The 142,015-nt window shown below is 41.2% G+C and overlaps 6 protein-coding genes across 22 annotated transcripts; 3 read left to right on the forward strand and 3 right to left on the reverse strand.

Moving 5' to 3' along the window:
- Nucleotides 1-7,229: 7,229 nt before the first annotated feature.
- B3GALT6 (beta-1,3-galactosyltransferase 6) lies at nt 7,230-13,268 on the reverse strand. Its single transcript, XM_075027266.1, has one exon. The coding sequence runs from the start codon at nt 13,262-13,264 to the stop codon at nt 12,221-12,223; it is 1,044 nt and encodes a 347-aa protein (XP_074883367.1). The 5' UTR covers nt 13,265-13,268; the 3' UTR covers nt 7,230-12,220.
- Nucleotides 13,269-13,385: 117 nt separating this feature from the next.
- On the forward strand, nt 13,386-32,369 carry SDF4 (stromal cell derived factor 4). 4 transcript variants are annotated; one of them, XM_075027264.1, is made up of 7 exons: nt 13,386-13,591; nt 15,509-15,874; nt 22,886-23,022; nt 23,516-23,629; nt 27,307-27,465; nt 29,097-29,272; nt 30,930-32,369. In XM_075027264.1, exons 2-7 carry the CDS (start codon nt 15,567-15,569, stop codon nt 31,104-31,106), a joined length of 1,071 nt encoding a protein of 356 aa, XP_074883365.1. In that variant the 5' UTR covers nt 13,386-13,591; nt 15,509-15,566; the 3' UTR covers nt 31,107-32,369. The 4 variants fall into 4 exon arrangements, with proteins under 4 accessions (XP_074883365.1, XP_074883366.1, XP_074883364.1 ...); XM_075027265.1 differs by lacking the exon at nt 13,386-13,591 and adding an exon at nt 13,756-13,894; XM_075027263.1 differs by lacking the exon at nt 13,386-13,591 and adding an exon at nt 13,765-14,122.
- Nucleotides 32,370-32,393: 24 nt separating this feature from the next.
- TNFRSF4 (TNF receptor superfamily member 4) lies at nt 32,394-46,954 on the forward strand. 8 transcript variants are annotated; one of them, XM_075027275.1, is made up of 10 exons: nt 33,321-33,366; nt 35,510-35,589; nt 35,700-35,743; nt 36,076-36,159; nt 38,615-38,737; nt 39,093-39,194; nt 39,628-39,694; nt 40,232-40,461; nt 40,774-40,899; nt 41,659-46,954. In XM_075027275.1, the coding sequence occupies exons 5-10, from the start codon at nt 38,623-38,625 to the stop codon at nt 41,727-41,729; spliced, it is 711 nt and encodes a 236-aa protein (XP_074883376.1). In that variant the 5' UTR covers nt 33,321-33,366; nt 35,510-35,589; nt 35,700-35,743; nt 36,076-36,159; nt 38,615-38,622; the 3' UTR covers nt 41,730-46,954. The 8 variants fall into 8 exon arrangements, with proteins under 8 accessions (XP_074883369.1, XP_074883370.1, XP_074883372.1 ...); XM_075027268.1 differs by lacking the exons at nt 35,510-35,589; nt 35,700-35,743 and adding an exon at nt 32,394-32,465 and having other exon boundaries at nt 33,302-33,366; XM_075027271.1 differs by adding an exon at nt 37,756-37,816 and having other exon boundaries at nt 33,312-35,743.
- TNFRSF18 (TNF receptor superfamily member 18) lies at nt 41,791-121,081 on the forward strand. 7 transcript variants are annotated; one of them, XR_012650324.1, is made up of 28 exons: nt 41,792-41,817; nt 53,243-53,442; nt 55,701-55,832; nt 56,343-56,430; nt 56,935-57,023; nt 58,009-58,149; nt 58,420-58,618; nt 63,047-63,127; nt 64,827-64,981; nt 65,263-65,394; nt 66,404-66,474; nt 77,214-77,312; nt 77,804-77,961; nt 89,524-89,590; nt 89,953-90,092; nt 96,775-97,008; nt 97,607-97,939; nt 98,440-98,544; nt 101,589-101,675; nt 103,818-104,581; nt 105,086-105,219; nt 105,358-106,691; nt 108,430-108,504; nt 114,441-114,554; nt 115,807-115,940; nt 117,711-117,775; nt 118,659-118,738; nt 119,644-121,081. XR_012650324.1 is itself a non-coding variant. In XM_075027278.1 (8 exons), exons 1-7 carry the CDS (start codon nt 41,810-41,812, stop codon nt 58,569-58,571), a joined length of 810 nt encoding a protein of 269 aa, XP_074883379.1. In that variant the 5' UTR covers nt 41,791-41,809; the 3' UTR covers nt 58,572-58,594; nt 62,980-63,057. The 7 variants fall into 7 exon arrangements, 2 of the variants coding, with proteins under 2 accessions (XP_074883379.1, XP_074883378.1); XR_012650325.1 differs by lacking the exon at nt 63,047-63,127; XR_012650326.1 differs by lacking the exon at nt 63,047-63,127 and having other exon boundaries at nt 58,420-58,594.
- LOC142030855 (putative pleckstrin homology domain-containing family N member 1) lies at nt 65,264-74,290 on the reverse strand. Its single transcript, XM_075027261.1, has 11 exons — nt 73,888-74,290; nt 72,622-72,700; nt 71,952-72,098; nt 70,992-71,078; nt 70,249-70,321; nt 69,442-69,578; nt 68,001-68,147; nt 67,347-67,433; nt 67,119-67,194; nt 66,599-66,675; nt 65,264-65,811 (listed from the first exon to the last, which is right to left on the reverse strand). The coding sequence occupies exons 1-11, from the start codon at nt 73,974-73,976 to the stop codon at nt 65,737-65,739; spliced, it is 1,074 nt and encodes a 357-aa protein (XP_074883362.1). The 5' UTR covers nt 73,977-74,290; the 3' UTR covers nt 65,264-65,736.
- Nucleotides 74,811-94,907, reverse strand: TTLL10 (tubulin tyrosine ligase like 10). Its single transcript, XM_075029175.1, has 12 exons — nt 94,607-94,907; nt 90,549-90,563; nt 89,829-89,994; nt 88,821-88,939; nt 87,587-87,707; nt 86,841-86,926; nt 86,446-86,617; nt 84,288-84,459; nt 82,412-82,552; nt 81,168-81,284; nt 76,119-76,212; nt 74,811-75,130 (listed from the first exon to the last, which is right to left on the reverse strand). Exons 1-12 carry the CDS (start codon nt 94,698-94,700, stop codon nt 74,811-74,813), a joined length of 1,617 nt encoding a protein of 538 aa, XP_074885276.1. The 5' UTR covers nt 94,701-94,907.
- Nucleotides 121,082-142,015: the final 20,934 nt, after the last annotated feature.

Raw genomic sequence — 142,015 nt, forward strand, 5'->3', positions numbered from 1 at the left:
GACAAGTCAGAGAAGAAAGATAAAACCCCACCCAACATCTTACTAGCCAGGAGTCCCCATGAAATCAGGGATTATGAATGAGAAAGCAAGCCAGAATAGCTATAACTTTTCTAATTTCTTGTGCCCACACCTCATATTTGGGGAAACCCCTGTATGGCTGAAGATTCCACTAATGTTCTTTGCAGCCACACTCAGCAAGATTTGTTTTTAGGAAGGGACACAACGTAGCATTCACAGCGAAGCCACTTGCTAGGGACTATAAGAGGTTAGCTGCAAATTAGGGCAGAGGCAGCTGAGAAAATTGCACATGCCAAGTGTACAGTGTGTAAACATCTAATGAACTACAAAAGATACTGAAAATTGCACATGCCAAGTGTACAGTGTGTAAACATCTAATGAACTACAAAAGATACGGAAATTAAACTACGTCTTGGTTAGCTGCTGCCCCCCTTGATCTTAGCAGAGCCACAGATTCAGGCCTGAAGCTCAGCATGGCATATTTATAGGGGTGGTTTTCCAGTGCATAGAACACTTGCTTTATTAAGAGGTCAAGGCATGGAAAGAAAAGACAAATATATTAGACAAGATAACATCGGAAAGATTAAACCCCAAACTCCAATTCTTAGCACCTCAATTGCTGGTATGTTTGCAATCAAGATCTACTATCTCTGGCTTGAGTCCTTCCCTAGAGTAAATATATAAAGTAAATATTTGTAACTCTTGTGGCTAGGATCTGTTCTGGATAAACGTTGTTGCAGTGTCTTGTGCTATGATGCTTCAAAGCTAACTGGAGCCATTTGGCACTATCCCAAAACAATTGATGACTGGCAAGAACAACAACCTTTTCCTTTACTTAGAAAAGACAGTATTATTAATTTTCCAGTCCCCTCTGTTGCTTATGTATGTTGCACTTTGCACTAGAGGCTTTTTGTGTGGAACTTCTCTACTTGTCCAACACTTTAGATTTCAATATTGCACATCAGCCTGCTGCCTGGAAAATAAACAGATGCTGTTAAGAGGACTCACATTCCCTGGATCTTGGCTGTCAAGCAAAGCAGGGAATGAGACGGACCACCAGAAGGTGGGGCTTGTGACATTAAATGACTAGATGTTCTTCACCTCCCTGCCAACTTGCTAAAGCACACTGCTGTGCCCGGCAGAGGGGATTATCTTGGTGTCTCCAGAAATCAGGGCCAGAGGGATCATCAAATAGTGGGCAGCAGGGGTGGATGTGCAGGCTTGCGGCTTTTCGAGTTTTCATCAAAATATGAATCAGTGTCTGGATTTTTCCACATTTTTTTTCCGTTTTCACTAAAACTGATAATAAAAAAGAAGAGAAAGAGGAGAGAATATGGAAAGTATGGCTGAAGTTTGGATTTTATGCAATGTTTGTGACCTGGGTATAAAAGCATAAGGCTATGACAGCTTGGCAACAGTGCTGGAATAAGGCCAGAGCTGTACCACTCCATACTCACTAAGGCATAAATAAGTATTCCTGCATTACAGTCTGCATGGACAGAAACCCTGGCTGATCCGAGAGGGACCCTAGGCAGGGCTAGAACCACACTGGGACACTGGCGTGGAATCCCACCATGGCTCCACTTTTTCTGGGGTGTTCTAGAGCTCACATATGTAAGCAGTAGTATAGGCAAGTCGGGAGACAGGGCCTAATTCTCAGAGCTGCTCGGTATTTCCCTAAAAGTGCTGTTGCACTCGCAGGGGAATTGTTTTACTGAGTGGGTGCTGTTCAGAATTAATAAGGACTTTGGAATCTGACTCAGAGCAAATATTTGTTTCCCCTGCAATAACACATAAGTATTGATAACTCATTCCTTAAGCCTGTTTTTACAAAATTCTTTTAATACTACCTGAATTTCAGCATCATACGCCATGTAAATGTTTTTATTAAAGATAATGAGTAATTAGTTCCCTATCCCAGAAACGACTCACCTGAGAAGCTCCTAGATTCAATCAGTGTGTTGATAATTTTTGATAGGTTTCATTTCTACATATTCTTTAATCAACCCGAAAGTTCAAGAAGGAGTCATACATAGACATTTTTTGGAACTGAATTCTTCTTTGAGTATTTTTGGGGAGGGTTTCCCTCTAGAAAACTAATTTTGACAACTCAAATCAATTGTATTTTCAGCTGATGAAACCACAGAAGAACTTGACTGAAAGGCGTGGGGGCACAGGGACTGGGGGTTTTGGTTTGTTTTGGCTTGTTCTATAAAAAATGTCCACTTCATCGAAAAGCTATTTCTCTTCCACCTGCCAACCCTTCCCCAACAACAACAAAGTCCTTTGATGTAAAATTTTTGGCCAGTTTAACCACAAACATACATAGACAAGAAAAAGTCATCCAAAGATTTTGGCAAACCATAGCTGCATTTTTTTCCATAGCAGGCACATTTAGTTATCTTTCCATAATCCCAAGTTACTGTAGCTCCCAAATAGTGTCTAAACTTCATTATCATACTGACAAAAATATGGCTCATTATTTTTAGTTAATTTGCTTTCTCCATTTTGAGGGGCTTTGTGGGCTTCTACAAAGGTTTGTCTTTAAAATCTGGGTGTGTATTATCAATCAGTAATTACATGGAAAAATATGTTGGCTCCATCCTCAATAATTCTTTCAGAATTCCATTTTTTAATTGGAAAACGTTTTTCCTTTTCTCCCTGTCTCCTTGATCATCCATTTAAGTCTGCGTTAAACAGCAGATACTTATTAGAGAACACAGCTAGACTTTAGTCATAAACAACTGTCTTTCGACACTGCTTAGGTTCCCGCTTTGAGGTTTGGTTTTTTTTTTTCCTTAAACCGAGGAACACATCCCGTTATGTGCTCTTAAAGGCACATAGTGACATCTAGTGACCTAGCTGTATAAAGCAAGTAAACAGCAAAACTATGGAGAGTTCCAAATAGATTATCTTTGCTTCAAAGGTCTGTTTCAGTAACAAATTTGAAAGTTATTTTGAATTATTTATTTTAAAAATGGAAAAAAAGTCTTATTTTAAATCTTTGTGGCAAAGATGCAAAAAGAAGTGAGTTCATTATATGCATGTGAAAGATTTTAATTTGGATGAAAATGCATTTTAAAAAAAAATAGAATACACATTTTAATTGTATCAGGGAAAACAGATGGACAGTACCCACGTGGGGATATCCCTTTAAAACGGTTGGGCCTAATCCTCATCTGTAGCTGATTTGTTTTTTCCCAGCTGTTTCCCTGAGGTCAGTAATAAGGTGAGGACCAAATGGTCTTTTATAAAAGCAGCAAGAATAGCTGTACAGGGGTTTTTTTGTGTGTGTGGAGTGTTTGGGCTGTGATAATGGACATCATCCTGTGGAAGTCATGTTGGGTAAAGGGCTTTTATTTGCAATCTTCTTGGAAAAAAAGGTAAAGTAGATGAGTTGCAAGGCTTGTTTTGGCTCTCAGGCAGAGGAGCGCTGTTCAAAGACCATCTGCCAGCAGCTGGGTTGTTGCAAAAGAGGGTGGGTTTGGATTTAGAGGAGAGGTAATGTATTGCTTGTCTATTCTGGAGTCCTATGTTATGGGTTGGGAAGCTTTCACACTCCTCTGAAAACTTAAATGGAATATCTGGTGTTGTGCATTAACTGCAAACCTTCAGCTGATGTGACTGATTTAGCCTTGTCTCACTTGCTTCTCTTTTGCTGTGTAAGAACTTGTTTTGGGGTTAGTAACCCAGCACTTGATGAAAAGCCATCTCAAGGGCTAATCTTTTTTGACTTAAAGGCTGGCAGTTACCATTGTAACTCATTGACAATCCAATAAGAGCACCCAGATATCCATGACTTGGGGAAGTTACAGATGGAAACAAAACTGACTATTAAAACCAGGTGATAGTTAGATGGCTTAGTTCTGTTGTCACAAACAGGATGAATATCTGTTGGATTTGTATGGTTCTGGCATGTTTCTTTTGAAAGGAAGAACTTATGATCAGCTTGTGTGTAAGATTTGGAATGTTATCATCAGCTTTCCAGCTTCTAATCTGTTGCCAGCTTCCTACATGATCTCGGACAAGTTACTTCCCCTCTGAGCTGACTTGTTTTCACTGTAAAACTGAAACACCGTGTGCCCTTGGACACCAATTGTCTCTATTTTTCTATAATCCATTAATTCTATTTTTAGGCAACTTCCTTGGTTACTGGCAGAAATCTGAATATATATCCTCTTTGGTTGATGACCTGGACAGCCTGTTTTGAGAAGTAGCTCCCTTGAGTCACATTATTTGTCAGTCTTCTCCTTATGTTCACTTCAATAGCAATTTGATCATTTGTGTTGGAACTAAAACATCTAACATCACGTAGCAAAATAACTCGCCTTAGATTCAAGGTTTTATGCTTGTGCCTTTATTTACTTGAGATTGCTTGGCCTTGGAATCATTTTTGAACAAGCTTTCTTTGGAATTGGATGACTGAGTTTGAAGCAAGCTTTGAGCAATGAAAACTTGCTGTGTCCCAGACAACAATTTAAAGATACAGGGTGGCTAAGTCCTAGCTAGAGCAAATAATGCATAATTCATGGTGCCTCCCAGCAAACTTGGGGCAGGGGGGGACTTGGACAAAACCAACAAATCTGCTCTAATCTACTTGCTCCTGGTTTCTTCAGAAACTTGTAGGAATTGATAGAGCCTGATAATCAAAGATTATTCTTTTACTATGACTCTAGGCACAAGTGGGGTGAATAAATATCTCGGAAAAGGAGAATAAAAATGTTTATCCTGACCTCGAGTTGGGGTCAAAAGCTCATTTCCCTGTTCTTGCACTGGTGTGGCTGTCTCCTTGCTACTTGAGAAGTGGCAGAAGAAATACTGATGACTTGAAGCCTAGATTCTGTTTCTGCATCCCAGTGCAGTGGCAAAGCAAGGATAAAGGATATTGTATTGCCCTTTCTCCCCAGGGCATGCTGGCACAGCAGGACTGAACACACTTCTACTTCCATTAGGAACATCTTCCTCAGTACTGTGCTCTGCTCTCCCTCTTTCATGACTACCTGAGAAACTGCTGGGGTAGAGGAATAATGCGAGTTTCCTACTGAATGTTTTTAGTTTTAACTAAGAGTATGCTTGGGCACTTCATGATTGTAGTGCTTAGCTGGATGTGATTATTGCAAAGACTCTGAATAATGTGCAGTATTGCTGAAGTCAGATTTCCTTATCCCCTCTTACTGATATATAAATTGCTTTTTGTCCAAATGTAGATTAAAGCGGAGTTTGTATTGTGACCTAGATGTTCGAAACCATGTACAGATTACGAGTAAACTGGGAGGAGAATCCAGCATGATTTTTGTGGCTCTGGTTTTTCCTACCTTAGCTACTGCTGGGGAGCAGAAGCACTTCTGGTGACAGAGCCTTTTAAAATGATACTGCATCTGATTAGATAGATGTAGGATTGGACTATTTTACTATGGTGGCCCAGAAAAAAGGGGAAACCCTGACGTATGTGATGAGCCAAATTGAAATAGCTCTTGTTGACTTGTTTAAAACAGATTCTTCTCTCCTCTGTACCCTGATAATTAGTAGACCAATATCCCCACCATGACTACAGCAGAACCAACATGCTGAAATTGCTTCCCTCGCTGCACATGGAAGTATTAACTTTGTTAAATTCTTTGGTGTTTTCAGTATCTTGCATATAACCAGGAAATAACTTTTCTTGATATTGTAACTGGCTACATGGTATGATCTCTTACAAGCTATTAGTGATGATTTTTCAAATACTCTAAGGAATTGCAAAAAATTGATTGAAACAACTTCAGTACAAAGTTGCTACAGGAGTAAAAGTAATAAGGGATCTGCTGACTTATATTTGTTGGCCCCCAAGTCTACACAGTGTACCCAAGGTTACTAATGAGGACAGGTTAGAACTGTTCAAGTGTGTTTTTAATTATGGCATTTGTAATTGACGAGTTCTTTAACTTGATTTACCATTGGAATTACTATTTCAGTAAAAGGGGAGACTGCATGTATTATTTGGCAATCGTAGTGCTTTATGAATTTTAATTAAAGCTCAATACCACTGCTGCTGGAATGAGGTGAGTATGAAATTTTGAATTTAATTATGGCCTGCAGGCCAGGATGCAGCCATGGAATCCAAACCCCCTGCTCCCTATGGTCGCTTGGCTTGTCTTAAAAATTCCAAAGCATTGAAATACTTCCTTGTTCCAGTCTGTAGATGAGAAATTTCCGACTTGCGCTTCTGTTCTTAAAATGAACAGACATGTGTTTACTTAGCAACATATCTATAAATATCTTACAAGATGCAAATCTTACTATTTGCCTTACCACAGTTCTGAATTATACTATGTACATAAAACTGAATACCTGTATCTCTAAATGAGAATGCCCCTACTGCCTGCAACTTCAGTGCCCTATTTCAAGGGAACGGTACTCTGCACGCTTCCTCTCCTCACTTAAACTACTTGGATATGGCTTTTTCAGGTGTGCCATACCTTTTACTACCTTCTGCAGAAAGAACATGAGGTATGACACCTGGTCTCTTGAAAAAGGCTTGTGAATCCTCACAGGCTTCTGCATAGTGGGAAAATACAAATCATAAGCTGCTTGAAATGTGCTAATTTTGGAAGTTAGATGCATCCTTACTGTGAATTTCTAAGTATGTAGATCCTGAGATGTCTTTGATTTCAGTGAAACAGCAGCAAGAACATTGTGTGGCAATCTTGATTCTAGTTTAAATAAATCTTCATCAGACCTTAGTGTTTTTAAGTTACTAATGCACTGGAGAAGTGTTTTTATTACTGGAGTGTTGAAATGATTTGAGCAGGTGTTATACTGAAAATATTTTCCAATTCCTTGTCAGAATGTTGCTAGTATTTTTGGTTTTTAACATAAATCAGGACTATAGCCAATGGTGTTTATGGATGTCTAACTGCTTAGAATACTTCTCAGCTAAGACCAGAATCAATATGCTTTTTAGTCAGAGAAACCCTTTTTCTGACTGCATTAGTTTGTCATGCCCCTATGTTGCTACCAATGTAAAATTAGGATGAACAGGTACCTCTATTTATGTATACATGTGCCACTAGCTACTTCAGGGTTCTGGGATGCTGATCAGTCATTATTACTGCTGTTAACTGAAGCATTTTTGTGCAATTTCTTAAGACTGAGCCAATCCTCTGTGCCTCTCAGTGGCATAATAAAGTGAAAATAACCACACTGGTGTCTTACATAGAACAAATCACCTATACAGCAAAAATCTTTTATTAAAAATCACAGCACACAGATCCTTGCCCAGTAAAGGCATACATGAAAGGACATAAATACATATACAATACGCTTATGCAATCACCAAGAGTTATCATCACAGATAGCTTCATGTTTCTAGCAGTTTATTTCCTATATAAATGCTGAGCAAATAAACTGTGCCACACCCCACCCCCAAATGGTAAAGTTATGTGGCTGCAAAAAATGTGCAATTTCATTCAACTGTTTAAAACATACTCAGCACAGTACCCCACGCTAATTCTGTTTCATAAAGGCACACTTATGTAGTATCCTTCAGCTTCAGATAGGCTACAAGTAACAGACTGATCCATTTCCAAGTTTTCCTAGACATTACCTAAAGAGTCTGTATTAGAAAGTAATAACTGGCATATTATGTTGGCATAAAGTAGTTCAAGTTCCAAGGTAAAAGCATATCTTACACAGGTACATGTAGCAACGGATTTCAGTCTTGCAGGCAGTGTTCTAAATAAAATATATAGTAGTGTAGGTGTTGACAGTTTGTCAAGCATACAGCAATAACAAAACCATATTTCAACTCTGATGCTGGAGCTGAGCTGAACAGAAACTAATAGAAATGCAACTCTTAATCATCTTCCCGTGCTGCTGGGCTTTTAATCAAATCTGCAAAGCTAACACCTTGGCCCCCAAAACATTAGCGTTAGCAGATAGGAAATACAAATTTAAGTGCTCAAAAATGAGGCATTTCAACTACAGAAAATGTAACATCTGTCAAAAGTATGACACACAAGCTGTATTTGAGCAAACTTCACATGAACAAGGCTAGACGTTCAGAAAAGAAAGTATTCAGTTACAGGAATAGTAATTTCTAACTTGGGTTTGGTTTTTAAAAATCTTGAAGTGACTATAGGAATTCTTGGAAGCTTGAGGGTTTTTTAACTGGAACTGTTATATTCAGTATGGCAATTAATGTTTTAGCTACTTATTTTTACACACTAAAGTAATTAAGTCATGTTGCATGTAACTTAAAAAAATCACTGGAAAATAAAATCAACTTTCTAGCTGAGTTTATGCCATTGTCAGCTTTAAATATTTCAGTATCAAGTCTTGGATACTATCATGGAGAGGGCACGTCATAAACAATTAATTTCTCTACTGTATCTATTAGCTCTGGTAGAACGCTAAATGCCTGATTTAAAAAATAAAAAAAAATTCTGTAAATAACAAAAAGCTCAATAGTGTTATGGATCAACTCAATGGTAGTCCTGAATGGATACCAACATAAGCTTATAGACTTGACACAGTTGCCTAACTTATAGTAACATGCTGACATCTAGAAAAGCTAAAGTGATAATTTTTGCCCATACTAACAAGAATATTAAAAATGGAAAGTATTTATGAAGAGAAAACTTAGAAATCAGCAGAAACACTACTTAAATAAAAAGCCCAACATATTGCTAACCTATTGCCACTACGAAGGGCTACAAAAAAGACGACAAATCTGTTCCTGGATAATTTAGTTTTCACTAAGGCCCACAACAAAATGTTCCACTCTAATATAGCTGCTATAAAGACCAAAACCTGCTTATTTCTCAGCAGCACTTAAACATCCTTTCAAATGCTAGACCCACTGAAGTCAGACTCCTCCCCCTGACTTTCAAGAGAGACAAAGATTACATCATGGTTTTCGAGTATGAAAACATCACATACTAGATTTCTGAGATGATGTCAGGAAATACGGGACCTAGTCCTTAGAAGGTATGAAAGATTGCCTTTAATTACTACTTTGAAAACATTCAATTCATATGTCTGAAACTTTAAGTTTTAAAACTTTAGTGACTCACTCATGCAATACACAGATTTTTCTTGATTGCTCAAAATAACATTAACAGGTCTTTCACATGCAAATTCTTTCTAGTAAAATATAAAAAAAAAATCCTGTACTAGTTAATGTTTTTTTTGGGTTTTCCACACATGTGGGATGTTTGCTCTCTCCCAAATGATTCAATGTGCTTTTAAAATATCAAAAAAGCCTAAAAACTTCATCTTTTACTTTTGTGGAATTTCCCAGTTAACTGGGATTGAAATCTAAGCCCTGTATTTGTGGTAAGGGGGTGTCCAGTAAGAAAACTAAAACTGCTTACCAAAGGACAAGAATCTGCCAAGCCTTCCATGTTAATTTGTTTTGCAACTAGAGCAAAACATGGATAACCTTAAACAGAAAAGGGTATAACGAAGCTGTGTCAGACAAAGATCCAGATATTAAGTATGTAAGAGTGGTCACCATCATTTCTGAGCTTCATCTTGCAAGTGTGCAGGCAGTACACCTAGGCAGGCAACGGGCTGTGCTGCTGTCGAGATCTGCTATGCTAGGTATTTCACCTCACACTTGTGTAAGAAACACTTAAAGAGAATTTCTTTAACTATTAAGCATTTCTATGCACAATGTTTTCCATGGGGTCAAATATCAGATGGAGATCCAGCATTTCTCTGCCATTAATTTTCCTAGCAATGAAAAACACTTTTTTTTTTGGGGGGGGGGGGGGGGGAGTTGTGAGTAAGGAGAGTCAAAGTCAACAATGTAAACAACTTCCATGAACACAGTTATTGATAGAAATGGATAAACAGTACATTCTTACTAGCTTGAGAGACATGCAACAGACTTTTGATCTGCAGCTGAGATCACAGTACTTTAAATAATGGCTTGTACACCAAGAAATTCAAGCACTGCTTGATATGTAATTCTCGTGGACATTACAGTACCTCCTTAAACAAATTTAAAATGACATTTAACTATCTCATTTTTCCTATACATAATACATTTTCAATAATTATAAATAAATACTCACATTACAAGCATTTAATCACATATATACACACAATACTAGTGAACCCCAAATGGCAAATAGATATTTTTTAAATGCTAAAACCAATTTAAATTTCCTGTAATCTTGTTAAATTCTTGTTTTAGAATAGTATACCTTGCTGAAAAGCACATCTGCCTATCTGTCAATGCATAAGCACGCATTAGAATGGACACATGCTAAAATAACTTTTTTTTCAGTATCTTAATTTGTTTTAGAAGGAAGTAAAAGATTTGTTCAAATTTTCAAAATGGAGAATTATCATTCTCTGCAGAAGACTTTTCTTAATCCTCAATAATTTAATCAAAACAAGAGGAAAATAACAAAAAAAAACCCCCATAGTTGATTCCTTTGGTATGAACTGCAAACTTGCTAATTTAAGAAGCAAAAATACAGACACATTGGCACGCTTCCCTTTTTTTTTTTTTTTGCAATTTTTCTCTTCCTGCAGGTGGGAACAGACACTGACTTAGGCAGAGGAAGAAATTAAATTGTATGAAAGTGCAGTGTGCAACAAACAGTAAAACTGATAATTAAGAATGCCCTTCAGGCATAAAGTAAAAACTCTGCTTATACTGAAAGATCTGTAGCTGACAAAGGTTACTGGAAGTCAGTAGCTCTGTAGTAGTACTGAAAAAAAAAAAGTATTTCTGTGTATGAGAGCACCTGCCATTCAAAGATGTTTGAATTACAGGCTTACGTAAAGGTTTGAAGATAACTAACATGGTGAAATTGTGTAAGTGATCTCTTCTACGGCCAAGACTGTCCTGTCTGTATTTACTGTTCAATACTGCATCTGATGCTGACAAGCTCTGTCAGTACTGGAATTATTTGTAGTGTAGACAGGATTTAGGAACATAATCCCATTTACTGACGTATCACTTGAGCAATTAATTTAGACCACCTGTAAAATTATTTTTAGTTCCACTAAAATGTGCTATTGGAGAGAAGGAGGGAATTCACACAGTCTAGCTTCTGGCATCTAAATGTGACTGTTGAGGGATTAGTCCCCTTAGATTGCAATGTATCTCCTGAAAAGAGAGACAAGGTTCTCCTCAAAGAGGAATTTGGGGGGTGGGGGAACCTATTTCTCTTGACTACATACAGAGTTTACTTTCTTAGCTGAGGTACCCATTGTTTGAACTCCAAATAGCTTCTGCTGATCTAATCCTGCCAATTTACATTTTACAGAAGTAATCCAGAACAATCTAAGTCTGAAGCCTACAACATCTGACCTCGTAGTAGTCAGATTACTTGCTGTCGGGAGGGGAAATGTTTCTTCATACACAGTGTATTTGGACGATAAGCTAAGAACAACACCTATGCCTAACAACTGAAGGCTAGCTTTGTCATGTAACTATTTGCCCCCCAAATAAGATAATATATTCTATATCTGCCAAATACCGTAACTCATCCACCTTTCTAAATATAGACTTACTCCGTAGCTGCCAGATAATTTATGTACATGATGTCTTTAAAACAACAAAAAGCTTACAGACAAGTTACACAGAAGGTCTAATAATTCCATTCTTGTAAATCGGAGCACTTGCCAAAGAACAGGCTCTCTCCCTCCCCTAACACAAATACCCTAGGTAAAATTGTTCCCTTTACTTGACTGCTTGTGTCAGTAACCAGCCACCTGTTCCCACTGGCAACAGCAGCTGATTTGCAGCCCCATTAAAATCTTCAAACCTTGCCAAACTGACACTTCTTCCTAGCCAAGAAATAAACAGCAGATGCTAGTTTCACAATCTTATAGATAGCATAAAGGCCTGTCATGATCTTTAGCAAATAAATCTTAGAATCTGTTAAAAATCTTCCAGTAACTCTTCATTCAAGTTATCTCCCCCAAATTTTCTGTACTATCCACATTTTTCAACCTATTATTTGCCTTCAATCCTGTCGTATGAGCCTTTCCATGCTTTTTGTCATTATTTTTTTTAAAACATCTCTACATCATGCCACATCAGTAGCTCTTAGGAGTTTCAGGATTTCATTGATTGTGACATAATCAATCGTGCAAAATCTTTTGAGTAAATTTTAAGCCCTAGTTACTGGGATTCTCCCCGAGGAACAGTAACCAAGCTCAGAGTGTCCATCAATATTCTGCCTCTTCCTTCCTCAGACTTTCACGGGATGCCATCCTTCCTTTGGCAACACTGTGAAGGAGGCACTCCCCAGTCATACATGTAGGAAAGCCTGAGCTTAACCTCCTCCTTACAGAGCTTTCCTTCTTTAGCCAGGGTCTGGTGCTTTTCCAGCATGTCCTCGATGCTTTGCTTATGAGTTACTATGTACTTATTGTTGCAACCTCGTGACTTATACTCAGTGTCAAAACGAGGGTCGTGCACTCTCTTCACATCAATGGGAGCCAGCCACACCCCCAGGGAGACATCTTCACTCTGCCACATGTTCAGGTAGTCTCTGCTAAGACGCAAATAGTGCACCAGGTCTGCAGAAATCACGTAACCGCCACCCAGCGCGTACGGTAGATAGTAGTCACAGAGCACCCAGGCGCTCTCTTTCCACTTGCCACCAGATTTCACTCGACCGCGGCCAGAAAAGAAGCCCCAGTAGAGGCGACGCGGCTCCTTGGCTCTCAGCTCTTCCACGAGCACATCCAAGCGTACGAAGGTATCGTCATCAGCCTTCAGGGCGAACTGGAAGTCCAGGTGCAGATCCAGCCAGACGTAGGTGGCCAGGACTTTGGCGGTCAGGTTCTCGTAGGAATCCCGCAGCTCTGGCAGGAGGAGGAGGTCTTTGTGCCGGCTCTGCTCTAGCTCCAGGCTACGAAGCTCCTCTGCCCCGAGCCCACCCGTGCCGATCACGAAGCGGCTCCAGACGTCGTCGTGGGGGGGACGCCCGGCGGCCGACAGCCACGTGCTGCGGATGATGCTGCGACGCTCGCTGTACTTGGGGCCGCTGGTAATGAGGACGGCCAGGAAAGCCGTCTCCTCAGGAGAAGGTGGCGGGGCCGCCGGGGGATGCGGCCCCCTGGCACCCCGCGGCGGCAGGGCCGCAGGTTGGTTGTGTGGGAGCCCGCGGGGGGCCGGCAGAGGCCGGAGGCCCTCGGAGGTGCACTTGGCCAGGTAAAGAAGGACCACGGCGAAGAGGGACAGGCCGCCCAGGCCCAGGGCCGTCTTGTGGCGGCACAGCAGCCGCAGCAGCTTCATGGCCGCGGGGCCTCGACGGCCGGAGCCGCCCTCCCCCCGCCCCTCCCTTCCAGGCCCCGAGGCCCCGCCCACCCCGAAGATTTAGGCGGGAACGGCAGGAGTCCCGCCCCCCCGGCCGGGGGGGGAGTGTCGGAAGGGCTTACGGCCGCCGAGAGGGGACAAGCTTCCTGGGGGGAAACCCTCACCGCGCTTCGCCGTCCCTCAAAGGTGGTTTCATGTCTCCTTCCTGCCTTTTCGCTTTCTCCGCGGAGGAAGCGCCGGTTCAGGCCGGGAGGAGGAGCGGCTCCGTGCGCTGCCTACCTGCTGGGCCTCCGACGCGGATTCGAGGTGTGTGTGTGTGTGTAGCGGCGGCCGCCGCTTCGCTCGCCGCCTGCCTTGTGGGGGAAGGGGGGAGGAGGAGTGGCCGCGCCCCGCACCACCTGACCGCACACGGCGGCGCCTCGCGGCGGCCATTTTGCAACCGGGCAGGTGAGGCCGAGACGCTGCCATTTTGGTTCCGGGCAGCTGTTTTGGGTGGCGGGAAGGGAAGGCGTTTCAGCTTGGGGAAGGCCTGCGCCTCGGCCGGCTGCGTTTCCAGCCCTGATGGAGGCTGTGGTGCGCGGCGGTGCGCCCTCGTTGTGGCACAGTAGGGTGCGTAGTCTTGTTATAGTAGTCGTGTGTTAGCTAACTGCTGTTCTGGTTTCACAAGGATTGGTAGTGGCGTGCTGCATACAAAAGGCAGTATTTTTAAGGGCTCCCGAGCGAAACAGATAAGCCCAAAAGTGGAGGTGTACGTATAGCCAGGAAAAGGGACCTGGCAGGGAATTAAAAAGGTCCCTTCACGCTTGGAGGAGGAGGTCTGCTTTGTTATTAACTGAGGTAAGGGAAGAGCACGTGAGCAACTACGCTCAAATTTTTACCACCGGGAGTTTTGCCTTCCCTCTTTACCGCCTCACGGCAACCGCAAGGCCTTGGCAGCTGCGACGGCTCGGGGGGGCCCTGAGTGGGAGGGAAGCAAAATGGCTGCCGCAAGCGCCTCAGGGCGCTTCCCTGCCCTACTCCAAGATGGCCGCCGCCCCCCCCCCCCCCTTCCCTCACGCACGCACTGCGTTTTGACGAAGTTCCTACGCAGCGCGCTGACCCGGCCCGTTCTCTTCCCTCCACCCGTGCCTCTGAGGCGGGAGTGGGCTTGGGGGTCTTCCGCGCCGGCTGACTCCCTTCCGTGAGGAGCCGCCGGGCAGGGAGCAGGGCGAGGGGCAGCGAGGCCGAGGCTGTCCTCCCCGCGGCCTGTCACGGTTGGCGGAGGCTGCGGCCCCCTTCTGCGGGGTGGGGACCCCCGCGGGCGCCCCGGAGCTCTCGGTGAGTGCGTGTGGCTCTTGCTGGAGCCGGGTCGGGACCGCCGCTGCCCTTCGAACCCGGCGGGGCAGCCCCGGCCGGGCTCCCCCTCTCCGGTGGGGAGTTCGCCGTCACCGCTCGGTCCGTGACTCCTGCCGCGGGCTGGGCGGGTTACTCCCTGCCCGGGGCTGGGCTGTGCTTCGCGGGTCTGTGGGTTTTGTGCTCCGCGATGCTCCGTCTGTCGGGCTGTGGTCCTTTTCCCTGTCCCTGCGGTCTGCGAGCTCGCATGTGGCAGCGATTTTCACACACCGGCAAGCAGGTCGTGACAGGTCCGCCCCTGGCGTTGCTTTTCCTGCCGGCTGTTTCCTGTGTGTTTCCAGATTATGTTATGGCATTTGTAATCGTATTTCCCACAGTCACCGCTTTCCAAAAAGACCTTTCCGTCTTTCAGCCTTTCTAAAGGGGTGGTGTGTTGAGATCTCTGGTGAAGTGTTGTGCTGTCGTGGCTGTTTCTGCAGCTTGCTGGGCAGTGCAGTGCTAGTGTTAGGGACGTTGGCACAGCTGAGCTGGGGCTGCACATTCAGACAGTAAGTGCTTCGTGCTCTGGGTTGACTTCTCAGTAAATGCTTGGGTTTCAGTTGCCAGGTCAGCTCATGCCATAAGACCTGAAGACAGTTTTCAGAGCAGAACTAGGCCATTTAAAGGATGTTATCTTCCCAAGTTCTCTGACAGAGGTTACAGTTGTGCAGACTGAAAACTAACCTAGATTAATTTTTTTGTTTTGTATTTATTATTTAACAGGATTTTTTATTCTTTCATGGCAATGCTTGCATGTGTGTGTAGATTCTTCTGAATTTTTAGGAGATGTTTTAATAGTGACATAATGTTCTAGAGTTTAATTTGCTTGTGTTTTTTCCTTTTTCTTTTTAGATCATTTAATCCATTCACAGTAATTTAATCAGCTAATATTTTTAATAAAAAGGAAAAAATGATGTCAAGACAGGCCTTTCTCTGCAGTTTGGGATCTCTGTATTTGTCCCTTCTGTTTGTATTTCTTCTAATGGATGTTTATGCAAGGCCTGCAAATAATTCGGCTCTCAAAGAAAAGCCAGCTGATAGTAAAGATGAGAATGAGATCTTGCCCCCAGATCACTTGAATGGGGTCAAAATGGAGATGGATGGACATCTTAACAAAGAATTTCATCAAGAAGTTTTTCTAGGAAAAGAGATGGAAGAGTTTGAGGAAGATTCAGAACCCAGAAAAAACAGGAAGAAGCTCATGGTCATCTTTTCAAAGTAAGTTATGTACATTGCCAACAACAGTGCAGCCTCTTTCTCTGATCTTTAGAGTAAAATTTGCAAATTTTTCTGTGATAGTTAAAAATTGCAATGATGGGGGGAAAGCATCATACTATAAGCCCTGTGTTCGTGTTACTAAGCTATTAACATACCTGTATCAAACATTCTCAGGAGTGAGAATGCATCTTTTGAGAGTCATGATCAGTATACAGGATTGGTGCTGTGGTCTAGTAAAATTTATGACAAAACGTACCGTTTCTATGTGAAAAAACCTATATAGCCTCTTGAGGTATGAAAAGTAGTATTTTTCCTGGTTCCTGGCTCAATGAGTAATCAATCACACTTGTATTTTAGATCAAGGAATTAGTGAGGAAGGGCTTCCTTAGTGGTAGGATGCCCATGCAATGAATTGGCAGGGTGGGAGTTTGTTGCAGTTTTGTTCTAGCAGTAGTATGCTCTATTGCTTTGCTGTAAGTTTTGTTTCAGTTGGCAATCTAAGTTTCCTATTTATTGTTTGGTCTTATATTCCATATGGATCTTGTTCCTATTGTGACTTCTGCAAATAACTGCAGAGGAGAAACACTGGAAAGACAATAGTACAGGCAAAAGGGAAGAAAAGGGACAGACAAACAATGGGGTAAGATTGTGGTAGACAAATAGCAGTTGCTTTTTGTTCGTAAAACTTTCTAGTTGATACTGAGTGTCTAAAATTCGAGTGTCTCAAATGAAATACATGAAGGTTAAAAATATTTATGCCTAACCGCACATACCAAGAATTCAGAAGTTGTCATGACAGCTTTCTTCATTAAGTGAGCAGTGTTGTTAACAAAACATTTAGTTCTTCAGAATTTAGAAAAAGAGAATGAAAAATGAGAATAGAAAGATTAAATTTTTTTTGTAGTCTTTTTGAAAACTTATCTAGCTCTTTACTTGGTGTAAAAATATTAACTTTACTTTTAGACATTAAAGCATTTTTCCTTTTATAAAGCACTTCTTGTGCTAGGTAAGGTTTGTGTCAGCTAATAAACTGTCATGTGCAGAGGTCAGTAAACATAATGGAAGTGGAAATCAAAATCAGTGCATACTTTTAGACACTAGGTGGCAGAATTGGCTTGATTTGCATTTTTGCAATAGAGGCTTAATTTTATTAAAACAGCTTAAATTACACTGGTGCTTTTAATGATGATGATGGTGTGGGGAGAAGGCTTAACAAAGCTTTTTTTTCTGCAAACTTTTCATTAACAGGGAAAAAATATCCAATAACATTGGATTTTTTTTTCTGGTGTTCTCTTGAGTAAATGTAGCTAAAGCAAATAGGCAAACCAGAGTGCCTTTTTCATTTAGAGTAGAATCCTTTATTACTATGTCTGCTATTCAGACCACTCACTTCATTGGTAGGTGTCACGGTTTAACCCCAGCCAGCAGCTAAGTACCACGCAGCTGCTCACCCTCCGCCCCCCGACCCAGCGGGATGGGGGAGAGAATTGGGGGAAAAAAAAGAAAAAAAAGAAAGTAAAACTTGTGGGTTGAGATAAGAACAGTTTAATAGAACAGAAGAAACTAATAATGATGATGATAATAATAATAATAATAAAAGGATTTGAATATACAAGTGACGCACAATGCAATTGCTCACCGCTCACCAACTGATGCCCAGTTAGTTCCCAAGTTCCCACTGTCCCCAGTTTATATACTAGACATGATGTCACATGGTACGGAATACCCCTTTGGCCAGTTTGGGTCAGCTGCCCTGGCTGTGTCCCCTCCCAGCTTCATGCGCCCCTCCAGCCTTCTTGCTGGCTGGGCATGAAAAGCTGAAAAATCCTTGACTTAGTCTCAACATTACTTAGCAACAACTGAAAACATCACTGTGTTATCAACATTCTTCTCATACTGAACCCAAAACATAGCACTTTACCAGCTACTAGGAAAACAATTAACTCTATCCCAGCTGAAATCAGGACAGTAGGATATAAACAAATACTAAGATTGTGCTTAGGTTTCATTTTCTTTATTGCTGTATGTTTATTGGAAACATTTGACTTGTGGTTAGTAAATTGTCATTCACAAATTGCAAACAGTTTGTTTCTGCCTGTTTGTTATGAAAGAGGTTGTCTTAGGAAGCTTAGAGCAATTGGATTCAAGATCAACTTCAGTCAGATACTTAAAATTACATTCCATCAGATGATTAGATTAGAAATGTAGAAAAGCATTCTGAGGAATTTGGTTGCTTTCTAGACTTAATCTTAAAGGCTGAGTGAAAGGAGAAATACTATGAACTTCTGTGAAAAGCTAGTAAGTCACAGGCTTCCAGATGCTTTAGAAATATTTTCTTTGAAGACATAAAGAAAACACAATGTGTTTTTAATTAATGAAAGCTGAGATTCTACAGTGTGCCAGTATGATGTAGTCAATTCAAAGTATAAATTATTGTCCAGTAGGATTACTGAAAATAAAGTTGAAACAGGGCAGAAAAGCTCTCCAAACCATGATTCTCTAGGCAAGTAAGCTATATGTGACTGAAAGAACAAGTGGCATTTCATAATTCTGTAATTCAGTTTCTAAAGTCACTTTTTACTGGGAGCACAAGCCTTACTTGTCTACAGAAGTGGTTTTTTTACAAGATAACCAGTATGTCTACTTTGCCCTCTGAAACTAGGACATGGTGCAGGAAATCCTGGGTGCATCTCTTTAGTCTTCATTCCCTGCCAAGGGTAAGTGTTCAGGTACCTTCAGGTCAAGAAAATCTGTGAAAGGCACTTACTTGACATCCATCCTTCTTATAGTTCTCATAATTGAAAAAAAGAAAAAAATCAAACCCCAAACGTTTGCTGTTGTCTCCATTTAAATTAGCCTGGATTCTATAGACTTTCTGTTCTTTTTCTGTATGATGTAGTTTAGCTTGTGTGGATGGGTGTTGATGATATTGGGTATATTCAGTTTGGCGAGCCTTGCTTCTAAGGGTCAGTTATCTTGTAAATTAAAATTACATGTATTGAACAAAACTGATAAATTGAAGTACAGAAGAATGTAATGTGTGTGGCTTTCTGTCAGGGTGTTTTTTGTGGTGATGGAGTTACCTCTTGTGAGTTTGAAAGCTGAGTATCCCTCTAGCATTTGCATTTTGCTGATGTTTTCAGCTACTTGGCAGCAGCCCTAGTTGTGATTTAAAAATGAAAATCTTTGTGGTAGCTGAGTGCCTTACCTTGATGGTCATTCATCAGGTCACAGGCTTAAATACACCTTCTGTTAAATACTACCATGTACGGAGGGGTTTTGGTTTGTTTGTTTTCCCCTTGTATAAGTGTCATGAACTTATCTTTTCCTAAAGCAGAACTCATTCTGAATCCCACAATGCTTGTAAGTGTAGCTCCCTTAGGTTTTCCAGCTCTGACTGTTTGTGTTCAGACTGCACATGGGGAGTGGTTTTGGCAAGATCCATGCCCCCTTTCTTAATTTCAGGTTTGTCTCGTAGCCTAACACAGTATTCATTTCTACTGGTATGCCTTCTGTCTATGGCAGAAGATGCTAGTAATGACAGCTCATGTTGGACAATAGCAGGCAGAATAAAGAATGAGCAGAAGGGATGCTTTAAGCTTTCCTGTTTTGATATCTTCAGTTATGCTGTATGCCATTGGAAGGTTTTAAGTAGTATGTGTACCCTGACTTGTGTTTTTCCTAACCTGTACATTTAAATATGTGTCTAATAAATTTTGCATACCTCCTACCATGTAAAGTAGAGCTTTGCTTTGGTTTCTGTTGTTAAAAATTATTTTCTGGATCTGCTTTTCATTATTTGGATGAAACAGAAACCAGCTCTAGAGCGATATGCAATAGGTGCTCAAGGAAATTGTTATCTTCAGTCCTTTAGATAAGAACACTGCCTTCCTGTTCCCCCCAATACCTCTGGCAGCATTGCAGTGTTGTCATTTAGGAACCTGAAAACATGAATCTGAAAACCTGAGTGGCCATTGTTTATTGATAATACTTTCTGATGTGGACCTTTTGAAAGGTGGCCCCAAAAATCTGATTTTTAATGGGTTGTGGTTGAGAAACTACACTGAAGTGTTTAAAACTGGTCTTCCAAGCTTGACATCTATATTCAATGCAGCCCTTACTATAGGCTTTTGTTAAGGAAAAATTTACAATTATCCTACAAAGTAGCATACTTGCCTGTTTCTTATTTGAAGGTAGTATTTACATTTAGTCTGTGAATAAATAATGAAATACAGTTGGAACAGTCAGTGAAGCGTTAACCTTGAACTTAGACAGTATAAGGAGCTGTTATGTCTGATGCTGCCCATTACTGAAATGTATTAATACTAATGCCATTTATCACATTGCATCAACTACTGTCTGGGCTGTGGTTTTTCTATAATTTTCTTTGGAATGAGACAGGTAAGCAATAAGGTAAATTGCTCTCTGGAGTCTGGTTTTTAATTCAAATTTACGCCAATGGTAATCCCTGCTTTTACAAAAACTTTCTTTGCTGTCAATTCAGGTAGTAGTATGTCATATACATAAGTTTCTACAAATCTGACACAGCACACTTCTAGCAGAAAACTATGCTTCTTGTAGAAAAAGAGCAATCAAGATTTTTTTTTTTTTTTTTTTTTTGTGTAGCTGGTGTATCATGAAGTTTGAGAAATCATCACAAGATTTCTGTATATAGCTTGCCAAGGAAGGTTTGAGCAAAGTTGTAATATGGGATGATACTCTTACTTAGATTCATCTTGTTTTCTTGAACATAAATTTCTTGCCAGTACTTGTTCTTTGGCAATTTTTTTTAAGGAGTGCATTAGAATGTACCACTCTTTACTCGTATCTTTTGAGTGTTTAGGCCTATCTGCCTCAAACTGATTGCCCATCACCGTCTTCCGAAATCAGTTTTCCATGACTTACCAGTATTAGGTTGTTCAGCAACACGTAATTATCTAAGCTTGTTGTTATTAGTGGAGATATTTTCACGAGTCCCTTCTGAATGAGATAGTTAGCTAAGGAAGCATGGACAGTCTCTTGTTTTTATCACCTTAGATGGTAAGCTGACAGCAGAACCATATCTTGTATTTCATACAGTTGTAAATATTCCTCTCAAAAGCAGAAGTGCTGTTTGTGGACACTGAAAGGATTTCAGCTCACCTTGTACAGTGGATGCCTGCTAGCTCATGAAAATCTGAGTCATTGGAGACTTCTTGTGGAACTGCGGTAGCAGAACAAAGGTGTACTTTCATGAGCTAGAAGAGCAATAAATGGGATGTTTGTTACCTTTCTCCCTAGTTACAATGTGATTTAGATGGAAAGTACAGCTTGGAAGTAGTGTGTTTGATAGCTTTGATCTAAGGAAACTAGAATGTTAAATGTTGAGGGGGAAATGCTTTATTTTTCCTTCTCAGTTTTGATAGTACCTATTCAGTATCAAAACCCACATTTGTTCACCTGGTAAGTGCAAGGTGGCATTGAATGGAACATGACCATTTTACTGCTCTTGCCATTGATACTGAAAAAGTGCTAATACTGAGCCTGTGCATATATGTATGTGGAAAGATATGATACAATATTTAAAACCACTAATACTGCATTTATTAATACAGCTAAATGTTGTAGAAGATTAGGTGCTAGGGTTGCTATTTGGCTTAAGGTTTTAACATTTAGTTGACATTTAAAGGCAAATCACGTATTTAATAACTTGAGTTTCAATGATAACACTTCAGTACTGTTAAGACAGTGATAGAAACAGATAAAAAAGCCGGAGTCAAGCTGGGGTTTTTTATTGTGTTTTTCTTTGTGTGTGTTTTTTGGTTGTTTTTGTTTTTTTTTTTAATTGGGCAAGAGTGGTTTTGGTATGCTTTAAATAGAATCTTACCTCCTAAATGTTAGTCCTCCTAAATGTCTTTTCAGTTTTAAATATTGTTCTATCTTTTTTTAATAGATACTTAATGATACACTCAAAATAACCTTAAAGTGGCATGTTACTGTTTTTGTATTTGTTCTTCAACTGTAATTTTTGTATTAACTTCTTTTTAATGAAATAAGCGTTAATGGAATTGATGGTATGGCAGTGTATCGTAATACCAATACTGCTTAATTGTATTAAATTAAGGAGAACAGTGGATTGTCAGATTGGATGTTTACTGATAATTTTAGTCAGGTAGAAAAAGTTTAGTTCTGTAGCTCAGTAGCACTGATTACAAGCATATCCTTTGACAAAGCAAAGTGAGCCTGATAATTCAGAAACCTAATGGAGAACAAATGTATGTGCAGAACTTTTAAATGTGTTAGGAATTAAAAACTTACCAGCTCTAATCTGTTACCAGAGATCAAGGTATAATAGAGGAAACTTGGCTGGTTTGGGTTTTTTCCACTTAGAAGTACTACAGTCAAAGTATTAAATAGTTTGAAAGTTCTTGCACCAAGGTTATTTACATTATATTTTCATTGTTTTTAATGGTCACGACAGTTGTGATCTAGGCAGGCACAGGGAGGCAGCTCATCAGTAAACTTTAGATATCTTGGAAGATCAAGATAAAAAGGACTTGGAAAGATAAATTCAGACGGAGTTAATGGCTTGAGCGAATGTTAGAGAAGAAATTTTTCAAAGTAGTGAAAGTCTGCAGCAGCTGGCAGTTGACAATTCTGAACCACTAGGAAATGAGCTACTATGCTATGAGTGATGTATTTGTGGTTTCCTCTACTTAAAAAATTTACTCAAAAACATAATATTGAAATGAGTTAACTTACAGCAGAGTGAAGTATGTCTGTTTTTCACTGAGTAGTAACCTAGATGTTGTAGTTACTTAAATTTAATTATGAAATAAATGGCTAACTTGTTTACTCTGTAGTTCAAAGAATGTACAACTTCTGAGAGAGTGTTATAAATACACTCTTTTCCTTAGCAGCCTATGTTTGTTATTGTTCAGTAAAGTAATTAATTTAGAATCTAAAAAGATACCACACCTTTGCCCCTCCCCCAATCCCCAGATCTAAATCTTGTTTGCTGTTCATCCGTAGGGTGGATATAAATAATGATAAAAAGATAGGTGCGAAAGAGATGCAGCGCTGGATCATGGAAAAGACAGATGAACATTTCCAGGAAGCTGTGGAAGAGAATAAAATGCACTTCCGAGCTGTGGACCCTGATGGCGATGGTAAGATGAATGATTCCTCCATCTCCTGGTGACACCTTAAGTCAGTTGCTAGTAGCCAAACCTACTGGCTGCTCTTCAGATGTGCTGCGACAAAATCCAAGTTCCTCTGGACTGCATGTAATCACAACAGTTTTGATCCATACAGAAGATAATAGAGCAAACAAGTAATGTGCTTCAGTGAGCATTGTAGTTCTGTGTTGACTGCTATGTTATTTCACTTGCGGTCATAGGAAATTGTAATAAGTTAAGTGGCTCTGTTGGGGATGGGCTGAGGATGGTGACATAAATAGGTTATTTTCACAAGGCCTGTCTGGTCTAAAGAAACATTAAAGTGAATCAGGTGATAGTTATCATGTTGCCTTTCATAAAGCTTAGTGTGATGGTTGTAATGCTGAACCAAAAGATTTTAGCACATACTGTTTCAAGTAATGAGAGCAAAAGTTTGTCACTTAAGCACACTATGTCATGTCTGAGATGTGGCTTTTTCTTACAGGCCATGTGTCCTGGGATGAATATAAAATTAAATTTTTGGCAAGTAAGGGCTTTAATGAAAAAGAGATTGCAGAGAAGATCAGAAACAATGAAGAGTTGAAAATAGATGAAGAAAGTAAGTGCAGACTGTTGGTGTGTTGTTGGTTTTTCTTTTACTTCCCTAAAACCTGAATGTCAAAACTGTTCTTAATAGAAGATGAATGTATTAGTTGTTCTGCTTCTACACAAATGTAGAATGTGTGTAGAAAATGACAGAAATACGAGGTTTCTTTCCAACTCAAGTCTGCATTCCCAACACTCTTGATGTAAATATTTAACACTGAAAAATCTTGGTTGCTTATTTGTTACTGCCTATTTGAATAGTTTTCAATTACTTGTGCTTAACAGTCAGCAAAAATTTCAGACCTGTGTTGTCTGTGGACCATTGTATTTTTAATGCGGGAACTGGCCCCCCTCTTGCTTCAAATGAAAGGGCGCTGCTATACACAATTCCTGTTCTAAAATTGAGGAGGGGTGTATGTGTTACCCAACAGTGTTGTGTTTAAATAGGCACTGCAAAGATTACTAGAAGTTAATAGCAGAAGGTTGCCTAACAATTGTTTCATGTTTCATCTAAGTTCTCTATAGAGAGAGAGATTGATTCTTCAGGTTAGTGAGATTGATAATTTCTTCCTTACTACTTTTGAAACTTTCATTTGAATCTGGCTTGGTGTAAATGTGGCAACTCCTAACAGAGTAATCTCCCTGCTCCCCCCCCCCCATCTAAAAGTGTTTAAATTTACTGTTAAGTAAAACATGAAGCCTTAGCCTTTCCTTGCAGGAATTAGTCATTTAAAAGTGGGTTATGTTATATTTTCCATTTATCAAAAAGCAACTAAAATGCAAATGGGCCTTTGAATTTTATGGCAGGGAAAACACCTGTGCAGCGTGTTCTATGGCAGTGTGGTTAACTGCAGTTTACAGGAATGCTCATCAGATAAAAGATTTGCTGAATAAGGGAAGTGTGTACATAATCATTTTTCTACCAAGGTAAAAAGCCTTGTTTGGGAAAATCAATTTAGTTATCTACCGCTTCCTGAGGATGACAGGCAAAACTTATTTTCATACTCTAGTACAGTGTAAAAGTACTCTTTTTCAGTCTGTACAATAAAAAAGTAACTGAATGTGTGGATCTTAAGGCATGTTCTTAGTCTCACACAGAAGCATGCTACAGTTTAGATGCCAGGCCAGAACTAGGGACACAGCTTTATTTAACTTATGCAGATAACAACAGTTTCAGCTGATGAGTGACAGTTGAGTTTCATGTGAGACTGAGGAAGAAAGGTAGGCAAAGGGCAATTGACTTGTGACTTCTAACATTTGGGATTGGCTGTACTGGAAAACCATAAGCAAGTGACTTGATTATTCTGTGCTTACTTGTGTTCTTGATATAACGAAAACTTGCCATTTACAAACTTGCCCCAAGATTCATATTAAGGCTCTGAAGGATTTCTTTGCTCTTCACAAAAAAACATTCACTGAAGACTTCACTCTTGATTGCAACTAGCAGTGCAAAAATGTAGATGCAACTGTTGGGGTTTTTTTTTTCCTCTTGTAACTCAGCAACCAAAAGCATACAGGAGTTAAGACAGTTTATTAAATAAAAAAAGTTTATTATCTGAAGACTGTAGTCTTTCAGAGTGTTTTTAAAACTTGTGAAAAGCAAATGCTTCAGACTTGTGTTTGTTAGTGTATTTTGCAGATAGCAGGGTGTGCTACAGACAGTATTTTTTCCAGTGTGTCATTTAGAAAATGCCTACACCAGAAAAAGAATATACAGGTATTTTTTTTCCTGTTTGGTTATGTTCAGGACCACTTGGTGCCCGTAATTGTCACGTTGTGTGTTGTAGCGTGGTTTTTTCTTCAAATCAGATGCATGGTTTTAGCGGAAACTCATGTACAAATTATGATTCTCAGTTGAGTTCAGGAAAAATTCACTTAAAAAGTGCTTGTCTGCAATAAAGTAAGATGAAATGAGAGAAGTGGAAATGTAAAGTGATTTTGGTGCTGATGTATCTGATAGTACATGTGTACTTCAACTTGCACTTGCTCCTTGCAGCAAAAATATTTCCCTTTATTAAATTATAGTGATAACTAAAACATATGCAGGGTTTAGGTCTGAAGTCAGAATGCTTTCTGATAGAGAATAGACAAGGTAGCTAAAAGGAGTAATAAATACTTGTATCCTTAAGAAACTGAAAGCTAAATGCATTTCTTTGTGCTTAGCTTAGCATCTGTTCTTGATGTTTCCAAATTTTATTTTGTAGACCTACCCTCTTAAAGCTCTCATAGTTCCAACAAATCACATTTGTAGGCTGAAATACTGGATGATGTATCCGAGTCTAAGTATATAAGTTCTCTCTGGGTAGGCGATTCTTTTAAACTCTGAGCCTTTGACAGGGTGAAGGAAGAAGGGAGGAGCAGAGGCAGGGCAGACAGAAGTGTCTTCATAGCTTTCCTAGTCCTCTGCTTTATGGCTTTGCTTATAGTCCCTTTTCAGTTGGTGCTTTGTTTACAAAGAACAGCTGTCCATTGAAATGTATTGTTGATTGCTATAAAAACTAGGCTTTGGTTTTTCTTTTTTTATAATCTAATACAATTCTTAAGTTTAATTCATGTATGTAGTTTTGTGGTGCTATCTGGAATTGTGGTGTGGCTGGAGAAAAAAAACTCTGCATTTAAAATTGTGCGCAGTATGTGTAATTCAATCACTTCTTTGTGGTAGATCACTGTACCATTTTAACTCAAATCCTGTGAGCTTGAACATATCTAAAAAGAGTTCAAAACAATAATACAACTGGTTTTGGTTTAGATAATGTTGTATTAAGAAATGCCAAGTTGAAATAAGAAAAGTTGAGTATTTTACCATTGGAGTAATGAAATGTGTCCCTTTGATTATGCTTGGAACTGCCATGTTGGCAAAGAATATTTTCTTACCTGTGGTAGACTTAACAGGTGCTGCAGAGTAGAATAAACCTATGTAGTGCTATTAGCCAAAGCACTGGTACAATGGTGCTTCACAGATCAGAAGCATCTTTCTAGATTTAATGATTGCCATGTTATTTGGTCTTAGAAGAAAACATGATAAATGTTAAAGGGTTTGTTGTTCTGTGGTTATTATTTGGGTAGGAAAAGAATTGGTTGACATCTTCCTTTCTTGTGACATCACACACCTAGTTAATATCTACAACTGCAGTACATGGAGATAGTGAATCTGAAGAATATTTTGAATTTGAAGAATGTTTTGGCTATTTCAATGCGCAGGACTGGTTTGAAGTAGAAAACAAAAATGATTTGTTCAGAAGAAAGGTACTACTGGTATTCAGGCAGGTGAAAGATTTCTGTTGGTAGTGGGCTTCAGAATGTGAAAAGAAGAAACGAAAACAACAAGTCCTGAACAAAGTTGGATTATTCATACCTCCTACCAGAACCAGCTAACAGTACTGGTAGGATGATACTTTTCGTTTGATATGTTGAAGTTTTGATACAGGTGTAGCTAAATCTTTATTTTTGTCTCCTAATTTCATTTCAGTTGTTTGGTTAAAGGATCTTTCCTAGTGTTTCAGCACAAACTAGACGAAACTAACTGCACTTTGTTTCCCCTCAGCACCCGCTTTCCCTGGCAGTTGAACTGTAAAATAACTGGTTCATAGCTCATCCTTGTTTAAACAATTGAGTGATAGGGGAGGATGTATTTTAAGAACTTCAAATAGGTTGAACATGGTAGCTTAAATCTTCTTCTTAAATTTCTAGCACAGGAAGTTTTAGATAACCTGAAGGATCGGTGGTACCAAGCTGACAACCCACCTCCTGATCTGTTGTTGAATGAAGAAGAATTCTTGTCTTTTCTTCATCCAGAGCATAGTAGAGGAATGCTGAAGTTCATGGTGAAAGAAATCATCCGAGATTTGGGTATGCCATTTTAAAACATGATTCTTGGGAGTTGTTTACTTGCAAACCGTTTTATTGGGTAGATGTTGTTAGGTCATTGCACTGTCGCGGGTCAGTCTGAAATCTTGGCACATCTTGTTTGCTCTGTTCTACACATCTTCTAACATGATGAGTAAGAAAACCAAACTGTTAGCACAAATGCTGGCATCTCTATAGAGTTGTCTGTGCATCTCTCAAGACTAAATTTAGTCTCTGGTTGTTAAAAACCAGCACAACATTATACGTTAGATATTCTGAGTACTTCATACAAAGATCAATTGTAGGGTCACTGTAGTAATAGTAGAAAAGATTTGATGAATAGTAAAATATTGTAAAATACATTGGTGTGAATGTTCTGTGAGGAGGGCATTAACTGCTTTGTACTTCCCCAGTACAGCAGCCATGTAAGCATTGTGATGTACAGTCATGAAAGTGGAAATAAATGGTTGAGGTTTCTAAGAAAACTTTTTTTTTAAATTCTTAAGTATTGGCACACTTTTTCTATTAAGTCTATAGTGATGCATATTTAAAACTGCTAGAACATTTGGATTTAAAAAAAAAAAAAGGAAGTATGACTTTGCTAGTTGTTAGCTTAATAAATATGAAGAGTTTCCAGTGATACTTGAGTGTGTGACGCACAGAGACAGAACAACTCCAGTACGCAGTCTTTTATGAGGGTTAATCTACCTGAATGCTAATACAAGGGAACACTGGTGTCCTGGTTCCAGCTGGGATAGAGTTAACTGTCTTCCTAGTAGCTGGTGCAGTGCTATGTTTTGAGTTCAGTATGTGAAGAATGTTGATAACACTGATGTTTTCAGTTGTTGCTTAGTAGTGTTTAGACTATACTCAAGGATTTTTCAGCTTCTCATGCCCAGCCAGGGCACCTGACCCAAACTGGCCAACAGTGTATTCCATACCATGTGACATCCCATCTAGTTTAGGAACTGGGAAGGGGAGGGAGGGAATCGCTGCTCGGGGACTGGCTGGGTGTCGGTCGGCGGGTGGTTGAGCAATTGCCCTGTGCATCATTTGTACATTTCAATCCTTCTATTACTACTGCTGTCATTTTATTAGTGTTATCATTATCATTATTAGTTTCTTCTTTTCTGTTCTATTAAACCGTTCTTATCTCAACCCAGGAGTTTTACTTCTTTTCCCGATTTTCTCCCCCATCCCACTGGATGGGGGGGGAGTGAGTGAGCGGCTGCGTGGTGCTTAGGTGCTGGCTGGGGTTAAACCACGACAACTGGATACAGCTCTAAGAAAACGTCTGTTGCACTAGTTTGCTGAAAAAATAAAAATCAACAATTAAAAAAAAGCTGAGCTTCCCACCTGGTGTGTCCTTCAGGTCCAGAAAACTTTTTTTTGTTTAGTATATTGATGAATGTATGTTTTTTAGCCTTCTAAAACATTGTGTGTGTACCATAATACAGAGAGTTTTTGGCTAACCAAAGATACAAATGGTAACTGTTCTTCACTACTAGAGTCAGGACTGTGGACTGCTGAAACCAGGCAGGCTGTACCAATGACATCTCTTGACATGAAGGAATTTCTCATTTTCAATTGTCATTAAGCAAATACTTTTCAGTTACTATGTACTTCTGTTGTAGATCAAGATGGAGATAAGAAACTTACCCTTTCAGAGTTCATTTCATTACCTGTTGGTACTGTGGAGAACCAGCAAGCTCAAGATATAGATGATGACTGGGTAAAAGACAGAAGGAAGGAATTTGAGGAGGTCATTGACGCTAACCATGATGGTATTGTCACAATGGAAGAGTTGGAGGTAAGTCTTCCTTAAATAGTTAGTTCTAGTGTTTTTAAAACCAACAGTTGGTTTTTAAATACAGGATTTAAACTGCTTTAGAGAATATGAAGTCCAAAAATATTTGAATTAACAGTATGGTGTGTGTGTCTACTTTACGAAACTTTGGATTATAGTATTGTTTTATAGTGCTTGCAGATAGTGGTGTTATGGTTTTTTGTTAAAGAGGAGGGGGAGTTTTACTAGCGTACCTGTTATTCAAAGGTATGCTTTTAGGTTTTTTTGTCACATAAGACACTTGTATGGATATGGAGTGCATGAAAGCGAGTCACAGACTTCATTAGGTGCAGTAGTTAATGGGACAATGAGTCATACTTTCAGTTGCAAAAGGAGTAAATGGCAACCTATATATTCATTTAAAAAAAAAAAAGAAAAAGAAAACAAACCAAAAAAACCCCCGAAAAATAACACAAATCAAAAAAAACCCCAAGTACTAACAAACCCTGGGGCCCCAGTAGCCTAGAAAATAACAGAGATATCTTGTCTTTCAGAGTGTTTTTTCTTCTCTTAAAAAAAAAAAAAAAAAAAAAAAAATTATTTTCAAGCGTGCATTCTAGTTTGTGGCCTTTTTGGACTTTGGTTTGCAGAAGTAAGGCTTTCTTCTAATAATTCTGTCCGTGGAAGAGTCTACCAAACAGCATGAAATATTTTGCACCCTATAGTTGTGGCAGTTTTGTGGCCAATGGAAGAGGCTTATGGCTCATTCTGGCTTTTTTTTTTTCATTTCTGGATGTAGAGATGTATTTTGACTAGCAAAATTCAGACTGCAGCATGGGCAGTGTGAAAGGAGGACCTCTGAAATAGTGGTTTTCTCCCTGAGACAGGATGAATGTTAAAGTTCCTAACCTTCTCAGTATGCAAGTATGTGAGATGAACGATAGTGATAGTATGGATAAACAGTTATATTGTGACATAGACAATGTTAATAGCTTTTTTCTGAGAATTTTCTTTTAAAAATACCCGTTTTATCTGTGAAGTCTTTGTATACGTATACACACATAGATGCATGCACATATACGTCACATCTTCTGCGAAGAAATTGAAGATAATCTTGAGTCTTCTACATCATGAACTAAAGTGCACTGCTTGAAAACTTTTAATCTATTTCAAGTTAGTTGAAAGAGCAAAAAGCTTTGTTTCTGAGACTTCTGACCTCTCTAATGTCTGCCTGGTGGCATAAAATGGAACAAGAAAGTTCTAAATTGAACATGTTCTAAAAAGTTTATCCCCAGAAACAAGAAAATTTAGGTCATACAGATTGATAGTGAGCCACTTCTTAATTTTGAATTGATACTTCTTCACAAAAAACCACCAGATTTGATAGTAAGTTTAGTTTGCAACCAAAATGTCAAAAATTTTTGTTGTAGACACTAGCATAAGCTGAGAAAATCTGAATTTCTGTTAGAACAGCCAAGGAAGCAGTGAATGGAAAAACAGCTAGGAGATAGATGTAAGCCTGTTAAAAAGATGTGCTAACACCTTTTTCCATGACTTACGTTGATTTTGGGATGGCTTATGTTGGTCTCGTAATTGCTGAAGCTTATGTAGAGCTAAGGTTCATAATTCTGATGTGTGGAAATGTGTGCTTAGCGATTGAAAATTTTCTTACTTGTTTTAGGAATATATGGATCCTATGAATGAATACAATGCCCTAAATGAAGCGAAGCAAATGATAGCAGTAGCAGATGAAAATCAAAACCATCACTTAGAGCTGGAGGAGATCCTGAAATATAGTGAATACTTCACAGGCAGCAAGCTTATGGACTATGCACGTAACGTCCATGAGGAGTTCTGATCCTGCTCGCTTTTCCAGAGCTCTGAAGCACTTTCTTGCTTTCAAAAAGAAAAAAAGGAAAAAGTCCAACCCCCAAACAGACAAAAAGTTACTTTGCTGCTATCTGTGTTACATGCCTACAGTGTGTTGTCCTAGACTTAAAAAAACCTTCCGTCCACACATAAGATCTACAGCTCTGTTGCCTTCGGTATGAGGGGAAAAAGTAATGGGGCAGGTATTGGACTACATCTGTTTGCCCTGGTTTGTATGGTTAATCCAGCTGAAGTTTCAGCTGCTTTTGACTAATCATATTTGGTGGAGGCTTCTTAAATATTTAACTCTTCTTGTTGCCCTCATAGCTGCTGATCCATGGAAATCACAAATAACACTGAAAGATGTTGGCTTTTGTATAGGGGATTGTGGTTCAAATACGTGTGTTCTGACCTCATGAGAATTTCCATACATAGACTGATGGGCTAATCTTCCAGTATTTTTCTCAATGCTTCTCAACCTACTTACGTATTGTTGAGAATTTAATACAAGTTCTCCCTCCATTGCTGACTACCTTTAGGAGCTGTGGGGAAGAACTTATTTTAAATGTTACAGAGAAACTTCTGCATCTGCTTTAAAAAGAATACTGGTTGTAGTGTGACAAGCTTTGCGTTTGCAACTGCACTGGTGATATGAGAGACTTAAGATTGCTTATGTTTTCAAAAAATCAAATTTCATGGGGAAGGTTTCTTTGTGGACTTAAAGATTTTGGACAGAGCAATGGGATTCACCTAGGTGTGTGATTACTGCTTAACTAAAACTCATTGTTAAAACTAGTGTAATTACTTGCCTCTGCAACTTAATGATGCCGATGAACTCATGAATGGTGAAGCTAGGGAAATACAGGCTTTGCTTTTGAACTGCTTTTGCCAGAGCAACATGCAGTCAGCACCTGAGAAGCTTTTTAATCAGTCTGGTTTTGGGTAATCTCTGAAAGTGTCTTGCAACACAAGGGTCATATCCACTACTGTCTAAAATAGAAAATTTATTTTTACTCTGGTTCCATCTTTACAGTAAAAACCCCTCTTTCTGAAGGGTTGCCTGAAAATCCAAGTGAGATGTTATATTTGATTAAATTTATTCTCTTAATATAATGTAAATATAAGTATTGCTGTCTGTTTCTGTCTCAGTATTCCCTTTCTCTTTTTTTTTTTTAATTGTTTTTGTTAAATGGCTTGTATCAGAGTCTTTTTATATACATATATCTTTTCTCATTAAATATTTTTCTCCATGCTTTGGAAATGTTGCTGTTCTTAGGTTTGTCAGTAAGTGGGAAAAATTGAAATTCTTCAGAGGACAGACAAATTAAAATATGATTTTGAAAGAACGGTAAGAGAGGGATAAATCCAGTTGATAATCTCGTGTTAAAATGAGCTTAGAACGTCTGCCACTTTAGTCAGCCTCCACTCCCTTCCACCTCTGTACCAATGCCCCACATGTACATGGTTGCAGGGTAGTGAGATTTTAATATGGCTAGAATCTGGAGATGTTCAAAACAAAATTCCATGTCTGTAAAAATGGGATGCTTAGCAGAAGTCATAGGTATGGCTGGTTTAGATTGATTGGCAAAAGGTCTAGGTTTTGCTTTGCTGTTGTTTTAACTAAGGCTTCATAAATATGCAATGACCTGCACTTTGAACTAACACAAAATTATACATGTGAACATACAGTTTTGCAATGTGGTTGTTCGCAATCTAGTTAAGACAAAAGTTTTAGCAATATTAGTTGATAATTGTGTAAATATCCGGCCTGCATTTTTGTATTATGCTCTAGTTGTTTGCACAATTCAATTATTTAGATGCAATTTGAGTGGACAAGTTCTATCTTGTCACACCTGATGCTAAGAAGGCAAGTGCTAGTTTGCAGAGGAATTCTTGAGCAGCTGAAATACAATGATGTAATTTGGAACTTTGTCAGTAGAGGCAAAAATTATGCATATGCAGTCTTAGTTTAATCTTCTGATAATGTGAGCATGGAATCCCTTGAAAAATACAAGGTAACACAGTATTTAGCTAGCAACTGCAAAAATGTTAAAACATGTACTGTTGTTGCGGTATTTGCCACACACCCGATAAATCTGAAACTTGAGGAACAACTGTGAAAAATTCGTTTTTAATGTGTGCATGGAGTTCTGCACCTTAATGTGTTTTGTTTTTCTCTGCCAGAAATCAGGATCACATGTTAACTAACAGCTGTAAGGATAAAGTGGACTGCACGGTGAGATTTGGAGGTACATGAGATTATTCCTGTCTTGGTATTTTGGAAGTTCAAAGTATTCTAGTTTGTCCATAGACTTATTTATTTTTTTAAAAATTCTTTAAGTATTTTATATGCACTCAATCTTTCTCAGATTCTTGTAGGTCCTTTCCCATAGGTGAACCCTTACTTGCCTGTAATCCCTAAGGAATCTAGTGACTTCTTTAAAGCCTTTCATTAAGCACTAGTTAGGAGTTCTGTGTTCAGTTTTGTTGGGTTTTTTTTTTCATGTACGCAAGCGATCTGCCTATTGTCAATAGGACTTGGTATGTGAGTGCTACTGTCTCATGAACATATTTCATTTTTCCAGATTTCAAAAGCTTGTATAGAATATCTAGGATAAGCATCTATAGTAAAAAATGATACATGTATATTAAATAAAAGCAGAACAGGTTCTTATTTCTGACCCATAGCATGGCTCAACTTGCCACTCTGAAGCTCTCTTCTCCTATTAGAACCAGAGTAGCTGCCTCCAGGCTGTTTTTTGGGAGCAGCCTGTGACATATGATCCCCATGTCAGTGCCAAGCAGCATTTGGGAGAGGTTAATTTGCATGAGTGAAAATCCAGCCAAAAAGTGTGCTAGTTGTGAAATGCTATGGGGTAATCACTGTGTTCTCTCCATTTTATTTTCTTCCATAATATGGCCATATAAAGGAATCTGGCAATATCAAGCCTGGTAACACTTAAGGATGCCATACATAAAAGTTGAGTTCTCAGGATGGTATGTGGCTAACTGCTTTTATTAAATGAGCATTTAATTTGTATTAAGGTATCCTTATCAAGAATATCAATGCTTCATCATGACTGCTCTAGTATTTTGGGAGTTTTCCGTTTAAATGTATATAGCAGAATTTTAACCTTATCTTGTTTGTGAACATCATAGGAGTTGGCATTTTCAGTTTCTTACTGAATAATAGACTTACTGAATAGGTAAAGTCTGCTACTGTTTGTGAAGGAGAATTGGGGAAGAAAAAAATCTGGTTAGATACTGCTGAGGGAATGACTGAGTCATGAGGTATAAAGCCACTTAAATGGCACTGTGTGATACAGTGGGAAGAGATTTGGGTATTTCCTGCATGCAGGTACTGAGTGTGAAGGTAGTTGAAGTTCAGCTGGTATGTCAGCACTGACAGCTTTACTCCCTTTTGGAAAGAATGGCTTAAGGTGTAGCTTCTTTTCCATAGCGGTTGTTTTCCAAAATGCTTGGAAAATAGAAGTAGAAAAATAGTTACTGTTTTGCCTGACTTTTGTTTCCCCTTCTACTCTTAAACAGTCTTACGGAAATGTAAGAAAGAAATGAAAAGCAGTAGTTCTGGATAAAACATGCCACGATATTGCTGTTCAGCCCTCCCAAATATTGCAGGCTAATTGGGATTCCAAATGTATTTCTGTTCCAATCAAATCTCCCTTGCATTTAGAAGGAGATTGACTGTAGATCTACTTTGTCTGGGAAGTCTGGCTGTGTTTTTTTAACTAACGTAAATAAACTACCTTTGCTTACTGTAGGATGTCTTGTTTACTTGGGCCTTTGTGTAAGAGTTGCTCAAGTCTCTTAGAACTGGAAGACCTAAAATTTAGATCCTAGATCAGTAAGATCAAATAGGTAAAATTCTAATAGTAAGCATGGAAAGTTAAACCCACTAATTCCTAGTGTGATCACTTTACTCTACATCCGTGTGTTAGGTGAGGGCAGGACTGCAATGCCAGTGTGCTAATCAGCCTCCTCCATTGCTGTCCTATTGTTGCTGGCTTGCAGAGCTGGATGGAGAAGCATTCTGGGGATTTAGATTCCAAAGTTAACAAAATAGGCATCAAAAGTAGCTGGTATGTGAATATTGCATCCTTTGCTTTCATAGAGCACACCTCTGCTGGAAGCTTTTATTTCCATGGGAGCAAACGGTAGGGGTAACACAAAGTCTCTATTTTGGAGTCAGGAGCTTACTTTTCTTCAGTGGCAATGCAGGGAGTCTGGTATTAAAGAGTTGAAATGGAGACTGCAAATACTTCTCATTTGTAGCTTTTGCTAGCTCCTGAAGGCAATATCAAGATGAAGGATGATTTGTGATTCCACACGCTCCCTGAGCAGAGAAATATATTAATGACGTTGTTTATGCAGCAATGAAAGTCACGGGTCAACCGTTACTGTGAGATCAAGGGGAGAGAATCTGTACTTCGCCTTTTAAGGAGCAGCCCTATGTGAGCTATGTTTCATTTTACCTATAGCTTTCACCTGTAAAGGTTTTCAGGCATTACCTCTGTATTGCTTTAATACTCCCCTTTACAAAAACAAGGATCTTCTCTTCTAGTTCTCCCGGCATTCAAGGCCTGTGCTTCAATACTATATAGAGAGGTATGTACCTGGCTGGAAGCACTGTTTTAAGGCTATGAACAGGAATCTTTTCATAACGCTATTCAGCATGCTGTCTTTCTGCCTATGAATATTTTAGTTGTGAACTGCAAAAAATAGCTTTGTGGGGTGTGGCCAAAAGGATGGGGGTGTGGAACACATGCTGGGAATTTCCCAGCAACTGACATATGAATTTGTTCTGGTCACCAGTGGCTTAGAATCACTTCCCCAAGGGTTTGCCACTCTCAGAATTTTGCTGGGACAGTAGGGCTGCATTATGGTAGCTGTAGGTTTTTACTCATATTTTTCTACTGTTCTGTTTTTGCTGCTGGTAGTCACTATTAGCCATTGCTTGGGATTGAAATGCAAAGAACATCAATATCCTTTCAGTGGAAAATGCTGCAAGGACTGTGCCCCTGGTAAGTAATTTTCCCTGGATGTTGGTTATAGTTGTTCAATGTAATATGTATCAGTTAATGACCCACAGGAGGTAGAAAACAGCTTGATGAAAATATAATTCAAATGTAGGAAGCATAACACAAGAGAAGAAGCATTTGGTGAGGAGGCTTTCATATCAGTCCAGACTGACAAAGGTTATTTCTATAACATACTAGATTTAGGAATCCTCCTCTTTGAAAGAGCTACATGTTATTTAACTTCTTTTGTGTGGCTCAGCTTCCTTAATGTGTCAATCTGGTATGTTTTCATTGTAGGAGTATTAGCTGAGAAAAGATGGTAGCAGTTATGTTACTATCCTTTACCTATCACATAAAGAAGCTCAGAAATCTTGCATAATAATGCAAAACTTGAGGTAATTAGTTCTGTTGCTAAAGATGTTTTTTAAGCCTTCTTTTGTAGTAAAGTTTATACTACTTAAGACTTGGTATTTTTTTAAAGGAAAAAGATATGCTTGATTCATAGAGATTAGCAAAGTGTAACTTGACAGGAAATGTGTTTTGTTTCCTCCTTTCTTATTGTAGAAACTGAAGGAGTCTGAATTCTGGGTTCTGCATTCATATCTGGGGGTTTTTTTCCACAATCTGAGTATCTCTGAAGACAATGCACTATTAAGCACAAATGCAAAATATCAAACCTCGAATACTTTAATAGTTGGAATTTCATTACAGAAATGTGATGATTAGTGGTAAAGATTAACAACAATTAACCAGTAATATTGCTGTTCAAGGGGCAATCCCCTTAACAGAAGGGATTATTTTTAGTACAGTCAATACTGACTGTACTAAAAGAAGGGAACATGTAGATGCCTAGAGGGAGTGTAGATCATGTCTGTAAATGCAGTTGCAACTTAAAATCTTGCATATGGTTTTATGTGCATCTTTCAGAATAGCTACTTTCTCTTTTCATAATTAAGTCTGCCACACGAAATGGATATGGTATGAACTGATGCAGTATTATTATCTTCAAAGATGACAATTGGAATAAATTCAACCTTTCATCTAAGACTTGAGGCAGTTTACTGCATTATTCTCAAAACTACTTAAATCTGAGTGTTTCTCAACTCAATTTGAAGAATGGCATACTTGTATGCAGATACAGATAATCCTTTAGATAAAGTTTTTTGTTCCTCCTTCTGCTGAAAGAACTTTTATCAGGTTTTTTGCATTGTTAGCGAATCTGCTGCTGCTAGGGAAACATTTCTTCATAGTCTTTTCCTGATGTTGTAGATAGTAACAATGTAGAATTGTACTGCATATATTGTGGTCACTAAAAATCTCCTGTATTTTGCCACTGATAGCACTCAATAAAACGCAGAGAAAATTAGAGTGAGCAAGAGACTTTGTGCTCAGTGTTCACCTACACTGGGAAAATGGAGAACCAAAAATGAAAGAAAGAGTCTGTGAGAATAAGGATGTATTTAAGCTCAACTGTAAAAACTCTAGTCATTAAAGCTGTCTATAGTTCCTCCAGCCTGTGCTCTGTGGAGATGGGCTAGCGAGATAGAAGGAACATGTCTGACTCCTTTTCCAAAATCCACTGTTACCTTGCTGTTTCAGTTTGGGCAAGTTGCTTTGCTCACAAACCTCGTCATCCTAGCACATCAGACAGAACTTCTGTGTAAGTACTGTGTATCATACAGGTTGGAATTTGTGGGTGCAGCCATTCAGAGCTTGTTTCTAAATGCAATGTGTGATACACACATAACTGTTCGGAACACTAACAAACGCCTGCATTACATCTTGCGCTGTGTCTCACTGTTTAGGAGATGGAGCTAGTAACATCTTTGATGTTGGGTGCCAGTACAGATGCATATCAAAATACAACTGCTTTCTTTCGTGCCTAATGGTATTTCAGAATGCCAACAGAAAGATACTAGAAACATTTATTCTTGACTGCTTCGCTAATGAATTTTCTGCAAACCTGAGCAGGTCATTGCCATCTTTTGTATCTGTTTGGGATTACTTTGGGTTGAATTGCATGATTTATCTCGTAAGCGAAGGCAAGATCTGTCATAAAGCCATTGTATTACACCGGAGATCAGACCTATTGCTACGTTGAAAACCTGCTTTTTTTCCGAACTGACATTGGCTGCAAATTGTGATGTCTAAACCATATGAAAAGGTGGTCTGGAGAAGTGATATTTGGAATCCACTGGGAGAATCATTTGGGGCATTGCCTCAATGCTCAGCAAGTCATCAGGCCCCTGAGAGCCCATTTTAGCTGCTTAATTTACAGTGATGCTATGGGTTAAAACTTCTAGGGATTCTGGCATGTCTAAATCTGCTGAATGTTTTCAGCCAGAGTTGTGAGTGGAACTGTCACTTTCTGGGCACTCTTTCATTCTAATACATGAAAATGAAGAGGGTTTCCTTCTGGTAACAATCAGTTCCTTCTTCTACGTGGTCTTTGTTTTAGGTGAAAGAATGAGAAGCCGCTGCACTGCAACAGCAGACACGGTCTGCGCCCCCTGTCAAGACGAATACTTTAGTAGTGAGCACAATCACAACTTCTGCAAGAGTTGTACAATCTGCAACACTAGTAAGTCGGGCGTATAGTGGTCATTTCTTGATACGAATTTGGGAGGCAATCAGTCTTCATATGCTTTCTTATCTTTGTGTGCTCCTCAAAGACTGATGTCATAAAGCCCGTCACTTCAGATGACCCAAGTCCAAAGACTGGGTTGTTATTTCAATGGCTGGTATCTCCTGGTACTGATGGTAGAACCTTCAAAGGGAAGCAGGCTTGTACTGCCTGAAAACTGGTGTCTTCAGTATTGTTAATAAACTGTTCTCTGCAGTCGTTTCTACACATGATAGATGGGCACTGAGTAATTAAATTTTTTTTTCTTTCTAATTTCTTGTCTTTCACTTGTCCTTTATTCTGTTGTTGCTAGGGAAGGGAAGTGTGGAAGTGAAGAAGTGTGAGAAGACCTCTGACAGAATTTGCATGTGTGTTGCAGGTTACATGCCAGATGCCAGATATACACTGGGAAGCGGTAAGTTAGTGGTATGTCAAGACTCTCCAAACTCTCGCCTTTGCTTCAGATGAGATGGTTGTTATTTCTAATGTAAAAGCTGTCGTCATTTGTCTCATTGATACCTCCACACAAGTGTTATAGCAGGGTAATTGTGCAAACTGCTGCTCTGTGATTCCTGAGCTGTTAGAAATCTTAATGTTCTCCTTGTTAATACCCATAATTAGCTGGTAGAGAAAACGGGAAACCTTGCCAGTTGTAGGCCAAAATGAACCACTGAGCATGTGTGCTACTTCTGACCCAATGACTATGGGTTTTAGAGGCTCTGTGGGTTTTGTTGGGTCTGTTCTATAAGCTAGACTAGTAGTATAAGCTATCAGTGTGATTACTATGTAGCTGTCGTACAGTTGTGTTGCTAACTGGACTCAAATTCTGCCTCTTCCTTTTTTTCCAGAGTGCTCACTATGTCCTGAAGGCTTTTATTCCCTAGGGGGAAATGAAAACTGTCGACCTTGGACCAAGTATGTATCATCTATCCAAACATGTTCAGAGCAACATTTTGGGTTTACTTCTGTAGCAGGTGATGCCCAAATCATGGTGTGTAGAGTAAACCTGCAGTAGGTGCAATGAAACCGTGTTCCTCATGACTCTCAGGAGCCTTGAGCAGTCTGTGTACTGATTGGAACATCTGTCTGCCTTCTCCCCTTTCTCTCTTCAGCTATGGCAACAGTATCCTCAGCCTTTTTTTTTTTTTTTTTTTTTTAAGAGGTCAGTGTTTTGTTTCTGTAGCAAAAGGTTCCCTTGCCAAATACAGCTGTGCTTCAAGGCTGTTATATGTACAGATGCTAAGAAAAACAGAATGTCAGGTTTTTTTCCATAATAACTTCGATTAGCTTAGTTGTTCTTCACATATCTGTAGAATCTAGGAAAGGTGAAGCCTGAGTTTGTATTGATAAGGCAAGGATTGTAGTGTTCTCTCACTTGTTCCATGGAGATCACTTGCAAAGTCATTAGTGCAAAAGTTTGAAAAACTACACTAATTTATTTTACATCTCTAGCTGCAGCCTTCTTGGGAAACATACTCTTCGACCAGGGACAAAAACAGATGATGCTGTTTGCAGCAATCATGTCACACAGCCAGCTACCTCTCAGAGTGCCACACCTGCTGTGAATCTCTCCACCACTGACCACAAGAATAATAAGTCAACTGCAGTGTCCTCACCATCCAGACCCAGCGTGATTCCTTTCATTTGCCCGGATACAAACAGCCCCACAGAGACTAACTGGGGTAAGGAGAGGGAATAACCAAGTCTAGTCTCTGTATTTACTAGAGCTGGTCAGAAATTTTCACCTGAAAATTATTTCATTGGAAATCATATCACACTTTCTCAGAAGCTGTATTTCACACAGTCTTCCAGTGAGATGCACACAGGTTTCCAGATTTCTTGCTAATCTGCTTGGCAGCTGGGACTTTTAGGCTTTGTGATTCAGGGGTACTTCTGGAGTTCTGGGTTCCTTCATTTGAAGCTGGAAAGCCATGGAAACTCCAGCTAGAACCATGAATGTTTTTTAGTGTATTCTTCTTCTGTTTTTCTTCCAGGGTCTTTATCACTTATCCTTATTTGTCTGATATTGCTCGTGGTGAGTGGAATGTCCATACTCCTGTTGATTATCCAAGCAGCCAAAAAAGACACCAGGAAGAGGCCTTGTAGAAACAACCATCAGAGTGAGTTTCTTTTTATGGGGAAAAAAGTATAGGAAAGAGAATAATCAGGGCCCCCTATTTGAACTTTGATAATTGTTTCAGTCATAATGAAGTCTACCTGGCTAAGTAGCAACAGTGTCATCTGCGGTTAATACCAGTGGTGATCCTCTGTTTAGTCCTGATGCACTGGAGGTCATAGTGTCTCAAGTTTGCATTCTTATAGAGCACTGATCTCCCCGTTTGTTGCCATGCAGAAGGATATTCTCTCTCTCTCCCCCCCCCCCCCCCCCCCCCCCCTGATTTTAACCACTCCTAGCTTTTTCTTCCCTTAGTCCCTGCAAAAATGATGTCATGATTTTGTGCCGGGAATGCTATTCAGCACAGTGAGGATCCAGAATCAACAGTCTTTAAAAAAAAGAGTATATTGTGAACTTTTTTGCCTGTATAGAAATGAACGGTCTTGAAGGGTCTCCTGCAAACACAGGAAAGGTTTGACTGAAAAGCTGAACTCTATATTCAGAACTAAGTGGCAGCTTGGGTCTTGAGTCAGCCCACAGCTGCCTCATATTCCATTCATAGAGCAATGGTGAAGTGTGTTTTCACTGTTCCCCATACTTGGTGTTTCCTAGCACTGGCTGGAAAGACAAGCACTGACCCAAGTGTCACTAGGCACACTAGGTGCCCAGTCATCCATGAAACTAGAAATGTCCCTGGCTTCCCTCTTCCTGCCCCTTCTACTATGTACAGTATTTTTTTTTTTTACTATTATCTATCTTTCAGATGGAAGGAGCGTTCGAATTCCTATCCAGGAAGAACAAATTGACTCCAATTCTAGTCTCATCAAAAACTGACTCCACGTTACGTTACTGTTTCCTGCATTTCTGAGCCGATCGACTGTAACGAGTAATGTGACAGCGCATTCTGTGGCTTTATGTGTGGGTGTGTGTAACTGTTTAATTGCACTTCAGTTCCTTTGGGTCTCATTGAGCGGCCCCTTTGGCATTAGGACCCATGGGAGTAGCTGTTCTTGGTGGAATCACGTGATTCTCTCCCTTGGGCAGATCCTGTGCACAGCATCCCTGTTGCCAGGACTGAATTGATATAGTCCTCTGCATTTCTAGCCAGTTCTGTATGTAGGGATAGGCAATTGTCTTTGGACTGAAAAAAGTGTTAGGAAGCTGTAAGAGCTGATCGTTGAGCAGACAGAAAAAGAGGGAAATCAAAAGACCTGCTTTATGACTGAGTTCGTATCTTGTCTTACAGTTCTGAGATGCTAAGCAAAGCATGTCTCTCTTTTCTCAGTGCAGGTATCTCCAGTGTTTCAGTCTAGTTCCCAAATGAACTCTCCTCACTTTAGGTGGAGAATCTCTCCTGATGAACCTAGCCAGCTTCCTTTGTGCTTCCTTTTTTTCAAGTTATTTCTTCTTGGTCAAGTTGAGTGGTTATGTCAGCTGTGCATCCAGAGACAGTTGTCGTTGCTGGTAACTCTCGTGCTGGCTGTGCACCGAAATAGTACCAGAATTCTGGTGCTAGCTGTTAAGTGACTGTTGAGAGATGGCTATTCAATGCCACTTCTCTCCTTTCTGCGTTTCTTCAAACATACCAGTACATTGAGAAAATGTCATGTTAACATATTGAGCAGTATCCCCATTGTCAGGCAACAAATGGAATTACTCATGATCACCAGGTAGCTCCAGATCTCCAAGCGTTTGGAAATCTCCATGGAGATCTTGACATGTGTGGAAAGTAGAATATGTAGATTGCCAAAAGGCAAAGGGAAGGGTAATTTCTGATTAGAACATTATTAGTGGAAACTGTGGTTCAAAACAGGCGGAAAGGTAGAGTACCACTTGTCTGCACTGTAAACTTTAGAAGTTGCCTTGTGTGATTAATGTTTTATCTATAAGACCTGTGCAACCAATACACTGTGTGCTTCCTCTTGGTGGACATCCTGTTGTGCTGAATACCTCAGTGTGTCTGTCATCAGCAAGGCTGCTTCAGTCAACCTTGGACATCTCGACAGTAAAATTGTTTAGGTTAAACCGCTTTTGTGGGACTTGATTGCTTGCTGTGGATGTAGGGAGACACCCACAGGCAAGTTTGGTTCCAGACAGTGCTCTGAATTTGGGGAAAGTCTGTTTATATCTTAGGTTTAGAAGCGTGTACATGGACATTTAGAGTTTTTCTGCTGATGAATGATAATTTTATGATGATTTAGAAAAGACTAACATCTTAGATGTTCTCTGTTGATGAGAGGCAAGAGCTGAACTCTTAACACAGTGCTGTCTGGGCCTTCAAGGGTTGCATTTGAACAAAGACGTGCAGAGATGGTGTAACAGTGGATAGATGCCTAAACTATGGTCTGACCATTCATCTGGATGATCACGTTGTGGATGTTGTCAATGGACCCTGCATTCAGAACTGAAGAAGTATTCCTGAGTTGGTCTCTGTGCAGTTAAAATACCTCATTGTCTGCCTGTGCACTGTATGAAAGGAATTTTACTTCTGTAATGTTTTTCCACAAGTTAATCGGTCTGTAGTTTTGGAAAGCATTCACATTTTTAGACGGCAAGTTCAAAATATAAAGTGTCTGAGAGAAACCTGAAGTGTTATTGTGAATAGCTTTTGACATAATTTAAGTACTTTGGTGTAAAAGTTCAAGAAGTAACCTTGAAAGTTATATAATTCAGAAGTGTTTTTCACTTCAAATATCACTCCTCGGTGGATAACTCATTAGAGATAGGTATTTTATATACACAGTACCAAAGCATATGTGAAAATATGCAACGGGAAATGTATTCAAGAATACAACTGGTGTCTAGAAGCATGTTTTTAAACATATGTTTTCTTATATGTTATACATATGGTGTACTTAGCAATGATTTCCTATTTTGAAGTGCATATACAATGTATATAAACATTTGTATTATATACGAAGTGTGATAGTGACTTTTTGAAATAAATTGTGGTAGCAGCTAGATGCACGTGTATGATGTGTATGATTGGAGAGTACAAACAAGCAAAAAATTATTCCGGTGTGTATAATTCTCACAGAAAGCAGGATCACCAAATGGTCAATCCTATAGCTTAGCAGGCTTTGAGTTCATGTGCTGCCTTGCCCCTGGCTTTCTGTGCAGCTTGAGAAGGCTGCATGTATTGTTTTTCTCTGTAAATCTGGCCTGGCAGTGGTTCTGACCTGAGAGTTGCAGGGATGCTGAAGATGCTAAGGCTCAGCTCCTTCAAAAACAGAGCCCCTGTTGTGAATGTAGAGGTCTTTGAAACCGTGCTGTGGTCCAAATGCTGTCATCTTGCAGTGAATTGGATGGCAAAGTGCAATGGATGAATCTGAGAAATGCATGTCAGGGAACACCCAACAAATTCTCGGAAATTATGCTTATCAAGTTTCTAGGCTGCACTTCAGAGGCAATAAAGCAAGTACCATGATTCCATGTAACTGAGCAAGGTGCAGATCACTAATGAGCTGTCTGAGGCTGTGGGTTATATGATGAAAACACAGCCCACGGGAACAGATGAGCTGGTGCCTTGACAGAAGTGCTGCTGTGGCAGCAGAGCTCCTCTGTGGTGTGGGCTCATCCGCTGTTTCCATGAATCTTACTTGTTTTCTGCCCTCTGGCTCAGCTGCACAGAAAGATGCCCGAGTGCACTGTGTTCTTGTGCCTTCCTACAGTCTCTGATCAGGAGATTTCCTGCAGACTAGGGCATGGGTTCCCTCTGGCTGAAGAAGGAACCGATACTGACCCTGTAAGTGCACAGCAGAAGTAGGGTAGCTGAGGACAAGTTGCAGTTGGAGACATTTGGAAAACGGAAGGCAGACAAATTAGCATGCTGTGTGGCTGAAGGCCTGTAATAGCAAGCCCTCACAGGCTGTAATTGCTGGCTTTTGTGCTAATGCGGACCTGTGAGCCAGTCTGTGCTGGCTGTACTGCTGTAGAACTGTACTTGGTCACTGCGCCGGGATATATAATCCTATCAGAAGAGTTAAACCATAGTAACATTTGATAGGATTGGAGGCATTTATGATTTGATTTTTTTGAGGATTTGGGTGGTGGTAGATTGCTGGTTTTAATAAACTAATGCTTGTTTAAAGATATTTCACTCTAAATAAAGGAATAACATTTTTTTCATTGCCATGTTCAGTCTTGTCACTCTTCTGTGAAAAACTTGCTTGGATTTTTTGTTCTAATCCTCCCTAAAATGGCAGGAAGTAGTTAAAAATAGTTAGAGAATCTTGAACAAGTTGGGGCTGCATTCTGCCTGTGCTTGTCTTCCTATGTGCCAGAAATTAAACTTTCCTTTCTCAAAGGTATGGGCCTATGTCACAAAGTAAGTTCCTGTTTTTCAACTGTTCAGATTTCCCCTTTTTCAGGCACTTGAGAGAAAGACGGTCTAAGTTGTGCAGCTTCCTCTAAGCTGATAAAGATAAGGCTGTACTGGAAATTTTTTCCAGTGTAATGCAGTAAGCTGAGGTGTTAGTTCTTTTACTCTGCAAACCAGTGCAAACTCTGGTTTTAGTGTGAACTGTATTGGCAGTTAGGGTACTTGGTAAACCTACATGATTTGTAAATTCAGGGCATCTTTGTTGCCATAAAGCCCTGATTCAGGAATTCACTTAAGCACATGCAAAACTGTCTGTGTGATTGTTGTCACTAAAATTTGGCCTCTTGATTATTTTAAGAACCATCTCTAAAACTGACTAATAATTCCTATAATTTTGTATTTCTGGGTATGAATAATGCCATTTTTTAATGAATAATTTAACTTACTTTCAGCTGCACTAGACATGAGTTACAGGCCACATGGCCAGCCCCTTACATTGTTTGTAATTAGCTACAGATAGAGATTAGGTCAGAGTGCTACAAAAAAAACAGGAGGAAAACCAAACAAAAAACCAACCCCTCTTGTCTGTGGGTTTTCTATCTACAAAATTTTTTCTCTCCTACATGTGAGGTTATCACGTATGGCTGCCTGGAGTTTTAACAAGGCTATTTGTTTAAAATGGAGGTTTGTTTTGCTTATTGCTTTGCTGTATTCAGTTTTGGAGAAGGATTAGGACAAGAACAGATGGTATTTGAGAGCCACGCTGGAAAAAAATTATATAGATGAGCTGGGTTTTGAAGTTCTTGAATGCTTCTTTCAGGCTGCAGCTTTGGCAGTTAACATGTATTTCATGTTTCAGTAGTTAGTACAATTAAAGAAAAGAACCAAACCACAGGTCTGTAAGTTTATGCTTTTTATGTTCACTTCCTCATTTGTCTCTTTCGTCTTTTTTTTTTTTTTTTTTGGTTTTCCCCTTCAAATATATGACAAGTTTCTGCTACTGTGGCTACCCCAGATCCTTTATCTCCTGCATTTTCTCTTCACATTCTCCTGTGACTTAGAAGTGCATCAAAGTGACTCAGGTTTGCCGTGAGAGGCTTAAGAAAGGTCACATCCGCTGATACACGCCATGCCAGGTGATAAGCTGGAGGAAGTACACAGCTTGATAACGTCAGGGACTTGGGGTTTTTGCCTCTGTCTGGTTTGGTTTCCCTCTGTGAAATGTTGGTCTCTGTGCTGTTGGGATTGTCTGCAAGGGGTCACCGCTTTGGTGGCCAGGCTGTGCAAACAACCCAGAGAGGTGGCTGCGAGACTCATTCCATAGGTGAAGGCAAAGCCCTGATGAGTGCATGCTGCAGGGACCTTAGTGCTGCTCAAAGGAAGGACCTAGGGGTCTTTGCAAAGCCCTAATTGTTCTGGGGTGAGAATTTAACTTGCCTTGGGAGCCCACGTGTGGCCACCAATGCTTCTGCCACATTACTTGATTCCTGTGCCCCCAGCCTTACCTGTGACAGTTTTGCAGGGCAGTAATTGTCCCTGTGTGCCAAAAGAGGGCAGGCATTAGACAGGCACAGCGAACACCCCAGTAGCTGGAAACCCCTAGGGTAACCAGTCCTAGTCACTGCAAAATCTCAAGGCTGGCCTAAAGGTCAGCCGAGCTGAAAGGAACTCAACAATTTTGTCTTCTAGTTTCAGACCGCAGATAAATTATTTGTCCGTAAGATATTTTTTTTTTTTTTTTTTTTTTTTTTACCCCAGTATTATGTGAGCTGTTACTACTCATATGGTACCCTTCTGATGTCCCTGTGCTCCCTCTGGCACCAGCCTCGCCGTGTGCTTGCTGCAGTACTGACGGGCACCCCATGCGCTGACTGTTCCTCTTGGCTTTCTGGAGCCCGTCAGAACTGCTGTTCTACCACAGGTTCCCTGGTGTGGCAAGTCATTTTACTTTGTATTAGTAACATCTCTTACAGCAGTAATGACACAGTAAAGGGCTCTCTAAGTAAAGACTGACAGTTGTTTCCCAAGAGCATAGACGAGTTCTGTACAATGGAATGTGAATCCTGTAGCTAGCAATGGAGTTTTCTACAGTGGGATGAGAACAATTTATGAGATGGAGCTTACAAGGCAATTTATACATTGGTCTAACAAATATCATTAGTCATTCAGAAATGACGTATATTTCATGTGAACGACCTCTTACTTGTAGGAGAACTGCATGGCTTCTTTGGTCACCCATTATGGGTAGTCAGCAAAATCTCGATGTCAGGAAACCAAATACTCTTCCTGGTAACAATACTCTGTCATTGATGATGTTAAGTCCAAGGAGTGTCAGTAAAGCCACTGGACTTGCAAGAAGTAATTACATGTTTGAGAAGTGCTTATGCTCTTTTTTTCTTCTTTTTGTTCTTTCCAAAAGGTTAGTAATTTGGACAGTTCAGCAAACTGGTGGCTCCAGTGGTCCCAAGCAAAAAGGAAACTGTAAAATGCAGCACCTGGCAATGTGTATAATGTTCAGCTTGTGGCTGGATATCCTTAAGGTGGGAGAAAGTAGAATTTGCAGCCAGTTGTAAATACTCTTAGGAATGTGTGCCCTGAAGACAGAGATGCAAGTTGCAACATCAGTGTACTTCGGTGGGTGGAAGAATCCACTGGTTCTTCCTTCAAATCTCATCCTTGAGTACTCCTAGTGTTACGTGTGCAGGTCATGGTGGCACAGAGGAGGAAGAAGGGATTAGGAGATCTGCAACATCTTTTCTTTTGTTCCATCACACTGTGCACTTATATTTCAGCCTTAATTTGCCCTGAGCTGTGTATGGGTATGGGCAGGTGTGGCTGGAAGAGAGTCCTTTCTTCTGTGGAGGTCAGGGCAGGAAGTGAGCCACTGCATTTGGGGTCTTTTGCCACTCGTATCTCTGTGCCTCCCTTCCTTTGCTGAAGGAAGAAGCAGCCCATCCTGCCCTGGTCTCCTGATGCATTGAGGTCCCACACTCAGAACTGAGGCTAATTTTTTGGAGACAGTCATAAAAAGTTTAGACTTCTTAATCCAAGACTGAGGAACTAGAGCCTGGCATGCAAAAGTCTCTGGTTCAAACTCCAGCACAAGCCCTTGCAGAGTCTCTCTTGACTCTTCAAAGAGACAGTAGCAGCAGCATTTGGATGCTCCTTTTTAGCAGCAAGTGGGGACTCTGAACCCTGAGGCATTTCTGAACATCTTGGCCCCCAGCTGCTTCTCTTTGCCTGTTTGAGACTGTGCTATGTCTTCCTGTTTCATGCAAAGGAGAAGACACTTCATGATGTATGTGCTTGGACAACTCAAAGAGCCCATTGCTTCCAATGGCCTTTTAACCCTTGGGATTATAATTTTGAACACAGGTCACAGGGATTGAAAGGAACTCTGCAGGCCACAGAACCTCTGCTTGTGTGTGAAGATAAAGACTGTAAGGATTCCTAATTTCTGAAAAGTCTCAGTCAAATATTGTCTAGTTAATCCTGTAGCTGCTGCTGAATAAAACCACCAAACGGGTAATGAGGAGGTGAGAGCTACTGCTTATTGATGAGTGAAATAGGCATTTGTTTTATCAATAGGTGCAGAGAGAGCTGGAAACCCTACCGGATCAGGCAGCAGCATAGAACCTAGCAGCATTGACGTACATCACATACAGGACTGAGCAATAAAGAGATTGATAGATGAAATGTCACTACCTTACATCAGGGACAGGTAAGGTTAGCTTTAGAAAACCCCCAAAGATTTTGAAGCCAGATAGTCAAGTAGTCTCTGAAAGGTCACTGCTGACTCTAGAGTTTTAGACTTGACATGTACACCTATTGTCTGTGATCTGACTGTAAATGTTCCATCATCTGGCAGTATTTTTGCACAACTGTAATGCTTGAACGAGAACGAAAACACGTAAAGACCAATTCAGAAAAAAGACAACATTCAAAAAAGGTAGAAGGAAATAAATTATTGGTTCCTATTCTGATAAACAGCAAATATCAGATATCACATACCCTCACTGGCTGCCTGAATCCTTTGCCAGGCTTGGGTTCCCTTGTGTACCACCTGCCAGTTGTCTCAGTAGGACATTTGGAGGTCCCTTCTCTATTGCTGTGTTTATGACACTGAGCAAAAGTCTGATTAATGTTCGTATTTGGTATTTAGGCAGTGCTAGTTATTAGTGCCCACCTTTGAGCTTCAGGGAAATGGCCAGTTCCTCCATCTGGAACCACTACCCTGTGCTTGTCCCTTCTGATAGACATGGTCTAGTCTATTGCTACTGCTATAGTTGTAAAGATGAAGTAAGTGGTGCCTAACTTAGAGACCTTGTCTTCTACTACTTGAGTCTTTCTGTCAGTTATAAAACTACCCATCCCAGCTGTTGCTGGAGGTAACAGTTCTTTCTGTTGGTTATTCAACAGTATTAGTTATTAGTGACTGGTGTGCCAGATATTACGGGATATGGCCTTGAGGTGTAACTTCCAGAACGTGAGGCTACATGACTCTAAACTCCTCAGGACTGCAGCTTTGGCATCAGAACAGCAGTCAGGGTCCTGACAAGGTTTGTCTCCTCCACATCAGTATTGACAGTGGGACACCACCCAGGGTACAAGTACACATAACAAAGCCTCAGGGAGTTTCTGGGGAGCCTGAGCTGCACCCCTGGACAAGTCTCTCAGTAATATACAGAGCTGATTCCATCTCTTCCTATTGCCAAATTACATTTTTCTCTGCACACCTCACGAATGAATGGTTTGTCAGGGTTACTCCTAAGACCATTTGTGAAATGCCCCACAATTTCTGTCAGTGTTGCCAGCTACTGTAAGAGGGCTTGCAGCCCTTTTATGTTGGCAGGGAGCCTACGCACTATCTTTTAATGAAACTGGAAGCACCTGACCTCAAAGGCAGGTGCTGCTGGGATGATGAAGAAATCTTGATTTCAAGAAATTTGGCTTTCCTTCGTGGGTCTTTTGTTCTTGCTTTCTTCTTCCAGTTGAGACTAAACACCTCTTTCACATACACCGAGAAAGACTTGCAGAGCTGGGGAGAGTGTTGGGCTGAATGGGAAAGTGTATCCCCTCCCGTCCACAATCACTTTATGCACACATTGAGCAGCTTCTAAAAGTTGCTGGTGCCACATTTCCCCACTGTACCAGCCTGTGCTGGGGAAGGGGCAAAGGGTAGGAGAAGGTGGAAGGAGAGTTTGGCTAGCGTGCTGTTTACAAGAGCAGTAGCAGCACCTGTTATCAGGGCAGATGTGGGCCACTCTTCGCCCAGGAATTCTGGCTGCAGCCACAGTAAGGTGGAGGGGCTTATTGTGCTCCAGGTATTCCTGGCCCTATTATGTGAGGAGGAGTATTTTCAAATGGTGCTGCAGCCAGCATGCCTTGGGGTGAATCTTAATGTAACCATATGTGCTAGTTTTGGCTGGGATGAAGTTACATTTCTTCATAGTAGCTAGTATGGGGCTATGTTTTGGATTTGTGCTGAAAACAGTGTGGATAACACAGGGATGTTTTAGTTACTGCTGACCAGTGCTTATACAGAGCCAAGGCCTTTTCTGCTCTTCACACAACCCCACCAGCGAGCAGGCTGGGGGGGCACAAGGAGTTGGGGGGGTACACAGCCGGGACAGCTGACCCCAACTGACCCAAGGGATATTCCAGATCATATGACGTCTTGCTCAGCATATAAAGCTGGGGGAAGAAGAAAGAAGGGGGGGGATGGACACATTCGGAGTGATGGCATTTGTCTTCCCAAGTAACGGTTACGCGTGGTGGAGCCCCGCTTTCCTGGAGATGGCGGAACACCTGCCTGCCCAGGGGAAGCGGTGAATGAATTCCTTGTTTTGTTTTGCTTGTGTGCATGGGTTTTGCTTTACCTCTTCAACTGCCTTTATCTCAGCCCATGAGTTTTCTCACTTTTACTCTTCTGATTCTCTCCTCCATCACACTGCGGGGGGGAGTGAGAAAGCAGCTGTGTAGTGCTTAGTTGCCAGCTGGGGTTAAACTATGACACCATAGTAAGATTTTGAAACAAGTTCTCCTTACTATTAGCCTATTCTTATAAGAGCAAAGGATAATAAAAATATCCTCAGAGTTGGTCAGGGCTTGTGTGCAGTTCAGACACGGTCATAACTGATTGGTCTGCAGAGTATATTGCTGCAGTGTCCAAGTGCTTTGCCTCGTAACTTGTCTTCATCATAAGACTCTGCCAAGTTCTGAAGACTGTGAGACAAAGTTTTGTATGCTGCTGAGTGCACCGTGTTTTCTGTACAGGGGCAGCACCTGACCAGTACCTGTAAACCTTCCCTGTCCCTGTGTTGCCGAAGCATTGTGGTTATGCTGTTTGGAAGAGCTGGTGAGAGGAATCCTGACTTGGGGGACTGAACCCAAGACCTGTGGTGTCTAGGACTCTCCATGGCCAGTTGGGCAGCAGCTGCAGCAGCAGGCATTATATCTGTGTTTCCAGTGTAGCGTGAGTGGTACAGGCTGTGACAAGTGTGAGGAGCAGTGCTGTGTGGGAAGAGGTGGGGATCTCCTGTGTGGCAGAAGTATCAAGTAGGAGGCTTTTTCTTTCTGAAACATAACCGTTAGCCTTCTAGGGGCATTATGTGGGAAAAAGTGACGGCAGAGACCTGTGTCTTTTGCCTGCTTGCAGCTAGTTTGGATGTCATCTTTTGATAGAAAGGTTTCACCTAGCACATTTAACAGTACAAGCAGCTTTGCAGCATGCATTTTTAAAACTAGAAGGGTCTGTTGCATAACAAACCTGTCTGATTGTTTCCAACCCACGACAGGAACATAGGTAGATCCCTAAATGGACCAAACACTAAGTGAAGAGTAGATCCATAGATGAATCTTCAGGAAGAAATTGTAGAACACACCAAAGGAAGAGTGATAGTGTCTGTGTGGAAGGCTTATTCAGGCTTCACTAGCTGTGTATTAAACTAAGGAATTAACAGGGCAAGTGTCAAATGCTGTAAGCATGGCATTTTCTAGAGGACCTCATCTCTCTTCACAGATCTGACTCCCTTGCCTTGACCTGTTTGTCGCCCCATGCAGTGTGGGAAAGAATCCATTAAAAATTGCTTCTGCATCAGAATTCATGTGTTCAGTTGACAATGAGGTTGGATTTTTAAATACTATCTTCACTGTGCACATATAAAAGCAACCACAAGCTATAGGGATAGAAGCAAACTCTAGTGTACGGTGGAAATAGAAGGGGAGGGGGGGAAGGCAAGCAAGCTGTCCACACATAGAGCAGAGATGGAAGTTTGCATAGGTGTTTGTATGAGGTAAGACTTTTTGGAATTGAAACCTAGCAGCAGGTGATGGTTACAGGCAACATGTCTGTGCCTGTGTACAATTTTGCTGAACAGCTGTCTTTCATTACCTAAATTCCAGGGGTGTGGGGTTCAGAGGAGCTGTATGTGTCTCTAAAGAGCCCATTGCAGCTATTTTCAGTTTTGGTCCCAGGGCTGATCTTGGAGCCTGTGGGGAGGACAGTATTCTCTCTCTTGGTTTCATGGTATCCATATGGAGTTAACATCGGCTCTGGAAAACAATTCAAGAGTCTCCTGATCCAGGGTGGAGGAAACTGAAAACAATTAACAGAATCAGAAAATCTGAGTGGATGGACTTACTATACATTGCAATCTGATAGTTAAATCCTTGAAGGTTTCTAAATTCATTAAGAACTCTAAGTCAGAAAGAGAGTCTGAGCACGCCGAAGTTCATGCACTAATTTAATTTACGTTAATTTTCAGTTGTATATCAACTTGCAAAATCCTTTGAAAATCAAATTACGTGATGCTCCATCTTGCTCTTAACCTGCTGCTCTCTTAATGGAGTCACTAATGCATAGTTGCTTAGCCCTGTTTTTTTAAGAATTTGATGACGTAAAATAAAATCTTTTCCCCACCCCTAAAGAAACCGGAAGAGTGCAGCCACAAAAACACAGTGCCTTCCCACAGTGTCAGGGGAAGGAGTACTTTTGCAGGAAAGTTCTGATACAAGCCCACCCTAGTGCGCTTTTGGGTTGTATAGCTCAAGACATGACTGAACAGACAAGTGAAGTCGGTCACCTCAAGATGCGAGCTTGCTTGCTGCTGGTGGTGTACCTATGGCAATGGACAGAGCAAATCCTGGCAACACCATGCGATGGTGAACTGAGAATAATCGGTAAAGATGAAAAGAAATGTTGTCCCAAATGCAATTCAAACACAGGTAAAGGAATGATGTGTCTGTCTTCTTTCTGTTTGTCAGTATTGTTTTATGTCAACCAGGGCAATCAAGTGTGGGGAACAGGCACACGTGTGTGTGTGTGTATGTATGTATGTAAATGTATCTTGGGTAACTGTATATGCAAAACAAAATGGTAAGGGCTTCCTTCCTGCCCCCTAAATTCATAATGTGCCTTAGCTATAAACTTCAGGGTGGACTCACGTTTCAGATTTGTTACATGCCTGTACTTGGTATTCTGTAGTGGGAAAGGGAAAGGTAAGTTTCTGTGGGTTGGTCTTTCTCACGAGGAAAGAAGGTGTTCACTTAACACTGGTTCTGAGCCCTTGCTCCATTCAAACATGGTTTCAAAGTTTGTGCTATTCAGACTTCAGAGGGAATACAGGGAGTGATGCTCTCTGTAAGGCTGTTCTTTGCAATTTGTGGTTCTAAAGCATAGGAAGCATGCTACTTCAATCCCTCCATTCCACTGACCTGTGCTTGTCCCAGAAGTAAATGCACAGACAGGGTCTCGGGTGATCATTAGTTTCAACAGCCTGTTCTAACCTATGTCCTTAGGATGCTGGTGAGGTGGTAATGGATTTTCACTTGCCTGTAATTTAAGTCAAATTAAGGCACTAGAGGTGGAACAGGCTAGCTGCAGGACTTACCGAGTGATATTTCTGTGCCTGTTAGGCTGAAAGACAGAACAGGTGATTCTAACGGCCTCTTCCATGGTCCCAGGAGCAGTCATACTATTCTTCCTAATTTAGTGCTGTCCGTAACAGTAGCCAGAGCTGAACAGTAGGGAATATGCAGCTGTTGGTATCACCTACAGCAAGGAGTGGACATTCCTTTTCTGTTTGTCCTAAAACAGGGCTGCTGGAAGCCTTGTCTAGCTAGTATGGTTGTGCTGTTGTCCTGCAGGTTAGCAACAGGATTAACCGAGAAGTTATATCTTTCGTTGGTGCCTAGGTAGGAGTCAGCCTCCCATCTGTTAGTAGCTTGAATACATCTGCCTTAACGGACAACAAGGACACTGAGCTCCCTGTGGAAGGAGTGAGTGGACACATGGGTTTTGTGGGAATGAGCAATAAATAGGTGAAAAGCTATAGAGTCCTCAATAGTGTGGAGACCCCAGGGTATTTCCCTTCCCACTGAGATAAAAGTCATTCAGCATGAGGTAGGAGAGTCATTGCTTGGTGGGATGAACGCCAGAATCACTCACTACTAATAGACAGAAAGAAGCATCCCTAAGCTGTTTCCTTTTTGCTGCCAGACTTCATTAAGTTTTGAAGGCCAGTAAGAGGAGGCTAGTGGGCAGAGGAAGATGTGGGCAGTTCCCTGGTGGCCCTGTACGTTCCATCACCAACCTCAGATAATAATCTTTGCTTGATCTTTGCTACTCATTGTGGGTTTTTAAGCATGCTATTGAACTAGCCAGCATTTTCTTCTATATTTTTTTCTTTCTTTAAGGTTATACCTTTTCTTTAAGGTTCTTTTCCTCCAACTGGTCTCCAACTGCCTGAAGGACTGCTTGATACTGTTTACTGATGGGATCAGTATATATCATCAATCCTTTGCTTTCATGAACCCAGGAGCCTCTCAGAATTAGAGATGGTATTTCCTGAGTGCAAGCAAAGTTCACAACAGAACTCCTCTAGAAATAGGACAGAGGGTAGGAAGGGTGCTGGTTTTATGGCTTGGATTTAGACACACATTTGCCAACAGAGCGTAGGAAGCAGCTGCTGTTGTTAGGAAAGGCATGGAAAAGGAGCTCTAGCTTTACTGGCCAAGGATCTTTTGGGAATCCCTCCTCTAACATGGCTGAGCCTAACTGAGAACAGCTCTGGCAGTGTCCTCAGAGCTGACTGAAGGGCTAGTTAATGTGTGATGCTTTTTTGGGGCACTGGAAGTGCCTTCCTCACCCCACAGTGTCTAAATCTGCACAATGTAGTAAAGCAAGCCTGCTGCCTTACTTCTGTCTACCATGACCTACACTGGTATTCCAGATAAGAGAGAAGGGTTACAGTCGTAAGTCATGTCATGCTGAGGTAACCAAGGTGTAAAAATCTGAGTGGTGCTGAATTTGAGCACTCTAAACTTTACCCAGTATGCATGGGAGTGACATCTTTCTGGTATCCATTTTTTCCACCACAGCACAGTAAGGAACTATTTCACCTGTGTCAGCCAGTAAGACTAATGGTTAAGTTAATTTCTGGCATCTATGACAAAGGCAAATCTAACTTCTTTCTTCTTGACAGGAGACAACACATGTCCGAATATTGAGGACCATGACTGCAAATGTCGTCAGGGATACAGCTGTATTGATAGTGCATGTCTCTACTGCAAAAAACTGCCTGAATGTGTGGAGGGCGAGGAGCTGGTTAAGATTGGTAACTAAAGAAATGCAAATAACTCTAAAAGACAGAGTTTAATACAAGTGGCTGGCTGAGCAACAGTTTCCTTCACTTACTGTAACCTGCTTTGGGGAAGGCTTGTGATGCAGAGAGAAGTGACATTTATATTGTGGCCCCTGTGACAAAAACCCTTGTTTCCCTATTTTATAACTCTTCCCTTCCTAAATTTGAGACCTTCACTTTCATGCTTGGACTTTCAGCATTGCTTTTCTTCCAAGCTGCTAGAACTGTCAGTAGAAGACTGTTTTACTCTGTGTTGCCTCTTAACTTTACACCCTCTGCTGTCAGATGAGACTGTTCTATACCTCTTCTGTAAGGGGTCCACCCATACGTTTCCCAAAATGCAAGGGTGGCAAGAACTGCTTATGTGTTTCTCCAGGGGGGTGATTCATAATGCAGAGGGAGTGCATTGTGCTCTAATTGTTCTATCTCCATCTTTCAGTAAAGGCACTGACCACTAATAATTGATGTTCTCTTTTCATGTAGGCATTTTTGACTTCACATTCAAATGTAAACCATGTGAGATAGGAACCTATTCTAATGTGAAGAATGGCTGGTGCCGTAACTGGACTGAGTATGTGTTTATTGATACTTTCCTTCTTTGGAAATATGCATGATGAAATTCAATTCTCAAATTATTAATGTGTAAATTAGAAAATAAAATTGAATCTAAGGCGAGATCACCAATGACATTAAATGATGAGTTTTTTAAATTCAGCAATAAGTGATGTCTCTCTCTCCTTTGGTTTTCTAAATAGTCAGTCTCAAAGCAGAAGTTAAGACAAACTGCCGTGTATTTGGCTTGCTTCCAAGTCCAGCTCAAACTGGTGCAAAATTATTCCAAACATGGCCATCAGTTGAAACAAAGAGACTAAAAAAAATGTGCACATAAACAATTGTGATGTAGTCTTATCTTGTTGGGGAGCAGCTATAACTTTACCTGCACTGCTATAAAAAGGAAAAAAAGGAAACAAGTTGTGGAAAGAGTGGAGGGAAGAAAGGGGACCAAGAGGAAGGATGGAGAGGAATGAAGGGAAAGGCAGGGACATTCTAACTGTGACTCTTATTCTTCTTTTAGTTGTGAAAGTTCTGGGTTTCTAACAATCAAGCAAGGCAACAGTACACATAATACAGTATGTGGTTTCCCTGCTAAAGGTTTGGAGCAAGGTACCTTCTCAATGATTTGTTTCTTTGAGCCTATAACTTTTCTCTGCACTTCTTTAGTTGGTGACTTGTTGCATAGTAATCATGCAGAGCTTGCTATCATGAAAATTTGCTTTGAAAATTGCTGTTGTGTTTCTTACAATATTAATATAGGTAGAATTGTTGGCCTGGGCAAAGATTCCACCATTAAAGCACTGTCAGTAATAAAGGTAGATAAAAGCCCAACAATTGTCCCTGAATAGAGCACGCTTATTTGACAAATTATCAGAGTTTTCTATTAAACTGCTCTTCCTGTTTTGCTAGATTTTCTTACGAAGACAATAGCTTAATCATCCAGTTCCTTTACAAGTATTGCTTGAGCCCACACCACCCAGCATTGAAATCTCATGTCTTATCATGGATCAAATTAGATAGGAGTAAGCAGGTACAGGCTTTGCAGGTACTAAGTATCTTTTAAGACAGCAAGCTGCATTGCTGCTGCCTTTCCCCCCACCCTTGTTCCTACAATGAATTGGTACCTTTCAGGTCTGGGCCCTTCATTCAGAGAAATTGTTCGTTCTGCTGAGACAAATTGCAAAAAGGTGCTATTTTTAACTTGCACGAGACAGACACAAGTGCGAAAATTTGACTTGCTGTAGTCCTGTTCAGGGAAACATTGAAGCCAAATCCCCCCCCAAAAGCAAAAACCAAACCAGAGCAGATAGAACAAGTGATAGCTGCAAGAAAGAGAGACAGTGAACAAGGGAGAGATCAGGCACGTGGATTTTTTGCATGAATGCTTCTTACCACAGACAGTGATCTATTGCAGCCTTGACCTGGAGCATCTCAGTTTTATTGTTAATACCCACACTCTTTTTTTTTCCTTGGAAAATTATTTTCCACAGAAAGAAGAAATTAATATTTCAATTTCCTGGGAAGAACTGCCTTTCCTTTAACAATAGTTTGGGCACATGATTTCTTAATCTTTATTAAATATATTTAATTGCAGCTCCTACTACAAATTACTCTCTATATACCACCATCCTGGCCATCCTTACTGCAGTGGCTGTATTTGTTCTCATCTTGCTGACCTTCTTCTTGCATTTGTGCATATGGTCACTGAAGAAAGAAAAATACCACACAGCTGACTGTAAGTGCACCTTTGTGGATTGTGTTGCTTTTCAGTGGCAAACAATGTTTCCATTGATCCAGAGTCAGAATGGATTAAATTTAGTTGAATAAGTATGGATTTACTCTGTGATTTTTGGGCGGGTTACTTAGTTTCACTAAGATGCAGTGCATCACCTGTATCTTTGTCCTTTCCTGAGAGAGAGGCTGTATTGGTAAAGGTAATAAGCAACTAACTGACATGTATGAAGACTTCTTGTATGTGCAGTGCTTTTGCTTATTCTCACTGCAGATCTGGAACATAATGTCCCTAGGCTGCCAGTGGCTCCGCAACTGTCACACCATAGAGAAGAGACTTACAGCTGCCAGTTTCCAGAAGAAGAACATGGAGACAAAACACCAGAAGAAAAGCCTTGCTATTTCCACCCTCAGAGTCTACAATGAAAACAGATGAATTGCAATGTGCTGTGAGAATGGGGAGCTGAGCTCAGGTTTTGAAAAAAAAAGAAGGGAGGGCCTGGCTGCGTAAAGCATCCTCATATACATAGCAATAAGGAATGGGTCTGGGGGGAGTTTTGCTTTGTTTCTTCTCAACAAACCTAGCATTTAGAAACAGAACAACTGCTAAGTCAGGCTGATATTCAGTTCAGCTGCATTGCATTATTGCAAGTTTCCTGGGTTGTTGGGGTTTTTTTTTCATTGATGCTCTTTTCAAGTTTGTTTGGGACCAGGGACCTTTTTTGTTATTATTCCCCCTTGCATCTTCTGCACATATCTCTGTAGTGCTCCCACAGATTGATATGCACATAGAAGGCATCAATCCCTTCAGTGCTACAGGAAATACAGTAGTACCTCTTGGGCACTCACAGCTTTCATAGGCTATCTGTATTTCCAAGATGTGTCCTGATGGTCATATTATGGGAATAAGGCAATAACGCATTGTGCCTAGGAACCATATCTACTAATCTTCTCCAAACAGACAGTGCTTTTCACTCCTGCCAAATTGCCCTCTTTGTTATGCAGCAAAGGGCCATTACTCTAATCCATTAAATACTCCCCTCTCCAATCCCAACAGAAGGTTGTGGTTAGGCCAGTTTCAGTGCACAGAGGTGCCAGTGTGAGACTGCCATGGTCACATCATTTGTGCTTGCAGAGATTTTTCTGTGCAAGTTCTGTGATCCCCTCATCTCCCCCAGGGAAACTAGGGGAAGAAGGGGGTAACATTTATCCTCCTTCTCTTCTGTAACTCGGCAATCCTTGTTATCTGGAATACCGGATTACAAAAGAGAGACTTCTGAAAGGCTCAAATGAGGATCACGCTGTCTAGAGAAACATTTGGTTTAATGCTCTTTTCTCACCTAGTTTGTAGAGTAGGAAAAGACAGTGAAAAACAGAGAAAAGCCCAACATTTATTCTTGACCTTTTTTTTCCCCACCCCAGAAGAAAAAGAACCAGAGCGTCTGCTGGTGTATACCAGCATAGCTCCAGTCACTTGATCATCAGCTGAAAGATGTTGCCCTTACTGAAAATTGTACCATGGGGGATTTTTTTTTAATGTTAGATTAGTGCTCCTTTAGTTTCATAATGCTCTAACATGACTAGAATAAACTGGTTTGCCTCGATTTAAAGGGGCAGGATTTCAGCTGGAGTTGGTTGCTTTCTGTGACTTGACACTGATTTCAAATAAGAATCTAGCCTGTGGCTTCAACTAGTTAAAACTCCCGTGTCTTTTTTATATAATTATTTTTGTGTTATGTGACTGCAATAATAGATTCAAAGCTCTGAATGCCTTCTGGTTTGGCCTTCTGGTGAAAGCTGCTTGGAGTAGACTCCTTTATGACCAAATCAGCTCCGAGCAAAACTGAGTTTTGACTCAGCCTTCACATGAAAGGTTGTAAATATCTCCCAGAACAGCCATTACATCAGTTTCTTCATGATTTCTCACAGATAACGTAAACAGTACAGGGCTTCTAAATTAAATCCTAACAGAATAATGATATATAGTTAATCACCTTACTAAATTCTCAGAGGGGATTATTCCAAGTCTGAATGATGTGCTGTTTTCAGTAGGGCTCTGTGAAATTAGAATAGCTGTGGAGCAGAAGTTATTGCCTCCACAGATGTGTGTTGCAAAAGCACTTGAACAGAGAATCCGAAGAAGTGGAACAGGTGATTACCTTGGTAAGCTAGTCACATAGCCTCTGTGCTCCAAGGCAGGCTTGGTGAGACTGGATAACCACCTACCTGTTATACTTTCATGGAGGTGAGTCCATGACCTCTCTAGGCAATCCAGTCCAGTGACTCATTTCAAGTCAGAGAAGGAGAGAGATTTTGTTAGTTAAAATTTATATTTTCCATTATGATGAGGAAGAATTGACTCTTCAGCATCTTTTTAAGCATTCATAAACTATCATCCCTGCTTGGTTTCTCTAGGCTCTTACCCTACTTCACAGGTTGTGGTTTCTAGACCTCTTAGTCTCTCTCTAAACTCTTTCCAGTTGGTCTTTCTTGAAGCCTTCCCTGGAGGAGTTCTTGGCAAGCTTGACTAGTGCTGAAGGATTAACTTTATGATTCATGGACATGGTTTTATTGCTGAACATTTCTTCAGTGATTATGTCAAGAGGAGTCATCCTATCTTTTTTGCTTTTTGTATGTGTGTGCATTATAGAATCTTGTAACTGGGTGAAATAATTGTTAAAGGAAAATGAAGTCCAAAGGGTTGTCCTTATTCACTGTAACGTACTCCTCCATAGTCCTAGTTTTAATCTTCTAGCTTCTCTGTTACTGTGTTTACTACAACTGAGATTCCTATATCTTAGCTTCCCCTTCATGTAGAATGGGAGCAGTGATACTTTGCAACCCTAAAAGGATGTTGTGAGACATAATTAGTAATTTCAATGTATTTTTGCCTTCTTTGATCCTCTTACTATTAATTCTTGTGTTACTGATAATTTTTTCGTTAGGTATTCCTATGTGAGATTTGCTTAAAAAGAGTGAGTTTTCCTCCATTGCTCTGGGAAATGTGCAGATTCTTAATTGAGGTCAACTGGAGATTCAGCCAAGGAAAGGTGAAAGCACTGGATTGGATTAAATAGGATAACTTAAAGTGTAAGACTGTCTCTGCCTTGTAAGCAGTTTTGCTGTGGGATTTAATAATCTCAGAAGTCCAAATACTGGCTAGTAAAGACACTTCTTACTGCTCCTTCTATGTTGGCCATGTTTATTCTTGGCTCTGTATTGATCCTTCTTGTTTTTTTAATGTTTTCAACGAGATTTCTGATTGTGACCTTTTGTAAAGGTAAAATAAACTTGAAAATAGAATGAAGTGCCTTTGTGATTTAATTAAGCAAATTGGAAAGGTAGGGTTCTATTCTTTAGGTTGTCCCAATGTTCTTGAGCGCACTTAGTTTTACTTTTCCAATTCACTTCTCCACTCTTATGGAACTCTGGCTATTTCAGCAATGTACCCAGAACTAAATTCTTCTGTCATTGAATTTTAGATTGGTGCAATTGCACTTTTTTCGCTTTCTAAGCAAGTGGTTTTAACGTTTCCTGGCTGCTGGCTAAACCAGCTTTTCAGCTACCCACTACCAAGATAGCAGGAAACTGTGGCTGACAATTTTTTCCGTTCCTGACAATGGCAGAGAAGCAGCAAGATTTTGGGCAAAAAAATTCACCGTAGCTTACTGTTTGAGGAATGAAAGTTTTGAGTGTCTAGTGGAAGTCTGTGCCTCTGGCAACATGCAGCAAATCTTGGTGAGTTGAACAAGACTTTCTGGGCTGTGGGTGTTGAATAGCCAACACTAGTGCCAGTTAATATTGAAACATGATGAACAGAGCCATATTATTCATTGGAAATTTGCACAGTGGCCTTTTGGGTTTCTGTATGCCTACCTTGAAGAGCGGTTCCACTTCCTGCTTACCTAACCACCTGACTTTAGGGCTGCTTATTGATGGGAAAAGCAACCAATTTCCTGACTTCTTAAAGCTCCAATTCAGAGGGAAAAACCCAAAGTGTGAATCATTTAAGCCCTGGAGAATTTCAGTAAAAGAGCTGTTCTTTGCATCAAAGGAAATGAAAGCTATTGGCTCTGAACAGTGATCTTGTAAGAAAACGCTATATTTAAGTTTCCATTCAGAAAGAACAATAGCTTTATTTTATCAGTGTGCAATTGCTGCAATATTTGAATCAGATCATGGCTGAATTTTCAGCTAAAATCCCGGAATTTATGGGGTTTTTCAAGTTCAGATTTAAACTTCAGGTTGATCTCTGTATATGGACTGTAGGTTAAAAAAGGCTTCTCCCTCAAATCCTTTACGTCCAATGAAATGTCTATAATGATTTTTTTTTTGCTTGTATTTCTTTTCAAAAGAGAAAATAAAATATCCCTGGAAAATATCCCAGAGTTTCTAGAGGCTAAGTGATCAAGCAAATTTAGAAATACAATGTTTCATTAACATTATTTTCATGAGTAAATAGTTAAAAGATGATATATGGTAATATCTAAAGAAAAAAAAAAGTTCCTTGACAGTGCTAACAAAAAGGTAAGTATGTAGGCTTCAAATGATGGCTTAACTGAGGACATAATAAGTCTTACAGTATATGTAGGTGAAGCTTAAAAGGTGTATTTCATTTTTATGGAAAAAAATGCAATTTTTTGTGGGACAGTTGGTAGCACTTAGTCCTTTTTTAATTAAGAGTTGTCCAGCACTTATCTTAAGCTTGTCTTTGAGTTGTCCTATGAACTGAGGAATCTAATTGTAGAAAAAAATTCTTGGGCCACCAGTGATTAGTAAAGGCTTGTTGCCATTTAGTGGGAGTCTTTCTTAGATACGTGTTTTGTCATACCAGTCTGGGGAGTGTTTGCCCTCGCCACCAATCTGTCCCTGACCTGACATGCCTGAATTCCATCCAAAAGGGTGTGGATCGCTCTGTTACAGCCACGGCTGGCCATCTGCTGGTGCTGTCCATCTTTGGCTGCAAGAGAAGCAGCTCTCAGGTAGTGTCTTGGGTTTGGAATTGGTGGTGGTGTCTGTCTGTCTGTCTGTGAGGCTGATCAATGGGTCTGCACCCCTTCTGCTCCATAGAGGGGAGCTGCCTGCTCCCACACTCAGAGGGCTCTACTTACAACTGTGATAGCATTTCACAGCGTTCACCTGGCTGTTAAGCTGTGTTGTGTGGCCAGTGCCGTTGCCTTTGTTTCTTGAGAAAATGGTAGAAAAAAACAGTGTTGCACTGTTGTTGTGTCCTGCTGCAGCCTGCTTATGAGTGAGGACTCTGAAAAGCAGATAGCACTTAACTAAGAAATTTCTGGAACAATTCTGTTTATACAACAAAGGTGGAAGAAGTCTCCTACATGCTGAAAAGTGTGCCTTTTCCATTCTGCTTTCCATTCTACTTGAGACAGCCTTACAAACTGCTCGGGGGTGTCGACTGTCTCAGACCTGGTCGGCGAAATCTTTCACCATCTTAAGAGCCAGCTCTCTTAGGACACGTGCTTTAATACTACTTAGAAAGGAACACGATTGACAAATTTTAAGAAGCTACTAATATAACATGTTTAGTGATTTCTTAGATGCTGATGTCACTTAGCTGTGCCTGAGGCTCCCTTTCCTGCCCTGGCTGGTGTAGTGAGAATTGAAACTGGCCTTCAGGAGGGAAACCTCCTGTTACTCTGAATTCTAGGATTTTCCAATGACGTAGCTCTGAAGTTGGAACCAAATTTAGCAGCTTTTCTCTGAGTAATGTATATTGTTTTCCTGGTGCTGGATCTGGTGTTACCATGTAGTGTTTTGTGCATCTAATCTGGATCTATATTCCTGAATTTTGACTTCTAAAATGGAAAAAGTATGATGGCAAAATTTCGGGGCAGGGAAATGGCACCTAGCAGAGGAGAGGAGTTATCTTTCTATCTTTGTTTTCATGCACCTTCTGCAAAAATTTAATAAAAAAATTATTCTGGATCTATATTTCTTCAGGATTTTCTCTGTGTGTAAATGTTTAAGAAACTTCATACTGTTAAAACAAAGTTTTAAACTTTGTTTAAAACAATGTTTGATACTTAGAAGTGGCTTGCTGTTTGTAATCAGATAAAGGCCTTCCCACACAGTTTTAGGAAATGTAGGGTAGCAGTTAGGAGAATAAGCTGACACACTTTTGTATAGTCATTCACTTACATACATAAATAATGATCACAGGTGTTTGGGGCCCTAGTGAGCTCTGGGGATTTCCTCAACTTTTAGCTGCAAAAAAAGAATGAAAGAGTAACAGGATAAGAGAAATGCCTGAGGTATAGAAACGGATTTTCTCGTACTTTTCTCGTTTGTTTGCTCAAACAGAAGGCAACTAAGGATATGTGCGGGCAGTGTTTTGTCACGTTACCATGTCTGGTCATGTTTCCTGCAAATTATTAGTGTTTTGAAACTGAAGAAGGTAAAACAGTATTTTCATGGGACTTCCTGTCCTTAATTTTTTTTGTCCCCTTTCCCAAGGGAAGGGAAATTAAGCAATTGTGTGATTACATGCCTGTTTTTCCAAATAACTTTTCAACTTATTGCCTAGTTTCAGCCCAGCCTGGCAGAGGTGTTCAGTTCTTAAAAGCATCGGGAAAAGAGACTCATAATTTATGGTGTTCATGGGCATACCTTTGTTAGATATTTTTTTTTCTTCTAATATTGTTGAAATTTTTTTTTTTGCAGTATACACAGCTGTCTGTTTTCTTGATTTACATGTGGCCACTGTAGGCTGCATAAGAGAAAAATTGGCATAGAACAGGGACCACATGACCACACAAAGCTTGTTCAAGTGACTTTGCAGCTATACCACACATGGAACCTGGATGATTAACCTACAGGTAACTGAAAACTTCTGTTTGAAATTAAATGCTTGGTTGTTTCGGTTTGTGGCAATGCTTCCTTTTCAGTACTACATATATGCAGAGTGGGGAAAAAATTCTTAAGGTGTTCAAAATGCAAATGGAGTATTTTGAAATCATCAGAATGAATAGATTTGATTCAACCTGGAGGTTTTGGGGTTGTTCTTCTTGGAGGGTAGAAAACAGCAAAGAGTATTTGGGGAAACAGTTTTTGGTTTGCAAAAACTTCCAGGATTAACATTTCTTCTTTATTTTGGCAGAGAAGAAAAGATATAGAAAGGAGACTGTTCACCATCAAGAATTGCACTGTGCCTGCCATTTCAAAGGAAGGCAATGGCTCTGCAAACCAACAGTTACCTGAATGCTCCTTTCTACGCATGGTTTAGGTTCAGGTAAACCTAAGTTTTATTTGTAGCATTTACGCAGTATTTTATAGTGTTTCTTTTTCTGGTAAGAATCAGGCAATAAGTATAGTAAAAAAATTGAGAAAGAATTCTCCTTGAGGCATATGTACAGCTGAGGTCAGAATCACAAGATCCTACATTGATTGCAATGGCCCATTCAAAACAGCAGCCAGTGGAGAACAGTTCTTGTGCAGACCCTTATTCACCTCTCGGTCTGAAAGAAGGTTGGTTTCCAATTTCTGGTCTATTCTTACTCGTTGTTGCAGCTTCTTTGCTTTCTCTTGGGATCGTATTCAACATACCTTCTTTTTGTCGCTGCATGCTAATGTCCTACCGATGTTGCCGAGATTTCTTAGGGATGATTGGTGGTGGCTGGAGAGTCAGATGGTCAAGGATTTTCTCTGGCTGGAACATATTTTCAGCACATGAATATCCTAACTCTGCCAAGAATTTCCATGCTAGATAAACATAGCCACACTCAACTATAGAATAGACATATTGATTAATAAATACTCAGAGACCAACATCTCTTCTGCTTTTAAAACATCTACTCCTGATTCACCTTTCTCTCCTCTGAGCTCAGATAGGGTTATCCACTGTGTAGGGTGTGCTGTATGTGCTGGCCAACAAAAAATTATTGACTCTGAAAACTAGAACTTAGATAAGGTCCTATTTTGAAGGATCTACTTGGAACTAACTCCTGTTTACATCAGTATAACTTCCAGGGAAGCAGGTCATAAGCTGGTATTGCTATCATGGGTATTTTAGGAGGTAGTGTGACATAATGTGTCTCTCTAGCTTCATGAAATAGAGTCCAATGGCCTGCCTCCTCCTCAGTAGTTCTGCTTATTTCAGTATGTAATTTCCATTGAAATCAGTGCAAGTTGAGTGCTTAGGCATCAGTCTTTCACTCTTAGAGTAGGTAGGTGTTTTGCCTGAGAGGACCCAAATTCAACCCCTGCTGATGGAGTGTTTTTCTTTTTTTTTAAATACCCAGTGATATTTTACTGGCCAAATGGATGAGTCTTAACAGAAGAAAGATAAGCTTGAAGATGTCTCCCTACTCAGGTGAGTCTTTTGTGGAAAAGGGGAAGAAAAGTTGGGAGGATGGTACCCCTTAGATAAATCTGTGGCTGGGAAAATCCCAGGCTTAAAAAGAGATATTGCTGCAGTAAAGTTCTCTGAAAAATACCTTTTGTAGGTAGAAGAGGCATTTTTCATAATCTTCTGCTGTGGAACAGGTGATAAGGATTGGTTCTGTCAGTCTTCCTGCAAGACATCAGCAGGGAAGTTTGGTGATGAAAAAATGTGCAAAGTTTGCCATGACACGTAGTTTATTAGCTTATAGCAAGGAACGTCACAGGGACTATCCCTTGTGGGAAGACAACCTCACAAGATAACCCATCCTCAAGGCAAGGCTGAGCACTGGTGTTGCTCAGTTTCTCATTAGAATCACAAAATGGTTGAGGTTGGCAGGGACCTCTGGAGGTCACCTGGTCCAACTCTCCTGCTCAAGCAGGGCCACCCAGAGCCGGTTGCCCAAGACCATGTCCAGATAGCTTTTGAGTATCTCCAAGGTTGGAAACTCCCCAACGTCTTTGAGCAATCGATGCACGTGCTCAGTCACCCTCACAGTAAGAAAACTGTTTCCCTATACTCAGATAGAACCTCCTGTGTTTCATAGCTCTCATCTTTCTTTTTCAATTACATACCTGTAATTTCAAACTGTAACCTCCCCAGCATGGCGGATTTCTCCTTTGCCTGGATTCCATTTAGGGGGAGTTTTCCCTTCAAACAAGAAAAGAAAAAATGTGCTTTTCCTTCATCTCCTCCCTTTTCTCCTTGCTATTCAGACATTTTCATCACCCAGTGCTGCTCACTAGCTCCAGCTCCTTTTAGTTCTTCACTTATTTGACTATTTGCAGTACTTCCTCTGTTACCTTGTATGTGATTGCAGTTCTGTCCTTATCCACAGAGAGGAAAAGCAGATCTTCTGGAAATAGGATCAGCAGTCTTTCCTCAGAGTCCTGTGGAAAAGAGTCATCTTAGAGACAGCGAAAATGTTCAATAACTTCCACTCAGTGGATCTGTCTCAGTCAAAGGCAGAATATGAATTTTAATGACTATGACAATACACCAAAACTTGGAAGTATCTGCAGCACCCAGCTGCTTCTGTGCCAGCCACAGATACTATTCTTTGTATTTCTTTTTCAGGTTGGGTATTCATTGCTTAGAAAGCTGATAAGATATCACGAAGTGGTGAGTTTTTTTTAGAATAGGTCAGGTACACATCTGCAGGGAAATGTTTAGAAAATGCTGATCTTGCTGTGTGATTGGAAAGGGGCGGATATCCCTCCCAGCTCTAGTCCCTTGGAAGTTGAGTGCAACAGTTTGGGCACATTGTCAGAAACAGCTTTCAAAAATACAACTGTATTTCCTTTTGTCTCTCTTTAATGCTGTGGGACTTTGACATAATTAGCCTTTTTTTTTTTTTTTTCCTTTTCTTTAAGCATCAGTTCCCTGTGAGCCTAAACTTTCACCGATTCCAGTCTTAAAGCCACCCACATGTCAGAGTGGTATACATTGTACATTACCTCCATGCAGCCACTAGCCACTTGCACCATGGTTAAATACTGTATCCTTCCCAGATGCTGAATAGGTTTTCCTTCCCACTTCAGAATGGTGTTACACAACAGATGTCTTGTCAGCTCCCTTTTCTTCCACTGTTCATCACACGGCACCTTTGTTTTTTTTTGAGACAGAGCAAAACGAGATAAAACTACAAGTATAATGTTTTTCAGGGTTATAGGGTGGTAAAAAAAAGGTATTTAGGATATATGCTTGGAAATTGGGAAACCCATGATGATGTTCCTAGTTTGCTGTAGGTTTCCTACCTACTTGAACAAAATCATGTGTACTGTGGTTTCATGAACAGCAGCTGAGACAACCAAACAGCTTTAGCTATTAAAAGGGAAAGGTCTCATTTTCCTTCTCCCCCTCAGAAGAGGTTGTTTGAGACATTGGTTTGATTTGAATTTGAATGTCATCTTAGTTAAAGCACTTCGGGTTTGGCATTCAAGTCCCTTTATCGGAGGATATTTTCATTTTCATTTTCCTTCAAAGTAGTGCTATCCAGCTGACCGGGGAGTGGGGCTTGATGTGGGCTCACGGTATGCATGGCTATACTTGAGTCCTGGATGGATTTCTGCAATCTATACTGAATCCTTGGAGCAGGACCACCTGGGCTAACTACCGTAAAAGCAGCTTGTATCCACTAGCTGCAAACAATTATGTGAACTGTAGGGAACATCAGAAACAAGCAGCGATAAAGGATGGGTGGTCTGGGTTGCACTTTCTCCCCCCAGACTGAAGACAAGCGTGCTGTTAGACACAACTGAGGTACAGTGTCGCCCTGGAGCCTACACTGTGCTAGACATCACGGCTAGCAGAGCAGATGTTTAAAAAAGGGGAAACCTTACCAGAACTGTTAGTAAATAACACTAGGGAGTGGGGAAAGACAGGCTGGCTTTCCAGTTGACTCTTACTCTTCAGGAATCTGAGCGTACCACGACATAGGCAAATGCTTTGGGAGGACTCACTGCGTTGCTGTATGCAAATTGCCTAAGGCACAGCTGTAGGGGTGTTTTCAAAAGCAGTGTGATCCTGCCATCTTGTGATCGTTGTGGATGTTGCAGTGTGTAGTGTGTCACTTGTGTGACAGTCAGCATGTATCGAAGAGTAGTAAGTCTTTATTTTGTGACTGTAACTAAGAGGAAATCTAATTTTTTTTTACCAGTGTGGTAGTTACATCCCAGAACAAAAACGATAAGTAATTTTTCTAAAATCTCTCACGAGCATAGAGTATCAGTTGCAAATTTGTGTGTAGTGAGTTTACTTACCATAGCCTAGAACAGCTTCCTCAAGTAACACTGTTCATTTTCAGCCTGCGTTCTAAAAAGCCCTGTCCACTTTGAAAGCTGCCACTGTTTCCTGTTTTCATCCCATTCTCTTTACAATTCTTCTGTGTTGACTCACCAGAAAAGAGATATTATTGTTGGGACTGACTGGGCGGTGAGCATTTGCCATCTTGATTTGATGCTGGAGGTGTTGAACCCACATGTTGAAGTCAGCTGAATTCTGGCAGCAAATGAGCCTGGATTCTATCATGGACCCTGTGCAAAGAAACATACAACCCCTGGGTCTGGGGAAGGATGGTTGCGATCTGCCTTTGAGCCTAGCAGGTGAATTCTGTCTGCTGCCCCTCTGCTCCGTCATTCATTATCTCTATAGCCACATTCCACCTGCACTTTGATATCTCATGATGAAACAAGCTCGTGTCTGTCTTGTGTTGTTCTTGATGGCAGATACTGGGTTGGCACTGGGACAATTAGGTAGCTTCCTTGTTCCACATGCAGACATCAGCATTTGCCTCATGTTTAGTGTAAGTAGAAAATTAGAGGAAAGGGGAACCTATAATTTATATCGCCTTGCATGTGAGGAATTCTAGTTAACCCTAAGGCATTCTTGATTTAAGGCTGCGCAGCAGTTGCATCCACCTGTGAAAACTAAGATTCCAAATTCCTTCCATCTAGCTAGGTCTCATCCTTCTGTGCAGCCATAGCGTATGCTGCCTGTGAAAGTCCAGTCCAGAAAGGCATGGCATATTCTCCAGCATGGCTGAGTGTTGGAGAGGAGGCATACCCCTTCTTCAGTAGCCCTCTGCGTGGCTGCATAACCCCTCTCATCTTCTAGTCACCTAGGCCAGTCCTTGAAGGCTGGAGCGTGGGTATCACTGCTTTGTGACTATCACAGGACCCTTCACGAACTGCAGAACAGGCTTACCGGAAATTTCAAATGCGTGGCTGATTCCACTTGCAATCTTTCTCAGACGCATCCCAACAAGAGGAAGGAGACCCTGGTATGGTAGGGAATTGTGTTAGAAATTCATTGGTAACAACAGCTTCTCTGTGTCCCACTGCGGTCCCCCTGATGTACAGCAGAATGCTTTTTGCAAAACCCAGAGATGTCCCATCCTTCGAACATTGGACTTTAAGGAAGTCTCTGTGGGATGATATTCACCTCATTGTCTGAAGACATAGGAAATTGGGGCTTTATTCATGTTTCCCTACTTGTAAAATGACTGTCCTCCTTCATAAAGTGCTCTGAGGTACAGGGGGGGAGATCCACCAACAGACCAAGGCTGGTGTTGAAAAGTTCTTTGTATGAACTAGATGGAATTTCATCTGCCTTGCAGCCTCCCCCTCTTTAATTCCTGCCTCATGCCCCAAACCATGCTAGAAGACTACACTCATGTTCAGGACAAAGAGGCCCTAGTTTGCATTTTGGATCCTGTATTTTGTAAACTGATGATTTCTCGTCTGTGTCCTCTTACAACACCAGTCTTAACCGATGGCGGGACCTAGATTTTTATCAACTTCAATGTTATATAGATCAAGGACCTTTCTGTAACTACTTTCTGTAGCTACAAAGTTTTCTACCTGCTAGAGCTATGAGCAAAGAGATATTTAAGAAACCTTGACTATGAGCACAGATACAACAGACACAAAAAGATTCTTGTGCTTTACCTCATAAACAAATGCCTTCTTTGTACGATCCACTGAAAGAATCAGCAAGTGGGAGGAGGACAGCACAACGTAGCATTCACACATCTCCTGTTGAAATAAGACCAATTATATCTTCCTTCCAAAATGTCTCCAATTTTTTTTTTTTAAAAAAGGAAATTGTATTTCTTCAAAGCTCTTCACCCTACCTTCCTTTCTGCTGATACAGTACTTAGGGCATCTTTATGTACAGATAGTGCTGATAGGTTGTCATGCTTACGGACCAGTTGGTAACTAGGAGCTATGCAGTGTTTAGCTGCTGGACTGTCTTGCACTAGGTCACAGTTTGACTAAAGCTTTATGTCAGTACTTTGTAATTTTATATCATCTTTCCTTAAATGGTCTATGTGCACTCTGAGTGCTAGTAAGCCAGAACATGGCATTCCTTTGAGACCGGGAGGTTTTACTTGTGTATACAGACAGATGAACAGCGATGTGCAGTTAAAGAGATGTGAATTCATGACAAAGCTAGAATAGATCTCAGTTCCCTCTTCTGACCTCATCAAAACCAGCGTAATGGCAATCACACTGCATTAGTTTTATCAGTCATCTCCGGTACCTGTGGAGAGGACTCGATTGTTACACATCCAAATTTGCAACCATAATAACCAGTCCTTATCTCTTTGGGGAAAAGAATATAAGAAACTTCTGACAAAAAGGACATTTTTGTTTCCCCAGGCAATGAATGAAAAGATTCATGATGCTCAAGGAAGCAGCTATGAAATCCATTCAGCTTTTATTGGCCCTGGTGAAAAAAGTCAAACATATTAGCATTAACTCTTGAAAACAAAGGTCAAGACAAATTGTAGCTTTAGTCAAACACTGAGATATGACAGTAATTTGGACAGGATGTATGAAATCCAAATTTCCCCCACCTTTTATTCCTTGCGTATTACTTAGTGGTTGTAGTAAGAGGATGATTACCTCCATGCAATAACTTCTCAGAAAAGCTGGGGAGGACCAAATAATTTCCCCAAGAGAGTGGATGTTCATCCCTTCCCAGCCACTGATAGGCTGCGTGATCAACAAGTTCGCTAGTTCCTCCCGTGTTCTTCCCCACGGTACTGCTGTCTGAAACAAACAAACGTCAGCATGCATTTCTTCTTGTAATCTTACCAGGAATATCCTGTAAAGTAAGACAATTCGAGGTGGAAAAATGGAAATGAGAGCTGAACAATAATGATTTATAACACTAGCTAAAAGAGAGAAGGGGTGCTTTTGCAGCCCAGATGGTGGGAGATTTGGATGTTGACCATATATGTGAATTTGCATAAATTGCTTCCCCTCTCTCTGAGCATCTTCTCTCAACAATGGGGATAAAACATGGTCCCAGGAAAAAATCCAAAACCGACTTGTGATGACAAACTTTCTTGCATGTGAATTTGTAGAACAAAAGCTGAAAACCTATACCTGGGTCTCAAACCAGCCAGAACTGTTGGTTACTTGCTTTCAAAACAAAGGACATGTCATAGCCTCTGGCACTTTACTGTAATGGGATACCACATCAGGATAATGCCATGGTGGGTGAGATAAATAGGCCTATGATTTCTTCCCTGATAAAAATCTTTGCTTGCATGACCCTGCTCATACTCACATCTTCTGTTTCTGCTAGGATTGCAGGGTCCTTAGGATGGAGGGATGCCTCGCTCTGGCCTTCTGAGTTGGACCACATTCTGAAATGGAAGGGAATATGGAAAGGCATAGAAAAGCACTTACATGTGTTGCATTTTAAAAAGAGAGAGAGAGAGATTAATGCTCAGCAAGCAGACAGATTTATGGATATCTGGCATAAATTTGATGTATTTTAGAATATGCTATTTTCTACAGGAATATTGGATGCTAACAGCTCAGTGAACCCTAGGGAAAAAAATGCAGCAGGTGCAGAATCAGAAAGCAGGCATGTCAAGGAGTAACACACCTGAACTTTTGGGGAACATACCATTAAATGTTCCCCCACATTAAGCAGAGACTAGGTCGTAAATTCAACAAGGCACTTAGACTCCTAATTTTCTACTGGCATTACATAGAAAAGAGTGTAGGGATGATGAAGGCACTCTCAGTGTGCCTGCCTTAATGGACAAGGAAGGAATAACACTGTTTCTTGGAATATGGTGAAATTATGGAAGGAAATGGATAATGTAGCTCAACACTTGGCCTAAAGTAAAGAATACTGAGGTGGTATGGTAACAGTCTTCACATACGTAAAAGACCACTAGAAGGAGGTGTGTAAGACAGAGACAATGGCCTTACCTGCATTAAAGGTTAGCTATTAGGAAGAAACAGGCTTGCCTGGGATATTGCAGAACTTACATCACTGGAGGTTTTCAAGGACAGGCTAGACAAGCACCTGTCAAGCAAGATTTAGGAAGAGCTGAGGCTGCTCCAGAGGTAGAAGCAGGACTAAAGTCCTCCTGAGCTGCTTTTCATGCCTCTGATTTGTCTCTGACATGTAACAGTCTGATTGAAAACATGTATTTCTGACAAAACATGAGCAGTACCTGCCAGAGTCCCAGGAGTTAGTTGCGATTGCCTGCCCAAAACAAGAGAAAGTTACATCCACGGCAGGAAGGTGTGCTCCCACCTTCAGTTTCTCAAATGCTGACCCTGTATCTTAAAAGGCTGCGACACCTTGATGGGGGACATATTGAGGAGAAGTAAGCGGTTTAGTTAGAAGACTAGATGAATCTGACACTTAGCGTTACTGTAAATTCTGGCTAGAAAAGGGGAAGAAGAGAAAGCTCTTCCTTTAGCCGAGCCATATTTGGAAAGCAAATACAGCCATTGAGTTTCAGTCTCAAGCACCAAATGCCTTTCTGTTTGAGTGGTGCTGATTCACATGCCCCCCCACATTGCTACCTACCTGCTCCTGCCTGGCTTCAGTAGCTCCCCCTCCTCCTGGCCTGTTCCTGCAGACCCAGCCTGCCTGGCACTCGGGTTGCAGCATCCCATGCTTGGTCACTGGCTCCCCTGTCCACAGATGCTTGCTTCAGACTGCTGCTGCAGTCCCAGGATGACATGAACGTGCCCGAACTACAGTCAATTAGACTAAGCATAGGAGGGGAAGGAAACACGCATGGACCCTTCAACTTACTGCTCATTTGAATTCCTCTTGGGTTAGAGGCAGCAGCATCTGAGATGTAAAAGCATTTCCTGTTGGTTTTAAACCTCTCTGCCTTCCCCCCCGTCTCCTTGGTCCCCCAAGCGTCATTGTTTCCTGCTCAGATGGTGACCTGATATAAGTGTGTGCTGCTGCTTGGCTGTCACCTCAACCAAATGGAAAATAGAGTCTGAATGTAATGAGGTTAAATGTGCACGGCACAGAGGATCTGATGAGTGAGGTGGCTGCACGTACAGCTGTGAATGATGGGGCAAACTGGGGGATTTCCACTGTTAAGCCTTAGGTTTAGCCTTTGCAGGTTCTCTCCCTGCCTTTTTGTATAAGGACTTTGTATGTAAAAAGTTTGGCCTGTTTCTGGATTGCACTGGTCAGATCAACATTGTTTTTAAAGGGGATGAGTTTTAATGGGGTAGCAGTTGTCTCATTTTCTTTAACCTTCCTATAATTTCTGGCTGGCTGGTTAAAGTATTACTTTCTGCAGAAGAGTGAAGTACTTATAAAAATAGTTACTGATTTTCCAGTTGAGGTTCATACCTGCTTGTTTATATAAGGTGACAATGAGCTGGACATGCACTACAAGTTTAGCTTTTATTTTCTTTTTATGTCTTCTGAACTTGTGGAAACCCTCTTGCTCTGTGATGGTTCAGAGGGTTTTTCCATGATGGTCAGAGAGTTGCAGGTGTGGTATAGTTAGGAGTTTGTCGACAGTTCTTTCTGGGTGACAAGGCAACCTTTTTTCTAGAGCAACCAGGCTTCTTGGAAGAGTTCTCCAGCACCTTGGCAGGGCTGTGACCGAAGTGGCTGGTACCGCCTGTGTGTGGCCACAGATACCGGCCTGTACGCAGGCCAGTTCTGAGCTTCGAGGGTTGTTTCTGGCCGAGGTCTGCAGCATCCTCATGGTAGAGAAGCACAAAATGGCAGAGTGTCTCTAAAGGCAAAATACCCTGGCCTTTGAGGCGCTTGTTGAAAACCTCAAGAACCAAATCTGGAAAAGAAAATGCGGTTGTGAGATGGTCTAAACACTCTGATCCTAAAATAGACCTAAGCTGTCATGTGTATGCACAAATCAGCTGTGTGCATGGGAAGGATGAGGAGTGGGGAGGGGGAGTGATTTCCAACCCGTGATCTGTGGCCTAACTGTTAAGACAATTTAAAAAAAAAAAACCAACCACCCCCTACTTTTCTTGCATTCATTTCAGCCAGCTTCAGCTCCACTGGAAACATTTTAGGAAATTGGTAGGAAAAATACTGTAAAACTGCTTACAGTTCAATACAGGATATGAATAGATCCCAAAATAAACATACATATGCACAGAAGGGTAACCATCTATGACAGTAAGCATAAGGAGGCTATTGCTCATACCCTTCATGCAGACATAGACTCTCACTTTACTACTTCTCCTTGCAGATACCATGATATCACAGAGAATCGGGTCCTCCAGGCAGGAGCAGTTCTAATTAATGTATATCAGACTATAAGGATTTTTTCAGTCTTTGTATAGTTCACATAACAGTTGCCAGCTATATGTGTGAAGTACAGTGGGGTACTCTGGCATTTAAGCACTGCCACAGCGGTGGAAGGCACATTGTACAAACCAACTTAAATTCCTGCACATTCAGAACAGCAGGCATGAGAAGAATGTGCAGATGCAGTTTATAGGGACAGATGTTAAGATTTAGTCTTTTGTACATAAATATGTGAGAAACATCCTTAAAAATAATTGTAACTAAAACAAATTTAACCACTTATTTCTTTCTAATGGGTGCGTGGCTAAAAAGACCATCGCTTTTGCAGGTCTGCATGGATTAGAATTTTCAGTGTCTTCTAAATTGCTTATAAACTCAGCAGTGAGATAGCTTTATTCAAAGATTGTTTTGGACCTACATCTGATATAAACAGGAGTCTTTCCTCTGACAAGCAATGAGGTGATACGATTATCTGCTGCTGGCCACCCTATGACTTGTTCACTTACCGAGACTCTCATAGACTACAGCTGGGATGATGTCTCTCAAGACTTTGCAGTTAGTATGCAATGCTGGGTTTGCATTCATCTCCAGAAGCCAGACCTGGGAAAGGTGAATGCCAATCAGGAAACTAGGCTGGATCTCCTTAGAGTCAGAGCAATGCCCTTTTACTGACTTAATGAACACCTTGAGAGGTAGGAGTGCTAATAAATCCCAACAAAATCCCGTAACACAGAATGCAGGCAGGACAGAATTTTCATAAGGACTAGATGAATTAAACAAAATCCCTTTTTGCATACACTTACTTACTTGAGAACAACACTACACATTATTTGTGTCCCCAGCTGATGCTCTTTAGATTAACTCTTGCTCTATAGGCGTGTAAAGGCTCTGTGTTTCCTAATGTACCGGTTTCCGTAACAGTTTCTAGTTGAGTTTTTTTTGGATAACCATGAAATAAAGTTATAAGGAATCTAGGAATCATTTTGATTTGAGGTAGACATGGGATCAAAACTAAGCAAACATTGTATGGGGTTTTCAATGTTTCAATGGCCTTGATTTCCTGGGTAAGCTTTAGTTTCAGGTAGAAGCCATGTAAGATACTAATTTTACATATTTATACTAGTCTCATCTCCATTTCCCTTCGAAATGCCAAGGTGTGAAACTACAAGCCACAGAACATGATGGTCCAGTTACAAATCTGTGTGAAACCAAACAATTGACTTGCAAGTAATTTTATTTTCTATTTCTTCTCCCTGTAGTGAGAGAAACTCATCTATTCACTTCCTGCCTCCACCATATGGTGCTGCATTCTGTATATAACACATGTAGGAACTATTCAGCATTTTGTAATGAAGGATATTTAATCATGTAACAGCCCCAGGAGAGTTTTACTCCCTTTAAATTTATTTTTAAAGATAAGGGTTTTTTTCTGAAGTGGCAATGAGTTTGCTTGCAAGTACCTTTCACTTTGGCACTTTATTTTGCTAAGAATAAAATAAAACAATAATTTTCACTTATTTGAAATACTTTATTAAACAAATTAAGAGACTGGTAAGTGAGGGCACTGAAATGTCTTTTTTTTTTTTTTTTCTTTTCCCCAGAGGAGACCTGGAACAGCTGCTCAAAAAAACCTGCTTTGCAGATGCCAACAGAGGGCACCTAAGTTACATACATTTTTCCTGGCAAACTCATTCTTCTCTGTAAGTGTTCTTCCTCTTAAAAGTTCATAAGATTTTGTGCTGACAGACAAACTTAATGAACCTTTATAATTGTCTTGATTAGGTTTTGGTTTCTTCTCCTTCAAAACAAAGAAAACTGACAAACAGGAGGAAGAAAGTTCTCTGTGATACCTATCATGCTGTTCATCTTCTATATTCTCCATTATTGTACTGTCTGAATGTCTCACAGTTTTTAAATGCTCTTAACCTCTCAACAACCAGGGCAAGTTAATAAATGCCCTTTGTTGTATTTCAGGAGGAGCAGAGAGAATAAGGCCAAGATTCACCATATCTCTGTGAATATCCATAACTGTCATGGGAATTTCATGCAGAATGGAATGCCTGTGCTTATCCCTGCATATGGCCTGCAGGTGCCTTGCTCAAAATTTCCTAGCAAACATATAAAGAAAGGAAACCAAAACCCAGAATGTCTGTCCTTGACTTTCTAACCGTGGACCGTCCTTTTTCTCTAGGCTTTTCAAGTGCTGAGAACAATGAGTTCCCTGTGGCTTTGGTCAGAAATGCTGCTCAGGATGTTTCTCAGGGATGAAGAGGTTACTGTTCCCTGCAGCCTGCCAGGACAACTCCACATTCTGTCACATCTTAAACTTGCTCTGTCAAGACATCACAGGTAGGCTTAAAAACTTTAAATAGTGAGATTTGTCCATAGGTTCTTGAACAACATGCTGACTGCAGCCAGATCCTGCATTACACCAGGATCTGAGGTCTCGTTTCTTGTTCTTTGTATAGTGCTAGATGCAGTGTTAGCATCTGCTGAATACTTTTTGTTTTCACCTAGTTTGATTACTATGGTAGTCTCATTGCTGCAGAACCATCCTTACAGCAGCAGTTCAGTTTTTCAAAGGAGCATTGGATGATGAGACTAGGCTCTGTTGCGTGTTGACATGGTGGCTAACAGACAGCATAAAGACCTGTCTCAAGGGTCCTTTGCTTGCTGACATGGCAGAGGTAAGACTACTTGGTGTGCAGGAAATGCATGATTGAGCCAGAATTTTGTTCTGTTTCTGATGAAAAAACATTTAGTTAAGCTAATTGTGTGGGTCTTTGCTGGAGCTCACCAGGTAGAAGCTAAATAAACATCCTGCTGGGGTCTCAGGGACGGAGAGGGCATTGGTCCACGCTCCCAGAGGCTCCAAGTGACTTGATAGCCAAGGCCGAATGGGAATGTGTACATCTCTCTGCGTCAAACTTGTTCTTAGAGAGGATGGCTGTAATGTGCTTCAAAGCCCAAAGCTATCCACAGCAGGGCTGTCTTATCCTGCATTTGTGTAGCAGGAGGTCTCCAGGAAGCCTGACCTCTGGCTGGAGCTTTAAGCAGCACTGAAATACCAGTCAGAAATAGGAATAAAATAACTCATTCTGTATCCTGTATGGACATAGCTGAAGCCACATGCGCAGTCACAAACCAAGCACTGGAAGGGCTACTTAGATGTAGCCGACCCAGAAAGGGACCTGCTTAGTGTTAGTGGAGACCACATGATAAGGCAGTGGGGTTCTGTTTTCCACAGTCTTAACAAGCTTTTATCAGATTTTTTTAATCATCGTGACCTGGGGTGAGCAAAACCAAGTCTACGGTATCCTTGTGGCACCTCATACTCCCGGGGTGAATGAAAAGCTATGTCATTCAAATCAAAGGAACCGTCCCTGCTTTAACTAGGGATTTGAGTGTTATCTTCATTTATGTACATCTATCACAAACTGGCAAACGGCTTATCTATGTTCAGTCTGTTCTCTACTGATAGGTAGCTGAATCCCTTTATGGCTGATAAAAAATTTACACATCTGTCTTCCCAGCATACCTCTGGAGAGAAGCCCTTTCACACGGCTGATGCAATGCTTTCTGAAAGCAGGTTCCTTGAGCATTTAAATGACACTGTCCTAAGCTCTGTAGTGACTTAGGCATTTACAATGCAGCACAAGGAAGCTCTAGAAAACAGTAGGAAAAAAGCCAACAACAGCAAAACCACATCCGTCACTTTTGCTCCCTCTCCTCTTAAAGTGCTTCATTCTTTTCTCAGCTTACATATGAAGATGCAAAGCTCTACAGAAAGCTGTGGTTTCTCAGCAGGGCCTGCTTTCATAGTCTATGCTTCTAAGAACTCTGAGGCAGGAAAGACACCTTCCAAAGACTGAATCAGGATGCTGCAGGGCCTTCAAGAATTTTTAGGAATGATGCTAGGGTCATTTATATCTCAGATAAATAAAGAGGAGGGAAAGGCATGATGAGCTATAGGACTGAACATATAAGACCATGTTAAATCGGCATAAAGCAGATTCTACACATGTCGTGAAATAGGATGACAAGGAGAATAAGGCTATCGTATATTACAGGTGGAGAGGACAGGATGTCAGACCAGGAATTGTAATGTCAGCCCACAGAAAACAGGGAGTTTGCTGCACTGACCAGTGCTGACTGTGGTTTGAAGCTGTCAGTGCTGCGTCCAGCTGCTGTACACTGCCTCTGCAGGAAGTGTACAGGCATCTCTTGATGCAGCACTGCGCCAATAAAAAAGTAGGTTTGTTGCTCCCCAGCAGGGCCAAGAAAACATGGACAAATCTATGCTAAACAAATGCCTAAATTTCCACATTACTCTCTCTCAAAGGGAAGTTCCAGGTTCCAGCTCACTCTGTCACCACTACGTGTCCAGAAATCCTCATCATTCTTATAGATAATACTTGTCAAGAAACAGATTTTGTTTATCTCTCCAGATGTAAAATACATGGGGATGTAATCGTCTTTAAACGCTGCAGTTTTTAACTAGCCAAGTAGGAATTGCCACAATAGAGTGATACTGGATCTTCTATTCTACTTAAAGTTTACACAGCCAGGGCTTTGCATGCCAACGTTGCAAAAGACAATTCGCACTGAAATTTGAGAAGCACCAGTTTCTATGTCTTTGCCATTTATTCTCCCTTGCCATTGACTTCCTGTACAAAGGAGTCTATTGTTCAGGTGCCTTACCCACTGCTGCATACATTAATTCTATTCTTTCATAGGGTTTGCTGTTCCTGCTGTCCTTTGCTGGAATATGTTTGAGTTCCTTTCTGCTTTAGCAACAGCAGAATCTGCCAGATGGCTTTCTGTTATGTTTAGGCCAGGTGCTTTTGAAGGACTGTGCTGCATTGAAAGCACCTCGATCACTGTATTTAACATTTCCCTTTCCCTTTCTTCTGGCTTTTCTCTTCTGTGTTTCATTCACTCTTTACAAGTTTGCGTTGTAACTCTAGTAGATTTTATAGACTCAGTGGGCTGACCTGTTGCCAAATGGTGAATCTACAGTGAACATGGAGATGCTGATGCTGAAATCTGAATTGATAATGACTGATTCTTCAGCATGGTGAGGATGAGTTCTTTGTCACCTTTGATGGATACTTAGCTAGTGTAAATCAGTATACTTCATGTGATGTTAGAGGCATTACAGAGTGATTTATGCTGGCTGATCATCTGGCATGTTTGGTTTCTGGAGAAAGAAAAAACCGAGTGGGCATTAAAATTCCCACGCTTTTCACTATGACCTCCACTTCCCTGTGAAAATTCTGCGCAGAACAGTTTCATCTGCAGTAAGTAGTATTTTTCTTCCCATCCTAAGCTGTTAATGCCAGGGTTTCTCTGTGCAGTAAGTGTGCAGGCAGTATCTGTGCCATGTCTTGATGCCAGACAATGGAACTGGAGCAAAAAAATGAATCCTGCACTTCATAGCTGACTGGCTGCTCTATTTAATTCCTAGCACCAGAGCCTGTGTCAGCCATGCTATACTGCTGGCATTGGACATCTGGCCAATATCATACTTAGTATTTGATGATATGTATTCATACCTTAAAGTTTTCATCAATTAAAAAGTCACAGCCGATGAGATCAAAGTAGCCTAGTTTGCAATCCAGTTTGTGCTTGGCTGCCAGGAAGCACTGCAACATGATCTGCTGCATCCTTTTCTGAAAGAGAAGACAGGGAATGGTGGTAACTGATCATTGTGAATGCCAAGGGCATAGGAGTCACTGCAAGTCATAGGTGTCCTCTTGGTTTAGGGACCTTTTTCCTTCCCCTGCCTCCAGCAGAGCTCCTCTCTAGACTTGGAAGAGTGTTGCATTTTGCAGACCATGTGTCTGTCCACTTTGCCTTGATTGAAACCCCCTCTTGAACATGGTTCTCCAGACCGCTGTGGTACAGTGCTTGCAGTAGGTGAGGCAAAGTTCCACTCAATTTGGAGTTGAAATGCGCAGTGGGGAACTTCGGCGTGAAGAGAGAGACCATAAAGTTGGCTGAAAAGTTTCTGATCCCCTGAGAAATTTGGCAAATTCAACTAGATGTGCTTTTGAGCTGTTTTGCTAAACAAAAACATAGTTTAACAAAGTTTTTAGCTTTTAAATTTTCTTTGTATTTGGCTTTAAACTACAGTGCTTCCAAAATTAACCTGAGAAAGCTGTGTCCTCTGCATTTTTCATTTTCAAGTCATGTGGAGAACTGATGCGTCATTAGACTCAGGCAGATGAAGTAGAAGTCTTAGGGACTCGGATAATTTCTTTGTTTCTTAGTGAGACAGGAAGATGGTAAGAAATCAAGCCAGTTGAGTCGTCTTATCTCTCCTCCATGGTAACACAAGATCTAAGGCCCTGACATGATTTTCGTGTGGCAAAATCAGATGGAAAGTGAATGATGAGACCAATTCAGACAAGAAAGAGACCACTGAAAGTGTAGTCCCTTTTCAGGCTAAGACCTGTCAGGCTGGAGGCTGGAGAGCTCTCTAATGTGTACTGTATTTTTTAATGCAGGGCCACAGCATTGGGCCAGGAATGTGAAGACTATAATTGCATTTTTATAGCTAGCATTTACATTCACATTCTCTTTCCCAGCTGTTTGCCCATTTTATTAAAATTACACTCTTTGTGTCTTCACTTCTGTGTTTAGCATCTGCAGATAAACCAGTTACCGTGGGACCATCAATACCTTCTCACGCAGCCTATGTGTGTCCTTGGGAGCTCCAGTGAACTGACGGGTTTTCTCCCTATTCCTGTCACCCTAGTTAGGCAGACTAGCACACCATACACTTGCTTGCACTTACAGTAAACACAGTGAAAACCCAGTCTTTGGGGAGGCCATTGGTTTTTCTGAACTTCTCATTAACGTAGCTGTTGAAGTGCTCCATCCGCCAAACTGTCTCATCTTTCAACTGGCTGTACAGGGAGTTCTTCTTCTGCATGTACTGAGAGGTGGGGAAACAGAGCAAAGGGAGGATTAGATTTCTGGCAGTGAAGAGTAACTGGGAACCAGTTTACATGGCAGACAGTCAGCTACCCTGAGTTGTTCCAGGCATCTGGAGTTGCGAAGGACCCCAGGATCAAGTTATAGAGGTGGAGGGAATAGAACCCCTCACTAACAGAGCTAAACCTGAGCAAATGTCCCGACTCCCATTGTACAGCACTGCCACAGGCAGAAATATGCCCGACCCACATGGACACTGTAGAGACAATTACCCAAGGTCTCTGTCAAAGCAGTGTTTGTTTTTGAGTCATAGTCATGATATGCTTCGGACTAAATCCGGTTTCAGTGTCCGTCTGCCTAGTACTGTCCTAGAGGAGAGTACATCTGGGAGAGATGGATGGATGTATCCACAGAGGAAACCAAGGTGAGGGCTTCTCTATTCCGCTGTCTCATTAATCCCTATGGCAGGTGGAGTTTATCAGTACTGGGGTATTTACATTTTTCGATCAAAGGCAAGTCCCCTTTATCTGTGAAACAGCTGGCCTTGGCTGCAGCTCCATCTGCGGGACAGTTACTGTGAGGTTGCAAAGCTTCTGGTTAGTGATGCTGTCTCTGCTGCCTCTTGTCTTTTGGAAATACAGTAGGAAAATGGCTGATTCCAGGTGGAATGAAAGGATAGGAAGGGAATGAAAGCAGAATCAACTGTAATTTGGAGAAGTCTGCCCTATTAGCAGCTGCTCCTGTAAATTTCATTTCCCTCCTCCCAGCAGGAACCCAGATAATTTATGTTCTGCTTATAAACACCTGTCCTTTGTTTAGTATTACTCGTGCCATGGGATCCTACCCCAGCACCTGAATTCCCCTGTGGATAGCTCTCTAGCTGAGCAAACAAACTATTCCAGGAAAACAAGTGGCATACTGATAATACCATATATTGCAGGAAGCAGCTACAATCTGCTGTCCTGAACTGCACTTCTACAGGAACTGTAAAACTTCAGCTGAAGTGGGCTTGTCTGATACCTCTCTAATGTGTATTTCGCTAGTTCTCAGAACACAGCATGACTCTGGGAGAAGGGCTTTAAAAGCAAACTGTTGTCTTCCTTCTGATTCTTTCAATTCTCTTTCATCAGGGCCAGTTCTAACTACTGAAGGGCCTCATTTGAAGTGAAAACTCAGGTAGATCTGAGCAAGGAAGGCTTCTATTTTGTATGACAAGAGATGTATGGGGATACAAGCCAGAGCAGTCTCGTTCTGTTAGAGCTCTCATTTGAGAAGCAAGATGAACAAAGATGGAGATTTAAGGATGATGGCTCTTGAAGAACACATCTGCATCTTACATCATTGTGATTATTGTATTTAAGCACAACAGGATCAGCAAAATCCTTAGCCAAGATTAAGGCTCCTTTGTGCTAGGTAGCTGCAATCAAAGGCTTCTTGCCCTAAGAAGCTTATGGTTTACAGATACATGAGAGAACAGTGGCAGGAAAAAGAGGTCCAGGGAGAGAAATTGTCCGGTTAAGCAGAGAACTGGTCCATGGCAGAGAACAGAACCTGATCTGGTACTGCTTCTGTTCAGCCTTGTTGCCATGCCTGACCGTAAACCCATGTCCGTTTCCTGGCTGCAGGGATTTTGCATGCATGAGGCATTTATTTTTAGCCTTTCAAAAGTCTTTTTTGCTTCCTATCTCTGTCAACCACACCCTCCACTTCTTCTGAACTAAGTGACCTTAGTTTACCTGATTGGTCAGATGCACAGTCAGATCATCAGAAGCGGCATCATAATTGACACAGGTTAACCTGATGTAACCTTGGGCAAAAAATAACACGTATGGTGCTGTGCAGGCAATGAGGAGATAAGACCGGACATCAAACTTCTTCCCTTCCAGGAGCAGAGGCTGGTGAATATACCTGTGAGAGCAGTATTTCAACACGCATCATGAACAGGCAGCCATTATACATGGCAATTCAAAGCTCACATAACCCCCCCCAGCCAGTTTGTTTCTCACCACAGAACTAATGAACCTCTTTGTCCCTTTTCCACCACTGGTTTTAAGGGGAGTGGCAGCAGAGGATGCCTGGAGGAGAGGCTGGAAATGCTAGAAACAGCTTTTTTCAAGAGGAATAGAAGCTGTGGGAGTGTCGGGAGCAGGAGATAATTAAAGATTTACTCATATTTACTGGAGAATATAAGAAGTTTATGTCTGAACACAAAGAGCCCTTCATACAGAACCACTGCTTTTATTCCAGAGTGGTGTAATCTGGGAACTGTTTCCCTTAATCACCAAAGATTGCGGCATGTCTACATAAATAACAAGGCTATGCTGTTAAAACAATCAATGCTAACAACAGTTTCCAAAGGAATATGGAGCCTCATTCTTCAGAGTATAAGCCATTCCTCACTAACAGAAATCAAGATGAGGTCTAAGATAGGGCCCAACCAGTTTTGCCCCTGGCACTGCTGCTTGTCCATGTCAAAGACCACATATTGGTCTAACTAAGGCTCTTGGTCTGATTTTGTCAGGCAGTCATTGTTTTGCTCCATATACTGGCTGCTGCATAAACACAGTCCAGCCTATTTCAGAAAGCCTGTAAGACCATCGTTCTAGTTTATCATTTTACAAATCTCTCTTGCCCTTTTCAATGAGGCCGACTATTCCTTTGTTATGAAAAGACATGTTTGGATGAACGTAAGCAGAGACTATTGCTTGCTTTGGCTAAGGAAGCTCTTGGAAAGGTTGCTGTGTGCTGTGTTCTCTTGCAACATAAAGATGCCAAGCCATGCTAGCAGAATGTCAGGGAAGTGGCACAGGGTCAGTGTGAGGAATTGGTATCACCACTTTGCTAGGACATGCAGTGATCACTACATGGCAAAATGTGCTTTTGCTATGCCAATGCTACAGCGTTGTCACGAGTGTATCATGTTGTCATTGCTGGCATGTCATGACAATGCCAGGCGAAGTCATGCGTGTGTGGGCACCGTGAAGTTTAGAGTGCCCTGTATACCTAGCTGTGTACACCAAAGGCAGGATCAAAGGCATCTGGGAACTGCAGCTCCTAGGATAAATAATGAAAACATCTTTTTTGCATTTCTCTTTGAAAGTTTTATTCATTCATCTCAAAGCACTGAATTGATTTAATTATAATGCATTCCTCAATTGAGGGAGGGACACTGAGGCAAAGGGAAGTTAAGCAAGTTGTGTAACAGTAAGCAAGTAACGTTCAATAGCTGAAACTGTTCTCGTGACTTCTGCTGCTGTATTTTTCTCTTCCTTTTTCTGCTGTTCTACTCCTCTACAAAATGTTCTAGCAATGGCTGAGAGGGTATATGTTCTACAAAGAAGAACTTGTGTGGTTCATTTGTTCATGCAAGGAATAAAAAATAAAACAACTCCCACCCAAAATTTTAGTGACTGCTAGCCACTGCCTGTTGATTGAGGTCTAGACATCTGCAGCATTGAGGCAGAGTTAAGAAGATACTTGGAAGGCTTTATTGGATTGCATGGAGCAGATATTGCAGCTGTATGATTTGTAAAATGCTAGCTTTGTATAAGAAGCTGGGATAATAGCTAATTTAAATTGCTTTGCACAAGGCTTTATGTGTAGAACTCACGTACAGAACTGTAGCATCAGGCCTTTTGAAGTCATTTTTAAATTACCAGACAAAGGTAAACTCAAATCTCTCTGATGACAAAGATCTACCTTGAAATGACTTAAGTGCGGATGCAAGACAGACTAACCAGAGAAATAGCCTCTCTCCCACAAAATGAAATCTCATAGGTTGATGAGATGTGGTGTAACCACATTAAATACCTGTGGAACAATTCGACTCTCTGAGGCCAGTGTGCTTAATCAAGCACACTACTCACACATGAATTCCCAGGCTTCAGTCTCTACCTTTGCACTATTCTTGCCTGGGGAGCCTTGTATGGCACCCTCTTACTGAGTAGGTATTCCTCAGTGCTGTGGAGCTTGGCTCGAAGGGTGTTGACAGCAGCTGGATTTTTAAGCAGGAAAATTCCTCGACCTTGGTTAGAGCAACTTGGTTTGCAGATCCAAATCTGTTCTTCTGCAGAGAGAAGAATGAGTCTATTATAGTAATGTGTGTGGTATGAAACACCAATGTGCCCATTAGTGGGCTCTGAAAACTGCTCCCTTGAACATGTGTGTATATATGTGTGTTTATACGTACATATAGGTATCAATTGTTATTACTGTGTATACTTTTATGAACATTTCAGAGGATCACATAGCTATTTAAATTGATTGCCATGATGATTAAGATAATTCACCTTTGTAAAGCTCAAAAAAAGCATTTCTCTCATCTGTTAAGTCCAGGCGAAAAGATTCTGGGAAGAATTCTTCCATCTTCAGTAACCTACAGGAGAATCAAATAGAAATTGAAAACCCTATCCATCATGTTAATTCCTCTGTTACTTTCAGAAAGGATGGCTGCAAGTAGGAACTTAAGAAATGGCTTTTTTTTCCTGCTTGTGAACAGTTGTGTGTTTGTATATGTTTTTCCTGAGCTACCTCATTCCACAAGCTTTCAAGAATATATGTTAGCCTTAAGGCATTCTTCATATGCTCAGTTTTTTATATGCTCAGTTTTTTGAAAACTAGTTGAGATGGCTGCAGGTAACCGTGGTGCAGGATTGTCACTTGGTTTTTTGGTAGGTGAAAAATAAAGGAGCAGAAATGGCAGTAAGCTTCTCTTACATTTACAGTGGCTATGGCACAGGAAGTTGTGGCCTTTCCAGTAGGATGATGTACCCAAAACAGAGGAATTACTATGACTGTTGTCTTTGGGGGACCTGGCACTCCTACAACTCCAGACACAGAGAAGGAAGAAATTCTCTCTGATGTATATACTTCTGGGAAAAAAGTGATTTTTCTAGAAGATAAGAAAGAAATAAAACCCCATATACTTTGTATCCTGTACTGTTATGCATCCGGAAGAAACTGGTTCTTTGTTTATGCGTTCTCACTTTCTGTTGGCATGTTTCTGGTCAGGGTTCAAAGAGGTGAGAGTTCTTACTTGGAATTAGAGCTCCTACTGATCTTTTTGATCATCCGCTGTTGCTCTCTCAGGCAGCATAAAAGCCCTGTCTTACTGGTAAGGACCCCGTTGTTGGGAATCTGGTAAAGAAGCTGTTCACCTGTATGAGAAAACAAAAAAAGCGCTTACCGTCATTGTCCCATGCAGCAGAATCTGGAGGATGAAGCTGACTTTGTCACTGTTGACTTTCACCAGTTTGCTTTAAGGCAGTAGTGACAACTCACAGAGCAGTGAAAACACTTGCTGTAAATGTATTTCTGTCCAACGTCATAGTGGAACAAACAGTCCTGATGGGACTTCATGAAATCGTGCATCCCTTGCTAACTCCAGAGGTGCCACTGCCATCGTACCGTTCCAGCTGCAGAATTGCATTGAAACGTAGCCTATCTGCACCGCCGTATATTAGACTGACTGCTGTAATGGTGCAGCCTGACAAATAGCCACCACATTGCCATCAGAGCTGGCAGGAGGGGAAAGGCAGCTGCTGTACGTGGACTGGTAGAGAAGCGATAACACAATGCCTTGACCACAGGAAAGCCCGCAGCTCTGTGCCGTGATGCTCAGGCTTGCCAGGGGACAGGTCTTGACCAGCTCCCAGAGGTAAAGGAATTGCCTCAGGGGCTGTGCTTAGGGAGTTTTTTTGTTTGTTATGCAAAGTACCTCTCTGAGGGTGCCAGCCAGAGGCATTGTTGTGGGAGTCCTTGATTTTATGCTTTTCTGGTGGGAAAGCTGGCTGGACCCTGTGAAGTCAGGATGCACTGAGGAGAGTGCAGTTCAGAAAGTTGCTTGCTAAGACAGTGGAGTAGTTTGGCTTTTAGTGACTCTTTTCTCCCTAGATAGAGATAGCTGGGCCTGGGATGTGTGGGGTGACCCATCTTGAGCTTACTTTACGTCTCTCTCTAAGTGCACCCTTCCTTTTCTCCTCTCCTCACCTCCACTGTGGGGAGGGTGGTGTTTAAATCTCTGTACTGCTCATTTCACTAAGTTCATTTCAGTGGTATCTTTTCTCCCAAAGCTGTTTTCTTGTCTAAAGCCCTTTCTTTAATCACCACGGCAAACCAGCTCTGATGTCCCTTCTGAGGTCTGCCAAGAAGTTGAGGTTACCTGTTTCTCCTACCCCCAAGTGACCTCCTCTGTCCTGGGAGTCACAAGTCCAGCATTCTCAAGTTTTTCCCACCACCCTCTCCCACTCAAGGGCCACAGGCATCTCTACCTTCTTTGAAATGGTAATAGGTCTCTCGGCACTTGATTTCACACCATTTCAGTGCATAATCCTCTCTTCCGTTGTCATAGATACGCTGCCAGCCTCTGCTCTGGCAATAGATGCTCACACTGCATAAGGAAAACAAAATAGAAAAGTAGCCTCCCTTCTATTAACAAATTGTTAGCTCATATCCCTTGAACTCCTAATAATTTTCTCTGGGAGCCTGACCTAACATGCCCAGAAGCCCCTGGGTGGGGGATAAGATGGGAAGCATTAATTAGAATGGCCCTAGTGGACCTGCTGGTCTGAACTTGAGAGGGTGGGGGGAGTAACTGAGGATGCTAAGAACATTATGATTCAGCAGCTCTAATGAGAACTTGTACCATTTCAGCAGGGCTTTTCCAATTAGGATGCAACTGGTACCCATGGAATAGAAATGTTCAGGGTCCAGTCTTAATAAGGAGCCTCTCCCCTGAGGAGTTTAGGGAGAGATGACAAGTAGCACTAGAAAAAGCTGTTTGTAGACAAAACTATGAAAAGATAGCAAGGAAAGTGCTATTTGCTGCAGAGATTCTGTGATGCTTGCTGGTGACAACTTCTAGAGAAGAATGCCGATGTGCTGGAAAGAATTCAGAAAGGAATGAATGGAACTTCTGATCTGACAATTTTTCTTGGGCAGAAATCTCTTATTTTTCGCTTGTTTTATATTTAGCACACCGGAACGTTGATCGACAACAGTGGTTCCTAGCTCTACTGATGAAGAACCAGAGAAACTTTCAGTAAGTAAATACAAGTATTTTGTTACTTTGCAACGATATAGTAGACAGCTTCTTTACCACTGGTGGCCTTCCAGTGGATACTTTCTATTTAATTTACCTTTAAACAGTTTCCCAGGTGTACCACTCCAAAAAGCCAGCAAATCAAAGGAAAATTATTTGAGGCCAATGGATAACATTGCATGACTTCATATATGGTTATACTACCGTACCTATGAGTCTGCTGAGAGGACCTACTTACAGCCCAGCTCCATTAGATCCACTGATATAAAAATATGGTCCTTGTCCCATTGGTACTTTTGGTATCTTTTCTTCTAGTTGTTTTTCTTGAGGGCATGCCTTACTCTGTGTTCTCTTCTCATTAGACTTGGCTTTGTCAAGCTCCGCTTCAGAGTTGATAGAAGTAGCTGCAAAATTGGAAATGGAGAAACTTCAGATGATCTGGGATCTTCCTCATAAAATCCACATCCAGAAAGACAGCTGCTACGGAAGAAAATATTGTAAGGTAAGGGACCGCTTCAATTGGTTTTATAGCCATCGCTAGGGGCATTGTCTGAAAACAATTCAGAAATTATTGCTAATGTAACGTGGTGGCAGGTACCATGGTAGATTAAGTGGAAGTATAATAAAATACACTCCAACCAGCCCTAGTCTGTCAATGCTAAATGGCATTCTCTCACCTGACAGGCCTCTGCTTTGCAGGACTTTCTCAGATATCTTGTCTAGGTGAGTCTCAGTTCTGCCCTAAGCTGAGCACAAATCATTCTAGCCATTCAGATGGAAAGCTGGGGGTGGCTATGGGAGATTCTGATAGACTGCAAGGTCTAGAGAGGTGTGGAGGTACAAAGGGAGAAGGGCAAGAAGAGCCTCCTAAAAAGTGTTAGCCATACACTGTACATTGAAATAGATATTATTTCAACTGTTAAAGCCTATAGGAATTTTGACAAGCCCGGGATGTGACAGCTCTGAGGTCCCCCTCACAGGCAGCTACAAAGTGGAATGGCACACATAAACTGTGGTGACAATAACTGAAGGGGGAGGAATGGGAAACACCCTGCTTCAAATTGGTAACTAATCACATCAGGCTTGCAATCATTCTGTTACTTATTCTCAGACCCCAGGGCTCAAAAGCTGGTGAATTTGTAGGGGATAATAATTTTTTTTTCAGTACAAAGTTAATGGGATCTGCCTAACTAGTAAGTGCTGCTGGGCTATTTGTGGAGGAGAATGTCAGAGCTCGTATCTAGCGTTAGAAGTTGTGAAGAACTTTTAACTTCTTGGCCTTCTAGGAATGATAAAACTAAACTGAAAACATCACTTCCAGATCTTCCTCTGTCAAGAGGTTTCACTGTATAATACATAGCAAAAACTTTTCTTTTGCAAGGCAAAATGAGACTCCATGACTTTTCCCCACCATCCCCGTGCTTTGTCCATATTTCAGGTCTTTGATGTTCTACATATAGCACAGTCAATTCTCTGGTGCAGTCTACAATCATGTTCTAAAGCATAAAGGTGCTTCAAAGCAGCTCACCCTGACAGAGATATAGGCCCAGAGGTCCAACACTGCGCTTTATAACGTGTTTAACTGAAGTAGCAAAACTTGTTCAGGGTCTTGCCTGATACAAGACTGATATTAGACTGTCATATGCTGTGGTGCTGGTGGAAAAAAATATGGTATGTGAGCAGTTTCTATCTGATCAATCTTCACATTGTTTAAGTGTTCTCAAAACAGATCAATGACATTATAGTGCATAAATGAGATGAAGGACATGATCAGTTTGGAACTTGAATCACTTTTGGATATGAATGAAAGAATGGCCAATAATGGGAAATTTTATTTTGAATATGGTTGGTGGTAAAGGACTTCGAAAGGGCAAACTGTACGGTTTCAGAAGTGGTGTCTGATGTAATGATGTCATCATCCTCAAAACCATTGCTGGATTTATTATCCATTATCTTAGTCTTAGCAAGAAAGTTCTGTTCATGGTCTAATTTCTCATCTGGTAACTCATAGGAATTGTGAGTCTGGTGCTTGCTTCCACAACAGCTCATGACTACTTCTGTAACTAGCATTTGGGATATTGATACCCATACCGCTGGCTCCAAACCTATGGAAACCGTACAAAGGCTTAATACTTCCAGGGGCTGAGAAACTATGCCTCTGGTTTCTCTTTAACTTGGGTGTGCACAAAACTTTGAGGAACAGTAAAGCCTGTGAATAGAAGAAAAAGACCACTCTGTCCCTGGTTCCCACTGGAATTAGGTGGTGGCAGGGACGGAGGGAGCAGGAAGCAGATGGCAAGGCTGGAGTTATCTACTCTTTGGACTGTTCTTTTATTGTTATTTGTTATCCTGTGATCGCGTGACTAAAAAACTTCTATCTCAATGACAAAACTCCTTTGACTTAAGTGGAGCAAAGGCATTGGGCATTGTTATCTCTCATAATTTACAAGCACTCGTTTTATGCCTTCGTTGCACTCCACCTACGAACACAGGTGCAGCCCACAGTGAAGTCTGTGCCCACAGTTATTGGATTTCCCAGCAGGCTTCCACACCTGGTTCAGTTTGCTTTGGAATAAAGGAAGGAGATTGCAAACTTTTTGAGGCGGGACTTGCTTTAAATTTCTGCTTCATGTAGTACTTGGCACCAAAGGGTTCTAACAGTAAAAGCCTTAGCGTTGTTACAAACTGCAGCATTATCAGTGCTAATCCCTGGACTCTTGCCTCGAATTTCCTCCTTAAATTAAACCCAAAACAAACCAAAAGAACATACTAAACAACCAGTTCAAACAAGCCAGGGCACAACGTCCATGATGGAAAATGCTGCCTCGGCAATGTCTCGTAACCACCTGAAACGAGCTTTTTTCCACGGTGAATGTCAACCTGCCCGTTCGTGGTTCTGCGGAGCTGAAGCTGCGCTCGCTCGCTGCCCGGCGCTGGGACCGCTGCTGTGGGGAGGACACCCCAGCGGAGAGCGGTGCTTGCCTCTTAGGTCACCATCTCGTTTTGCCATTGCAGCACCAGACCGGGCGAAAACATAACTAACGTATTCTGTCTTCCTCTAGAAGAGACTGGCCTTAGCGACTCGGTCAAATTTTTTGAGCAAACTGTTTGAAAGTAGCTCAAAGACAGGGTTAATGCATTATGCGTAAGCATCAGGCAAATTAAAAGACATGCAGAAAAGTAGTACAGCTCAACTGTTTTCCTAGATCCAGTGCATTTTAGGAACAGGTTGTACCACAAAGCGGTACCACCCCTCCAGCTACTGGTATCTTCCACGAGGGAGGCTGATCTCTCTCCTCTGCCTTAGCACGGTGTGTTACAGTGCTGTTCTTGTTACTCTTTGATATGGGAATGTAAATATTTATTTATCTATTTTTAACACTTAATTGCTCATTCATACCTCCTGCGAGAGGTTTGGGCTCTTTTATCATCTCCCTCCTTTCCTGGATCGCTAGGAAATTAACCCATTTTAAACAGTCCCATTTATCCTGAGACATGGACACATGAAATACCCTGCAATGATTGAAGTGCTGGTAAGGTATTCCTCCATTAGTCTGAACACGTACTTGTCTCTACCTCTCTAATCTTTATAAAGAGACCCAGGGGGTGGGAGCCTTTTATCGTCTTTTCTGTCTAATTACGGAATCTCCCAGTATTCAAGATGAACCTTCATTTCATTGAATCTTTTGATATATATTATTTAAGCATGAGTCCCCTTAGTCTTCATTTGTTTGTGTGTTTTGTATCCTTAGACGGCTAATTATTAAAGAGGTAAGGAGAAACAGGGATGCAGGGGGTTACATAAATTTCAGGCTAGGGCCTTTTCACTTGTTTATCAGAGGTGGGATTAGATGCTTGTTGGGACTTGAGCTCTTAGGGTAGAACAGGCAGAGTGGCTTGGTTTGCACACCCAGTCAGCAGAGGGAAGCGGATATTTCAGAGGCTGAGTTTGTGCATCTGAACTCAGTTCTACGTTGTCCTGTGAAAGAGCCGCTCTCTGTCCAAAAGGTATTAGTGGTGGGGAGGGGGCACAGCCCTTGGCAGAAGTCTTCTAACTTGTCACATAAACTAGCAGCATGATTCCCTTCCAGAGAGCCCACAAAGAGATTGTCTTCACACCGGGTGCAGCCAGTAAATTACACTGCTTGAGACAATTTTGAATTCAGCTCATTAATTTCTTTGGGAATTGTGTGTTGGCGGTGTCTGTATAAGCAGTTCCTGTCTCATCTCAGCTCTGCTTTCAGTGCACACGGGGATAAACACACTGGTAGGGAGATGCAGTCTGCTTTGTATCATTCGTTACCGAAAGAAAAAGAAAAAGCAGAGCTTAGAAGACAGAACTTCGTCTTTCCATTTTCCATGGAAAGGAAGGTTTAACAGAATAGTAGCTGACTGCTTTCTGTAGAATCTAGAGTTTAAATCTAGCTGAAATTTTCATTTAAGAAAGCTAAATGATCTAACCAGCTTTCTGAAGACAAGCATTGCCCTAAAGATTACCTCTGTATTAAAAAGGTTTTCATGTGAAACAAATGAATATATTTTTTACTGCCAATGCACAGAACTAAGTTCAACAACAAATATGTCAGAAAAATAATACTGATGGTTTTGTCATTGAAAGATTTGTGGCATTTCAGCTGAATTGTGTCTCCATAAAAAAGTAATGGTTTCTTTTCAAAGGAACTGCTTGCTAATAGATAGCTTGTATTTTTCTTCACATTTTCAACAAAACACTTTAAATGACAGTATAAAATATTTTCATTTCACTAGATATCTATCAGCCAATATCAATTATTTCTGTCTTGAGTTATTTTAGAAGCACAGGGGTGGGCTTGTATTTTCACAGGGTTTAAATGAAAATGGTGTAAACCACGTATGTCTGTAATTTATGCCATAAGTTCGTGGCCAGCACTTTGGTTAGTTTAAGAAGATATAACTCCCTTGACACTGGCATCAATTGAGAACCTGGTTGTAGGACTTGGCACAATTAACAGCTAAAAACAAGGATACAAGATTCACCTCTGTCAGCTGATAAGAAGCCAGCCTGTTGTTGGTTACTTCCTTGCATCATGGATTTGGTGTTCTTTTTCCTCTTGGTTGGCACAAAGGCCATCTCAGCCTAGCCTGCAAAAGGAAAGATCATCGTCAGCCACTTTGCCAGAGTCATGAGTGATCTGGGAAAGTCTGTAAGATGTATTTTTCTCTTTGTCATCATTTGCTCTGTTGATTGTAGATGCCATTTTTCACCACATTCTACAGTGCTTTCATTTCTTCGGAATCTTTATTTTGACTTAGTTGTTTAGCTGGGAATTGATAGGCTCTATTTTCCATCTACAGCGTCTTATGGTAATAAGTGATAAGCTTGTTGGTGACTGTGCTGGGGATCTGAGTGCTTTTGTATCTAATCTTTGTGCTCTTGTTGCTTCCTTCCCATTGGTAACACTCAATGTAGGTTTTGGGTTGCCTTGTAAATTTGCTGTAAGTAACTGGGTGCTTTTCTAAGTCTGCTGCTCATGGTAGAGCAGTGTCCAAGAGCTGTTTTCAGATATATCTGGTATTCTTTGTCTACGGCATCTTCAGGCTTCAGTTGTTCAGCATTGGGATAAAAGACAGGCTTCTTTTCGGGAAGCTTGAAAGTTGAGACTCATTTTTTTGTCTTTGCAAAGGATATGAAAACAACAAATGAGATATTTTATCTGGAGACAGAAACCATCATCCTGGATAGATGTTGGACATAGGGTAGGCAGAATATTTTTAGCAAGTTTCATGCTTGGAATAGTCAGTTGTAAAAAAGGACTTGTCCTGAGTCAAGGCTGCAACTATTGTAGGAAGGATGCTTGCCTTAAGAAAGCATAAGGCAACTGAAACATCTACTAGAATTAGAGAGAGAAATACATATTTGCTACTTTTACTTGGAAGAAAAAGTATCAAATAGTCTAAGAACACCAAATAAATGGAGCATACATACTATGTAGTTTAAAGTCCGTAAGAAGGATAAATGCAAAAGTGCTAGTTACTGTAAGTATTCTCATGTAGGAAGATATAATGCAATAAGCTAAATTATAATATTGAGCTACTGTGTCTATAGTTAGATATATTTAAAGTATATTTCCTATTAAAGACTGTCTTCCCCCAAAGTGATTTGTTGGAGTGGGTGGGCAAGGAAGGTCGATGAACATGTCGATGTCACTGATTCATTGTGTCTGTGGCCGTGTTGCAAAGCATTACAGTGCCAGTTCCCCTGTCTGCAAGTTTGAGTAATAATTGCATAATTACATCTGGGTGGGACTGGAATTCTCATTTCGTAGTACAGTCAAAGACTGACTGTTCAGCTCTGTTTGTTCAAATGGAGTTTTATTTTCAGTTGGAGGCCAAAGACCCCTGCAGTTTCCCACGACATGACATCTTAAAGAAAAAGAAGCTGTCTCCAAAAAATCTGAGGTTTAGAGAAAGGCATATGTTGTGGAACCTCAGGGCACCTGCCTTTCTCTAAACCTCAGTCTGCCAAAGCCACAGAGGGAGTTAGAGGAAAAAGGGTTCTTTCAGACTTGGGTAGAAGGTAGGGAGTGGGGATTGGCATAATACACAGCAGCTGCCACCCAAAAGAGTCTGGCAGAGGGCTTTTGCCAGCCCGTAAGATGAAGCTCTAAGATCCCCTGAAGAGTGACAGGGAATAAGAAGCTGTTCCTCTAACAACACTCTCGCCCTCAGACTGGGAGGCATCCAGGCAGGGAAAGAACTGACAAGAGTTTTTAAAGTGGGGATTTGTTAGACTTAGGTGAGGGTCATGACTCCAGCACGGTGCATGGGGCAAAGGCTGCTCTGGGTCGAGCTGTAGAGGAAGAGGGAACATGTGGAGTGGGGAAGAGGAATTATAAGTGCTGGTTTATGTTCAGGTAGGTTTGCATTTGCTAGTCCAGTTGCAGGAAGGAGTCTTGCAGTGCTTTCTCCTGCACTCAGAATGCACAGGTCAGGAAAGGGGTAAGGCTCAAGCATACAATTGAAACACATATGTGAAAAAATCCTCATTGTGCTGAGGAGACACTTAGTTTTATGTTCCTCTTTCGGTTGTCCCTGCTGCGGTGTCGAACATCAAAAGCAGAAATCTTCCTCTCAGGCAAAAACAGTAGTTCCGTTTGCTGGTATTCTACTATTTGCTTGTTTCTTATCCCAGCCTCTTCCTGTAGCTTCATTTTAGGAAGTTTCTCTTCTCGTGTTGTTGAGCACTTAACACGTCACTTCCCTGTGAGGCTGAAGGACTCAAACTGAGCAAATAACTGCTCGTGAGGAATTAAATGCACCCAGCGGCCTCACAGCTTGTGTGTGCCTTTGCATCCAGATACTAAGTTGTATGGAAGTTATTTCACACATTCTTCTGGCAAAGTAAAAGGATTTTAAAACAGTGGAAAGAAGAGTCTGCAGTAAGTGAAAAGCTTCCTCCTTATGTCTGTCTGTTTAATGATGTATGTCTCTGTAGCACCTTCTTAGTAACCGGTACTAATACAAACCGTGATCACTGGTGATAATAAAGAGGTAGTGCTGCTGTATCCAGAATTTATGTAAAGCCTTTTATATCAAAGAACAACATTTCAGGCATCATCTTGTTTGTCTGAAGAGGTAGTTGTTCTGCAGCAACTCAACAAAACAGTTCAGTGTTTTTACCAAAGTTTATCTGATGACAGCAGGTTGCCCAGTTTTGGTGCTCTGATGAGATCTCAGAGCGGAGGCTTTAAGGATTTGCCAAGTCATGTTTGGCATAAGGGCCTGGAACATTCACTCCAAATATCATAATATAGATGCAAATAGCTGTTTAGCTTAAAAGTTGGCACTGCTGTCATTAGGTGACACAAAATGGCTTCAGCATCTTACTGATAAATCACTCTGTACCGTATCTTCATGGAGATTAGGGAGGCATTCTGTACAGCCACAACTTCTTGCCTTTTAGCCCCTTCTTTCAGGGGCTAAACCCACATCTTAAGCTAAGAAAAAGTAATGGAAATTCTAACCTTTGTTTGGCAGTTTCTAAACACTTTAGCTGAGCTTTAACTGCTCCTTGCCCTGCCTTCAGTTTGGAGAACTTGCACTTGACTTCTAGTCGGGCCATAAACAGCTTCTAAAGAAACAAACCATCCTGTGATGGAGCAGATTTGCGCTCTGCAAGAGTACAGCCAGCCTTATTTCATTGACTGAAGAACGGTGGATTCGCAACAGCAAGCGGAGGCTCAGAAACCCAGAAACTGCTTCTGCTTCATATATATCGCGATTCCATCATGCCTGCCTGGGAGGGTCAGAAAGCCTTCAGCGTTATGAACACAGGCTGATCCCCTAGCAACAGCTGCCTGGCTACTGCAGGTAATCACGCAAAGGGTTCTGATGTTAAAAATGCAAAGGGATTTCCACAAATGTGTGTGCTTTTAGATAAAGCTATCCACTGGCAGTGTTACGGGAGGGCTGCTGAGCAAATCGGCGTGTGTGTATCGGAGTAGAATTGCGTAACAGAAAAATAGGCAAACCAGTTCAGTTCTGAGTGTCTGCTGGCTGGCACATTTTTGCTCACTCTTCTGTGGCTTTCCTCAAGTCTTCTAAAGGTCAGGCTTCACCTCTGCTTGAGACACCTCTGCCACTTGCACTGCTCCAAATAGCAAACCAGAAAGTCCGATTTCATTCTCTCCAGTGCACAATCACCAATAGGACAACAGATTAAAGGCATGAAAATATATACTTTGTCCATACTGGAGTTGGTCCAGTGCAGTGTGCGCTGTTAAATTTGCTAAGACTAAATCAAATTGTGAAAACTGGTAACAGGGCAAAATTAGCATCCTAAATCCTTGTAAGTCCTTCTGTTTCTCTAGGGAGCAGAGGCGAATCCTTCTGCAAAGTCCTGAAGAGCAACTCGGAGACCAAAGGCAGCTGCTGCAGCACCCCTCGAGAGCCCACCAAAGCTGCTCTGTGCAAAGGTAAGGTCTGCAGCAGCAAATATATCTATACAATAGAAGTGGGTCTGTAGAGAGAGGGAGTACACCTTTTCCATAACGTGTGCACTGTGGACACCAGATCTTCAGTGCCATCCGTTACTGGTGGGACAGGGTGAGTGCCTTCCCTGGTTCAGCTCTGTCCAAACAGAATCCAGTCTGTGAGCTCAGAGACTACCCAAGAGTTGAGCCAAAGCATGCTGAGGAGGAATGATCGTGATATTTCTGTGAAAATTGCATGCCTGGTGTGATCAAAAGCACACCTGCAAACTCACCTATAGCCATGAAAAAAGGCAGTGTCAAAACACAGCTCACACTGATACAAAATGCCACTGATTTATATAAAAGATGTAAATTCAAACATATTTTTAAAAGTGGGAATGAGCTAATGATAGTGTAAGCTAACTGCCAAATACAGAGATTTGTCTTGGAAGACTCCCTATAATTGGTTATTAAATCCCTTGAATAGTTTTACTGTGTCACTAAGCTGCAGCTACTGGTGAGCTGAGCCTACCAGAACCCAGGGATTAACTGGGTGTAAAGGAAAGGAAAAGAAAGGAAAGAAAATAAGAGAGAGTCCTGCATTCCTCTCCTCCTCTCAAACCTCTTAAGGTCCTACATGTGTTGCCAGGAGTCTGAGAATGCTGGGATAAGTATGGAAAAGAAACAACTCTGTAGTTTTGGGTGCTTCTCCAAAACCAAGTTCTAACCGAATGAAGTGCATCTGTTGCTGGTTTTATGACTACATGAACCATTTTATGACTATGACAAATCACTATTTCTATAGGAGCTTTTCCTCCCTCACATTTTTGTTTTTATTAGACCATTAATTATCTGAGTGCAGTGAAAAGTGGCTAAAAGAATGGGACCTCATTTTTTTTAGACAGCCACTGTGTGCGACCAAGCCAGCTATAATAAGGGATTTTTACAGGCTTATGGAGCCTCAGCCAAACATGTAAAGATAGAAAGGCCTATTTATGTAGCCTTAAATTCCTCTCTCCGTATAGATTTTTCTGTTCTTCAGATACAGAAGCAAAAAATAACGTGGGGTTTTTTTTGTGACCTCAGCTGGATATGCACAAAGAGTAGGTCATCTCCAGGATTAACTCCAGAAGATAAAGCCTGGAAAGGTCTGCATTTACTGCCAGGCTTTTATGCTTCCAACTCCAGATACAACAGTGCAATTATTGGCCTACCCAGAAAACTTCTGCACATCTGCCAGCAGCACCTGAGATGCTGAAATCTGCTCTGTGACGAGAGAGGTCCCCTTCCAGGGAACACAGAGCGCTCTTGCAATTAAAACTATGAGGGAGGAAGAATGAAAACCCAGCAGTAAACCTGTGTTTTCTTCTGTGGTAACTCCCCCACCCGCCCCCAACCAAAAGGGATGAGAAAAACTGATGGAAGGTGGTGTTTGGCTTAGATTCAGTTTTTCTCCGGGTTGGCCCTGTATCCTCCAATGTGGACGTGCCAAGCCAGCGTGAATACTCTGGCACTCCTCCCTGCCGGTCACAGTGACCTTCAAGAACATTCTCTCTATTTTCCTGTTCGTGCACAATGCCTCTGATTAGCTCCAGTGCTCACGCAGAGCCAGTCAAGATCCTGTCCTTGCCTTACCTTCAACCTTCCTGGATTACCTCTCATGGCCAACCCACCCAACCTAATCTCTCTGGTCATAGGGAGAACAGTGTGGAGTGGGAGGACGGCAGTGTTGCAACCTGTGGCACTGCAAATACTCTCAGCAAACGTTACACCCTCTAGGAAATGTTGCCTAATTGTTGGAGAAGGGGAGAGGCTGACAGTTACAGAGTTAAAGGAGGCATTTCATTCCCCTGAGACGTTCACATGTGCTGCTTCAGTTTTCCTCTGCGTACAGCAAAACGAGGCATTCCTTAGGGAATTACCAGAGAAGACTGAACTATGTATTTGCACTGTTTTGAGATCCCAACACAGGCTATTTTAAATGCACTTCGGACGCCTATTTTCCCCGTTTGAATCTCTAGTGCTAAGCATGTAATTCAAAGAACGCTGGAAGTTTTCCTTTGGATGGGAGGAGGCAGGGAGGAGGAAGGGGCATTTGTCACCTCTCCCTCTTCTACCCTGCTGCCTGTTTACATGAAACCTGCATGAATGTAGGAGGCCTCAAAAACTGAGTTTTGTAGAACTTGACCAATAGGTTTGAAAGTCAGTAGAGTAAGAAATTACAAAGTGACTGTGTAATCCTTATTATCATTGAAAACCAGGCTCAAAAAATAACATGCAATAGAAAAGAATGTGTACTGCCAACACAGGTACAGTTAGAGACAGTGCATGTTTAATTCAAGGCAGTTCTTCTGTCAAAGAGTTTCTGTGACTTGATTAGCTATACAAGCAACATTTGAGTCATCTGTTTTGGGAATCAGACAGTGGGACAGCTTGCTGCTGCATTTGGTCTGTTGTTTAAGTGTATAAGATTGGAACGTTTTGATGTGAAAGGCCCATTTGCATTCCATATTTCTGAAACTCTTATGGGATCCATATGAAATACAACAAACTAGTCCCTTGACTATAAAATATATCAAGATTTATGTAAGAAATATATTTCCACCATAGAAGAAGCAATAATAAGGTTATAATTCTTTTTCAAGGTTCTCATGAAATCCAAGCTACAAAAGCAAGGAGCGCTGTATAAAACAAAAACTAGTAAAAATTCAGATATTAAACCACGGAAAATTCCTTTAAAAAATAAATGTTCTACTTTGTTACTTATGCAGAACCTTGCAACTGAGCCTTGCTATTCAACAGCCAGGAAAACAACGAAATAGAGAGCTCACATCACACATCAACACAGGCTGCAGGTAGAAAGGACAGCAGGTCTCAGAGGGTCTGAATTTTTCTCAGTTTTTGTAACCACCTAACGGATTGATTTCACAAAGCATACTGTGGAAGAAAGCAAGCTACGTAAACACATGTTAATATTTTCTTGCTGAAGAAAACAATCTTAGCTTCACTGCAGGAATATTAATGCTTTTTGATGCTTCTCTCTATAGATGCAATTTGAGCACAGAAAACTACTGTTTCAGTGGCATACGAGAGATTCCTTAGCAGCTCCTGGTCCTGATCATCCCAGCGTTCAGGTGAGCAACAGTATTCCATCCAAAAGCCACTGAGCCAAAACCAGTGCTCAGGGCTGGGCACCAGCTTCAGCCATGAGGCGACAGCAGGGAGGTGCTGGCGGTGGGAGAGCGGCACTATCTAGACAATCTCTTTCATTCAAAGATTTTTTAAGAGTGACTCATGTGCTGGTAGTGTGTATGCTCCCAAAGCCCTTTTTCATAGCTAACTGGAGGGTCAGAACAGCACGTCTCTCAGAAAACAATGTTTTAATCATGTTTGGAGGCTGCCCCCCCCCCCCCCCCCCCCCGCCCCAAATAGAATTCCCAAATTACCTCTGGAGCTGAGGAGATCAATTCCAATGCATTTTTTTTTTCCTAGCTTTGCATTGCTGTTTTCCAATGGTAGCAGTGTTTTTTACAGCATGCTTTTACCGGGCGTTACAGCACCAACCATCTGGGGGGGCAAAACCCACCTTTTGGAGGGAGCTAGGAAGGACTATTTTCTTGTATTTTTGTGTATTTTCTTGAGCGTGCAGCAGGGGCTGTAGGGGTCAGAAAGCATGATTTCCCCTTGGGTCTGCAAGAAAGCCACTGTAAGAGACAAGGAAACTCATATACTCTTCTAGACTTTAGTTTTCTCACCTGTACAATGGAAAACCCCCAATGTTTACATGTTGTAGACTTTAACAATAAGGGAGAATTATAAATTGCTTTGATATGTTTATTAAACAATGCATACTTGGGCCTCCAAGTAGTGAGTTGTGTGGTCCCCACCCAGAATCAAGCTGCAGTCACGGTCTGTGTAGGTTTTATTTCAGTACCAGAGGGAAAGTAATAGGAATTAGTGCAATATGTATCGGCTATCGCAGAGAAGCTTATCAGTTTAGCCCTGTCTCTCACTGCACAGCAGGCATGCAGGCCACAGACACATGGAAATTAATGATTAAGCCCAAATTGTGAAACAAAGCTGTGGCGTTAGAAGACAAACCCTCTAGATTCAAACATGAAATCCAATTTTTTTGGCTGGCTGCTGTCATAGTTTTGTATTGAGGCCACTCGAACCCACCCTACAACTGTGGAAGGTTGAGCACCCATTTCATGTAACCCGCCACAGAAACCCTGCGTATGCCAGGAGCCTGACCCATCCCCTTCCCACAAGTGTTTCTTGCAACATGATGGGAAAACAGAGCAGCTGAGATGGTCAGCTAAATCTCAATTTACACCTACATACCTGCATCAACAGGTGAATTCTCTGCACAGTGATTTCACCAAACCAGTTTCTCGTAACAGAACCAATTTTCAATGTTGCTGAGCACCCACAATCCTGCTTGAAATCAACAGAAAGACAGGAGCACATCACTTCATGAGAGCAAGAGTTGTGAGAGGAATTGAAAAAGGAATTTGGCCTGAAGTCCGGTGAAGTCTGTGGAAAACTTCCAAGGGTTTCACCTGGCTTTGTATCAGTATTTTGAGGAAACTGGGAATATTCCCTAGAAAATTCATTGCTTTTCTCTCCCTCTTCACCTGGCTCTGTTGCTTTGTTTTTTGGTGCTTTCTTTTTGTACTGAACCCTTTCTGATGTTTTGTTCTTCTGCCTTGTTCTGATTTGGAGCTGCAACTTAAGCAGCAGCAGATCACTGGAGTAACATTACATGCAGCCAGCCATCCCAGCTTAAGCAAAATTCAACCTGCCATCTAAGGTGTGGCAGTGGGAAAAAGAAAGGTGAGAAAAAAGTCAAGCAAACAGCCATTGTATGTGGTCCTTCCCACTGCTCAGGTTTCCCACTGCTCAGTTCCAAACCAAGCAGCGCTGTTTATGTGAGAGTCAGCTGCCCTACCTGAGCATCTCCGGGTAGATCCACAGATGCTCGTATCTCTGTGTGTGTATCCTCCTAGCCGCTGCTGTATGTCACCGAGTGCTTCGGGCCAGGAGTCACAGCTGAACACAGGTAGTAAGGTAGTCCTCTGTCCAAATCGTGGCTTCCAGCAAGCTTCTACCCCTCCTCCTTGCCCTAAGAATGGACTTTGTGACCAGTCCTCCCTTACTCCCACCAGCAATTGACCAAACTGCTCCCCTCTTCCAAAAATAGACCGAGGGCTCTACCTCAACATATTTCAGCCCTTTACCTCCTGACATCTCATTAATCATCTATCTTCCGCCAGCAGGAACACAGGACCTCCCCATAAAGATCAGACGTGAGGCCAGTCCACCCTTGTACCTCAGCCCCGACAAGAGCTTCAGTGGACAGAGTACTGAGGGCTGCAGGACACTAAGTTGGAAGAGGCATGACTTCACTGCAGTGGAGACACTGTGGAAATGTTACTGCTGAGGAGGTAGAGGTGAACCCAAAGGGCTGGTGAAGCTGGGGCAGAGCTGAACTGCGTGCCATGCCATGCTCCACTTTTTTGTGGTGGAGCTGAACCATTCTGCGGCCAGGACCTCAGCTGTCTCCAGAGAAAAAGAGAATATGTGGGAAGAGTTGTTGGAAAAGTGCCATACTCCCTGCCTGCTTTTGCCTTTGTTTTTCTGTGCTGTTTTTAAAAATGCTCTCTCCTTGTTTGAACTCCTTCCCTTCCCTCCTGTTCCCCTGGCTTTTCCCATTTAGGTAAGGAAGTGACCTGTTCTTGACACAGCATCTGAGGTAAAGCCTGTGACCAACTCGGTCCCCAGGCTTGACAGAAGACTTGCCAGGTTCTTTGTTTCTGCGTAGACCGTGAGGAGCCCTCTGTGCTTTTTTCAGGTGATTTAATCCGCAGTTGGCCATGTTTGCTGCTGCAGGTGCGTTGCTGCAAGTGGCACATGAAATGCTGAGCTTTCTCGAGAGCACTGAAATCCACTTCTTCTGAGTTGTCTCTATGCAACAGATGATGGCTTTGTGAAGAGCAAAGCAAAGGACCATTTTACAATAAAAGAGGAGTATGCTTTGGTGAGTGCAGAATGTTTGCTCCGCAGCTGTTAATGATGCAGAACCTCTGGGTTTGGTGGCTATGGGAAAGAAGTGACTCTGGCCTATGTGTAAGACCTGTTAATGTTTGTTTAACGCTAACAAAGGCAGGAATGCTGCAGGCAGGAGGAACAATTCTTTGCTTTCCTGCCCACAGACCTCTGCTAACACATCTGCTTTCTGCTCTGCACCATGGCTGAGTCTGTTGTTCCAGCGAACTAACACAGCATCTCAGTGTTTACAACAGAAAGCAATTCTAACCTGTGCCAGCTTCCATCCACTGCCCTAGTCTGCAGCTTTCCCATCATTCAGGTCCAGTTACACCCTCCCAGAAAGACAAAATCAGCCTCTGAAAGCCAGGGTCTTGCTGGCATTGCTATGAAACAGGGTTATGAGCTTTTGTAAGCACAACTTATGCCACATAATGAAGTCCAAGAAATAAAGATCAGCTTTTCACCTGCCACCTGTTTCCTTTGCCCATGTTAGGTTGCGCCAGAAGGAAAACCAGAAAACAGCACAAGGCAGTAAGTCACAGATGCTGGCGAAGAGCTGGAGGAAGCAGTTACAAAAGAACTAAGAAGCTGTAGTGGAATCATAGAGGATGAAATTAACTGCTACAGGTACCCGAACTCATAGGGCAGCAGTAGTGAACTACTACCACAAGTTTGGCACTGACAGAGGTATAGGCCAATGCTCATGAGCTACAAATATTTTTAAATAAGCTTAATAATAGAAATCTTACCTGCTTGCCGTCACAGGTACACCTGGAGAATGATGCTAAGGCTGTGCTCTCCTGCAAAGCACCCTGTCTGTTTTGGTGGCATCGAGGCAAGAATGTATCCCCCTCAGCTACATACATGCATTTTCTGAGGCATCTGGAAGATCACAGGATTGTGTGGCTCATCTTTGCACCCAGTGAAACATCTAAATTAATAACTTCAGGAACTCACTGCCACAGATAGAGATATATATATATAAGGTTATGCCTTTTGAAGCTGGATCCAACACTGAAAAAGAACTTTAATATAAAAAAACCCACCCCAAAGCAGTGTAAGGCACAAGGGACAAGTTCTGATTTTACTCACAGGAGAACAAATCACTTGCAATTTCATTGGCTCCAGTTTCTAACCTGGAGAGCTGACTGATCGGCCTTCAGTTTCTTACCAGGATAGCCCACTTACAGAGGAAATTCAAGATGGACACAAGCAGGGGTAGTAGTAGTGAACAAAAAAGAGTGTTTTGTTTTTTAAAGGTAAACTACTGCCAAGGTGTTGCTCTTGCTGCAAAGAGTGACTGTACTATTCAAAGTGTCCCCCCCCCATTTGCCTTTGCTTGCTCTGGTCACTTGATGTATACAGTCAAACTCCAGAGGAAGGGCAAGGGTGAAATTCCATTTCATTATGGAATGAAGCCATTATAGAATAGTCACCTGGACTGATTCACTAACAGAGTGATGCAGGTTCTCAAGTAATTTGTGGCATTTTTAAAGGTCGTGGGGTGTTGAGCACCCAAAGCTCATTGAATTCCAGTTTGATTTGGGCACTTGGCTGCCTTGGCTCTTTCAGAAATCCCAGCTGTAAATTCCCCAGTCCTGTCTGCACCCTGCTGCATCTCCGTGAAGCTGGAATAACCGCAGTGACCTTACTGAACTTCCCTAACACCAGTGCTGTCAGCACTACCATCAGAAAGCCAGTCCGTAAGGGATGAGAGCTATTACAGACCCAAAGCCATCCCTGTTTATGCTGAACTATATACCTTTGCCTCCCTAGAAGAGTTTCAGTGTTCTTTTATTTACTGTGGTATTTTCTTCAGGCGTTTTATTTCATATGCCACTTTGGGAGACTCTCAAAGGCTTTCTAAGTACAAACCATTGCTTGGCAGGCCTTTTCCCGAGACTAAACAAATTTCTCATTGCTGTACCAGTCGGCTATAACTAAGCATGTGTCCTCTTTCAAAAATGTCTTTGGTTCCTTTCAGAATCCACAGCTGCGCAAGCCTGGACCTGTCTCTTGGATGCCTCCAGGACTCTGAAGTGATGCCAGTGAACCATGAAGTCAGGATGCTCCACCCATAGTCCACCCTCCTGCAGAAGGTGAGAGGGATGCCCAGATGCTCTCAGAAATGAATTTCTGTTGAAACCTGATATACCATAAGTCTAAGGCCAAACTATGGCAATCGTCTCAGTAGTTTTATGGCAATCACATTGTTGTAGGATATGTGTCATTCCAGTTCCTTTCTGTACCTCGTGAGCTGTTCAGACCCTGACAGGGCCCCATCTGTTGCTGTGAGTTACTGGCAAAGCGTGTTGCAGTTCGGAAAAGCAGTTGCTTCACAGTATCAGATGGGGCCAAATTTTCATGCATGTTGTCAATCATGTTTTGCATAAACTGCAAAGACCATCCCACGGAGCCATGCTGCTAGCTATTTTTATTTTTTCACTATGGAGAGTAACCCAGCAAACTTAACCATTTATTTGGCATAGCCAGTCATTTGTGAACTGTTTACACTGGCCCCTTACAGCTTCAGACGAGGAAAGATTGCCTTGTAGTGTTCCAGAACTTGGCTTCCCTTTGGGATACTGAATTAGCATCTACCAGTTCAACTCCTTGTAACATAAATGGACACCGTAGGCTAGGCTGAAGAGACCCTCACTTCATACCAATAATAGGTCATTGTGATTTTGGCAACATCAACCTGGAATAGATGTGGACTGCTCACTTAAGAAATGGCTGTACATTTTTGAGCTACCTGCAGATGCAGCCTGTAAATTCTGTTTTTAAAAAACATTCAGTACTCTGGTGGCTTTTGACAGACAGAGCTAGCTTTAGTTTCCGTCAGCTACCTGCACCAGATACTTGTCCCTTACTGGAAAGGTACAGTCTGCTATGAATAACCACATAGCTCGATGACAGATGAAGTTGTCTTTGATTTATCAAGTTTATGAAAACACCCTGAAGGGCTGGTTAGGTATCACTAAACGTCTGACAGTTACAGCTCTGGCCTTGAATGGCCTCACCAAGATCAACTCGTACAATACTGAAGGAATCATTAGCTCTGCCTTTCATTTCCACAGAAATAGGATCTCACGACTGCTTATGCAGTATTTCTGCAGGGAAGTGCACCTTGCAGTATAAACAGAAATGTGTAAAACTATTCACATTCATACAGTGAGAATCACAGTTGACTTCTGAGGTTGAACCTATAGCATTTACTGGCAAACAAGTAAATTTTTCTGGGATCAGCAGTGGTTTGACCATAGTACCTGTGAATAGAAGTAGTTGAATTTGCTAACAGTGTATCAGAGAGAGCCACTGGAGGTATAAACAGGAAAAAGATTGGGATATTCTCAGAAAACACAGGAATGAGGGACACGGCAGGCTCACACCCACATTTCTCTGAAACCCCCTAAATATACCACATACAGTACGTATATGCTGAGCCCTTGCGGATGGGGAACTTTCACCCAGGATTTAGTTCTGACTGAAACCATAAAAAGGTTCCAAGGTGTTCAAAAACCAGATTCCTGGCTGCTGGAATTTTGAGACCTTAAGCAAAGCTGCTTTAATTCTTGTAACCATAAGCAAATGTAAAACTTTACATTACAGACAACACCAGCAGTTAGGGCCAGCTCTAGGACAGAAATCATAGTAAGCATTAGGAGTCCAGGGCATGGATGAATTTACAGAGACTCAGGAAACGTGGAAGAAGTTGGGTAGGAGCTGAAGACCAGGAGAGAGGAGTTTGTGAGGAGCCCAGGCTGTGGGTGTGGGTGCCGGGGGTCCTGCCCGAGCACAGCTGAAGGGACTTACTGCTTATTTGGTGATTTATAGTGGGAGTCACCTGGCCAGGCTTGAGGTCAGAAGCTGACCAGCAGTTACTTCAGCACGGAGCTGAGGAGCTTCCAGGTAAGAAATGTATCTTTTTTTAACCGGTCTGGTCTGTTGCTGTAGTGTCTTGGAGCTGAGGCATCGGTTTGTTGTGCAAACACAGCAAGGGAGGTTTGTTGGGGGTTTGTTTGTTGGGGGGTGGCTTTGCTGCCCTGCTCAGTGCGTAGTGCTGGTTCCTGGCTCGCTCCATCTCTGTGCCCAGCCTCTTCCTCCAGTGCAGCGTAATGGTTCCTTCTCCTGCCCAGAGGAAAGGTGTGTGTTGGGGAGCAGCAGGCGTTTTTCCCAGTCTGCTTTATTTTCCTGCTCTGTTCTAGAGCATGGACTCGCAAACGCTGGCATTGATAGGAATAAAGAGGCAGAAAAGTGCAGTGACTGGGGGAACAGGAGGCTGGGAAGAGGAGGGGGGAGTAAACCTCTTACCTTTAATTTATCTGCCAGGGTCGTATCGAAAAAAACAAAACAAAACGCACCCTGCCCCCCAATACCCCTTATCCAGACAAAGGGCAGGAAAACGGGATATAGCAGGGAATGGGAGGCCTCTCAGTCCTGCCATAGTCATGCCTAAAACTTCTAACAAAAAAAAAAGAGTTAAATGCAGGCCATGTCTAATTCGCTTTGTTCACCATACAACCACAGTTAGCTCAGACTCTTCCCAGTCTTCTGCTTGCTATGTTTTTAAAGTATATTTGTAGGCGGTTCCTTTATTCCCAAACAGTTCTAAAATGGCCCTGATTTTAGGACCTGTTCGAAGGAGGATAAAGGCTAAGTAAAGACAAGTAAGCAGCCTGGAAGAGTTGCATGTTATTAACTCATCCTAGTTTGTTTTCAGGTTTCCCTTTGTTCAGTGGTACTCAAAGCTTTTTCTCTCGATCTGCATGTGTTTATTGAAAGGATAGGCTCACAGTCATCAAATAGCAGATAGTGAATAATAAGTTAGGCTTGCACACAGAAATCCAAATGGGTTTGTTTAAAGTGGTGTTTGGTATGCAAATAAAATTAGCAATCCAAATCAGGTTGTTTCTCCTAAGAGTTTGCTTAGCCTCTCCCTGGCTTTGGCTCCCGATAGGAGGGACTGAGGTAACGGTTTAATATAGTCTATTAAGTGATTTGTGTTTGGACACCAAAATTAAAATGGAATCTTTACCAAATATCAGATCCTCTTGGTTCTTCTGGAGAAAAGGAGGCTGAGGGGAGACCTTATTGCTCCCTACAGCTACCTGAAAGGAGGTTGTAGCGAGGTGGGTGCTGGTCTCTTTTATCAAATAACTAGTGATACGAGGAGAGGAAATGGCCTCAGGTTGCACCAGCGGAGGTTTAGATTGGATATTAGGAAGAATTTCTTTACTGAAAAGGTTGTCAGGCATTGGAACAGGCTGCCCAGGGAAGTGGTGGAGTCACCATCCCTGGAGGTGTTAAAAAACCACGTAGACAAGGCACTTCAGGACATGGTTTGGTTTAGTTTAGTGGGCGTGGTGCTGTTGGGTTGACGGTTGAACTCGATGATCTTAAAGGTCTTTCCAACCTAAACGATTCTATGATTCTACACTGTTTAAAAGTGAACAGGCAGTTTCAGAAGGGGACAGTGAGGTTATGGGCACTACCTGCCCTAGGGAGTCAGCGGTGCTCCGGCAGTCCTTGGGGACTCCCCAGGGCTCCCTCCTGAGCAGTCTGCTTGCTCTGTGCAGTCCCCAGGGCAGTGTCACTAATACTCTAACCTGAATATGGAAGTAGTTTAGATCCCATGTACTTTTAAAGCAAGCTCATGAGATGTGGAGAGAAAAAAAAAAAAGTGCTGTTGCCTTGAAAAAGGTAGCTAGTTTGATAGAAGTGTATGTTATTCATTAAGCAGCTTCTTTAATACTTAAATCCACTTTTGTTGAGTGAAACGATCAAATTATGTGTTCGTAGTTTCTGAAGTCTAAATGTCTTGAACTTTGTTCTTGAATCAGTTTAGATTGTAACAGTTGTGCCAGGAGGTGCTTGTTAAATTTACTGCCTTGGGAGCTGACTCCACCTTTCCTTGCCTAAAATAAACTGACAAAAGAATATGAAAAGAGCTCCTCCCAAGCAGAAGTTTCTTAAGGGGGCTAGGTATTAATATTTTTCTTCCCTACCACCTAAGTATCTAAATAGCTTTCTACGCTACGTTTAGGGCTGATATTCCAAAGAGCATCCGTACCATACTGAGAACAAGCCTTTCTATCGATTGTGCTTTTGTCATACTTAAAAGTGATATGAAGTGTTTTTAACGCACTGGAGTTTTTACTGCTTCGTGACGACTAATGAAGTATTTGGAAGGGTTCAAGCTGGTTTTCCCCCTGAATGTTTTGATTCATACAAAATACTAGAAAAACTAAATGCTTTTTCTTTGTCTTTGCTCAGCTCCCTGTTAGAAATCCCTGGTTTATTTTCACTTGTTTTTAAAATTGTTAATTGTAGGAGAGGAAAGGAGGTGCTGAACTTTTTTTTAAACCCATAGATTGCTATGCCAGTATGTTAAACTTTAATGTTAGTAAGTTAAAGCCAAATAAGAACTCTGAATACTTGGAGTCTACAACAAAGTCTCTTGGTTATTTTCTTCTGCAAATGTCTGGACAAGTTATTTTCTGTGTCTGCCTGAGTTTTCCCAATTTGAACATGTAGGTAATACATAGCAATTTGATTGCAATGCTGTCTTCAGCTCATAGTTGCAAAGGGCGGGGGGGGGGGAGAAGGGGACGGTGCTTTTGTGAGATGAAGGGCTCATAGTATTGGGGGGTCTCTGTTCCTCCATGCAGTGTTGCTAGTCAGCTGAAGACTTTATTGCCAGTTGGGATAGTGATGATTATAGTGGTGGATGTGAAGTACACTCGAGTGTCTATGTCTATCCCTACTGTAAATACGTGGTGGGCCCATACGATGAAGCCTAGGATAATATGGCTCATACTGTTCCTATGTAGCCAAATGGTTCTTTTTTGCCTGTGTAGTATGTTACTATGTGGGAGATAATTCCAAAGCCTGGTAGAATTAGAATATAAACTTCGGGGTGTCCGAAGAATCAGAAGAGGTGTTGGTGTAGGATTGGGTCGCCTCCTCCAGCAGGATCAAAGAATGTAGTGTTGAGGTTTTGGTCTGTGAGTAGTACAGTGATACCAGTGGCTAGGACTGGGAGTGAGAGTAGTAGTAGGACAGCGGTAATGAGGACGGATCATACGAAGAGTGGGGGTTGATATTGTGAGAGGGCTGGAGGTTGTATGTTGATGGCGGTTGCGATGAAGTTGATTGCCCCTAGGATGGATGACACACCTGCTGAGTGTATAGAAAAGATGGCTAGGTCTACTGAGGCTCCGGCGTGGGCTATGTTGCCAGCTAGCGGGGGGTAGACAGTTCATCCTGTGCCGGCCCCAGCTTCTACTGTTGAGGAGGAGGAGGAAGGATGGGGGGAGTAGTCAGAAGCTTATGTTGTTTATGCGTGGGAAAGCTATGTTGGGGGCACCAATTATCAGTGGGACAAGTCAATTTCTGAAGCCCCCGATTATAATCGGTATAACCATGAAGAAGATTATTACAAAGGCATGGGCAGTGATGATGACTACATTGTAAATTTGGTCGTCGCCTAGCAGGGTGCCTGGTTGGCCAAGTTCTGCACGGATGAGTAGGCTAAGGGCGGTGCTGAGAGCATTAACAGACTGGTGACATTGCTGTATAGCATTATGATAGCAAACAAAGCCAATTCTGAAACCCTTCCTAGTGCTCATAAGCAGCAGTAGGAAGCACCAATAATACTTACGTACTTATGGGAGGCAAGCAAACAGGAGGTATTTGAGGGCTGCGTTTGGTAAAATGCTATCCCCACTCTGATGCTGTGCTTGATCATGCAAAGGCGTAATGGACTGCTGTCTGATGATGTAGAATGTACTTGCATATTTTACCGACTGGTTTGTAAAGTGTAATGCAACAGAGTCCTCAGAACTGTTTTTTTGTATGCCATAGCACAAGCTGTAGGCTGGTAAAAGGATATTTAACTTTAGGAGAACCGGTGATCACCTTAGAATGTTAAGCATGTTGAAATAAGGGCTTTAGGGGTTTGGAGGAACAAATAAGGCTGAAAAAAATTTGCTTTTCACAACTTTAAACCCAATATTTGTCACTGCTTTTCAGAATTTTCAGTACCAAAACATTTTAAGTCTAAGATTAATAAAAGAGAAGCAGACCAAATTGAAAGTCTGCCCGATTTCTTTTGACCTTGGTATAATAATTTGCTTACAAAGTTTTGTTACCCCCTCCAAAAATAAAAATCTATTAGGTACCAAGACTGAAAGCAGGGATTAAGAAGTTGTGCCTGTACCTAGAAACCAGCAATGGTACTAGGTACTCTATTTGGAGTTTCTGTAGCCTTTCGAGTATTGCTGAAGGTATTACAAGTAGCGGGAAGGTTCCTACTTGCCTTGCTCTTATGATAAGTCCTTAATCTACACAGTGAGACATAATTACACTAGGCAGAAACAGATTGCTTCAGTTTTCACTGTGTCTGAGCCCAGGCTATTCTGACAGCAATACATCTTTCTACTCCCTGCTACTCAATTCAGATAACCTACCCAGGGTGTTCCCTTGTCAATCAAAGAAAGAGAAATAGTGGTTTCGCTGAAATAGAAGTTTATTTCCTTCCCACTGCTTTCTTCAGAGGGGGATTTGTGTTAGGATCACTCCGCCTTTGTGAAGGTGGTATTTGCCTTGCTAGTTCAAGGATCATAAGAGGGTATTCAAGTCATCTTGGCTTGTTCCAAACTACGGATCAGGAGGACAAGTAACATGAAATATATATATATATGTGTGTGTGTGTGTGTTGAGGAGTTATAAGGCAGAGTTTAATGCTTGTATTCTGTGAGAGACACTAGCTCCTGGCTTGTGTAAGGACCATTTTTTCTGGATAAAGGTTTTTTTTAGGCGAGAGCATATTGAGAAACTCCTCCCCCCTCCCGCCCCAACACACACAATGGCAGGTCCGTTGTTTAGAAATCAAGGATATTTCAAAGTATAGCTTGCTGAAATGTTACTGAGTTGGTTTCAGTCTCATGTGGCCGGCTAGAATTTTATGAGTGGGGCAAGGATACGGCAATGTTTCTTCAGCATTGTCTAGAACGCTGCTTCAGCTTCCCAGAGGTGCAACCCCTTTGAATAGCTGTTCATAAATTGTGTCAGCCCAACACGGTCCGTCTGAAGGAAATGCATGAGTAGCAGAGCTTTGGAGTGCACTAGACATACAGCTGTATCAGTGCCACATCATATCCAAACTCGTAGAGAATACTCTGAGGAGCTGGCTGTATCTTCATACAGAGCTGTACTGAGAAGCAGTTATTGCTCTTGGACAGGAATTATTAGAGTGAATTCAAGCATCAGGGAATACTGTTTACTTGGTTTAAACACATAGAAATCTGTATTGCTTCAAAATAAATTCAAGTCAGAGCTGGGTTGAGATTCAAGTCTTTTATTAAATATACAACTAAATGCCTAAAATTAATAACATAAGCTCTAAGGCAGTGAAACAGCACATTAAATAGCATGTAGGATATAAAAATGTATCTATACAGCAGCAGCTAGTGAAACTGTTCTTCCTACTTCTACAAAGAAAACAATCTTTTTGTACATGTTTATCCACTCATGGATTCTAGTGCTAAAAACAGTGACAGTAGAATATTCATCAGAATAATTACAGTAAGCTACCGGGAGCAGAATATGTGAACACAGCGTTAGGGACTGGAGTCATATCTTCATCTCTTTGCCTTCTCTGAGAATGTTTTATGCATACCTGCCCTTTAAAACTGACCGCATCGGACATCTCACGGGATTTTTTTTGTTACCAATTTACCCAAGAACACTTTCTAATAAAAGGCCTGTAATGCTTGCTTTCACTTCTTCTAAAGATAATTAGTAAAGGGTAGTATTGCTGAAAGGTCATATTTGTTTCATTTCAGGAAACACAATAACTCCAAAAAAACCCTTGAACATCATGTTGAGCGTCTCATGAAGACAGAAAGAGAAACAGTGAACTTCCAGTAAGAGACTGTAGCTTCTGTGAAATCCAAAGGGTAAGTGTTGGACGGAGAGAGGCTTATAGCGGAAAGGAAAACAAGGAATCCAACAGTGAAGTTCGGGGATAGCACAGGTAAAAGTATAGGATGTAGTGGACTAATATCTTGATGAGACACTGCAATATACCAAAACAAGTAGCAAGTTTCCATAAAATAATTGTACTATGAAAAGGAATACCATTTGTACCCTGCAAAATGAGACTTGCTAGAATGAGTCATTTTAACCAGGACATAGATACCATCTTCACTATCTGAGCAGTTTTGGGCAATGAGATTTCCTAACTGGGAAATTCCTGTCAATTTAGGGAGACTTGATGTAGAGAACTATGCTATCTTCGTTCTCGTGCCTCGGGGCACAGGATGCTCATCAGCTGAGGTCAGGAATACATTCTGTAATGCTACTCCCTCTCACTACTGTTTTATTGCACAACTTGGGGTGCTGTATTAAGAAATCCAACACCTGGCATAGGCTATTGCTGCTTCTCAGTATAGGAAAGATAAAGGCTAGTAGCCACGTGTTGGGGCGGAATCAGAGCACTTGTCAGGGAGGCCAGCTTTCTTATTCTATAATTTGACTAACTACATCTCAAATAGAAGATCTGCTGAACTGAGGGCTTTGCAAACCCTTTTATTTTATAAGATACCTTTAAAAGTACTTTTCTGTCAGTGTAAAAATAAAGCAGACCTTATTCGAAGTTGCAATGTAGTAACAGGGTGCACTGATCTGTTGCTGAATTTTGATCATTTAAGAAATAATTTCAAAACAGAAGCAGCTACTTAAACTGACAGTAACCTCAGACTAAATGGCCCAAGCTTACCCAGAGAACTTCTCTTCATCTTAAACATCAGCAAAAAAGCTTCAGTGCTTTCTGTATTGAGTATAGGAGTAACTCTTCACGATAAAGAGTTTCTGAATCTTAAAATACCAACTTACTATGCCATGGCACTGGGAGTTTTCAGCTGCACTTACTCTGCAGTCTTACTGTCACTGGGAGCAACGATGGTCTCTGCTTAGCTTAGTTTTATGATGTCTTTCTCAAAGCTACTGGGTTGTTATGTCTGCACCCATCAAATTTCAGGGAAGTCTGACAATAGGTCCAAAAGTTACTAACATACAGATAGCTAGTGAGTACAGGAGCCTAGTTTCTTAGGGGAGCAAGTTCAGAAAACGTATCTCAACCTACCTATATATTATGGACATGCAAGCTTATACTCTTGAATTTTCTCATCTCTCTTTATACTTCTGCAGGCATTACAGTACACGTTTGGGTGTTAACAAGACAGACATAGAACCAGCGCACTTGAATAAGCTTTTAACGTAAGCCCAAACTCCAGTGAGAAGGCCCAGACACCAGACTTCATTGATTCTTCTGATAAAGGCAAGTTTTTTTCTCCATATTTCTGTCAAGACGAAGATTTTTGCCAATGCAATTGACGGCATTACCAGACAGTATTAGACAAAAATAGCTAGATCTAACTTTGCCTGGTAAGACAGCAATCAGCAGGCACTCAGACTAAAGGAAACCACCAACATTAAAGGCATTTTTCCAGGTCCAGGACTAAAAAGTTAGGGCAGGGAAAGGCTGAGGGCTTCTCCCTTAGACAAAGCAATAACCAGTCAATATTTAACTTGAAATACTTGCTGATTATGAGGCAGTATAATTATGAAAACAACCGTTTCCAGTTCACTGGTACATGAGTTAAAAAAAAAATTGTAAAGAACTTAACTTACCAACAGCTCTGTCCACTGCATCCATCTTGCTGTGAAATTGCTCACCATGCCTGTGTCTGGTGCAGCTCTGTCAATAGTAGCACAGCAAGACTGTGGATGCACATGTTTCAGCTGCACTCTAAAGACTGTGCCCTCATCAATATTAAAGCTCCCCTCAGCGAGTTAACTTTTTTAGAATTAAATCTGATGCAGACCAGGCCTCAGACAGCTCTTAAACCAGCCTAAGAATTAGTACTGCCTGTAGAATTGCTCTCCTGTGAAACTGATTTAAGCGAGATGAAAATCAGTAGGAGAAGGGGAGGGAGAGAAAGATATTGAGGCAGAGGGGATTTTTCTGGGTTGCCCCTGGCTCTCATGACTAACTCCCTCTGAGACAAGACTGAACGGACACTTTCCTAAGCATACATCATCATGGGGGAGGGTAAGGGGGATTTCCCTGGTCTCCATTTCATTTTTTTTAAGGTGACATTCCTGTGCCTGGCATGGATGCTCAATTGGTTATCTTTTTTTTTTTTATTTACTCAACTCCATCCAAGGTTAGGACCCATACTTTGTTTTAAGAAGAGATGGATGGGAGGTAGGTGTGCGCTCCAATTCATCTGATTTAAATGCTTGTTAAAAGCCAATTTGCAGAGTCACTCAAATTTCACACCATTTCCTCAATCCCTTGTGAACCAGTTACTTATTAACACTGAGGCTAATCACCAAATAATGCTTCTCTGCTTCTTCCTTCTCTCTCTTGTTTTCCTGAGAATTACAACCTGCAAGGGCAAACACAAAACTGAGCTTGTTCCAGTGAGTCAACCAGTGGCGTTAAAGCAGACAGAGTCAGCTCCTTTCAAGCTGTTCACATTGTAGTGGAAACAAGTTTAAGTGAAGTTATATACCAATTGGTTCATTTTTCCTACTGTTCCTGTATTACCTAGTAGTTTTGGTAAGGAATCATACACCCAGCTTACTGTAAAGTGTTGAAAAAACATTTAGGGTTTTCCAGTGACAAAGGCAGAGAATGCAGTATTTGCTTATGTACCACTGTGTTGCTATACCAGTTCTATTTTGGAGTGAGGGATTAACACTAAGCTGAGGATGAGGAAAATGTTTTGGTGCTGTGATTCAAACACAAATCAATACTTGGAATCCATTTAAAGATCTGGGGTGAGGAGTGTGTAGTCAAGGGTGTGTGTGTAACACTGCCTTATATTTCTGACAGAAAGGAGCTGAAAACCAATGGGTACAATACTGAAGAATCAGTACAAGGTCTATGCACTGTCCCACCTCAGGTTAGATCCCCAGGAATGCTAAAATTTTATGGTCTTTCAGAAGTGCAGGCAGTATGAATGCTCCTTGTGTAAGGATGAATGTCAGCTTATATAGTGGACTGCTGATGAGTTCTGACATGAATTCTTATCCTCTACAGATAGACCGGGTTGTCTGCAAAATACTGACTTGGATTAATCTGTCAAGGACTACAGGAAGGACCTGCAGGGTAAGTAAAGACTGGCCCTGAATATGTACATGCAGTTCATAATGCAGGAGGCGTTAAATATCACTAGAGGAGGGCAAGACTTGCACCTAATTTAGTCCCCAAATTTGGCCTGTAAATATATGCTTTGTTTTAGGTATGTGAGTGATCCCAGAATCTGGTAAAGAATCAGATTTTCAACGCAGCAAGCAGTATTAGCACTAGCAGTGCTGAAACTTGTGCTTTTTTACTAAAGCAGATGGAGCTGGACTATCTATCTGGCTCAAATATGACATGATAGGTCACTAAGATAATACTTTTACAGTAAGAAGAGGTCTCCTCAAGCACTTGCTCCTCTGTCAGCCCAGGAAGCTTGTTTAAATCTGACCTCTATGTCATTTGAGAGAAGTACTTACTTCCTTAAAGAGTCCCAGCTTCTAATCAAAACCTCATCCATTCTCATGCTCAATGCAGCAGTGTACTTCTACATGAGTTGCTACATAGAATGAATTCTTGTGAGCAGTAGCTCTTCATGTAGAGTAGCGTAGTAGTTGTTCCTTGCCTGGGTTAAATTCCTTTGTTGCTTAATGGAATGATTAGAGTGATTAACCCGCCTGTTCTATAAGCTGAAAGCACTGCCTATAACAGGGTAGGTTATAAGGTTGAAAGTTCATAGGCCGTTCAACCATGGAGGTATAATTGAACTGTAATTGGGAAGAATGACCTTTACAACCAGTATCCTGCCCCTAACCACCTTTCACAGCCAAGCATGGCAACATTACAAGCAAATCTTTCAGCCTCCTGGACAAGGGCTGTGCCATGCAAATGCATCAGAGCTCTAACTACTGTTTGGAAGGAAGAAAGCATTACTGTGCCCCTGAGAAGACATGCGTTTTGTATGTTACAGCTGACATGTCCTGCCTCACCGTCGCAGCAACATCAAGGTTCAGTAGCACCTAACAGAGTGGTTTCCAGCAACTTTTTGTTGTAAGTATTTCTGATTATAGCCATTTACTATATCTAAAAATACTTGTTAATGTGACAGCCATCATTCTTACCCTCTTGTCCAAATGTTCCACTTTGGCCTAAATTGTGGTACAGTGTCTTTCTGTGAGAGCTCCTCCTGATGCATGTTGTTGTTTGGTTCACCCTTTAAACATCGTTACCAGACAGTGTTAGAGTAGATCCAAAAAATCCAGCACTGTCTAGTAAGATGCCCACAGAGGACCATAGTCTGTCCAGCAGTTGGAGAAATGAAGCATCTATTAGATTCCACATTCTTCAGGATGTCAGTGTTCCATAAAAACTAACAGAAATGGCTTGAGAAAGATTGCCTTACATCACTGAGTGTGTAAATAATTTACCAAATATGCAATAGGCAGAAGGAGGACATTTGATACTAAAGGATAGTTTGAAAATCATGGTGGATTTCAGGAGACAAAGATAGTATAAAAAGTTGATTTAACAAAGATCTAAAATAGAAAGATAAGGTTAAGTTCTATTTCAACATGATGTAAAAGCAGTAAGATTTCTTGCGTTTTATTTTTTGGCTTCCTCACTCCCTCCTCCATTTTGATTCACAAAAATACTGATTCAAGTCTTTCCAATCAATTAAAAAGACATACTGAAAACTGGTATATAAAGAAAACAGTACTAAGAAGGGCACAAAAAAGTGACAAAGATGGCCTAGCATTTAACACAGTTAGTTTCTTTTACAACAAATACTTTATTGTATTGGTTTTCATTTAAGGACTGCAGACAAATCTGAGTCTTAAATACAAGTGACAGGAGACAGGTGTATAGTTGTTAGACAGTAATGTAATTAAGCATTGTGAATACTAATGGTAAAGATGATAAGGTCTTATCTGTCTGCTTTGTTTTCTTTTTTTCAGAAGGAGGAGAAGCTTGCTGTAGCACGCCACGCAACAGAGAAGGTAAAAATCTAGCACACGCTTCTCAACTTTGAGCATTTCCCTGTGCAAGAGCTCTGTGCCATTCTACGTGGGACTGTCGCTCTGAGGACTCCAGATTTCTGACTGCCACCGCCCGACTGCATCAGCCAGGAAGAAGGCAGAGTGATTTGTTTTGTCTTCTTTCCTTATTGTTAGTCTTATAGCTTGGGGTAGTAATGCTCTCTCACTATGCGATAGCTTAAGAGAACTCTGATCTGAGCTATACGGTGTAGGTAATGTTATACTGCATGTAATATTTATTATAGCCAAAAATACTCATAAGTCTTTGTGGATCCAGCACAGTATTTCACATGGTACGTATACAATGTTTCTGTCAAACTCAACTGTAAAGGAGTACATTTCATCCAAGCTATACTTCAGTGAATCATTCAGTTGACGTTTCAGAATAGGGTTCAAGGAAACAACCAACCTTCTCAATGCAAGTAATTAAAAACTACAGCACCCCGTGTATCAGTAAGAGATCCTGGGGGGAGGGTGGGATTGAGGAAGGTAAGGGGCAGGATGCTGCTGTTGTTGCATTTTGGTGCTTAACACCTGCCAGGTACAGTGAAACACCTGCCCATAAAGCCATGTGTCAGATAAAAACATCTAACAGCAGTAATACCCTTTCTCGGTGATAGCCTTTATAAATCATTATTTACAGTACCTTTAATATCTGATAACTGGGAGGTAAAACTTCCTGTATTGTTTTAATTCTCAGTAAAGAACAAAAAGCCTCCATGAACCATTTAAGACAACATTCTCAATCCATTTAGTCCCTTTAGACTGAGCTAGTTCTTTCAAGGTGATTTTAACTAGTATAGTTGATTTAGGGAAAGGAGCCTCATCAAATAAGAATCAAGCCCATTGTATTTTAAAATGTATTTATTATAATATTAGTCCACTAAAGTAATGAAAACAATCAAAGGGAATGGGATTTAAGTCTCATTCTGTCTATCTCTCCAACCCCTGCCCCCCCTGCCAAGAACTGACAAATAGATGTAAAAGTATATCTGTATAAAAATAAAATTTAAAACGTATACATTACATAAAAGGTCAAGGTTTTAAAATAAATGGCTTTGCTATTAGAACATTGTACTAGAGAAGAGCAGTCTAGAGGAATTGCTGTGAAAAGGAAAGAGTAAGTTACAATAGCAAAGCTGAAAAAGTAAACTCCACTTTTGATTTCAGCAGTCTAGTTCTTCAATTATCTTATATTTAGGTGAAAGAACATTTTGAGAGAAAAATTGTGAACAAGAAAACTCAAATGTTAACATTTCAATAAAATGTTACTTTCATTCTCTGGAAAGCTACCATTGTTTAAAAGTAAATAAAAAGAACATGTTTGGAGCAGAGTACCTACATTCATCTTTCTTATTCCTTACAAAGCTTAACATTTTAATTTGAGTATATTCTAGTGTTGCAGTATCAAACATGCGCTCTGTTCCACATTCTGCACGGTTTTCTATTTACAGGCTCATTCTAACATTATTTTATCATTCTAGATTTTGTTTGCTTTTACCTTTTATTCTAGAACCCAAGGCATTTAATTGTAAATTTACTTATGCTTGGGGACGTTTGACAGTCAAGCATGGATTTCTCTATTGGCCACTAACCTCTGTCTCCAAATTCGCTGTTGAACTTTTCCACGTTGTACACGAAACACCATAATCATCATTACCAGGCAGTATTAGAAAAACAGAAAACATCCAATGCTGCCCAGTAAGATGGTAATGGCATCTCAGGATCATGGTCTACAAACAGCAGCTATACCACCACAAGCTATAGAAAGCCTGACTATTTGAAGTAGAAGAAAAAAAGGTGTAGGGGGGAAGAATACCACCTGTAGCTGTCCCTCCTTTGTGATTTCAGCAATTATCAAATGCTGTTCGTTTGGGAGAGACGGAAGCAACAATGTTCTGAAAAGTTATCCCAGAAATATTTGTACAGGTCATACAGTCCTGCCTCTTCCCACCATCCCCAGCCTCCACACACACACCCCTTCAGAACTGTCACTTACCAATAACTGGTCTTACTTATATTTACACCTAATGAAACACACTTATGAACTGAAAAATGTCACAAGATGGTATTTATTTGAGGTATGGGCAGTTACAGCCAACCTTATGCCCTGTCTGCTACTGCAAATTAGAACTGTGGGGAAATGCAAAATCCAGGAAGCAACATAGGTTTGCGGACTTTTAGGTATATAACTCTTACCTTTCTTCCAGTACCTCCAACCATTTAAGCTTTATCTATGTTTCCTCCAACCATTTAAGCTTTATCTATGTTTTTATTAGGCAACTCGTATTTGCTGATTCTTTCTGTCATCTTTTAATCAGATTTATATTTGGGGAGTCCAAAGATCTTGCAGGGCATAGTTATTACAAAGAAACCATAAATATTTAAATGCTAAGGACATTTGGAGCCTCTTACTCTTCACATCATCTCTTAATGTTCATGAGATTTTTGCATGTGTGTTTTTTTACAACATTGACTCAAATACATTAGAAAACAGGCCTAGACCTCTAAACAGCTCCAGAGCAACTAAACAAATTACTACAATTTGCTCACCACAAAGAAACTCAGCATTGACATTTAATACCTTTGAAAAGAAGAGACTTGTAACCTGACAAACATACCTTCCAGTGCATTCTGAAACCCATCGGAAATCTCTGTTTGCCAGACACTGCTGATGATAGATAACCCTTCCATAGCCTAGTGGTGTCATTCTCTCCCTCCACACATTTCCTCCTTCACCTGCACAGTTGCTAAGTTTCTTAACCAAGACCACACCATTTTGATTAGCGATAGGGTATGACAATAAAATGACCTCCAACTCAGCAAACATTGAAGGATGCAAAAGGTGCAGCTAAAAGCAGGGGAAGAGAAATTTTCATTTGGTTCCAGATAACTCCAGGTCAGAAAGGCTAAATTCCTGAATAAAGGGAGCTAGTGTTTTGATTTGTAGAAGCAAAAAAACCAAAAAAGCCCTTACTGCTTGCACTGACGACTTCAAAACTGCAGTAAGGTGAGGGCCATCCCCGAACGCTCAGCAGCACGGTAACCGTTTGAACAGCAGGACTGCATTCGGTATAAAGACGGTGAAAATAAACTGAAAAATAACTAGAACAAAATGTGGTGAAATGACAAATAAAGTCATTGTTGCAACTAGAATCCTACCCCAATTTAAGATATCTACATCTTTCGTGTCATTATGTGCATTACCTGACAGTTTAGATGGGTCACTACGCTGCATATGATTTAACACCTCCTCAAGATTCACTTAAGAGAAATTCCAGTCAAATTCTGATGTAAAGAAGTTATAGTACAAGAGCTCTTCCATGAGGCTACACCAAACAACTTTTACAGTCTTATAATGTATGCCATGCCCTTACAATGCCATTTGAATACAAATACACGTTTGAGTCCCCGACTCCGTCTCTGGTTGACGTTCTGCAAATAGCTAAGTAGACCACTGCAAAAAAAAAACCTGGAGGTGGGTTGCTTTTTGCATTTTATGGTTAAAAAACCAAAACCAAGATGACACTGAACCTCATCAGTCCCACTAAAGCAGCTAACAAGCAGACATGCTCCACTTAACCATTACAACAGAAAGCGTCTTTCCTACATCAATAACATGGAATAAAGAAAGTCAACAAGAAGCAGAATTAGACAATAGCTCTTTGTCTAAAGTACCCTACATGTTAGATGTGATAGCTGTAGCTGAAATAAAAGTAGGCAGAATGGAGGCTTTCTAAACGATAAAACCCCAGCCCGTGTAAAACTCTGTTTTGATGCATAGCAACCAGATCTGTTATCCATTTAATATGGATAATAATAATTTCCTAGAATGACCACAGTTTTTACAAAGAATCCCATGATGCTTAGTTATAATTAGAGCAAAAATATTCAATTGCACATGACTTAGGAAATGTCAGCCAACTGACAGGAACAATTTAGGGAATAAGCTAAGATTCCTGCTACTTTTACCCTTTTTGCCTGAAGTCTAGTGTCTTGCTAGGGCCAGACTTGTGCGCTTTTTCCATGCTGCCATATTGATAGAACAGTGAAGCAGAAGTAGCCAAGAGTTTGAAGTTCTCATTCTGTTGCTTCAGCTTCTATTTTAGAGGGTTTCATGGCTTCCCCCCCGCCCTTTCTTTCGTGGCTGTGATGTCTCTCTGCAGTCTGGGGATTTTCTTTTTCAAATGACACACACACACAAAAAAATCTTACAGATGTTTTTCAAGTAAGGTAGGTGCATTAAAAGTATATGTTTGCACAATTGTACTAGAACCTTATCATACAAAGTCTCACTTAATGACCAGAATTAAGTACCTATTATAACAAGACATTCTCTGCTAGTGTCCCATGGGTACTGACATGTCAGTTTTTTTAATAGTGCAAAAACCATATCTTTCATTCCTTGACAAATGACTCCTTCCTATTTGGCATCGATACTGGAGGCCTAACAGCTGAATTTTCGTAGATTCCTTAGAGACCGAAAGTGATGAACACATGTAAATAGGCCTGGATTGTCAGACCTGAAACTCCTAAAAAATAAAACTAGACCATTGCTAGAAAAGTCTATTCAGCTGTGAAGAATCACAGGCCAGAAACACACTGAGAACTCATAATGGTGGCGTCTGGTCACCTGTCTGTTGGGAGAGTTTTATGGTTCTATGGAGAAGATATTTTTATGGGGTTTCAGAACAGATATCAGTTTTATTGTTGCCACACTTAAATCCTTGCCATCCCTTTCACTGTCAAATAACAAAAAGGCTTTTTTTAGCTCCTTGGTTTGGACATCGATCCAAGAACTACCAAAACAAGAGTTGTTACGCTACAGACTTACAGCAAAGGACGCTGTTCCACATAAGCCACTTCCTCAAAAATCCATTCATAGATTTGTCTAAAGTCATGAAACTTAGTCCCTTGAATATGAACTGTAATATGATATATCCCATCACTTTAGAGTGAGCATGGGATCAATATATTTCAATTTACCACTCTAGTTCTGCCCTCAAATACAACATGTATTCCCTTTACTGCAAACAGAAGCTGCTGTGTGGATACAGTTTGCCAGTGCATCCTACAATTGAGATGGACAAGGGAAAGTTTCTCCCTTGAACTTGGAGTAGAAAATACCTGAGACATCAGTGCTTATAGAGAACATAGAGAGGGGGTTTTAAGATGTCCTCTTCAGCTGATAAAAGGGCCTTTCCTTAATCTTAACATTTTATACAACAAAGCTGCTAGGAAACCACTTTCTCACTTAAAAATAGCGCAAAAGGAAAAATGTGTAAATATTTTACATTAGCATTCACATGCATCGTCATTGCCCCATCTTCCCATGACACGGAATGGAGTGATGCAAAGTGTGTCACAGACTTATCAGACCCAGCGCGAGATGAGAGGTTGTGAAACCTGCATCCTTGCGCATTTTCTGAACTCATCTGGAAAAGGCCATGAGCTACCAGATCTAGCTTTAGATTAGACTAGATGACCTTTATCAGCCCAACCCGAACTAAATTTTCTCTGATCTAGCATTTCTGATGACATCTCAAAGGTGCCACAAGGGCAATTCAAGGCAATCACCATTTAAATTCTGATGTACTGGGAACCAACTCAACAGGAACAGGTGTTGGCGTGATCCTGCTATTTTCCAGTCGTGCAGGAATTATTTCAGCCTGATGCAAAGTATTTTCATCTGTGGCCCACCTAGAAGGTGACATCTCCTGCTTTTACAAGCATGAGAGAAAAACTGTCCTAGAAATATACTCCAAGCTAACAAATCACTGTCCTAAGGCATTCAGCAGCAATCCTGCCCCTCCTGCGTCTCAGTGGATGTTTCCCTAAGCCAGTTTCTTACTATTGAAACCTTCTAACAATTTCAGAGCTGTTGCACTGACCCAGACACATGTTCAAGCCAAAAAACCATGCACATAAATGCCACAAACTAAGACTTAGAAGGTATAAATCCAAATCTTGCCAAGAGATTCAACAGGACACCTCTTTCTGTGTCCAGAATGTACAAAACCAGTGCCAGTGCACTGGTACCCTAGCGAGCGGTATTATACCATCTCTCATATCCCTCTTGCTCATCAGAGGTGGAGAATACCTAAAATAAAGAGATGTTTCAATAGGAAAGGAAAGCATTGGTTCTTCCTGCAAGAGGTGTAAGCAAAAGGGAAAGTCAAAAGGGATAGGAAATGAGGAATTTTTCAGGGCCTTTTCCTTTAAGAACTCTTTCACCCTCCTGACTTTGACACATTTTGTGATAGAGGAAAGCCCTTGAGGTCAAGTTAGCTCTAAGCTTAACTCTAGCTCTCACTAGAAATGCCCTTCCTTCTACTAATGCTGCTTGGAAGGTCAAAGTTTCTTCCATAAAGCAAGGTGAGTACATTAGATGGGCTCATTGCAAAAAAACCCACAAGGTACGTGAAGGAGGCAATGGGCATTTTTCATCGGTACTACACAAGTCAGGCATAGTCTGTCAGTAACCCTCAGCTCAGGTGTTCAGGCAGTTCTCCAACAAGCTGGAGAGAAACATAGCTGTCCATCTTAATCTGAAGCTCCCTCATTTCTTTCCTTGCCTTCTGCAATTGCAAGCAAAAAGCTAAGTAATCTATGGGGAGGTGTGCTGCTACAAATACACCTGTTCTGACAGAAATCAAATTGGATCAACCAATTCCCTTCACACATGCAGACAGAAAGACAAAAAAAAGTACCAGCATGGATTAAATTCCATGTGGAGAGCTGAAAGGCCTCAGTCCACTATTCGATTTCCCACATCTCCTTATAGGAATGGGAAAAAGGTGGTTTTCTTTAAAATCTTTTTCTTAATATACCATCTCCTCTGCTGACAGTTTTTACAATTCATTCATTCTGCTCTGTCCAGACTGTCTCTGTAGCCTGCATGCTAGATGGCCATTGACAGTCTCTGTACAGCGGGCATATACCAGAAATCAGAATACTTCGCGTGGTACAACTGGGTGAAGAGGTTTGGGCCAGTTACATTCCGCCCCCACTCCCCACAGCTAGTGACAATACAAAATGCGAGTCATTGCCACGTCAGGTGTCTCTGCCAAGAGCAGGATTTGACTCGCAGCGTATTACTATGAAAAGACAATACCGTAATATTATGCAATCAAAAGTTAGAGCAAACCTGCAAAGTCATCCAGTCCTTCCTCCGTGCTTCCTCCATGGCTAGCCCTCGATGGGACTGTTCTCAGAAGATTCCTCTGCATTAGGGCTGCCCTAGGCTGGGCTCCTCAAACCTCTTGCATTACCCATGTTCTTTGCAACGTCCTCCAAATCTGTTTCCAGTGAAAATACGGACTCTTTAACGGTGTACAGTATATCGGGAGAGTATGGTTAGCACACCGTAGGTCAAGCTGCTGCTTCCAAACGCGTTAAACACACCACCTTCACAAATGTTATCAGAACTGCATCCCAGCGCTACACTGACTTCCAGCCACAGCTTCAACAGTCAACTTCTTAAGGCCTCGTCCCGTATTGACTTCCATGAGCGCTAAACACCCGAGGATTAAGTCAACCAGTAGAACATGCATCTGGAGCTAAAAAACAGCAGCAACAACAAAACAACAACAACAAAACCCCCACCACAAAACAAAGCAAACCAAAACCCCAAACCCCCACCTCTGCATAGGTTTCATATCTAAGCTGGGAAACGGTCGCATGCAACGATAATTACAAAGGCACATATTTCTTAGCTGCATAATGCTGTTCTAATAAACGATCCTCACGCCTTGCTGTTTGTGTTAATCATTATTGAACCTGACAATGGCTGATGAATTTTCCTTTCAAAACTTCATATCACTTATGGCCTATCCATCACCACTGTGCAATGAAAATGATGTCTTTTGCAAACAACAACAACAAACTAAAATCTGACATTGTAACAGACAAAAAACTGTGAAATAGTTTCCAAGAAGACCTAAGTCCTTCATAGGGCTCTTCCTGGAACTCTTTTAGAGCTAATCCGTTAAAATAATAATCTCCTTGGTTTGCCTAACTGCTGTCAATAATAGATCACAGCACGAAAGAAAGAGCTTTTGTGTCATTTTTTGCACAGTACTGCATCTGTTTAAATTCTTTTTCCATTAGTCCCATAGCAGCTACTTTATATGTAAAACAAGAAGTTTCAGAAGTGAATTACAGATAATGAAGTCAAGGAAAACTTACACATCATACACAAATGTGGCAATTTTGTGCTTATATAAGCAGGCAAAAGACCAACACCAAACCTTGATCTCTGCTAAGATGTTATACATCTACAATACCAAATAAAGGTAAAGAGTTTATATAGCTTTTACCATAAAACTGAGACCAGAAAATTAACTTTTTTTTAATCATGGGTTTAGTACATGGAGTAGCTGCTACTTTAAAAGTTTAGTAGCAACTACTATGAGTTAGGAAAACAATTTTATAAAAATTAGCTTAAATGGTTAAATGTGATATTTTGAGAAACGCATTTTGATCTTTGCTTTAGCATGTGCAATTCTGTACACAGGACGGAAAGAACTTTCACAACTCTTTCTTTACTACAGGAGCTGCCAAGGATTTCATAAACTAAGGAATGTTTTGCTTAGTGTCCCCCAAGAAGGTTACTCAGAGGCACAGCCAATACTATATAATCAACATACCATAGCCACCTGCTAGCCAAGGCTATGCTTGCAACAACAAACTATAAGGCACGGAACCCCCCAAAAGGCACAGCATACTATACAAATGAATTATGGATTCTATTAACCAGCTCAACTTACACGAAGACAAGTCAAATGGAGGCATTTACTTTTAACACACACATTCCTCAGATAAATCCTCATTTCACATCCAATAGTAACTCTAGATCTTTGGCTTTTTTAATACTAAATTCCACGTGTTTTTCCTATCTAGTTCAGCAAGTAAAAATAGTTTGTTAGAAATGCTTATTTCCCGTTGGACTAATAAACAATGTCAGCTCATTTATTAAGTCTGCTTTGAGTGAGACTTATTTAATACCTAGCAAACACATGAATTATTAGTATTTACCAAAAAAAAAGAAAAACAATTACAAACTATCCAATCAGCTTGCTGCTTACATTACCATTGCCAGTGAAATATGCAATTTATGCCTACCAGAAGCCTGAGAATTAGGAGATTTTCTGGATCCATGAAAGATGGCGCTTGCTTTTAGTACACTTAATACAAGTGTGGCGATAGCACACAATTAAAAGAGATTAAGTGCTTTGTCTGGAGAGAATAACACTAAGTTATTATGGCAGAAGCAGGACAAGTCTAAGGTTCATCATAAAAAATAAAAATCTCCAAGCCAATTCATCTAGCATATACCTAGTGTATTTGAGAAATAAATCCTTCCTTTCACCTCCTTTCTTCTCCCCAAGAACAGTATTTTAGAGGTCGACCAGCAAACAGGTGGAATCTATACTTCAGTCATATGCAGAATCTTTCAGAAGTGGCAAGTCAAAAAGAGAAGGAATGAAAAAGACAGGAGAAAAAGGGAAACATGGAAGAAGGTGGTTATAACCTTACCGTTGTGAAACATCAAGGCACAAAATGCAAAGTAAAAAAAAAAAACCACAATGCAAAAAAACCCACCACCAAAAAACCCCAAATACCCCATCTCATTTTTCCCGAGGCCTCAATTGTGTGCTTTCTCTGGCTATTCGGTACCCATGAAATATAAAACCACCCTAATGGTCGCCCAGGTTACCGACTTCATTTAGTTAATCATCACCATTATTACCAATGTTCAGGCCTTGAGAAAAAAGGAAAGAATGACTGAAGAGGAGGAAAAACAAGGAACTTAAATGAACCCCACCCCCACTTTTGTTTTTTTTTTTTAGACAGCACTAGTAATTAGCTGTTACCTACATTACCTTTTCTTTCTCCTCCCCTCTTCTACTTCCTTACCTGCCTCCCCCACTCACTTCTCAAGTACAAGGACAAAGTTCCAGCAGCCTTAAAACAATTGGGTATCAATTATCCTGCAAGTGGGAAATACAGAGAAGCCCATTTTTACCCAGGTAGCTGCAGGTCTGAAAAAAGAATGCAGCTCCAGTGGGGGGAAAAAATAACTTGTTAGTTAACCTGTAGGGCTGAGCCTTAATCAATAGTCAACAGCGATGAAAAGAACAAAGCATGTGAAACTTAAGCCTTTATATCTTCCAGCTCCATCAGATAAAAGCTATACCTGGAGTTTGAAAGGACAGACAGGCTTATTTGAAAGCTTAAAAGCATCAATGCAAACTAAGTTCTGTTTTAGTGTTCAGACTGCTTATTGATTCATGATTACTTCTGCCACAACCTAAGATTAAATAAAAGTAAGACCCTAAAACTGACTTACCTGACTCTAACGACAGAGCCATTTAAAAAAAACCAACAACCTAATTAAAGTGAAATGTGCATCCCAATTGTAAAATGTAATTTCCTCGGGCCACTTTCCCCTGCCCCAAATATGGTAAGAACGTTCTAATTAGCTTGTTTTGCAACCAAAATATCTAACAAATGAACATCAGATTGCACGTGTATTTTATGTCTAGTTTGCATTTTTGTAATTGTAAATCTCATTATGTGCCTTTTTAGTAGCAATGCAGAAAATTATCACTTCAGCCTTCCTCCGTGTTTTTTAGACTAAGGGCACTAAGAAACCCCTATTTCCTACGTAAGTAAACCATCACAAAAAAGGGGAACCCTAGGAGAATTTTCAAAGTTTTATGAATATCATATTGAAACAATTTGCAAACACTGTAATTAACTGGTATATATTTTAATGTGTCCTTTCACTGATTTACGTTCTGATTAAATTAAAAGCATTGTTTCAGGGAGGATTTTTTTCATCTTTCTGAAATAAAGAACTACTACTCAATTTTTATACAGCCATATGTATCAGTAAAACTGTGTCACCAGGTCAGTTTCAGGACTCACACTCCTTTGAACTCATTCACTGCGTGGACCAACATTTCAGTTAGTGTTAAACAGGGGCAGGCTCCAGACCAGCACCGCCCAGTATAACCATCAGAAGACTTTAGCCGCTGCTCCATTTGAAAAATTGAACAGCATCACTGTATCCGGCATTTAGAGTTCCATGCTGGTCACCCCCAGATCTCAGTGACTTCTGTAAGATGTCAGATTTTTAAGTTCTGATTGTTAGCTTTCCTGAAATGTATTAAAATAGCCAAGGTTGTGTTCACGATTACCGCTGCGGGTAAGTTAATTCATGTGCGGAATACCTGTGCCTTCACTGGGATCATTGCTTGCTGTGCAGAATGGGAAGAGGAGACAGAACTCAGTGTTTAGCTGACAGTTTCCAAAATCCTGGCATTCATACGATTTTCTACAATTCTGTAACATTTTGGTTGCCTGAATTTAGTTGCCCATATACCAAAGAGTGTCTTTTAACAGCTCAAATTCTCATCCAGTAATAATTTATAATAATAATTCAATAGTTAAATTCACGAATTTTGAGAGCAATTTAGACACCCACAGAGCAAAGGTGCTTTCGAAAGTTTTGTCATGTAACACCTCCAGCTCTGTGTAGGCACTGAACTTCAGACACCCACACCTGCAAGCTGCAACATAAGTTCAGATTTAAAAAAGGTATCAAAACCAATTAAAAAGACTGAGACCGTTCCTGAATTTGCAAAGCCAAAATTAAATGTTTAGTCCTGCGATAAAACCTTGTAGCTGGCTTCAGTATTTTGGTATTTGTGTACAGATAGAACAGCACACGATTTTTCAATATTAATGCTGTTCTCTGAGCTTGAAGCAAGCATAAACTAGTCTTCTGTTGCAGAGGAGTCTAAAATAAAGCAAAATAATATTTAAATAATAGTTTTTTCAAATAAAGGTTAAGTCAGCTGAATTTAAATAATTGCAATTACAAGAAGAAAATATCAGCAAAAAAAAAAATCAAGACTTAACCTTACTGAAAAAAAGGGGGTAAATAAACTAGCAATATTTCATGCATTCTTGACACAATTTTTCAGAAAACAGCTATTAAAGACCTTCTTGAAAGTAAATACCTCGAACATCATTTATATCGGGACAAGCTTTGCCTCCTTATTTCTGAAAAGTTAGATACTCTGAAATTATTTTGGCTGCAAGCTGAAATTATTTCAAGCTTTGTGCCTCGCAGAACTTTCTAGAAGACTGTTTTACTAAAGGGGTGGAGGGAACAAGTGAGCAAACATTTTCTGCTGACTCCCTCAGTGTCTACAAAGCCTAATGCCTCTTTCTGAATCTGGGCAGATGAATTATACAAGAAACCTGCTTGCTTACAAAACACCTCTTACTCCTCATCCAAAATCATCACATCAACAGTATCACCTACCAGCTACCAACCAAATTATAAAAGATGAGAAGGGGCTTTTTAGGTACCTCGATCTTCCAGTCTGAGAAAGCAACACAGCTATTGCATCCAACCCACAACTAGACTTCACACTTCAAAAATGAAGCAAACCACTTTGTTTTGTCTTCTGTCTCTTTGGTGTCCAACTAGCCAGTGCAAGTAAAGGCTAGTCACAGCTGGCACAGGGAGCTCCATAACGAGAGTGAACTAGCACGAGAGTGAAGAGAAGACTTAATTAAGCTCACTTTGTCATGCACAGAAAAAAAGCCTCAGGTAAGAAAAGAATAAACAAAACGAACCCAAAATGGCTTCTCCATGCCATGAGCGGAAACCGATGACTAAAGCAGAACAAGATCTTTCCTTGACTTCCACTGTGTTTAAATAAAAGTGGTGTTTGGAAAATTCCAAATCCGTTTCCTTCACTTCCAGCACCCTATCAAAGGAATCAATTTTGGCTCCAAAGTAGTAGGAAAAACTAAAACTAGAGCATTGGGCATGTTGCAATTGCAATAAAGCACATTAAAACGCCAGATAATTTAAAAACTAATTGAAAAATGGCAATCCTTACACAGAAATTGAAAAGGAGCCGATAGCATACTTGCATTTAGAAATGTCGCTGTTGTTAGTACCGAAGCTGGACCCTCTCTGAAATGCAAGGATTCTCTTTTGAAAGAGCCCTCTTAAATTTTATACTCATTTTATTTTAGTCACAATAAACCTTCTCCAAAGACGCCTTTTTTTTTCCAAGCTCACCATGACATCTCAGTGAAACCAGCTTTCCCCCACTGGCTCCCTCCTATTCAATTTCTTGGTTCTGCTTTTACCTGCCCTGACTGGTTTGGCTAGTTGTAAAATGAACGTTTGAATTCATGTGCTGTTCTCCCCTCCCCCATAACTCTGAGCAGACAAAACCTGATATGTATAACAAAACCCTCTTTAATCTACCTGGGGAAAGAAAGAAGAAGAGAAAAGAGGACAGAGTCCTCTAGGAAGTTAAGTCGAGAGGAGAATATCGATGCACAAGTTAGGAAAGGCATTAAAGAAGTCATTCTTTGTGCTAGTTAAATCACTTTTTACCACAGTACCTGGACACTATGGCTTACCAGGGCCATGAACACACACACACGCAAGCAACTTCAGTGCTGGAAGCACAACCTCCTTCTCCCAAACCAAGATCACCAGCCTTCAAGTGGGTAACAAAAAGGACGAAATGATCATCGGGAGAGCGCGCACAAGAGCTTTCATCTTCCGATCTTTCCGTGTCCTGGAAAAGACGAACTTGGAGCGAGAGGCTTTCGCAGTGAAATTCACACGAAACAAAAGAAGACAAAAATGTAACTGTACCTGAAAAAACAACACACTTCTCAATTGTGTTAGACTACTGAAATAAAACCAAATTTAAAAAAAAAAAAAAAAAAAAAAAAAAAAAGGAAAGCAAAGGATTAAAACGCGCATGGTTTTTTCTTCGCAGCCCAGAGCGATGTTGCTTGTTTAAGCTGGAATTGAGAAGAGACGGCGAGTGTCTAAGGCTCGTCTTACATGTAGTCCTTCACCCCTCCCTGCGCAGGTGCATTCTTTCCATCCAACCAATCTCCTTGCCTCTAGCTATTAACAGGTGTGTCCTCGGGTTTTGGGAGCGGCCAGGGCGAAACCAACTTGACTTGCGTGCTGTAGACATGCTGGGAGGGAGACCGGCCTCTCCAGGGGCTTGCCCGGCTCACTGCCTCTGCCATGGCTTTAACAAAGAATGAATTATTTCCTGAGCGCAGATTCAGATTTGATACTGCTGTTCCGCAGTACGCCTCGCGCTCCTGCTGTACACCCTAAAGATTTGCTCAAGAGTGGAGGCCTACTGGCAACCAAGAGTTCAGGAGGAAGGGGTGTTCTTCCCTCGCTTTAAAAATCAACCTCCAGACACTCTTCTATTGCAAACCAATTTCCATCTGCCCGCTGCCATACTGCTGAGCTGATAGTTTAAAAGCCAACTAATTGTTCAGCCAACCAGAACATGACTCCTGTTGAATCAAAGATTAGATTATTTAACTGGAACTCTCCTAGGTCACCTAACCTGCAGCAGAATAGCAGGGACATCGATGGGTTAACGATCGCTTTCTCAAACAAAAGGGGCAACATATACAGAGACAATCTAAGGCACAGAGACAAGGACTTGCTGAAGGACATCCATACAATTTTGCTGGTAAATTCACAAGAACGGATTTTTTTTTTTTTTTTTTTTTTTCCCCAAAAACTTAGCAGAAGCTTGAATCTCATCACCATCTAGTCTTGACATGCAAAATAGTTTCAGAAACTAATAAAAAGTCTAACCGGAACTCAGGTCTCCCAATATACAAGCTAATAAGAGCAGAGGCCTGCAAGTGGATTCCTGTGTCTGTTCGTAGGCACCATGATTGAGATTACAATGATTACAGGACACTTCAGCCCAGATCTTTGTGGTATTTGCTCCTGGATTAGTCAGGTAGAAATTCCATTTTTGATGTGGACATATGGGAAGACCAAACCAACCAAACAAAAAGGTCCCTATTTTGGTTACATCATGCACCATCACGAACCGTACTTCTCTTTCCCTGTACAAAACGTTTCTTGGATGTTGACAAGTGGAATCTCTTCAGTGACATAACCTAGTTTTGAAAGCACTGAAGGATGTGGAAAAGGGATTCAGACAGAACTGATGCTCAGTTCTAAGCATGCTTAGTAACAGAGCATTTAAAATAAAAGAAAGCAAAATTAAAACTGTGGCTTTCTTAATACTGTTTTCATCCCCTTTTCAAGGAAGTTTTCAGAAAATTCTCATCAGTATCATGAAAAAAGAAAAACAAGTAAAATGTTTTCTCCTTGTTATGAAGGAAACACACTCATATTTCCCATGAAAGCTGTGGCTAATGAAACAACAAATTGTCATGTTAATTAGCCCAACTGGCAGAAGAATTCCCCTAAGACACAACTTATCCTCATAACTAACTGCAGAGGAACCTTCAAACCTTTATTTGTGAAAGACTGATTTATCCTGCAAGGGTATTACACAGTTCGCAGTTCGATTATACTGTCAGCTGCGCTCCTGAGCAAGCTGGCTTCTTCCTTTTCATCTCCGACTTGCTAGAGCTGAAGCTTCAAGACACAGATTTTTGCCTGGGACATGCCTAGCCCACAGTATTTTGGAGAAGGAACTTATGCCTGAACTAACTGAATCTGCATTTATGTACTCTCAAAAGAATTTAAAAAGTCAAAGTTAATAAATAGCTTTCCAAATACAGGATTTCTGTGTCCAATGCCTTGGCAGGCATAGTTAGCATAAATAGCATCTATAAGCTATAGAAAACCACCAACCTCCTAAAAATATACCCCATTGGGATACATGCACTGCAACGGGGAGATGCGACAGAAGTCTGTGGAGGCATGTCTAAACTGTTGTTTGTAGGTGTGATGCTAGAGTGACATTGGCCACAGCATCCTGGTGCCAGTGTCCTACGTTTCTTAAAAGATTAGGTCTCACTGATCTTTTCACCTGTGTCTTGACAGCGATTCAACACGCAAAAGATTAAAACCAGCACAAGTCTGTCAGCATATGCTACAGCACCATCCTGTATTGCAATACAGATATAGCCTGCATCCATATTAGACCACGCCATCTGGACACTTAGGACATTTATTTGAGATTTTAACCTGTTTGGACATCAGTGGCTTTGACCACCCTCCTGTTCTCTGAGGCATCCTTCACCAAAAATTTTGAGACAGTTCATGAATAGTCAGACAATCCAACCAATCAACAGTATTTAGTTGACGCACAAGCAGACCTATTTTCTCTTGCATCAGTAAATGGCCAGGACGTGGCTTAGCTACGTGAATTATATTCTGGTTCAACCACTCTCCGAGGCCTACATCTGTTCCTGACCCCTCTCTGCCTGTCTGAACAAAACCTGGATCTCTGATCTCCCTGAGGCCGGCCAAAACAATTTCACATTTTTCCCCTCTGTATTGTATAAGTCACTAGCTCCTTTCATAAACCACCACGGGTCACCATCTCCATCCTGCCTGTTGTACAGGCATCTGCCTGGAGCCGCCCTCCGTCTGACTTTTTCTTGTGTCCTATTCAAACCATCCGTAAGTTTGAGCAACAGTAATTACAATCCACACAGTAGCAGTCGAAGGATCCCTAGGAACTCTTCCAGCCAAACCCCACTTCCCCACAACTGCACTTTTACTACCCTCTGTTCATTTATAATGTTCTAGCTGGCCTTGAGGGACAACACACAAACAACTGAATTATTGGGACAGAATAAGGCGATCATATCTTTCCTAAGAGAGTCACGAAATGACTGCAAATGAGCCTCTCTGTTATCAGCAACAAAAAAAATAATTAATTACCAGCAATAAAATGCACCCTGTCCTGCATTAATACACAGGAGCCATTTGATTGCAAAGACAGCTTATTTACATGTGACATACTTGTTTGATGACAATCTAAACACTTCTCATCCATATCAATCCCATCTCTGTGTGGCTATTGGACCTTGTTTCAAGCCAAGAACAGTAGCCCATCTTTTGCACACTATAAGGTGCACATCAGGAAGACTTACCTGGCGTCTGTATCAAGACAGTTATGATGTCTCTAAAGCTCCCACTTGAAAAGCTCACGTATGGTAATGCAACTGACCGCTGATCCATCTTTGTGAAAAGTCTCAACTCAGCGTCTGGATGTTTTTCAGCCCAACAGCACAGTGTCCATGTCGCTTACAAAAGCCATGATGTTAGCTTGAAAACATCTATAAAGAATAAGTACATTGTTTTACATTTGAGGAATTGAATGGGAGAGATTAAGAGATCTGAAGAGACTTGCTCAAGATCATACAGAAAAATCTATAGCAGAGACAGAATATCCAAACTGTTGTGTTCCAGCCCAGTACTTTGATTTCTCATACCTACCTACTCTATTTCGGTCAGTACTTCTATTGACAGCCAGTAGATTATACTGCCACACAGGATTGTGAAATTAAAACCAATTTTCATTTCTATTCTTCCAAAATTGTTGAACTCCAAACCACCTATTTAGATCAGAAATAGTAAGTACTAGCTGGACTCAGAAGTACCCAAGTTTTCAATAAATGATTTACAGAGGAAGAACACTAAGTAGCAGCAGCATTTCATGGGATACATATAATGCAGCAGAGTACTACGAAGCCATACAGTACCTACTGGTGCCTTATAATGATATGGTCAGTTGAGTTTCTCTTACAATACAGCAATAGTAAACAAATCTTTTTCTGCTATTTGGAGAGGTGAGACTTCTCAAGGGCTTTATGATCTTTGAACATCAAGCTTAAGATTTCATTCATGGAACGCTGCAATGATGTATTTATGCTGAAGGTGTTGGCTCTGCACTTTGTACAGCAGAGAAGACCTTACTATGTCTTTTTCATCTTTGAAAAGATTAATGTGTGACTTATTACACTTACTACTGAAATGTTCATCTTTGTGGTTATCAAAACAATTCATCTATATCTGGGCCATCAATACTCAACAGCGACCAAATCCCCACATTAATAATCCTTCCTCAGGTAAATGCAGATAAGCTAAAGTGAACAGGAATTTTTTCCAAATGGCAGTTGGGTGAAAACTGCAGGATTTAACCAAAGAAATACAAATATACAACAGATTGGGGTTAGAAGAACTAGTAGTGTTAAATACTGTGTCCTGGGGTACTTAGTGACTGGTACCCAGCAGCGTAGCTAATTCTGCTTTCATAATACAAATATCAGGGAACAGGCTAGCATAGAATGGCTAAGTATTAAAACCGGGGATGATAAACTGTGAAGAAGGGAAAACGAACAAAAAAAAGACCAAAACCAGACACAGTTAACATATAACTACACCACAGAATGTCAATGACACCAAAAGTTTGGCAGGAAACAAATGATCAAAAGAAAACACTGAATATGGCTATAGGAGAACGTGCATGGCTTTAGACTGGATAGAGAAAGAAAGGATGCAAACACTCCTCGCCACAAAGTACAAATGTAGCATTTCTTGTGTCGAAAATAAACTTCTCCTACCAACAAACCCTTTCACAGCCATTCTTCACAGTAGTTCATTCGTATTTTTTCAATAAGCTCCTATTGAGCAGTTCTTCAAAACAGGCTACAAAACACATTGGACTTCTGATCCAATACTAAATTCTTTGTTCCTAGCGAAGCTCTGCAGTAAGGGGTCACATCAGTGCAGATCCATAAAGGTGTTTATTTCTTTCATCTGAGGGCTATAGCCATTAGTATCACTTCCTGCATCACCTCAATCTCTTTCATCTTCTTACCCGTACTCAGCAACTCATTGCACAATCTATAGAGTTAAAGGCATGAGATTAAACGTGTGGAATTTGTTTGTGTAGCAAGCCCCTGCACTCAACAGTGCTCCTTAACCCAGCACCTGAGACAATCGCAGCAGCACACATTGCCAGAATTACTAAATTCTGTGCAGATGGGCGAGTCCAATAAATGGTAGGCTGATACGTGAAACCCAACTGTGTTTGTGAGAGCAAAGTTCAGTTCAAGGCACCACCTGTCAGGTCAGGAATAGGAGTCATAGCAGGAGTAACCTTCCATGTCTTAACAAGTTAAGCAAGCAAAGGAGGAGGGGAGAAGTATATTGCTCTTTGCAGCATTTGGAGAGGTACAATAACCTGGAGGGATAGCTTGCATGCAATCAAACACTCCACAGCTAAAACATGTTTTGCCAGTGTTAGTCTGTAAGGTCACAGGTACATTTCACTGTTTCTTCACTGCTCTGAAGATGACACAAGCAGCGGGCAGGCAAGTCAGACTAACCTGTGTTTATCCAAACACGGAAAGAAAGTTTTATAATCCAACAAGCTTTACCTTCTGTTTGCAAACGTACTAACTTAAGGCCAGCCGTCCAGTCTGCCGGCCTTAAGTTATGTTTCCATAGGGCACGAGCTGGTGAACAAGCAAAAGGTAAGCTACGACACACGCAAAACCCACAGCAACATGGCATTGTAGAGAGCCCCAGGAGAGGCCATCAGCTGTCTCATTAATCAATGCACAACCCCCTTGAAGGGGGCTGGTTTGCAGTGTTGTGTATCTCTGTGTGTTAACAGCTAGGAGAACTGTTCCTGTTCCAATCAAAGCAAACAGAAGAAAAACCAGAGCCTAATGACAGCGTACTTGAAACGATGCTAAGTCCAATTTCTGAATGAAACACAGCTCAGAGTCAGGCAATGAAACTGAGCCTCCAATGACGATTGTCTAGCCTTTTTGCTCACCTTTTAAATGGTCTTGGACTCAGCACATCATTTTTGAGAATCCAACTTAAAAAAACCTCCTTGAGACCTTGCTTGCAGAGATGCTGAGCAACAGCCCTCAATGAAATAAATGAGAGCACCACATTCCCTTCTTCTGCTATCACCAGAATTTTAAACCTGTATCCGAATTGAAGCTTCTACTGTGGTTATCAGTGAGCCCCAGCCAACTGAGCTAAAACTAAAGGGTGTCACTGAGCTCCTACACAATGATCGGAGAGTTTCTACCTTTTGCTTCTGGCTGAGTTGTCTGCCACTCCTCACTGCTATTATAAATTGCAGCAGCTTGGCATCTGGGGTTGCCTGAACTCCCATCTGCCTACTCCCCGTTTGGACACAGTTGAATGAAAAGAAAAAGGGGAAAAAAGGCGGGGGGGGGGGGGGGCGGGTATATAGAACAAAGTCTTTCATCTTCATAGCAGCAAGATTTTAGATCTAAAGAGTTGGGACTCTTGGCTGCTTTAAATTGAGGGTTATGGCTGCCAATTGCCAATCTGAAGCTACATATTAGTTTTCATCCAATCCTGTGTTGTTCAGGCCATCGCTTTTCTTGCCCTTTGTTTCCTCTCAGATCAGTTAAGTGGAAGCAGGTGTTCTCCTACCCTGCTAATCTCTAGTACATTCAGGCAGGCCCAGCAACTGCTCCTGCATCCCAGACAGGTAAATGGAGCCAGGCACTTAGTTGCTGTGGAGGGGAGCCATGTTAATGGCTCCATACAGCAGCCCTGTTAAACGTTTTTCCTTTTGCATACAGTTTGCTTTTGTGTTGCTTCCCTCTTCACAGTTCATCTTTACACAGACCTTTGCTCTTAAAATGGGCATTTCTAAAATGAAGTGAGGTTTTGAGCTGCTCTGGGAAGTTCTGATAGTTAATCCATTCACGGAACATGGCAGGGTCCTGAATGCAACACCAATGAAGGCCATGGCAATAATACTCTCTTCTTGCATTATTTCATAGCCCTAGAGATGATCAGTCCAGCAGCGCTCACGTAACGCACTATTTCACGAAATGTGATTGTGCTTAATTTAGCAGCACAAATTTGCAAATGCCAACAGCCCCCAGATTTCAAGCTTTACAGACAGACCCCACACAAAGATCTAATCTAATCACAGCTGCAAACACAAAGTCCTTGCTTGCAGTTGAACAGAAGCACTGTCTTTCAAAGTTGTGCAGCCGTAGTTAGTGTGCAGCCCTGATTCATGCTGGGTTTTAGATTTTAAGATGTTTTGGTAGCTGACATGAACTGGTTCCCTGTGCTCATAGCTGCTGGAACACGAGTTTAGCATAGCCGCTAGGTAAACGTAGTTAGGCTGGTACCAGACCACAGGCTGGCCAAGTCATCTGGTCAAGTTACACACTGAACTAGTGCTGCAACGAGGCCTTTGGTTTAGCAGGGTCAAGACTCTCACGAACCCGCAAAGGGCTATGCGGACATACCCACAATGCCATAGTCTAAATAAAGGCACTAACTGAGAATACCACAGTATCTTGCTGGAATGATTGACTGACTTTCCCAAACACTATAGCACATATTACAGCTAAAGAAAGGGTGACTGAGAGAAAAGTCAGTGACCTAAGATCATGAAAGACGAATGGTTTACATGCTATTTGCCCATCATGCCTTTAAAGAATTAGTAGCAGCAGCTCTTTTCCAGTCGTCACAGTCCAGCAAAGAACCCCTGAACATTAATCTAGTTTTCTTCTCCCCGCCCACAAACTATTTATTAGGACAAACAGTATTCCCTTTCCCTTCAGACCTGCTTAATATGTAATCGGGAACCTATTGGGCAAGAAGGTAGCATTGACAACATCTCTGCCCACACAGAGACGGCGTCAATTCTAATACGCACTCGCTGGTTCAGACAGCCAGCGGAGCAGATCTTCCCTAATCGCATCGCGTGACAGTGCAAATACAGCCCTGACTTCACCACCATCTCGCGCCAGGAGCGAGAGTAAACAGGAGAGTCAGCACTCCAGTTCTGCAAGTGCGTTGCCTCCAAACTGCAGCTCGCTGTGCAGAGCGAAGGGCATACAGGCTTCTGACTCATCAGCCCACAGTACACCTCAGTGAGTAAGTTTCTTCCTTTCCCCCACCCCTCCCATCGCACTTCCATTGCATGTTGTAACAACTTTGTATGTACCTGCTTCTCCAAATCCTGCACCTAGGAAGCTGATGAATCCACGGAGGGAACATGACCTAACAGCAAAATCACCAAATCCACAGCATGATTCAGTGCTTAACGCTGACTCTTAAGTTAGATCCTCTATAATATAAACTACAAATGGCACAAGAAAGGAAATGGTTAAAGACACAGTTCACTGCAGCCCAATTTTAACTTTTCTATATTAAGTAAATAAAGCTAACATAAAATTCAGGTCAGGAACTATTTGTTCAGGGTCAGGTGACTTCAATTCAGCTAATCAGCGAGACACACCTTACCTTTTGAACAATCTCCCACATGAGATCTGCAGTTAAAAACAGGTTTGCTGCAGATCAAGTCAGTGAATGACAGCATGAACACCCACAAATACTAGAACAATGGACATAATTTTCACTCCTAAAAGCACACAAACCCCAGAGTACAGCAAGAGTAGGGATACACCAACT

This window comes from Buteo buteo, chromosome 5 (assembly GCF_964188355.1).
Source record: "Buteo buteo chromosome 5, bButBut1.hap1.1, whole genome shotgun sequence".
NCBI lineage: Eukaryota > Metazoa > Chordata > Aves > Accipitriformes > Accipitridae > Buteo > Buteo buteo.

Bases quoted from the DNA above. Each gene is read 5' to 3' on its own strand.
- B3GALT6 (XM_075027266.1), bottom strand. From the start codon at position 13,264: ATGAAGCTGCTGCGGCTGCTGTGCCGCCACAAGACGGCCCTGGGCCTG.
- SDF4 (XM_075027264.1), top strand. From the start codon at position 15,567: ATGATGTCAAGACAGGCCTTTCTCTGCAGTTTGGGATCTCTGTATTTG. The intron at 23,630-27,306 runs GTAAGTGCAGAC...TTAAATTTCTAG, and splicing joins GTTGAAAATAGATGAAGAAA to CACAGGAAGTTTTAGATAAC. The intron at 27,466-29,096 runs GTATGCCATTTT...CTTCTGTTGTAG, and splicing joins AGAAATCATCCGAGATTTGG to ATCAAGATGGAGATAAGAAA.
- TNFRSF4 (XM_075027268.1), top strand. The intron at 33,367-36,075 runs GTACATGAGATT...TGCTGCTGGTAG, and splicing joins CTGCACGGTGAGATTTGGAG to TCACTATTAGCCATTGCTTG. The intron at 39,195-39,627 runs GTAAGTTAGTGG...CTTTTTTTCCAG, and splicing joins CAGATATACACTGGGAAGCG to AGTGCTCACTATGTCCTGAA.
- TNFRSF18 (XM_075027278.1), top strand. The intron at 57,024-58,008 runs GTACCTTCTCAA...ATTTAATTGCAG, and splicing joins TGCTAAAGGTTTGGAGCAAG to CTCCTACTACAAATTACTCT. The intron at 58,150-58,419 runs GTAAGTGCACCT...TTCTCACTGCAG, and splicing joins AAAATACCACACAGCTGACT to ATCTGGAACATAATGTCCCT.
- LOC142030855 (XM_075027261.1), bottom strand. From the start codon at position 73,976: ATGGGATGCTGCAACCCGAGTGCCAGGCAGGCTGGGTCTGCAGGAACA. The intron at 69,579-70,248 runs GTAAGCCTGTTC...TTCTTTGCACAG, and splicing joins CCACGCATTTGAAATTTCCG to GGTCCATGATAGAATCCAGG. The intron at 68,148-69,441 runs GTGAGTCAACAC...AAAAAAACAAAG, and splicing joins ACAATAATATCTCTTTTCTG to GTGCCGTGTGATGAACAGTG.
- TTLL10 (XM_075029175.1), bottom strand. From the start codon at position 94,700: ATGGCCTTTGTGCCAACCAAGAGGAAAAAGAACACCAAATCCATGATG. The intron at 84,460-86,445 runs GTAGAGACTGAA...CTGCTCTCACAG, and splicing joins CAGGCAAGAATAGTGCAAAG to GTATATTCACCAGCCTCTGC. The intron at 76,213-81,167 runs GTATGAATACAT...CACCTTTCCCAG, and splicing joins TAATTGATGAAAACTTTAAG to GTCTGGCTTCTGGAGATGAA.